The sequence below is a fragment of the Marmota flaviventris genome, chromosome 3, assembly GCF_047511675.1.
Source record: "Marmota flaviventris isolate mMarFla1 chromosome 3, mMarFla1.hap1, whole genome shotgun sequence".
Lineage (NCBI taxonomy): Eukaryota > Metazoa > Chordata > Mammalia > Rodentia > Sciuridae > Marmota > Marmota flaviventris.
The window spans coordinates 22433831-22578009 of NC_092500.1; the positions used below are offsets into that span (position 1 = coordinate 22433831).

General features: G+C 39.7%; 1 long non-coding RNA gene across 1 annotated transcript; it reads left to right on the plus strand.

The window, feature by feature from the left end:
* Positions 1-10074: 10074 nt before the first annotated feature.
* On the plus strand, positions 10075-77306 carry LOC139704988 (uncharacterized). Its single transcript, XR_011706913.1, has 3 exons — positions 10075-10206; positions 74355-74494; positions 76326-77306. It is a non-coding gene; the product is annotated as an uncharacterized lncRNA (long non-coding RNA).
* The last annotated feature ends 66873 nt before the right edge of the window (positions 77307-144179 follow it).

Below are 144179 nucleotides of genomic sequence, written 5' to 3' on the forward strand. Positions count from 1 at the left end.
ACCTCTTGATGTAGGTAATTAAAAGAATCATAAAACATTCCCACAAATGGCATCTGCAGAAACAAGGTGAAATGAAGAGCTGTCATTTGAGCCAACCCCAATTGAAACTCATTTCAAAACATTTAACCAAAGGGAGATAAGCGAGAGATATGTCTTGTGGTTGCAGGATCATTTAACTAACAGCAGTGTGCTACCAAATTAAACCTTCCATTTAGAAACTGTGTGTGTGTATGTGTGTGTGTGTGTGTGTGTGTGTACGTACTTGACACATGCACATGCATACACGTACGTGTAGGAGTGACTTTGCTTATATTAGCAAATTGTATTAATAACTGGAAGAAGATTTTTCAAGGGTTTTACAGAAGTCAGCCTGTCCTCATTCTAAGAACATCACCCATCAGGGACTTCTGTGCCATAAAGAATACTTACAGTCTTGGGACCTTGGGCATCTCTCTCAACTTCTTTGGGCCTTTCTTTCTTAGTTTACAGCATGGTTGGCTGCAAGCTTGTGAGAGAGGTAGACAAGTAAACAGATAAACTACGATGATGTACTTTTAGTTGTGTTTCCAGAACATGCACCAACATTTCTTCCACAAAATAAGTAGTGTTAAGGATTGGTGAGGGTGGAGGGTCCATTTGGGTTGGTATGACCCCGAGATGGGGTAGCTTATAATAACAGGGCATTTCTCCAGGTTCTGGAGCCTGGAAGTTTAAGAGCAAAGTACTGGTAGATTCAGCGTCTGGTGAGGGTCCTCTTCCTGGTTAACACATGGCTGACCTCTTCCTGCATTCTCACATAGCAGAAGGGGCGAGGGAGCTCTTTATCATTTACCTTTCTCGATTCTTTTACCTTTACCATAAATCCTTTATCTTTTACCACAAATACACTGGAATGTATTTTAGTATGAAGCTATTTCCATCGATTGGGCATTCATTTTTATTTTCCATGTGAGTATCATAGTTTTAAAACTAGAGATGCAAGGCAAAGCATGTATCTACCCATCCCTCTTTCTTACAGACTTTCTTTCCTTAGTTGGTTTCATCTGTTTATTCATCCACATAAACTTCAGAGCCATCTTGTCAAGGAATATGAAAACAAACACCTCTTCCCTAAAGTTGGAATTTGGATTGGGCATTGCACAAATAATAGAAATAGATAAGGAGAAGAGATAACCTTGACAATATTTATCAATTGGTAGCAGGATTGGCATCTGCACTTCTCACTCCATTTAAATGAAACTTTCTCTTCTGTAGGATGGTTTTAGTAAATGCCATTTTGTTCTATCTCGGACTGACCAATTGCCTCCGACTACTGTAAACACACAACACCATGGCAGGAAATTAATTAATTTTTTGAGCACTGATAAAATCAGGAGAGAAGGAAAACAACCCAGAGAGGGGACTTCTTAAGTTGAGAAGAAAAGTCTTCTTATGGACAGAAGGGTTGATCTATGGAAGGGTGCACCACCAAGACTGGCAGGGTCTGCCATTTTTCTACAGATTTCCAGGTAGAAAGAATGACAAGAAGACAGGAGAGTTTGGAGTGAGGGAACAGAGGACCCTCTCACAGAGCCTGTACCATCTGTCGGCCTGTTTTTCTATCTGGGTTTATTCTGTGTTTTTTTTCCCCTGAAAGCTGAAGATTGGAAGTGGCACAGGAGGACCAAGGTCCAAGGTGTCTCAGTATCTGTGTTTGATCATCAGGATGCTCCTCAATGAACTTACTTCAGAAGACTGGTGGATTTTCAACAGGTAAATCTGTCCTCAAGGATGTCACTAGAGGAGGATATCAGGAAGTCAGAACAGAGGGGTAGCAATCAGTCAGTGCTCTTGAGTCAAGCGCTAGTTTCAGTCTCCAAAATTATAACCCTCCCTGTGTGGGTAAAACTGTACAACAGATAAACTGTTTCCTTAGCCATTATCTCGTTTCATAGACTTCTGTCCCCAACACCCTAATTCCTGGCCAACAACTTCTTGAGGTAGAGAAAGAGTCAGGGCAGGGCTTATTGCATTATTTTGCAAACAGAGAAATAAGTCAGAAAGGTCAATGACTTGCCTAGGTTCCAGGGAGAGGCGGTAAATACACTCAGCACCCAGGCCTGGCTGAGTGCGAAGCTCACGCCCCTTCCTCTTCTGTGTATGGCACACCTGGCCAAGTCTCTCATCTCAAGACTCCAGACACTGTTCTGCTATGGAGAACAACACAAGTTGAAATCCATCATTCTCGTTTGTGTTAGTACCAAAAGGCAGCATTAAAAACCATTTGATATATAGTCATTTTAGTTCATTGTCTGAAATTAAAGCTGCAAAGTAATTTCCTCTCTCAGTTTTAGGGGCAGCTTCTTGCTGTGACTAATATTAGTGGCTTTCAGTATTTTCATTGAAGCAGGGAATCTTGCAAATCGAGCAGTGACTCATTGCCAACGAGTGGCTAAATAATGCTGTGATGTGTCATCGTCGTCGGAGGGCTCAGGAAGTCTAGACATCCAAAATGGGTTGTTTTCCCCATAGGCTGAGCTCATCTTCCCTGGGCGATACAGTTCATGTCAGGTACCAGGAAGTCTGGCAGAGACTTCCTGGGGAGAGCAAGTGGCTGGCTTGCTCTGTCATCCCCCATTACTTATCCTCAAGAGCAGAGGTCAGAGAACCACAGCCCCCCACTAGGACCCAGCACCTGTTTTTATAAACAAAGTGTGGTAAGAACACAGTTGGACTCCTTTGCTTACTGTTATCTGTGGTTGTTCCTCACTACAATTGCAGGATTGAGAATTGCTACAGGAAGTATATAGCTGGCAGAGTTGAAAATATTGATTATCTGGCAAATTTTATAGCAAAATTTCCCAAATGCTGTTCAAGACCCTTTGGCAAATGTAGTCATTAAATGACTGCCTTACAGTATGGAGATTCCTTAGAAAACTTGGAATGGAACCACCATTTGATCCAGCCATCCCACTCCTTGGTCTGTACTCAAAGGACTTAAAATCAGCACGCTACAGTGATGTTCAATGTTTGTAGCTGCTCAATTCACAATAGCTAAGCTGTGGAAACAGCCTAGATGCCCTTCAATAGATGAATGGATAAAGAAACTGTGGTATATATACATAATGGAATACTACTTAGCCTTAAAGAAGAATGATATTATCGTATTTATAGGTAAACAGATGGAGTTGGGAAATATCATGCTAAACGAAGTGAATCAATCCCAAAAAACCAAAGGCTGAATCTTTTCTCTGATAAGTGGATGCTGATCCATAACGGGGGGCAAGGGAAGAATGGAGGAAATTTGGATTGAGCAGAGGGGAGGGAGGGGGAGGAAAGGAAGTATGTGTCAGGCGGAAGATAGTGGAATGAAATGGACATTATTACCCCTATGTATGGGTATGACTGCACGAATGGTGTGACTCTACACCATGTACAACCAGAGAAATGAAAAGTTGTGCTCCATTTGTGTAAAAAAAATAAAATGAATTAATTAAAAAAATAAAAAGAGAGTAAAATGACTGCTTTAAGAAAGGATTGGTCAACCGAACATCAACTTTTTGGCAGAATTGGGACACAAGCAAGTGATCATAAAGGATGCAGCATAGAACATGTCAGGCAGATTAAAACCCTGGGACAGACTCAGGGGTTTTGATTTCTGCAGGTCTGTGTTTTCCTTGTGGGAGATTCTGTTCTTGGCAGGGTTCTCTCGAAGGATCTGTCTGGGCTTCAAGCTGCTCAATATGATTCCTCTCAATATGTTTGGGAACAATCTATCCTGCACTCCAAAAAGGGTTATTAGTAGTTTACCTTAATTACCAGAATTGTCTGCCAAGAAAGGATACGAATATTTGCTAGTTTTAGCTTTTACGCGTATGGATGTTTCTGAAGTCATTAAAAGATTCCCTGTTTCTTCCATGGCTGAAGTGAGTGACAGAATGTGATTTAAATTTTAGTAATTGATTTATAAAGCTAGTCTCAGGACGTGCTGAACACCCTTTCAAATGGGAAGCTGGTCTCCAGAGGGGGACAGCCCCTGTCTAAAAGCAGCCATATGGGGTTCTTGAAATAGGCAACAACCATATCATATTTATTTTTTTCTGCCTTGTGGAAATATGTTCACCATCTAAAAAGCCTCTGGCTGAATGTACCCAAACATTTATTGCAACGAAGAAAGAACTGTTAACTGAATACAGGAATGGAGAATAATGGTCCAGAGGCCCATACAGGGCCGTCGGAATTAAAATTCCAGCTCTGGCATGAATGCCTAGGCAGGAGGATTATCTCTTTTTACTTGAATGGTAATTTAGCTGTCAGCATTTCCTTCTCACACTCCACTGTCCCTTTTCTATTTGACTTTTTAATTTCTTGCTATGAGTGAACCATCTGACTTTTTTTTCACAATTCATCTTTGTAGGGTTTAACCATTTTGCTTTGCTTGTATCTCATGGATACTTAGGTGCTTTGATGGCTGGTTTTATATTTCCCCCCCCAAGCTCAACGAACCCACTTAAGACAAATGTGAATACTCAAAAGAGGAATCAGAATCAAGGCGAGTTGCTCTGCCCTCAACCCCCACTGTCTTGTAGCTCTCATTACAAAACCCTTCATGAATCCAAGGAGACCAGGAGGCAGGAGCAGCGGCATATGGTGGATGAAATACCTCCAAAAGCAAGTGCCAAATGACCAGAATGCAAAACCATAAGCCCCAAACCCCACCTTCCAAAGTTTCTCTGATGGAAGTAACAAAAGAGCAAGTTCCCAACCTGCGGGACAGTGAGCTGACCGCAGAGGTCATTTAGAAAGGCAAACCTGAGTCCATTGTTCAAACACAGGGGCAGGACCGGCTGTGGCTATTGCATGGAGTGAGGGAAGGGGCAGAGAAACAGGTGGAGAACTGAATTCTGCAAATATTAGTAATTTTTTAAAATACAGGGTGTGAGCGTCTGAGAAGAGCTGTACAATGCTGAGCATCCGATCTAGGTGTGTAGGGAATGTGGCTCCGCTTTCCCGAGACTCTCAGACCCAGCTGGAGAAAGCCGGCTGGGGAATACCAGCTAGCGCTCGCTGCAAGGAAACTCAGAAAGAAATCTGTGGTACTTGTAGAGCCACCTGAGTATATGAAGTCTTAGGAGAATGCCCTCTTGAGATCAGGTCTGATGTATTATTGCCTGGATTAGCCTCATGGTGTGAGTGGGCTCAGGTACCCTCTTCACTCCCTGGGGAATAACAGCTCAGGGTCTCAAGTCTCAGCATTGCCCTGAATGCTCCAACTTGTTTTTTTCATCCCCTGCCCTTCCAGCAATGTGTCTGGCATATACTTGGTATTTGAAACGCGTGTTGAACGAATGACCACATTCTTTAGGAGGAAATGACAGGCCCTGAGCACAGTGGCTAGGAGCAGAAGATAGAAGTAGGTTCAGATTCTGGTTGTATCCTTTACCGGCTGTGTGACCTTAAGCAAGTTAATTAGGTCCCCTGATCTTCACTATTCCAATTTGCATAGTGATCCTAATGTGAAAGGGCTGTGAGGGTTACATATGAGTGTTGGCAGCACACCTGTTAGAGCATTTGGGGCATAAAAAGCATTAATGCACGGTAGGTGTTGTTGGATAACATGGCATTTACTTTTCCAGAGTTTCTGCAGTGTATTGGCAAATACAGGGAGACTGTTGTGCTGTTGGAGTTGAGGGTGGTGAGATACAAGGAAAGGGCTGTGTTGACAGGGAGTTGGGCTGTGGAGCTCCACTAGGTGAGGGCAAGCAGTTGGAACCAAGACAGTGACTCCGAAGGTGAGTTTGGAGACCTGCCAGATAGTATTGGGGTGGGTCTGAACTTAAGTCAGACCGTAGCAAGTCAGAGAGGATGGCTCTGACCTGGCCCTTAAGCTAAGTGGGCAGTGGTTTCTTCACCTGAACCTGAAGGGATTAGGCTACCAGGTGGTCTCTAACCTGTCCTGGTTCTAGGGTAAACTTTAATTGAGATAGATTTTAAAGGGCATGTAAATAAGTCCAATAAATCAATGAAAGTCAGGAAACGAAATTCTGTCTTCTCTACCTTTGAATGCAGTTGCACTAGCTGCAAAGGGCATTTATTTACTCATGCACTCTTTATGTAATTACCTCAAAAGTGTCTGAGGGAAGATGAGGAATAAGGAGGGGATCCTTTTCTCTTACACGACTTGCTACTTTTCCAAGACATGTATTACTATTAGATTGATGGTAAAAATATTGCCTCTGTCTTCATGATGCTCAGGCTCAGAAATTTACTAGAGTTCAGTCTCAGGAAAGATAATACTATCACACACAGGAAGAAATATAATCATTAAAAAATAATCATCTTGAATTTTTGATAGTGCTTTGCTTGTTTACAATTTTATTATTCATAGACATTAACTTTGCAATTATAAACCATGTTGTTGGCATTTTGGAACAGATTCTGACATCCAATTTGGTTTGCCAGTAGAGGGGATGAACATGTCAAGGAAATAGAGGACTCTGACAATGGATAAAATCCCATTTGGTTTCCACAGCTAATAATCTTGTTCAGCATACAAGATATTTGAACACCCTAATACGATTTCCACATTAAAAGCACGTTCCAGTCAATTCAAAAATTAAGTAAATAGAGCGGAGGCATACAGTTCTACTAATCCACCAATGTCATAAATTTAATGATTTTAGCAGCTCAAGGAAAGCAGGGATTGTTATAAAACTTCACATCGGAATGTGTTATAGCCTTGAACAATGATTACTTGTCATTTATTTGACACCAAAGGTGTGAACTGCACATTATAGGAGTCAAAGGTTTTGCATAAAACAAAACAAAGCCTCTTTCTCCAAGGCTTACACTCTGAAGGTGTGCAAGGGACTCATGAGAATGTGTCAAAAAAAAAAAAAATCGACGAGAAGCATGGGGCAGATATATTCATAGCTAGCCTTGGAAAGGACACATTTTCTATGAAGCAGAACCCAGGATTGAATATGTACAAACTATTAAAGTTTTTCTAAAAGGAGGCATTTAGAAAAATCTGGAATTATTTTTGGCCATTCAATCATTCTTGATACAAAATGATCTCTGCCAGGTATACATTCCTATATATTTCCATCCAGCACTTACAAAGCCTTGGAAGAATAATGGAAAGACACACATTTTAATCTCTGATTTATCTATGGAAGAATTGAGCTTTTAAGCATATTTCTTTGTTAGTGAAAATTTCCTTGTAAGTCTTACATTCAGCACTGTAGGCTTAAAAAATTTCCTTATTAAATATGTAATGAAACTTGTCCAGGAAGTCAAATGGAAAGAAAACGTGGTCTGGAGGTGTTCATGCTATTTATGATAGCATGGTCTTTTCTTTGGGCACCAGAATGATGAGCAGCAGTAGGAGAAGCAGAAGCCAATTTCTAGAATTCACCTCTTATTTGGAGTGGTTCTTTTAATGTGGAACTCTATAAAGATCACCAGTTTTATTGGGGAATGGTTGAATTTACACTAAGAAAAGGGTGATAACATTTACATAAAACTAACTTGAAAATGCATTATACCAATAAACATAGCACCACAGTCTTGAGCTAGTATTTTCTATAAATCTCTCTAGATTAAAATGTTAATATAATACCTCAGGAAAAGGTCCTGGTCCTGTATGGATCCTTTTCATTTCATCGTGGATTTGTGTTATGAGTTTTGGTGGTCCAATCTGGCCTGTGTTGCACATATCTGAGGCTAATGCATGGATTGCAGACTTATCAGTTTTTCACTTTTAATAATTATTTTACAGTATGAAGTCTTCATCAATTGTCTTTTTGTAACACTAGTTATGTTCCTATTCCTAGCAGTTATGGCACCCATAAATGTAATGCTGATTACATTCTATGTGTTTTTTTTTTATCAAGTGTCCATCAGAATGGATCTTTGTATTTTGACTATTCCAAAGATCCAGCATGATAGCAGAAAGTGCATCAGTTAGAAGTATTTTGAGCCTATCTCTTTACTCACTGTAACAGAACTCAAGTTTTCTTATTTCCCTCCTCTGTAATATGGGATGACTACCACTTTGCAAGCCTTTGTTTTCCAACCTCTATTTTCAATGAGGTAACAAATGTTAAAGTATCTTATTCAGAAGTTAGCATTTAATAGGCATTAAACACTGGTCTTACATAATTTCTGATTTATGTTTCGCCTGTGTAGAGACAGTGAAAAATAAAGGAAGTTTCTTAGAAGTGATATTTTGGGTTTTTGATCCCTGCCCCTACCCATGGTACAAAATAAATCTATGTTTACCCGATGGATTCCAGCTTCATTTTAAATGGGGTATTACATTAGTTAGGGTTCTCCAGAGAAATAGAACTAATGGACTTTTGGAGATATTTAGAAAAATATATTTTTTTAATGAGGGGTTGGCTCATGCAATTATGAGGGCTGAGAAGCCCTATAATCTGCTGACTTCAAGCTTAAGAACTAGAAAGCCTGTGGTGTAGGTCTAGTCCAAGCACCAAGGCCTGAGAACCAGGAGAGCTAGTAGTATAAGATCTGGCTTGAGTCTGAAGAAGATGGACGTTTTAGCTCAAGCAGAGAGCAGATTTACCTTTCCTCCACCTTTTTTTTTTCCTGTTCAGAATTTCAGTCTATGAATTGAGCCCTCCTGAGTTGGTGAGGGTGCTCTTTACTTAGCTTACCAATTTGAATGCTAATCTCTTCTATAGATACTCTTATCGATACAGAAATAATGTTTTTCTGGCTATCAGGGCATCTCTTAGCTCAATCAGGTTGGCACATAAAACTAACCATCATTGGCATCTATTCTTCAGCAAAAAGTAGAATTGCAATGTACATTTGTTGCTAAGTTATAGATTTTGTTGAGCCAGTGATTTTTCCTGTCTTCCAGAAATGCTGTATTTGGTTCTGCTTTTGGCCAATCGCTTTGGAAATGAGAAGAGATCATGTCTGAACCTTATAGCAGCAATGGCAACAGCCAATTATATTATTCGGACAAAGTTAATTCTAAGTCATTAGAAGGCCTCCTCAAGTGCTCCCATCAAAGATCTGAACCCTAGAGAGGACTTGAATTAATCCCACAGACCACTCTGATAATCATTTGCGAAGGGCAAGAATATTGAGAATCTCCCTCCCTCCCTCCCTCCCTCCCTCCCTCCATCTCTCTCTCTCTCTCTTTTCTTTCTGGCTGACAGCAAAAAAAGTTCTGGTTCACTTAAAAATGTAGATAACCAAATATCTCATCTCAGATTTGCAGCTGTGATGAACTATGATCTTCCATCAGCTGATCTTTTGAATTTAGAGATGCTGTCCACATTTATTTTTTCATTTGCTTGTTGAACCCATTTTTATGGTTGAACAAATAAATATGAAGAAAAGAAGAAATAACAAATTAACAAACAGCCCAAAGTGAAGGAGAGATAAAGAAAATGGTGCTTCTTCAGTTGTGTTAAACAGTATTATTAATTAAAACATTATCTGTTCCTGATAGAAAAGAGAATTTTTGTAGCATTTTTTTTTTTTTGTACAGGGATTGAACTCAGGGGCACTCAACCACTGAGCCACATCCTCAGCCCTTTTTTTGTGTTTTATTTAGAGACAGGGTCTCACTGAGTTGCTTAGTGCCTCACTTTTGATGAGGCTGGCTCTGAATCCTTGATATTCCTGCCTCAGCTTCCCGAGCCCCTGGGATTACAGATGTGTGCCACTGCACCTGGCCACTTTTTTTTTTTTTTTTTAATGACGATTTTCAGAGTACTTGGAATGGAGACAAAGGCAGAATCTGAAACCCAAGTGTCATTGGTCGATGCTTCCACAGCCACTTCAGCCAAGAGGAGATGATGCACAATGACACACAGATGAGCTTCAGAAACACAATGGTGGATTCTTCTAGTTTATGTGAATACATTGTACATAAATTTACAACTCTTGAATTCTGCACACAGGATACTGGGGAGATACACTTTAGACTTTATGTCTAACATCAAAGCAAAAGCTAGAACACAGAGAAAAACCACTGGCATTTATATTTCAGTGATCTTGACACACAGGATTATGAGTAGACATGAAAATATCGACCCAGCCTAGACAACACTGTCAGCAGCTGAGAAATAACCTGGCAGAGGAAGTTTCATCAGTGGCTTAGGAGATGGACCCAGTCAAATTCTCAACTGGATTTTGGGATAATGAAAATGGACACATGTACTTTCAGGTCCCCTAAAAAAATACATGGTAGGTGAATATTTGCATATTCCCACCCACACCCCACTTCCAACTTCCCCAGGCAATACGCTGTTGGACTCCCTTAATGACAGCACCCAGGACAATGGTGATGAGCAGCAAGCTGCTTGGGTAAGCACAAGAATTTTGGAGACGGAAGGACCGTCTGGGTTTGAGCCTTGGCTGTGCCATCTGTTAGTTTTGGCAAAGTTATTTAACCTTCTCTTGTGTCTTATTTTCCTCATTTAAAAAACGGGCTAAAAATCCCTGAACATTAGCTCATAGGATTGTTGTGAGGGTTAAATGAGCCAAAAATGTAGAAAGTGCTTAGGACGGTGCTTGGCGTATATTAGGTGCTATGTTAGTGTTAGCTTCACTATCACTGGGATTCTATAATCCAGGGATTGTGCAAGAAAGTTCCAGAGAGAAAACATACCAGCTACGACACTTTCAATTGCAATTAGCAGAGACTCTAACCCAGATTGGCCTGAACAATAGAGGATATTGATCAGCTTAAGCATTTGGTAAGTTGGGAGGGAGAGGGCATTTCGGTAAGACTTGATCCAGGGTATTAGTGACAGGCTCAAGGAAAATAGATCTTTCCTCCTTGTCTTTTGCTCAGTCTTCCATCCATGGCCATGACATCTTCCCCCCAAAGCTGGCTTCTCTCTGGACCCCAGTTTTGGGTCTGCTGTGCTTCCTTGTTCACCTCTTATAAGAGATCGTCTTTGTCTTAAAGGTCATAAGGATCAGTGCTGAGCTGGTCAAAGAGAAATGGCAATAGTCAGAGATATTGAGGTCAACTCCATCAAAAGATAAAGCAGAAGAATTTTAAGCTGAGGGGCTTAGAAGGAGGAAGAAGGAGGCAAAGATGCTGCAGAGCAACAAGAGTGTCTATTACAGGATCTCTGTTGTGTGGCCTTTGGTGGCACTTGCTGAGGGTTATGCTTAGTTCTGAAAAAGAATAGTCACTGTGGCGATGACATGGGAAGTGAACTGGGTGACACTTTCTCTTGTGCAACTCCACAGGGACCAAGACGTCGCTCCAGGTGAGCCTCCCCTCTGGAGAGGAACTTAGGGAGCAGGTTACATTGTTGGGAATACATTTCCCTGGTCCTGTCCACTCTGATATTTATTCTCTGAAGGTTCTTTTAATATTGACCCAAAGAGAGAGCACTGGAAAGAGCTAGGAAACTGGGTGGAAAGATCCAGAAGTAGAGTCTTTCTCTGGATATGTCTAAGAAGCAGGATCATGAGCAAGAAGACAAACCAGGTCGGGATCTCTGCTGTTTTCAAGTAGCAGCATGATCCTGGATGACTCACCAACTCTCCCTAACCCTCATTTCATTATTTGTAAAATGGAACTCATAATATAAGTTCCTTAAGAAGATAGTTACAAAGAGTCAAAGAGATAATGCACGAATACCATGATGCACAGCATAAATGTTCAATAAATCTCAACTGTTAGCATTACTGTTGTTATTCTACTGGTAGCAGATACGGTAGAGGCCTTGTGTTATAAGGCGAGTAGATGTTCTGACTCTCCCAAGATAAATAGGAGATGTTGGGTCTGGTTTAGGCCTCAGGGAATATTTAGAATTTCCATGTTTTTCTGTATTAAATTAGAATTTGTTATATTGTACTCTTTCAGAAAAACATCTCTTTTCCATGTTCTGGATTGAGTAATTCCACCCGAGTAGGAATTATTTAGGAATCTATCCTATGAGAATAACAAGCTTCATAGTGAGAAGTTAGTGGTAATGCATTGTTTAGTAATAAGGAAATTTCATGCAACATTTTCTTTGGGAGGGAATGGAAGATAATTGAATATCACTTAAAAACCCAACAACCGAGGATTGATTAAATCAGTCATTGTTGTAAGACACTGTCTCTGTCAGCATGTTTTTGACTGCAGATAGGACAGTACTTCTCTCCTTCCTCATGCTTTTGAATGAGCTTATACAACCAAGGTTATTAGTTATATGAATTACAAGTGCAAAAGTAAGCTCCATATGTGGTATTTCAGGGTCTGTCTCAATTTCTCTGGATTCTTCTGTTTGAACTTTGATGTGTTGGCTCCATGCTTAAGCTGGCAGCAAGATGGTGGCAGTATTTTCAGCATCACTGCAAGACATTGCAACCTCCAGGAAAAAGAGCCACTTCTCTTTCCTAGAAGCTCCAGGCTGATCCTTCCTCTTCCATGAACAATACACCGATTAAATGAAGATTCTAACACTACAAGGCGAGTTTCCTCGAGTTTCTTCCCAGGAAATATTTGGCATTTTTTTTTTTGTTTTCTCCTTCAGATGAGCTTTAGAATAAGCAGGTCAATTTTCATAAAATATCCTATAAGTTTTTTTTTATTTTAAAAATTTGTTCTTTTTAGTTATATATTTGGTTCTACCATTCAAAGTTTTCTAAGTAATCTCCATACTGTTTTCCAGAGTGGTTGCGTCAATTTGCAGTTCCACCAGCAATGTATGAGTGTATTTTTTTCCCCACATCCTCACCAACATTTATTGTTACTCCTATTTTTGGTAATTGCCATTCTGACTAGAGTGAGATGGAATATCAATGGAGTTTCAATTTGCATTTCTCTGATAGCTAGTGATGTGGAATATTTTTCCATATATTTGTTGATCATTTATATTTTTTCTTCTGAGATGTGTCTGTTCAGTTCCTATGCCCATTTATCGATTGGGTTATTATTATTATTATTATTATTATTATTATTATTTTTGGTGTTAAGTTTTTTAAAATTCTTTATATATTCTGGAGATTAATGCTCTATCTGAGGTACAGGTGACAAAAGATTTCTCTCCCATTCTGTAGGCTCTCTCTTCATGTTATTGATTGTTTCCTTTGCTGTGAAGAAGCTTTTTAGTTTGGTACAACCCCATTTATTGATTCTTAATTTTACTTCTCATGCTTTAGGAGTATTGTTGAGGAATTTGTTTCCTAAGCCACCATGATGGAGATTTGGGCCCACTTTTTCTTCTGGTAGGCACAGAGTCTCTGGTCTAAAGCTTATGTCCTTGCTCTACTTTGAATTGAGTTTTGTGTAGGGTGAGAAATAGGGGTCTAATTTATTTTATTACATATGGATTTCCAGTTTCCCCAGCACCATTTTTGAAGAGGCCATCTTTTCACCAGTGTGTGTTTATGGTGCCTTTGTCTAGTGTGAGATAACTGTATTTATGTGGCTTAGTCTCTGTGTCCTCCATTCATTGGTATCATTGGTCTTCATGTCTGTTTTGGTGCCAATACCATGGTGTTTTTGTTACTATAGCTCTATAGTGTAATTTAAGGTGTGGTATTGTGCTGCCTTTTACTTTACTTTTCTTGCTGAGGATTGCCTGAAACTCTGTCTTCTAAGTGATCTAGTCTAGTGGTGAAGCTTTCAATTACATTTTTAATTTGGTTTATTGATTCCTTCATTTTGAGAATTTTTGCTTGTTTTTTCCCCATAATCTCTCTTTACTGAAGTGATCATTGACTTCCTGTATGTTCTCTCTGATTTCACTCCTTATACTGTCCTTTACTTCACAGATCAGTTTATTCTGATATATTCTCTCTATATATCAGAATATTCTGTATATTCTAAACTCCTTCTCTGACATCTCTTCCACTGTAGTATGGATGGATTCTGTTATTGGAATATTTTTGTTTGTTTGGGGCGATTTGTTCCCTTCTTTTTCATATTGTTTGTGTGTCTACCCATCTAACAGTATGGATCTGAGGCAGTAGAGTTTCTACCCTGTGGACTTATAATGTCCCTGAATGTTCCCAGTACCTCACTGTTTAGGGGAAGACAAATAGTAGTAACAACCAATACAAACAATACACAGCATTAAACCAAATAATCCCTATTATGATGTCTACAAAGTTAATTATCACAATGAACAGAAATGATATGATCAGTTATTGCCTAAAATAAAAACAGCAAGTTTGTAAAGGGTTTACAATTTCAAATGGTGAACAGGGAGAGAACAGAAGTGATATAGTATGTGAGGATTATGGGGGAGGAGGAGAGAAGGTAGAAGTAAAAAATTAAAGGAAGAGTGAAAGAGAGAACAATAGAAATTGGGTGTTAGTAGAAGAGAGAAAAAGAATTAAGGCAAATAGATAAGACAATATATATATATATATATATATATATATATATATATATATATATATATATATATATAAATTTAAAAAATTAAAAAATTAAAAAATAAAATAATACAAACAAAACTAAAACATAGTAATCAAACATCTTAGTCCTCAAAAACTGACCCATGAAAAATAACTAGCTTCAAAAATGCTAGAAATAAGAAAAAAAACCCAAATATGAGTATGAATAAATGTCCATGTACTATTAAGGTTGCAATTAAACAGAGTAAAGGGGAAAAAAAGAAAAAAGAAAAATAAGAGAAAAAATGTCAATGAAAAGTTATAGAATTCTTTCTTTTGGAGTTCAAAAGATTCTTGGCTTCTCTTCTCATCAGTTTTAGGTGGGGTTGTCTGGAGCATGATGCTCCACCATCTGGATTGCTGGAGTGAGAGAGGTAATCCCATTGGCACAATTCCTGGAGGCAGGGTTAGGCTTAGGTGGGCTCCAGGGTCTTTGCTGAGTGCAATTGGTCTGGAGATTTTAAATCAGTGCACCTCCAGGGCCCAGTACTTGCTGATCCATGTTGGAAGACAGTACCCCAGGATCTCCCCTGAGTTCCACTCATGTGGTGGAGGGGCCAATTCTTAGTCCCTTATGTCGCCTGTGGGCCCCATGTTTTCTGGTCTTGTGTTCATTTTCAAAACTCAATCTCTCCTGGACCCATTCTTCTGAATTCCATGGCCAGATAAATCTTTCCCAGTGGGTCTAGCAAGCAGCTGGATTGGAGGGGTAGGGGTAGAGCCGGGTGGGTTTCCACAACTAGTTGTCCCCTGTGTAAACCCCTGTCCACGTTTGATCTTTTTTTGGTCACTTAAGTACACTCTATGTTGTGCAGTGAGTGTTTACTGGGCCTGCATTTCGGGTTTGCCAGAATCAGCTCCTTCCACTGCCGGCACCCAGGCTGATCTCCATTCTGTGGCTGCAAAATGTTTTTTTCCTTTGTTCTCCACCTGCTACCTGGAGAGATGGTGGCTTCTTTCCCACATAAGGATATTGTGCAGCATGCCTTTTAGATTAGTCAGGCAATGTCCTTGATCTCTAAATGCCCCATACCCAGACAAGCCTCAGGCCTCCTAAAAATGTGGATTCCTTTAACTCCCTTACCCCTCCACTTTGCTCTCAGAGGGACTGCTCTGGCTGGTTCTTCCAGTCCTGCTATGGTAGTGGCTGTGCTGCTAGGGATTTCTTCCTTATTTTATTATATCCAACCTCCTGAGATCCCAATTTGCTTTGAATGTCCAGTTTTAAATTCCAGTAAAGTCTCCCTCCCCACTTTTTTTTGTTCACCCACCTTTCTGAGACACTCCCTGTCTCCTTTCTTGGTTTCACGCCATGGAGCAGCCAGGAAAGGAACCAACTCTATTCCGCCATCTTGGAAAACCTCCTCCTAGAAGTTTTGATAGGATTATTTAGAATTTATAGATTCATCTAGGGAGAAATGAGCCTAAAAGTTATTTTAATTTAAAAAACACGAAAGTGGAAACATTGGTTTAAAAAAAAGGAAAATAGAAAAGAATAAATAGGAAAATGGATGGATAAAATACAATAGAATCATACCATAGAATACCATATAACAGTTAAAAGAAATGAACTGGCAGCATAGAGTGGCACTAAAAGGTACGATTCTATTGATGTAAACTACAAAAAGCACAGAGTATAACATTCTCTTGTTCATAGGTACATGCATATGTATGTAAAAGCCATAAAAAGGCTTTGGAAGCATGCATCAAATTCATGATAATGGCTGCCTCTAGGGAGCATGGAAGGAGAATGGAGAAAAGAAAACCTTAACTGGATCTATAATGTTTTGTTTCTTAAAAAATATTTGAAACAAGGTAGCCTCTGGGGGTAGGGAACTGGATGCCTGGATAACGGTGATTTTTTTTTATTATACATCCTTATTTATCTTTTATAATTTGAACCACGAGAATGTCTTATTGATTCAACAAGAATAAAATTATAAAAAGTCTCTGAAACACACAGCAATATGTTAAGGATTAATCTATTCTCAATTTACTTTCTCAATTTTTCATATTTGAAACATTTCTTCAAAAAGAAAAAAAAGTTAGTAAATTATATCCAGGTAGCTGTGTGGGTGATGTGGCTGGTGACTGGCAGCAGCTGGGAGAAGGTGGGGGTGGGGAGTGTTGATGAAGGTTGGCAGTGTTAGATCTCCAGGGTGCTATGTGTTCTCAGAGGCTGTCCCCATGAACTTGGACATAGAATGAGCTTGTTCTTCAATGCCCCTCCCTCCAGTCTCTTGGGCAAGAGTTTTGGAACTTGAGAAGAGTGGGCATGGGGGAGACAATGGTTTGCACCCATCTGAGTTCCTGGAGGAGTGATGCCTTGGGTTGTAACCTCATGAGTTTCCTCCCCATAAACCTCCAACATCTCATTCCTCTATGACTGTTCAAAATCCTGCACCATATTATATGTTGGGTGATAATCAAATCTCAGCTTTCTTTCATCTGCCCTTTGTCCTCTTTGCTCCTCTCTCCCTTCTCTTCCAAGAAAGGACTGGGCATATTACGTTTCTCATGAGGAAATAAAAGCTCAGAGGAATGAGAGAATCCCAAGTCTAGTGGGAGAGAGGGGAGCCAAGATCGTGTTCCTGGAGATGGAGGAGGAAAGAGTCCACTGAGGCACCAGGCTATTAGGGATGTGAGGTAAAAATGAGAGCAAGAGGTATTTTTTGGGAATACCAAAGAGGCACTTCTGGGAGGTTTAATGAGTAGCTGTGGATACCCTTTAATATTTGAAGGAAATAAGAAAGAAGATTAAAAACTCCTGGGCTCTACTTCTTTAAACACGACACTGCTCTGAAGGTGTAACATAGGGCTTTATGTGCATTACAATTATAATGGGCTGACCCTACAGGGCGTGCACGGTGGTGTGGATTTTTGGGGGACTCATTTAATCATGGCCATAATACCAGAGCTGGAGGACTCTAAGGACTCCTTGGACCCGGGTTTCCATTGCACCTTTATGTGGTTTTACAGTGTGAGCTGCTGCCTCCTTCATCTGTCTTAATCTATTCAGAAAAGGCAGTCCCTGTATGCCAATTAAAAATAAAAAATCTATTTAAAAAAGGAAGACACAGTCACTAGAAAACTGTGGGAGCAGAAAGCGGGAAAGAAGAATCATAGGTGTAGCAAGAACTTGCATACTCTGTAAATGAACATAGCAGATGTATTAATACACAGGGTGAAGGCAAGAGGTGAGAAGAAAAATTAAATGGTTGATGTGAAAGGGAAGAAGTGGGTCTCTCTTCATTTTTTTTTGTTCTTTTTACAGTATTAGGATTTCTTTCTTTCTTTTTTTTTTGGGGGGGGGGGAGGGGGGAGAACGTTCTTCCCACCACAATTTAGAAGGATGTTGTTGCCCCGTCTGAAAACCACTTGAAATAATAATTGGTGTTATCTTGCAAAACTTACTAAGAATCACAAAATTATATGCTCAGGATATTGTGCCAGAAAAATTGCTAAACAAAACATATTTTTTCTTCCACAAACTCAACAGTTGCAAAGAGCATGCCATTAGACAGTTTCTTTGCTGAAGAACTTGAGCTATGATTTTCTGCTCCTTTAAAATTCATATTAATGACCTTAGATAGCAAGTTACCAGGGAGAGACTCTTTGAAGCATCTTCTTTTTAGAACCCGGGTGTTTCAGTATTGAATTTACTTAAAATTTAGTCTCTACAGTTTGATCTCAATGATGTAAAAATATATAGCAAGAAGGTTCCTAAACACTAAAATGTTTATCATTAATTTTCTCTGGGCATTGACATTCTGGATGATTTTATTTTTCATACTTCTTAATTTCCAGTTTTTTTTTTTGCAATCTGTACCTATAATTTGAAAAATAAAATAGTTTTTGTTAATAACCATTCTATATGTTTTTGTATTTTTATAAAGGTTATGAAGCAAAGAGATTGCTTATATTAATATTAATAGTGATTCTTACTGGGTTAGAACCCTTCTTTATTTTATAATTATTCTATAATGAACATGAACTACTTTCATAATAGAAAAAAAATTATTTTAAGAAAGAATTTATTAAACTTGATCCAAAGAAATGCCAAAAGGGTCAAGGCAGCTTAGCATTTTCTCTTCCACAATGGCATTCTGAATCTTTTGTGAAAGGGCATGTTTTCCCCTGATATCAATCTCAGGAGGTTGAAGGACATACCCTGAACACCTCTAGTTTCCTTTCATACCTGATTTGAATGTATTATCCTCATATATTTAGAAATTCTCTTGAATCTCACCATTACTCAACCAGAAGGGAAAAAAGTGCATTTGTGCCTAATTGTAATGAACACCTTATGGAAAGTATAGCTCAGGAGATACAGTGGGACAGAGCAGGACAGAACTCAGGGAAGTGGTTTCAACTGGATTGGGGAGGAGGTGGGCTTTCTTCTGGGTCTAGCGGCTAATTGTCACTGGGGGTGGGGAAGAGAGAAACTACAGAAAAAGAATGCAGGCTTTAAGTCAGGTAAACCTTGGCTTAAATTCCAGTTCTGCCACGTATCTGGCCTTGGGAAGGTCACTTAACCTCATTGACTGTGTATTTCCTCATCTTTAAAATAGTAGCGGCCCAGATTTGAGCTATTTCTATTATTTGATCATAAATAAGATTGGACTTTGGGTAAAGTTCATGACTTCTCCTACCAGTTAGGATTAAAATGAGCTGTGATTGGCAGAGACTTGAGGATATTAGCTTGAAAGAGAGTTTTAAAATCCCCCCCCCCATGCCTTTTCCAGTAAAGGCTGTTGTAGTGGATCCAGCCATGTGGCATTCTGATTGTCACTAGTTTCTCCTTCCCCATCACTAGGCTGCAATTCCTGCCCTCATCTCCCCAAATGGAGTGCTAGACATCAGCCCATGCCTCAAGCAGCAGAAAGGAGAAAAAGGTGTACGTGATCCGTCTTTTATGGAAGTGGCTTCTAAACAAGACAGTTCCCTTCAAAGGGACCCTCGGATACCGGCTGCTGAAAAAAGTCCTTCATTCAACTACATTGTAATAATAATGTTCGTCAGAGCAGAGTGCTATTGCCATATGTAATAAGGGTCTGGCACAATAGTGCTTGGCAGATAATCAAGATTTTAAAAAGCAACGAGGATTAAGCATGTTATTATTAAATTTACATTACTATATTAATGAGAAATCATAATTCATTGTGAAATTCAAGACAGACCCTGAGAATCATCTCAAGTTGCATGGAAGGCTCTTATTGGCTGCTGGTTGCTGTATGATATGGGCAGGGAGGGGGTTTCAGTCAGCTTTTTTTGCTGCTGCGACTTCAAGACCTGACAAGAACAGTTTTAAAAGTTTATTTCAGGGCTCACAGTTTCAGAGGTCCCAGGCCACAGAGAGCTGGCTCCATTCCTCGGGGCTCCAGGTGAGGCAGAACAACATGGCAGAAGAGTATGTCGAAGGGAAGCAGCTCACATGATGATCAAGAAGCAGAGAGAGACTCCACTTGCCAGATACAAAATATATACCCAAAGCCACGCCTACAATGCCCACCCCCTTCAGCCACTTGCCTTCAATTACCACTCAATCCCACCAGGTGATTAACTCATTGATTGGGTTAAGGCTGTCCTAACCCAATCATTTCTCCTCGAAGCCTTCTTGCATTGTCTCACACATGAACTTTTGGAGGACACCTCACATCCAGACCGTCACTGGAGGCTATTGGGAGCAAAGGTGCAAAGCCAGATCTGGCAATATGCCACTTAGTATGTCCCTGTTCTCCGTTTTCGTCCTTTAGAGAACTCTTAAAATGTCATTCTTGTTTGAATTTCTTTTACAAACAAATGGTTTAGAGATGCCTAGATTTGCTGAGGGCGCTCTCCAGCCGGGCACGGAGTGGAGCAGTTTCTGTATGTTCTCTCACATAGAAGCAACTCACAAGTTGTTTATATTCCAGTTCACTAATGAGCTCTAGCCTAGTCTATGTTCTTACCACAGGGGATAAGCCTTGCCAGTTCTGAGGGAGATAGGAATATGGCGGCCCCAAATACGAGGATAGTTGAGCTGAAGACAAGGAGCAGCAGATTCAGGAAAGTGGAACATAGATTGACAAAGACCAGGTGACTGCCCCTCCTCTCTACCAGGAAGAACTAAGTTAACCAGTGCAGACAGCCTTCCTCTTGTATCAGCCGATGAGCCTAGCAATGAGGAATCTCAAAGCACCAATGGAATCTGCTTTAACAGGCCTTATGAACTAACCTGTCTGAGCCAGGTATTTGCCTTTCCTTAAGTGGCTTCCCCTAGGGAGTTAGTTTTTCCCTTGCTTTGTTACATCTCTAAAATTTACTTTTTTTCCCCTTGTTGTCGTTAAAGATGCTGTAGAAGCTGAAGTTCAAAGACACCTCTTTGAGAACTGCTCCTTCTCTGTGTGTCTCCCAAGTGCATAGGAAATGTTCCTGTTAATGAACTTGTTTGTTTTTCTCTTGTTAATCCATTTTTTTTGATAACAGTGATCAATTTCAATTAAGACTCTGGGGGGATATGATTTTCCCCCTACATGACCCTTTCGATTACACGTGTGGAACTGAGGGTTAGAGAGAGAGGTAGTCATGTTTTCAAGGTCACTCAACCAGAAAGATGTACAGATCAAAACCAGATCTTCCTGCCTTTAAACATGATGCCATGTGCCCTCTAAGAATACTTGTCATTATCCTCAAGAGGGCTCTTATGTGTTTGAGGGTCCAGGGACACCACTCACATTGGTATTCCCAACTGTGAACATGAGCTCAGCCTGGCGTGGCCCAGCCTGTCCCGAGCATGGAGTGCAGGAGCCCCACTGCAGGTCCTTGCTGTAGACTTCGAGAGCAGCGGTAGCTTTCAGGCTTTGCCCATTAGTTCCAGTTTCACTTTTGAGTGGCTTCAGAAACTCTTGTGCTTCTGTCTGCTTCATAAAAGTTGTTTATATTCCAGTTCACTAATGAGCTCTAGCCTAGTCTATGTTCTTACCACAGTTTCTCCCTTAATACCTCAACTGGAGATTTTCAAAGGACATGATAGGGTGGAAACATCTTTACTGTATTTGTCAGCAAAGACTCATGTTTTTTTTTTTAATAGTTTCTTCATTATTAAAAAATATTAAAGTTGTAGATGGACACAATATCTTTATTTTATTTATTTATCTTTATGTGATGCTGCGGATTGAATCCATGGCCTCGTACGTGCGAGACAAGTGCTCTACCACTGAGCTACATTGCTTTTTGAGGCCTGTCTTTCCCCCTCCCTCAGCAAGTCACTGATGCTTTTTTTCCCTTTTATTTTATTTTTATTTTTGGTACTGGGGCTTGAACTCAAGGGTGCATAACCACTGAGTCAACATCCCCAGCTCTTTCATTTATTTATTTTTATTTTGATATAAGGTCTCACTAGGTTGCTTACAGCCTTGCTAAGTTGCCGAGGCTGGCTTTGAACCTGCAATCTTTCTGCTTTAGCCTCCTGAGCTGCTAGGATTACAGGCTTGCACCACTGCACCGGGCTTCCCATATTTTTATTGGTGCATTGTAATTGTACATAGTGGCGGGATTTGTTGTTACATATTTGTGCATGCACACAATATAACTATAGAACTTGGCCAATACCATTCCCCAGTGTCCCTCCCCCTCCCCATTTTCTTTTAGATGACAGGTATTTTCAAACTCTTCTTTTGTTGGCTGGAACACATAAGGCTCCTGAGTCACAAAGTTAGATCATTCATTTTTAAATATTTTAATTAGTGCATTAGAGTTGTTCATAATAGTGGGGTTCATTTTGACATACTCATACATGCATGGAATTTAATTTGCTTCATTTCAGTCCTCAGTGCTTCCTCTTCCCCCCCTATTTTCCTCCCTCCCTCCTCCTGTTCTTCTTTCTCTATACTGCTGATCTTCCTTCTATTTATTCATTTATTTTTATTTTTTAAGATTGTGAGCCCCTGTGTCAGGAGCCACTCTGGACAGGAGCTATGTATGTGGCGAGCCAGCCATGGGCTGTGTGTGTGTGAACTATGAGCACTGAGCACACAAAGTGGACTGGACTGACGTTGCCTCTCTGGGCTGGCGACCTATGTGTCCTCTTCCCTCGTGCTGCCTATGATCCCCACATAGCACATGAGATAGGCATGGCCTTCCAAGATGTCAGTCAATCTGCTGACAGCAAGACAAAACAAAGCTAGACTCAACCTCCTGAAACCTGACCCCTTACCTTATTTGAATGGCTTCTCCCCATCAAAGGGTTCAGAACATGTTCCTTGCTCTCTTTCTTGCCTGCCTTGCCCCCCTTGTGGGAGCTGCGGCTGAGGAGCGGTCACTGAACCCAAAGAAAAGGTACTTTCTGTGTCTGTGTCTTTATTTAGTCCCCAAATTCATTTGGAGTGACCATGATCAGTTTAGTTGTATGTTGTGACACCCTTGGTTCTTTAGCTGATGTCATTTCTTTGCTAAGTATAAAACAAACAAACAAACAAAAAAGTTGAGATATTGCCCATGCTTGGAGCTCCCAGGGGGCCTAGGGTCTGTCCTCGAGACAACACAGTGTGGCCCATGGGACAGGGCTGGAATTAAAAAAATAAAATTCATGAAAATATGACTAATAAACATGTGATGTGAAACAAATAAATATGAGAAAATATATACACCGGCTTGTAATCAGATAAATTTCAGCTTTCAAAATATAAAAAGGTAACTTATAAAATTTTTTTTTTTCATATGGTGCTGAGAATTGAACCCAGTGCCTCACACATGCTAGGCAAACATTCTACCACTGAGCTACAACCCCAGCCCTAAAAAATATTTTTTATTTGTAGATGGACACAGTATCTTTATTTATTTATTTTTATGTGGTGTTGATGATTGAAACCAGTACCTCAGACATGCGAAGCAAGTGCTCTACCACTGAGCTACAGCCCCATTCCCAAGAGGTAACTTGTTTGCTTACTGTATCAACAAAAATTATTTACAAATTACAACATCTAATACTTGTAAAATTGTGGTGACATTGGTGTTCTTTTACTTCAACAAAATAGACATCACCTTCTAGAAAGTAGTACCTCACTAGGTACAATTTCTTTGGAAACCATACTATGAACATTTCTGTGGATCTAATAGTTGATCCAATAGCTTTATATCTAGCAATCTTTCACGAGTAACTAATATGAAAGGGAAAATTCACACATAGGTATGTTCCTTTTAGTAGTATTTATTCCCCAAAGCCCATAGCTTAATGTCCAACTTTAAAAAGTGATGTCTTTAATTCTAAAATATAATATGCTTATTAAATATATATAGTTATATATTTATGATCAAATATTAAATTGAAGAAAGGAAACAAGTTAGCAAGTATACCACAATTATAAAGAATAAGATACATTTTAAAAGAAATTGACTTAAAAAGAAAACATTTAGTTATTTAGAAAAGCTCATCATGAATTCATTTCTATAAGCAGATGTTTTACTGGGTGCTAAATGAAGTAATTTTGTGAAATATAGCTTGTCATATTTGTTGATAATGACTCATCTTTAGGCATTAGTATCACTCCTTTGAATTGAAGGCAAAAATTGTTTTTGCAAGTATTTGCACAGAAATAAGGCCATGTGAGAGAGAACAGAGGGGCCTCTTCATCCCAAAGGATGCAATTTATTTATTTATTTATGGTTGGACAAAGTTGTTTTTGTGGATGGACTCCACTGTTCTGGAGTACAGCTGGGCGGTGACATCTGGCCTGTGGAATGCTGTGGTGATAGGGCAAGGATCAGAATCAGGGTCCTGGTGTCTGTATGCTGGGTGCCAGCTTGTTGTCTAGTCTTGGCTATAGTTTGGAAGATAACTGGCAGACACCAGTGTCTCCCTTGACACTTTTGTGGCTACTGGGGCATCCACGGCAGCTGCTACTGCTAATAGCTGCTATCTATAACTGCGCCTGCCCTGCTGGACCTAGCTAAAGATGCTCCTCCTGGCTTGCCAAGGGATTTTTCTGTAGCCTGCTGAAGAGGCAGTAGTGTGCTCCTCCACCATCTCTTGTAAACCGAGTTTGCATGGACCCAAAGTGCTTGAGCAGGTTGCCAGTCAAGTGCAAATCCTGTGATCAAAACCAAAGAACTGATGTGGTGGAGCAGAATTCTGTGGTTGTGCGTAACAGCTGATTGCGCCTCTGCCAACCCACCATTTTTGATTTTATAAACAGTATTCTTCCTGTCCTCAATGGAACAGTCTGTGGGGAACCCATCCTATGCCTTTCCTTCCTTGTGCTCCAGTATAAGCCCCAATAAGCCGCTTTGAGATGGTATTGCTTTTTGTGATTTCTATCTCAAACTGAGACGAGCCCATGGCTGAGCTGGTTACACCAAGAAATGGTAACACTAAAAGCTGAGAGTTGCCAACACCAAAATGTTTTTTTTTTTTTGTTTTTTGCATTTTAATGATTTTCATATAAATTTAACAACAACAAAAAATCCTTGGCTGGTTGGTAACATATAATCTGGAGGATACTGCTGCTGAGTGGCACTACACATGTGGGTGTGGCAGACCTTAGACTCATCCACGATCTAGATTTCACTGACATCAACATTTTCATGGGCTTACAGCCTTTACTGCATTGAAAGAAAGTGATGCTTTTAACAGATCAAAGCCCAAAAGTCAGGTATCACAAGTTAAAACTCCATGTACAGAGGATAGTGTAACTCATAAAATAAGCCAAGTGGAACTGGATTAAAGTAGAGAATTCTTTTGCTCAAAATTGCGTCAAATATATACCATACCATAGAGACATCTAGCTGAGCCACCCATCAGTCTTCTTGACTTTTATAGTTCTGGATCTTGCTTTCTAATCCTAATTCTTCTAATCGAATTTTTCTGCCACAGTCGTCCAACTGAAGACTTTGTTTCAGAGGAAACAGAGAGATACTTGAATGGCAATTATTGGTGCACATTCTAGATGCTGTAACTGGCCTAAATGAAATAAAATTTATGTACAAGACATGTCGACAGAGGTGTTTTAAAAATAATTCAAGGTGAGAAAAACAAACAAACAAACAACAAAAAAAGACATTGTATGAAAGAAAAGATTCTGTGGTCAAATAATATGTGTGAAACAAAATTAAAATTTCTGACTTCTTATAAAAAATGATTCAAGTTGATAACAAACATTTATTTTCAGTTCAAGTTTCACATTGCAAACTTAATAACAAGAAGCCCAACACTATGGGAAAGAACTTTTGAGGCAATTTAATAAAACATATGCATTGGAGAAAAAAAAGGAAATTGACTATATCAATGGAACAAATGAGTTGTGTTTGTGAATTTGAAGGTGAACCATTTTATTTTAATTTTTCAGACTTTCTGAAAATAAAAAAAGAGAAACATTGAAAATAACTCTGAATAAATCCAAATATCCCTTAATGTGTTTTAGCTTTAGACAATAAAAGATCCTTCAAAGAATGAATATTTTCTATTTCTTATTCTGAAAGTGGCCAGAATCAAAAGAGAGTTGCTTGTGTCTACCTTAACAAAATGAATAGAGCAAAGCAAGAGACTATAAAGAAGTTTTCATGCATGATTGAGTGACAGCCACTATTGCAAAGGACCCTGCCAGAACCACAACACTGCAGACGCCATTATAACCTTACATAAGAAATACTTTCTACAAGGACATCTGCAGAGCAACAAATGGTCTGTTCAATGAGGTACAACCCTTGTTATTAATTTTTGTGGCCAAGCACTATTATTTCAAAATATCTTATGTAACCCTCCTCATTTTCTCCTTGAAAAAATTTCCCCTTGCTTCCCCTTTTTAAATATGCTTATCACATATGCAATGCTGTTGTGTCCCCCAAAATTCATCATTATTCTTGGGAGAATCTTTGTCTGATTGTTATTTAGGTTGACAACCCAAGAATCTGTGCTATTGATTTAGAAAGCAATTCCTAAGCACATTTCCCTAAACTAGTTTGGAAGAAAGAAGATTAAAAAAGTAAATGTGTAGCCTCCAAAGGAGACCAGTTTATGAATTTGACCACAGTCTGTATATTTGTTTCAAAAGCAGGTACATTTTATATAGGCTCATCCTATGCACAGAATTATCTAACTTTCCCCTAAAAGGAAGAGTGTTTTAATTATTATCACAATAATAATTAACAAGGATGCATGACATCTTAGCTGCTGGATGTGTAGGTTAGATTTGGCTCAATTGGGCTGGGCTCAGCTTGTTCAATTTGTAGGTCTGGGATGGCTCTGATTTTCTGCTATAGATCTAGACTTAATTGCTTTCATATGTCTCTTATCCTCCCTGGAAAAGCTGTCTAGTGCGGTAGGTTCTTATAGTGATAGCAGAAAAGCAGGAAAGGAAACAAAAATATTCAAGTCAGTCTTTGGACCCTTGGTTCTTTTCCTCCTGCCACTGGAAATCAAACCACTTAGTAGAGCCCAACTTTAAGGGAAGGAAATACATTTTTCATATGATGAGGCCATGGTAAGGGAGTGGTCAACTGACCATAAAGTCTACACCAAGAGGTGGGAAAAGATATTTGTCATAAAGCTAGAAAATGGTCTAGTGGTAAATTAGGTACCCAAATTGAAGAGGATTATTGAGAGATCATACATACATATTTTGTCTCTGCCCTGGGGTTTCTGGCAAGAAGTTCCTAAAAACCTTGGAACTCCAGAGTGATGAGTTTTTTTTTTTGTTTTTTTGTTTTTTTTTTTGCTATGCCCAGGGCTTCTATGCTTTTAAATATTACATGTAGATGTCAATATATTAATACACTTCCAATACCTAAAACAATTTTTTTCTAGTTAATTATACATGTCAGTAGAATGAATTTTGACATGTTCTACACAAATGGAGCACAACTTCTCATTCCTCTGGCTGTACATGGTAACTTTTCCTCCTTTAGTGTAATCACACATGTATATAGGGTAATAATGTCTGTCTCATTCTACTGTCCTTCCCAATCCCACAGTCCCACCCCACTCCTTCACCCCTCTACACAAACCAAAGTTCCTTCATTCTTCCCTATCCCATTGCCCCACTATGGATCAGCATCTGCTTATCAGAGAAAACATTTGGCTTTTGTTTTTTTTGGGACTGGCTTATTTCACTTAGCTTGATATTCTCTAGTTCCATCCATTTACCTGCAAATCCCATAGTTTCATTCTTCTTTAAGGCTGAGTAATATTCTATTGTGTATATGTACCACATTTTCTTCATCCATTCTTCTGTTGAAAGGTGTCTAGGTTGGTTTTATGGTGTAGCTATTGTGAATTGAGCTGCTGTAAACATTGATGTGGCCATGTCGGTATGGTATGCTGATTTTTAAGTCCTTTGCATATAGACTGAGGAGTGGGATAGCTGTGTCAAATGGTGGTTCCATTCTCAGTTTTCTGAGGAATCTCCATACTGCTTTCCATAATGGTTGCACCAATTTGCAGTCTCACCAGCAATGTATGAGTGTGCCTTTTTCTCCACATCCTCGCCAATACTTATCGTTGCTTGTATTCTTGATAATTGCAATTCTGACTCAGTGAGATGAAATCTTAAAGTAGTTTTGATTTGAATTTCTCTAATTGATAGAGATGATGAACTTTTTTCATGTTTGTTGATGGATTGTATTTTTCTGTGAAGTGTCTGTTCAGTTCCATAGTCCATTTACCAATTGGGTTATTATTGTTATTATTTTTTATGTTAAAATTTTTGGGTTGTGATGAATGTCTTTTGTGTGCTAATGAGAAAACTGCTCAATAACTTCAGGATGATAAGTGCTTTTAGGAAGAGCAAGGCAGCATTAGAACATTAGAAATCTCAGCTGAAGGTTGAGTTGATCACCAGTAGCCACTGATTTAATCAGTCATGCAGATGTAATGAAGCCTCCATAAAACCCTTAAAGGACAAGGATGGCTGAACATGTGGGGGCCCTGGAGGAGGGTGTGTCCAGAGAGGACATGGATACTCATGCTCCTTCCCTATGCCTTTTCCTCTGCATTTCTTCTGTTATTATTTAGAGTGAGGTGTCCCCCAAAACTCATGTGTGAGATAATGCAAAAACATTTGGAGGTGAAATGATTAGATAATGAGAATTCTAACCCTATCAGTGGGTTCATCCACTGATTAATCCAGGTGCTTGGCAGGAAAGGTGTGACTGGGGAGATAGGGCACTGTTTGTGGTTTACAATTTGTCCCTGGTGACCAGAGCTTTCTGATTGCCAGGTCCTGGGAAGCTTTCCTCTGCCATACTCTTTGGCCAAGATGTTCAGTCTCACTTGGGCCCAGAGCTATGGAGTTGGCTCTCTATGGACTTAGACCTCTGAAACCATGAGCCAAAATAAACTTTTCCTCCTCTACATTGTTCTTGTCAGGTCTTTTGGTCACAGCTATGAAAAAGCTGACTCAAACATCTTCCATATGGCAGTTAATCTGTAGCCTTTGTACCACCCTTAAGAGTAAATGAATAAGAGTAAGGAAAATGTTTCCCTGAGTTTTGTGAGTTACTCTAGCAAATTAATGGAACCTGAGGAGGGGGTTGTGGGGTACCAAGCTTTCAACCTGTGGGATCTCATGCTCTCCATGTAGACAAGTGTGTTAAATTATGAGACATCCAGTTGGTGGCTGCAAGGGAACTGCTTAGACTGTGGAGAAAAACTCCCAGAGCTGGTCCTAGGAACATCCATGCTGCATTGAGTGGGAGAGAGGAGGAAGAGCACTTTGTTTTTCCTGTCTCTTACAGTGACAGTTTGAGAAAAGGTCATATTGGACTTTTCTGTGCCTAACTGTTCTGACTACTTGCCACTCTTTGGTTAGCTTAGGAATTTAAGAACAGCAACTAGAGAAAATGGAGATAGCCCATACAGGGTCTTTCAGTCAGTTTGACCAAAGAAATGGAAATAGAAGAAGTCTTCTGAATATTGTCCCAAGTAAAAGTTTTGGAAATAAATATATAGATTTTTTTCAAAGCCCAGCCAGGCTTTGTCAGGCTAGGAATACTTGAAGGATCTTGTTGCACACACTAGAAGCACAGACGGTTGTCTGATACCAGGTCAATACTGATGGAAATAGTGCTTATGCCCCACAGCAAAGGAAGATGAACAAGAGAAGCTAGTTGGTTTTCTTCATCACTTGATTTGGCATTGATTTCCAATTTTTTTTAAAGGAGGTTCATCCCCATGGAGTCAAATGTGATGCTAAAACATCTGCTACCACAATCACAGATGAAAGTTTTTTTTTTTTTAAGAGAGTTTATGAAAGAATGAGAGGTCCTTTCCTCTCTAAGTGAAAACTACTCATTTAAGTTCTTTTCTCTTCCACAGTTTCTTCTCAAATCAGGAAACTGCTACTATCTCAATTATTTAAAAATCCAGATTGAAAAACAAATTAAATGAATGTAAAAATGAAGCACATTTATCTAAATACCAAGACAGATGTTCCTTTCACAGATCTCATAAATCTTCTTATTCTAAGAAAACAGGATTTCACATTCTGGTCATGGTGCAGATGCAGTCCCCGGCTTTAGGAAGTGTTTTAGGTTCTCGTGGCCTCAGTTTCCTAATCTGTAAAGTGAGTTAAGAGAGAGGCAAGCTGCAGGTGCCACCTAGGGTAGTGGGCTTCCTCCAGGTGAGGGAGTCACCACAGATCAGGGGATGTTCCTCCCAATTTTGCAAAGAGAGAAACTTTGAAAACCAAAACAGGCTGAAACAAATCCGTGTAGCCCCTTGTAGTCAGACACTTTGATGGAACTCCAGGCTGCACCACCAGTTAGTTGTACCATATCATGCAAGTTATGTAAACTCTCTGTACTTCAATTTCTGTGGCTACTAAGTGTATAAAATGCTGCCTACCCTGTAGAGTCATTATATAACGTATGTAAAATAGTTAGTTCAAGGCTGGTTTTATAGTTAGTGCTCAGGAACGTTAATGAACATTTGGATGCTTACCTACCACACCTTTCTTTTTTCATAAAATCATCTTAATTTTGATTTATTAAAATCAAAATGTCAGGGAAATAGCACACCCTCTTCCCACCCCAGCCCATGGCTGACATCAGTTTTAGGGGAGGTCCTGATTATTCAAACCTAGTCATTTTCAAACTCTTGTGTCATCAGAATGATCTGAAGGGCTTGTTTAAAAATGCATCCACAGATCTCTGGACCCCATCCCTAGAGTTTCCAATTCAGTAGGTGTGAGATGGGGCTAAGGTTTTTATTTCTAGGAAACTCCCAGTTGGTCCTGATGTAGTTGGACCAGGAACTATACAAAGAACCTCTGGTTTGATCTAGTCATAGTGTCACATCTCTATGACCTGGTTGACCTAGTGATACATCAGAAAAGCTAGCTACTTCTAGAGAAGCAGCTTCTTTATTAAGAGAGTGACAGGTTCAGGACATGCTACCTTAGAAGATGGCACCTGGCATTTGAGAAAATGCGGAAGCAGGAAGGGCCCTTCCACCTTTCCTCTCCCCTTCTTATGAATTTTCCCTGAAATTAGGTCATAGGATGCCCAACCAGAGGTGTCCTCTCCATTTCTCAAGGAAGACAATGTCCTCATTTCTGAAGACATAGAGATTCTTTTTTTTAATTGATTTTAAAAAAATGACAGCGGAATGCATTACAATTTTTATTACACATATATGCCATAATTTTTCATATCTCTGTTTGTATATAAAGTATGCTGACACCCAATTCGTATCTTCATACATGTACTTTGGATAATGATGTGCTAATCCCCTGCCCCCTCCTTTTCCCTCCCACCCCTCTTCCCTATCTAGAATTCATCTATTCCTCCCATGCGCCCCACCTCCCTACCCAACTATGAGTCAGCCTCCTTATATCAGAGAAAATTTTCACCATTTGTTTTTTTGGGATTGGCTAACTTCACTTAGCATTATCTTCTCCAACGCCATCCATTTACCTGCAAATGCCATGATTTTATTCTCTTTTATTGCTGAGTAAAATTCCATTGTGTATATATGGCCACATTTTTTTTTTATCCATTCATCCACTGAAGGGCATCTAGGTTGGTTCCACAGTTTAGCTATTGAGAAGATACAGAAATTCTAAGAGTTATCTCAGCAAATGCCTTACTAAGTGCTCTGGTTTATCAGCATGAACTCATACCATATTGTCCTCCAATCACACTGCATGACTGTCCAAAACTACACCATTTTCCCCGAGTCCTCGTGTCTTCCTTTCTGAAGACTCCTATGCCATGTAAAACTGATATTAAGTAAATTTGTATGTTTTTCTCTTATTGATTGTTTTGTTATAGGGGTCTCAATCACAGACCTAGCCATGGTGAGAAAGCTCTTCTCCCCTACAAGAGCTTCAGGACCACATGTATGTGAACTAAAACTTTGCCGCAACTGCTGAGATCTTTCCCATGATAATGGAGCAGTTAGCTTTAGGATGAAATCAACCAGGATTTGACCATGTTTCATGAAATGCTGGAACCCTGAAGGTTGTCCTCACTTGGATTTCTGATGATATGAACCAGTGAATGTTCTTATTGTTTGAATAAATTTGAGTTGGATTCTCTGTTCCTTGTAACCAAAAAGCATTCCGATACAATCATCATAATCATTGATACTTTATTTAATATTTACTATGTGGCAGGTAATCTGCTAACCTCTTTGCATACATTATCTTATTTAAACTTCATAGTAACTCAATCAGGTTAAGTATTCCTCTTACAATCATTTTGAAGCTGAAGAAATGGAGGCCTGGAGAGGTTAGATAACTTGCTCAATGTCAGGCAGCTACTACTAGAGCAATATTTTAACTTGGGAGTTTCTGCATCCTAACCCAAAGATCGAGCCAAAATTGCTTCATCATACTCTAATGGTCTATCTGTAGCAGAGCGTTAGTATATCCAGGAGGCAGAGTTAATACCAGAGGAGGTGAATTAAATGTGGAATTGAGAAAAAGGAGGGCAAGGATTTTGATGGAATGTTATGAGTTTATGAAGGTTCATAAGATGAGGTCTAATAAATTATCCATTTTCTAGAAAAAGGAATAGAGTTCTATACTTCTCTTCCCTGACAGGAGAGCAGTATCCCAACTTAGTTCCTGCTTTCTGGTCCTCTTTCTCTGAGTATTTATTCTGTAGGTTACGCCTCCATTCTGCTCACCTGTGTTTGCCTCCGTTTCACCTAAATTGCACTTAGGTCTTCCTGAATGTTCCTAGCCACCTCTGCAGACAATTACTTACTCATTTATTATTTATTTGTTTTAATTAGTTATACATGACAGCAGAATGCATTTGATTCATTGTACACAAATGGAGCACAACTTTTCATTTCTCTGGTTGTACATGATGTAGAGTTGCACCATATGCGCAGTCATACATGTACCTAGGGTAATGATGTCATCTCATTCCGCCATCTTTCCTACCCCATGCCTCCTCCCCTCCCCCTTCCCCTTTGCCCAATTGAAGTTCCTCCATTCTCCCCATGTGCCCCCCTAACCCCTATTATGGATCAGCATTCACTTATCAGAGAAAACATTTGGCCTTTGGTTGTTTGGGATTGGCTTACTTGGCTTATCATGATATTCTCCAACTGTATCCATTTACCTTCTGCAGACAATTTTTAACTTCTTTTTTCAGTGGGTTTGTCTCATCCGTGTCAAGCATACCAACAAGCACAGGGTAGAACTCACCAGGCACTTGCATGACATCACCTAGATTTGCCAGGGATAACATTTTATATGTTTACCTCAGACCTCTCAAGGAAATGACAGGAAAAAAAAATTATAAAGTGAGAAGGTAGCATTCCCATATTCTTTTTTCTATTTTTACTAACCAAGTAGTATTGTTTTATGTCTTTAAAAATTTATATAAGTGGCAAACCTGTATATACTGTACATATCATCTTATACTTTGTTTTTATCAAAATGTTATTAAGATTTAATTTATTGTAATAGCTTAAGGCATTAATTTTATGAAGAAACCCCATTTTATTAACCATCTTGATGAGTGCGTGGCTTCTCCTGGGTGGATATTTAAGAGTGGAACTGACTCGTGACAAAGCTCAGTTTTAAGTGTACTAGGTATTGCAGAACTGCTCTCCAAGGTGCTGAAACAATTTATCCTCCAGCTAGGTCCATGTGAATTTGCATTTTCTACATTCTTGACAACAATTTGTGCTAACGGACTTACTATTTTTTAAGTTTTTTTTCTCCCTGGGTACTGGGGATTAACCGAGGGGCATTTAACCACTGAGCCACATCCCCAGGGGACTCCCTCCCCCCTTTTTTTGAGACAGGGTCTCACTAAGTTGCTCAGGGCTTTGCAGAGTTGCTGAGCCTGCCTTTGAACTTGTGATCCTCCTGCCTCAGTCTTCCGAGTTGCTGGGATTACAGGCCTGTGCCACTATGGCTGGCTAAGGTTTTGTGAGAGATATTATAGAAAACATTGTGAAAGATATTGGGAAAAAATAGACCATACATTTCCCATTAAATCTTCAAGGCATCTTTGACCATAAATTAAGCTCCTGTACATAAACCCAGGTCTGTTTCCAGGCTTTCTCTTATGTTTCACTTGCCCACCGTCTCCCTTTGTTCTATGATGTGACCCTATAATAAATCTTGATATCTTTGAGGCTGAGTTCTCTGTCATTATTCTTTTTCAAATTTGTCCTGTTTATTCTTTGCTCGTTGTTGTCCTATTGGAATTTTAGCATCAACTTGACAAGGTCTATGGAAAACCCACGCAGATTTGACTGGAACACATTGACTTTATAGACTGATTTAGAAAGAATTGCCATCTATAAAACACTGTCTTTCTTACCCCTAAACATGCTGCATTTTCCCATTTATTTCCAGGTTCTAAAATTGACATCCTTCAGTAAAGTTCTATATTGTTTCTGTAATATTAATGCACATGGTTTGCCAACTGTGTTCCTAGTACCTTATATTTTTGTTGCTACTTGTGACTGTGACAATTTTTAAATTATGTTTTTTTAATTGGTTGTTGCTGTTATAGAGAGATGTTATTGATTTTTGAGTATGATTTTATATCCCCCAAGCTCTTATTGCTTTTAATAGTTTCTTTATATATTCTCATAGATTTTTCCTGTGCAAACAACACTAAATACAGTTTTGATTCTTATTTTCCTATCTTTACATTTCATCTTTTTCTCTCTTCTGGTCTTTTTTTTTTTTTTTTTAACTTAAGCTACGACTTCCAGGAAAATGTTGAATACAGGTGGTCCAAAAGGGCATCGTTAAATCTCAGAATGGAGCGCTTAAACATTTCACTATTCAGCATGATATTTGCAGAAGGTTTTTGGTAGGTGCCCTTTATCAAGTAAAGAAAGTTCTCTAGTCCTGCTGGCTAAGAGTTTTTACAATACATGGATATTGAATTTCATCTGTTCTTTTTCCACATTTTTGAGATTGTGGCATGGGTTTCTTCCTTTTTTTTTCTATTAGGGTGCGGTATTACCTGAATTGATTTTCTAATATTAAGTCATCTTTATACTTCAGAGATAGGCTTTGCTCCATCAGGTGTATTTATTTTAATTTATTTTTATTTTTTATTGATTTTATTTTTTTAAATATATGACAGTGGAATGTATTACAATTCTTATTACACATATAGAGCACAAATTTTCATATCTTTGTATAAAGTATGTTCATGCCAATTCATGTCTTTATACATGTACTTGTTTTTTTGCATTACAATTCTTATTACACATATATATCATAATTTTTCATTTCTCTGTTTGTATATAAAATAGGTTAACACCCAATTCGTGTCTTCATACATGTAATTTGGATAATGATGTTCATCACATTCCACCATCCTTGCTAATCCCCCCCCCCCCCGTTGCCTCCTCCTCCCTTTCCCTCCTTCCCCTCTTCCCTATCTAGAATTCATCTATTTGTTCCATATTCCCCCTCCCTACCCCACTATGAGTCAGCCTTCTTATATCAGAGAAAACATTTTTTTGGGATTGGCTAACTTCATTTAGCATAGTCTTCTCCAATGCCACCCATTTACCTGCAAATGCCATGATTTTATTCTCTTTTATTGCTGAGCAAAATTCCATTGTGTATATATGCCACATTTTTTTTTATCCATTCATCCACTAGGTTGGCTCCATAGTTTAGCTATTGTGAATTGTGCTGCTATAAACATGATGTGGCTGTGTCCCTGTAGTATGCTGTTTTTAAGTCTTTTGGGTATAGTCCGAGGAGAGGGATAGCTGGGTCAAATGGTGGTTCCATTCACAGATTTCCAAGGAATCTCCATATTGCTTTCCATATTGGCTACACCAATTTGCAGTCCCACCAACAATGTATGAGTGTACATTTTTCCCCACACCCTCGCCAACACTTATTGTTGTTTGTCTTCATAATAGCTGCCATTCTGATTGGAGTGAGATGATATCTTAGAGTAGTTTTGATTTGCATTTCTCTGATTGCTGGAGATGATGAGCATTTTTTCATACATTTGTTGATTGATTGTACATCCTCTTCTGAAAAGTGTCTGTTCAGGTTCTTGGCCCATTTGTTGATTGGGTTATTTGTTTTTTCATTGCTTAGCTTTTTGAGTTCTTTATATACCTTAGAGATTAGTGCTCTATCTGATGTGTGAGGGGTAAAGATTTGCTCCCAGAATGTAGGCTCTCTGTTCATCTCACAGATTTTTTTTTTCTGAGAAAAAACTTTTTAGTTTGATTCCATCCCATTTATTGATTCTTGGTTTTAATTCTTGCACTATAGGAGTCCTAGGTCCTTGATCCATTTTGAGTTAACTTTTGTGCATGGTGAGAGATAAGGGTTTAATTTCATTTTGTTGCATATGGATTTCCAGTTTTCCCAGCACCATTTGTTGAAAATGCTATCTTTTCTCCAGTGCATGTTTTTGGCACCTTTGTCTAATATAAGATAATTGTAATTTTGTGGGTTAGTTTCTGTGTCCTCTATTCTGAACCATTGGTCTACCAATCTGTTTTGGTGCCAATACCATGCTGTTTTGTTACTATTGCTCTGTAGTATAGTTTAAGTTCTGATATAGTGATGCCACCTGCTTCGCTCTTCCTGCTAAGGATTGCTTTAGCTATTCTGGGTCTCTTATTTTTCCAGATGAATTTCATGATTGTTTTTTCTATTTCTATGAGGAATACCATTGGGATTTTGATCGTAATTGCATTAAATCTGTATAGTGGTTTTGGTAGTATGGTCATTTTGATAATATTAATTCTGCCTATCCAAGAGCAAGGTAGATCTTTCAATCTTCTAAAGTTTTCTTTGATTTCTCTCTTTAGGATTCTGTAGTTTTCATTGTATAGATCTCTCACCTCTTTCATTGATTCCCAACTATCTTATTTTTTTTTTTGAGGTTATTGTGAATGGGGTAGTTTTCCTCATTTCCTTCTCAGAGGCTTTGTCACTGATATACAGAAATGCCTTTGGTTTATGGGCATTGATTTTATATCCTGCTACTTTGCTGAATTCATTTACTAGTTCTAGAAGTTTTCTGGTGGAGTTTTTTGGGCCTCCTAGGTATAGAATCATATCGTCAGCAAATAGTCCTAATTTAAGTTCTTCTTTTCCTACACATATCCCTTTGATTTCTTTCGTCTAATTGCTCTGGCCAGTGTTTCAAGAAGTATGTTGAAAAGAAGTGGTGAAAGAGGACATCCCTGTCTTGTTACAGTTTTTAGAGGGAATGCCTTCAATTTTTCTCCATTTAGAATGATGTTGGCCTGAGGCTTAGCATAGCTAGCTTTTACAATGTTGAGATATGTTCCCGTTATCCCTAGTTTTTCTAGTGTTTCGAACATAAAGGGGTGCTATATTTTGTCAAATGCTTTTTTCTATGTCTATTGAGATGATCATATTATTCTTATCTTTAAGTCTATTGATGTAATGAATTACATTTATTGATTTCCATTTGTTGAACGAACCTTGCATCCCTGGGATGAATCCCACTTGATCATGGTGCACAATCTTTTTGATATGTTTTTGTGTTCAATTTGACAGAATTTTATTGAGAATTTTTGCATCTATGTTCATTAGAAATATTGGTCTGAAGTTTCTTTCTTTGATGTGTCTTTGCCTGGTTTTGGAATCAGGGTGATATTGGCCTCATAGAATGAGTTTGGAATTACTGCCTCTTTTTCTATTTCCTAAAATAAGTTGAAGAGTATTGGTATTAGTTCTTCTTTAAAGGTCTTGTAGAGCTCGGCTCTGTATTCATCTGCTCCTGGGCTTTTCTTGGTTGGTAAACTTCTGATGGCATCTTCTATTTCATCCCTTGATATTGGCCTGTTTAAATTGTGTATATCTTCCTGATTCAATCTGGGCAAATCATATGACTTAAGAAATTTATTGATGCCTTCAATGTCTTCTATTTTATTGGAGTATAAGATTTCAAATTTCTAATTAGTATCTGTATTTCTGTAGAGTCTGCTGTGATATTACCTTTTTCATCACATATGCTGGTAATTTGAATTCTCTCTCTCCTTCTCTTTGTTAGCATGGCTAAGGGTCTGTCAATTTTATTTATTTTTTCAAAGAACCAACTTTTTGTTTTGTCATTTTTTTCCATTGTTTCTTTTGTTTTGATTTCATCTCTAATTTTAATTATTTCTTGCCTTCTACTGCTTTTGCTGCTCGTTTGTTCTTCTCTTTCTAGGGCTTTGAGATGTAGTGTGAGGTCATTTATTTGTTGTCTTTTTCTTCTTTTAAGGAATGAACTCCATGAAATGAATTTTCCTCTTAGTACTGCTTTCATAGTGTTCCAGAGATTTTGATATGTTGTGTCTATGTTCTCATTTACCTCTAAGAATTTTTAAATCTCCCCTTGATGTCTTCTGTAAGCCATTGTTCATTCAGTAGCATATTGTTCAGTCTCCATGTGATGCAGAAATTTTTATTTTTTATTTTGTGGTTGATTTCCTATTTCATTCCATTATGATCTGATAAAATGCATGGTAGTCTCTCTACTTTTTTGTATTTGCTAAGAGTTGCTTTGTGGCATAGTATATGGTTTATTTTAGAGAAGGATCCATGTGCTGCTGAGAAGAAAGTGTATCCACTTGATGCAGGTTGAAATATTCTATATATGTCAGTTAAGTTTAAGTTATTGATTGTGTTATTGAGCTCTATAATTTCTTTATTCAACTTTTGTTTGGAAGACCTATCCAGTGGTGAGAGAGGTATGTTAAAGTCACCTATACTTATTGTGTTGTGGTCAGTTTGACTTTTGAACTTGAGAAGAGTTTGTTTGATGAACATAGCTGTACCATTGTTTGGGGCATATATATATTTATGATTGTTATGTCTGTTTGGTGTATGGTTCCCTTAAGCAGTATGTAATGTCCATCTTTATTCCTTTTGATTAACCTTGGCTTGAAGTCTACTTTATTTGATATGAGTATGGAAACCCCTGCTTGCTTCCACAGTCCATGTGAATGGTATGTTTTTTCCCAACCTTTCACCTTCAGTCTGCCTATATCTTTTCCTATCAGATGAGTCTCCTGTAGGCAGCATATTGTTGGATCTTTTTTTAAAATCCAATCTGCTAGCCTATGTCTTTTGATTGGTGAGTTTAAGCCATTAACGTTTAGGGTTACTATTAAGACGTGGTTTGTATTTCCAGCCATATTTGTTTTTTTTTGTTATTGTACTTGAATTGGTTTTCCTCTTGATTAGTTTTTCCTTTAGTGTACTATCTATCTCTTCTGATTTTCATTGCTGTTTTTCATTTCCTCTTCATGAAATATTTTGCCAAGGATGTTTTGTAGGGCCGATTTTCTAGCTATAGATTCTTTTAACTTTTGTTTATTGTGGAAGATTTTTATTTCAATTTCAAATCTAAAGCTTAATTTTGCTGGATTCAAGATTCTTGGTTGGCACCCATTATCTTTCAGAGCTTGATATATGTTGTTCCAGGATCTTCTAGCTTTCAGGGTCTGTGTTGAAAAATCTGCCGTTATCCTAATTGGTTTTCCCTCATATGTAATCTGATTCCTTTCTCTTGTGGCTTTTAAAATTCTCTTCTTATTCTGTATGTTGGGCATTTTCATTATAATGTGCCTTAGTGTGGGTCTGTTGAGATTTTGTACATTCTGCATCCTGTAGGCTTCTTGAATTTGGATTTCGAATTCTTTCTTCATGTTTGGAAAGTTTTCTGGTATTATTTCATTGAATAGATTGTTCATTCCTGTGGTTTGGACCTCTATGCCTTCCTTTATCCCAACAACTCTTAAATTTGGTCTTTTTATGCCATCCCATATTTCTTGAATGTTCTGCTCGTGTTTTCTTATCATTTTTGCTGTGTGGTCTATGTTCTTTTCAAGATGAGTTATTTGATCTTCATTGTCTGATGTCCTATCTTCTAAGTGGTTTACTCTGTTGGTGATGCTTTCATTTGTGTTTCTAATTTGGTTTATTATTTCTTTCATTTCAAGGATTTCTGTTTATTTATTTATTTATTTTTGGTATAACCTCTATCTCCCTGTTGAGGTGATCTTTTGCTTCTTGGATTTGTTTATGTAGCTCATTGTCAAAGTGATCTTTCACTGCCTATATTTGTTCTCTTATGTCTTCTTTGAGGTCCCAAAACATTTTAACCATGTATATCCTGAAATCTTTTTCTGCTATAGCTGTCAATTCTTCTAATGATGTGTTGTTTTGATTTGTTTGTGGTACTTTCTTCCCTTGTCTTTTCATGTTGCTCATGTGTCTTCATTTCCAGGTCTGTGGATCTGGCATGTTATTGTTTTCACCCTATAGATTTGTAGTGCTCTTGTAGGGTCCCAAGATCTCTCCTTTGTGGGGAAGGTCAATTTTAACATATCCCAATATCAACAATACATCACCTTTGAACAAATTGTTGTTATTAAGACATTTACAGTTTAGTCTCAATGTCCAGAAATGTTGGATTCAATTATTATTTAAAATATAATCAGTAGTTTCATATAAAGGTTTATAGTTTCTGGCAGTGGACAATGAACTGGGGGTAAGGCGTAGGATGATATGTTGAGGGGAGAAGATGTGAGGGTATATAGTTAATATATCTTAGGAAATGTGAAGGAGAAATCTAGTGAAGAGGGTTAGTAGTAGGAGAATAGATAGGAGGTACTTTGGGGTAGACAATTATGTGGGAAGACAGTAGAGTATATAAAACAAACACACATGTTTATAGAATAATACAGGATGTTAAAATAGTATAATTTGGAGGGTGAAGGAAGAAGAAAGAGAAAAAAGGGAAAGGAAGGAAGAAAAAAAAAGAGAAGAAAAAGAAAGAAAAAAAGAAAAAAAAGAATAAAAAAGAGAGGAAAAATAAAAAGGCTTATGCAATTAGTCTATATTATATTATTCAGGTGACTCAGTCCTCAAAGTTCTATTTCATGCAAAGTTCTTGGTTTTACATATGTTGGGGATGTGAAGGCCAGAGGATAGTCGGGTAGAAGAGAAAGAGAAAGAAGAAGAGAAAAAAAAATACTTTTGGAGATCCGTTGCTTTTTCTTCTCATCTAGTAGGTGGGGTTGTCTCATCCAGTAGGTGTCTCTGCCCTCAGGATGGTGTAGGTAACCAGGGTGTGAAGACTGGACCTGGTGTGGAGTGTCTGGAACTGGGGAATGCCACCCACCAGTCCTAGGAGGGAAATAGTGTCTCACGGGTCATTTTTTGTGACCACTCATGTGACTTGAGCCCCCGGTATCGTCTCCCTCTCTTGCCTGAGGATTTCTCAGATCCTGATCTCTCTTTTATGCCTCAGACTTTAGTCCCCTCCCCTCTCTTATTTATCAGGCCCTAACCACGGGACCTCTCACCCCCAGGCTCACACCAGGTGGGTGGCACACTGTTCGCACTGCACTGTTATCCAACTGAGAGCTGTTCTTGTGTTGGGTGGCCACTGTGCCGAGTTAACGCTGCTGGGGAGTGGGGAGGAACTAGAAATCAGGTACCTGCTTGAATGGTGATCAGATCTGGTAGCCATGCCCACCACAAAATGGTGAGGAAGGTTTTCCAAGATGGAGTCAGTCTGCTTCCAGCGCAGGGTGTCTGGTGATGTCGGGGGAGCTGGCAATGGCCTTGTGCTGTGGGTTGGTAGCAGCTGGATGACCTGCGTGGGAGCAGTGTGCAGTCTGGAGTTCTGCAGAGATGCTGGGAGGTGTTTCTGCTAAGCCACTTGTGAGCCATGTGGAGGCTAGAACTGTGGGCTTTGGGTCTGGAGTCTGGAGACTTACTCGAGCCCAGAGGCTCTGATTTCTGCGTGAGTGGTCGCAGCACTGGTGATTTCTGTGAAAATTCACTGGCCCCTGGAGATCTGATCTGGGAACTGCCCCACCTAATATGGCGAGAATGTTGAGCCAAGATGGCGGCAGCCTGCTGTCAGCGCCGGGGTGTCTGGTGAGGTTGGGGGAGCTGGGCGATGGCATTGTGCTGTGGGTAGGGAGCAGCTGAGTGACCTGTGTGGGAGTGGAGTGGGTCTGCAGATGTGTTGATAGATGATTCTGCTAAGGTGCTCACGGAGTCTTGCGTGAACTGGAACTTCGTGCTTTGGGTCCTGCTCGAACACTGAGGCCTGGAGCCCTGCTCGGGGTCACAGCGCTGGTGATTTCTGCAGAGAGCAGCTGTATAGGGTCCTCTAACACTCTCAGAGATGCAGTATTCCAACTAGGTGAGATCTGGATCACAGAGCAACACAGATGCTGCCTCCCTCTGGTCCGCCTTGAAACTCCTGTCAGGTGTGTGTGTGTGTGTGTGTTTTAATACTTATTGAATTTGGTTGCCAATCAATTATTTAAAATTCTTGCATCTATATTCATGAGGAAACTTGGCCTATAGTTTTCTCTTCTAACATCTTTTCCCAGTTCTGGGCACTAAGGTCATATAATTAGCCTCATATAATAAGTGAAGGAATATTTTCCCCTTTCTATATGCTTGGTAACAGTCTGCATAAGTTAGGAACTTTTTTGTTATTTGGAGGTTTGGAATATATAGGCCCAACCGTTTCAGTTCTTTTATGGAAATGGGGAGTAGCATAGGTTTTTAATTACTGACATAACTTCTTTAATAATCATGAATCTATTCAGGCTTTTAAAAATTTATTCTGAGAAATGTTTGGTGATTCAACATTTTTTTTTTCTTTTTTTAAAAAATATATGGCTTTCTAGATTTTGAATTTATTGACATCAGTATTTTCATGATTTTAATGTGTCTGTAATTATGCATGTTTTTTCTATATCTAATGTGCATAATTCATACCTTTTCTTTTTATTCCTTCTTGCCAGAGAACTGGCTTGTTTTTGATCTCTGCAAAAACTTAACCATTGGTTCTATTGAGCATGTTTTATTTTGTTCTTTGTTACTGTATGATGCATTTCTGTCTCTATGTTTTCCATTTATCTTCTTCTAGTTGCTTCTTTTAGGCTTACTGTTTTTGTAACTTTTTGAATTAGATGCTGAAGTTTGTTACACTTTGATTTTTCTTCTTAATTAACACATGCATTTAAGGCCACAGTTGTTCCTAAGTACTACTGAGTTGTATCCATCAAATCGAATATGCAGTACTTTTATTGTCATTTAGGTCCAAATATTGATCCTTACCTTTATGATTTATTTTTGATCCCACAACTTATATACAAGATACTTAAAATTTCCATTTCCTACCATATATAGTTTTGATGGCTATTTTTAAACTATTGACTTCTACTTTTATAATAGTTTGGTCACAAGATGTGGTCTGTATGCTACAGAATATTTTGAATTTATTGAATCTTTCTTTGTGGACAAGGCTTTAGTAAATTTTTGGTTAAGTTTTTAAAAAATGTATTCTTTTTTTTTTTATTGTTGGTTGTTCAAAACATTACATAGTTCTTGATATATCATCTTTCACACTTTTCTTCAAGTGTAGCAGAATACAACAGACACTAGTATGGCAATAAGTAAATCAATGGATGTGTAATTGATGTGATTCTGCAATCTGTATATGGGCTAAAAATGGGAGTTCATAACCCACTTGAAAAAATGTATTCTTAAAAATAAAATGCATTCTTTAATTTGGTGTAGGATATAAGTTACAATCTGTTTGGTGAAGTTTATTACTTGTGTCGTTCCCTGTTTATTTCCTTATTGATTTTATTCATCAGTTATTGTGAGATTTTAAATCCTTCCCCCAGTGATTATGGATTTGTTCTTTTTTTCCTTGTGAGTTTTTGTTTTTGCTTTATATATTTTTAGGCTATACTGTTAAATCACCGGTTCAAGATTATTTTCCTGATGAATTGTTCATTTTATTATTACATAGTATTTTTTTCCTTACATCTATTTTTGTGGGATTTAGTATAACTGCAGGAATTTTACTTTGGTTATCATTTTCCTATAATTTCACTTATTTTCTTTTTTGATTTTTTTTGACATTATGTTTTAGGTATGTCTCCTACAAGCAGTATATAATTGGAGATTTTGCATGTTTAAAAATCATTGTAAGAGTAGTGAGTTTAGTCTGTGCCTATTTATTATGATTAATTAAGTCTATATATTTTTGCCATTTTATTTTTGTACCTTATAATTGTCACATATGTCTTTGATTCTCCTCTCTCTGTGTGTTTGTGTGTGTTTGGTGGGGTCTATTGGATTACTTGAGTTTTCTTTATCCATATGGACTTTCCCACATCACCTTCTACTCTAGGAAATATATACTATTCTACTTCTTAGGTGCTATTATTCCTTTTTTTGCATGTTTAGTTAACTTCAAAACTCTACCCATTTTCTGATCTTTTCAATTCTAACCTTGACTTATATTGTTTTTTGTAGTAGAGTATTCATTTCCCTCTTTTTTACAATTAAATTATTTATTTATTCTAATTTGTTATCTACCATGGCAGAATGGAATTAATTTCATATTACACATATAAAGCACAATTTTTCAAGTCACTGATTATACACAAAGTATTTTCACATCATTCATGTGTTCATACATGTACTTAGGGTAATGATGTCTAACTCATTCCATCATCATTCCTGCCCCCTTGCCCTCTCCCATCCCCTCCCTCCCCTTTGCCCTATCTAAAGTTCCTCCATTCCTTCCATGACCCGCCCCCCTATCCCATTATGAGTCAGCATCCTCATATCAAAGAAAACATTCAGCCTTTGGTTTTTGGGGATTGGCCTACTTCACTTAGCATTATATTCTCCAACTCCATCCATTTACCTGCAAATGATATTATTCTCTTCTAATGCTGAGTAATGTTCCATTGTGTATGTATACCAAAATTTCCCTATCCATTCAACTACTTAAGGGCATCTAGGTTGGTTCCACAATTTAGCTGCTGTGAATTATGCTGCTATAAACATTGATGTGGCTGTGTCCCTGTAGTATGCTGTTTTTAAGTCCTTTGGGTATAGACTGAGGAGTGGAATAGTTGGGTCAAATGGTGGCTCCATTCCAAGTTTTCCAAGGAATCTCCATACGGCTTTCCAGGTTGGCTGTACCAATTTGTAGTCCCTCCAGCAATGTATGAGTGTGCCTTTTCCCCCACATCCTTGCCAACACTTACTGTTGTTTGTATTTTTGTTAGCTGCCATTCTGACTGGAGTGAGATGAAATCTTAAGAGTAGTTTTGATTTGCATTTCTCTATCAATTCCCTCTTTAAAAACACACACACACACACACACACAGGAGATAAGTCAATACTTTGATATTATTTTACATAATAAACACTTTGTTTCTGTTTCTTTGTTCTTTACTTTCATTTCTACCTTGTAGGTTTAATTTTCTTCTTGTTGAGAAACATTCTATCATACTTTTCTCTGTTTTCTTTTTAGTTACCAAACATTAGTATTTATTTATTTATTAATGTTGCATTATAATAATACATAATAGTGTGATTCATTGTGGCATATTTGTATAATCACATATGAAGGACATATTCTTTCAATATCAAGGTCTGTTAATCTGAAATATCTTTATTTTGCTCTATTGTTAAAAATTAAATTATTATTATTAATAATTAAATTATTATTAAGATACACAGACTACCTCTGTTCTGGTTTCTATCATTTGATGAATGTTATATACATGAAGACATATAGTATATACTCTTATACTTGACCTTTTTCCACTAATAGTGTCTTTGCAATTCAACTGTGCATTGTGTGCTTAGTACTTAATACTTTGTTATCATTACTAATAACATTCCATTATGTAAATACACCACCATTTATTTATTCATTCACCTGTCAATGAACCCTGGGCTCTCCTGACTACCAACCTTAACTCCAGTCATATGTCTGATATTCTGAGACCTTAGTTATTTGCGGGGCCAAACTGCATTCGCTGACCCCATCCTCCTACATCATCTTATAATACTGCCATTCACTTCCTGGACCCTCATCCTTCTTTTAGCTTTCAAATTTCTTACCTTTACCTGGGATAAAAATTCTGCTCCTTCTCCTAGTTCCTTCAGTTTTTTTTTTTTTTTTTTTTTTTGCTCAGACTTTGAGAAATTTCTTAAAATCCAAGACTTTCTCTGATGGTACAATTGCTTTTCAAATTAGTCAGTGAGACTTGGAAGAGGTTGGTGCATGGGATGACTGCTAATGGGATCCCTCGTATATAACCACCAGTTACAACACTCACAGAACATTTACCATGCAGGGTATATTTAATTAAGTATTTATTTAGGTTATTAGAAGATTATTATCTCATTTAATCCTCATACAATCCTGTGACTTATTCCCACTTTATGGAAGAGGATATTGAAGCATATACTCCGAAAGGTGACGTTTAAAATAAATGATGAGCCAGAATTTGAATTCAGATTTTCATTGCTTAGAGTTGACTCTACTTTTAACCTTGTGGGAAACTCCATACTCTCACCTGGTTAATTACCTGGACTATCTTTTCCTTCTGGGGCCAGGGCATTTCCTAGTTACCTGCAGATCTTTCTTTCTGTTTTGTGGTTCATGGGCTGCTTTGGCTTCTCTGGGAAGCGTGGCTTACTCTCTAGGGATAGTCTCATTTCTGTGTAAAGCTCTTTGGTTCAGAGGTCCTTTTCCTTTCCTTTCTCCTTAGGGGTAACCAGCTTGCCAGGGAACCAGAGGAAATCAGAGGGAGGAATTAAATCTGCCTCTACAGGCAGGCCAAAGTGCTGATCTCCTGGCTTCTGAAAGACCTTTGGGTTGGTTAGTGATAATTTTCACAACACAGCTGGGCATTCAGTGAGAGAGTCTCTTGGATTAATTAAGCAGTGGTAATTAACTGAGTCTTAGACCTCAGTGGAGAGGTTGTAGCTGGTTGTTTCCCAGTTAGTACAACAATAGCTCTAAATCTCTCAGGAAATCTTATACAATTTCTGTCTTGAATCTTGGGAGCAGCAGAGCTGATTTCCCAGGAAATTTGGTGCCCTGTATTTATGAATAAAGACAATAAATATAGATGAGGTAGCTAGGCCAATTGACTATTTGTAATTCAAGTGTTCCTGTCTTGTCCATGGATGCATGATGCAAGAGGAAAAAAACCAGACCAAAACAAAAAGAATCTCAGAATATAGTGAATGGGGCTGAAATATGTTGTGGTTTGGCTTATAGAACAAATGTGAATTAGAAAGAAAACACAGTTATGAGAATAATTCAGGTCAAGTGCATATCGGAAGACCAAAGAAAGAAAGAAAAAGGCCAAGAAAGAATAAGAAAGGTGAGGTACAAAGAATGTGAAAAATTGGTTCATAGGACCAATAGACCCATGAAGACTAGGGATAATAACAATACATTGAGAGGACTTGAGAGGTTGTGGGTCACCTTACAGTTGCCTTGAAGGGTCGTGGCTCTCCACACTGTTTCCATCCTGGTCTGGGGTTGTGTCTCTGAGTTATAATGCAGTCTGTAGAAGATGACACCAGTGTTTAGGCCTGGGACTGTTCTCTCATCTAAACTCCTGCTCTGTGGGAAGCAGAGAAATGGAATCATGCAGTTTGGTCTTATAATTCCACCAGGGGATCTCTCATCTTTTTGGAACCCTGAGGAAAATCTCAACCATCATGCACCATACATAGGGTAGATACAGGGGCTTGTCCAGAGGTGCCTGCCAACTGGCTCCATGGTGTGCTGGATGACAAGTTCTCACTGCTCCAAGAAGTTATTTTTACTCCGGGGCCATGACCAAGTGTGGAGAGAGAAACAGTGTGTTGCCTTGCGTTGGGAAAAGAGCCAGACTCCCCTGCTGCCTGGGTCTGAGGTAGACTGTGGAGAGCAGGGAAGGGTTGTTTGCTATTGATTTCCTTCTAAGTCTTAGGATGCAGTCAGTGTAAAAGGCCTCAAAGTCTGCAAGAGTGGAGTCATGTGATTGGGCCTCACTAGAGATGAATGAGCTTTTCATTGAGGGGGTTGGGATGTGAGTCTGTCTTTTAGACTTTATCCAGTATCCCATCAGGAGGGGACAGCTCTGGCTGAGGAAATGTATTCCTCCAAGTTCTCCAAAGAAACAGAAGCAATAGGATCTGTATGTTTCTCTATCTGAGAGTGGGAGGCAGGAGAGAGAGATTGAGAGGGGGTGGGGGGATATTTATCTATCTAGAGAGAAACTTACTTTAAGGAGTTGTCTCCTATGGTTGTAGGGGCTGGTAAATCAGAAATCTGTAGGGGAGGCCAGCAGCCTGGAAATTCCAGCAAGAATTGATACTGCAGTCTTGAGTTCAAAGGCAAAATGTGGAACAGAACTCCTTTCTCTTGGGGGAACCTCAGCCTTTTATTTTAAGGCCTTTGGCTGATTGGATGAGTACCACCCACATTATGGAGGATAATCTGGTTTACTCAAAGTGGAATGAATCAATCTATAAAGCACCTTCACATAACATGCAGATTGATGTTAGAACAAACCGCTGGGTACCATGACCTAGATAAGTTGACATATAAAATTAGCCATGGCAGGAAAGGGGGAGAAATTCTTCATTTCACATTTCTTCTTGTTCTCCTCCTCAGCAGCTACTGGGCTGGAGGTGAGCGTGGGTGTGGGTTAGAGTTGCCCCAGTGGGTGTTAATAATCTGGGCTGGGCACTGGACGTTGTGGCAAGGGAGTGAGCCCAGAGAACGTGGCAGCACCCCAGGAAGAGGGGAGAGGGTCTCCTACCCACATTCCACCATGGAGTTGAAAGCAGAGTGGGGGTGAGTCTGTGGAAGTGAGCAGAGTCGGAGTCCCAGAAATACATCTGGTGGGCTAGATCCTCTGGGATGAAGCTCTGGGCTTTGATTTTTCCCCTTGGTGGGCCTGGCCCCAGGGGAACTCACGTCTTATGGCAGGCTGGAGGATTTTTTCAAGACTTCTCGAAAGTCCTATAATTAAAAGCTTTTGGCAATATCCAGGGGCAATACATCAATGCCACTCCAGCCCCTTAGCCTTCCTGTTCAGCTGCTGTATTCAGAAACAGATTTCTGAGCCACAACAATGGGATCAACTGATTTTGTTGTTAAGCAGCTTCTAAGAGCATTTTGAAGTCTCAAAAATGCCACTGAGGAAAAGCTCTTCCAATCCCCTTCTCCCCTTTCTGGCCTCCCCTCTCTGTGGGCTGCAGAAATAGATTAACATTTGTTATGCCTCCATTGTAAGCAGTCAAGCAAGCGATCGGCATTTTATCTTTGGTATTTGATTGAAGGTAGAAGGTATTTTTCATTTATATTTTTTTTTGCCTGAAGGGAAAGGGGAAGCAGATAAAAAGAAGAAAAGGCATTTTGCTATGATGTACTTCCCCTGTATATAAAAGTTGTAATCTAATGTTGTACTCCAGCTCCTTTCAATTCAATGAATATTCCTCCATTATCTGACAGAACACCCAGAGCTGGGGCATGATTACCTGAAACGTAGGGAGATACTGCAGTGGCAATAGAGTTGTGTCAAACATCTTATAAACCGTTTATGAATTCACCCTCATGCTTTGTTTTGCATTCTCCACAGCCTCCTTTGGATCGGTGCGTTTGCTAGTTCAGCAACCCTTTTGAAAGAGAGTTGTGTTGCCCGTTGACAATTAAGAGAGAGGCAATTAAGCTGATCCCAGGTTAAAGATATAGATATAAGTCTGTATTATTCCAATGCTGAAGATAATCAATCACAAATGCATTGTGCTGAGGATGGTGTTAGAATGAACAGAAGTGTGTGCACAAGTAGCTTCTCTCGCTGGAAACTCATGCATACTATGCATAGCACAAACATTAGATGCACTGAGATATAGAAAGAATACCTTATATGTGTTTAGAGCCTTCTACTTATGGCTCCACACTTCATTTAGGTTTTTTTCTCCCCCCCCCCCGCATTGAGCAAATCATCTCAACTCATGGTTTTTCATAGATGGGGGAAAACCTTCTTCTGTATTCTGAGGGTGAAATTTCTGATCATGGAAATGAGATGGGAAACGAAAATCAAAGAGTTGACTACCAATTTTTAAAAAAATTTTTTTTGTAGTTATAAATGGACAGATGCCTTTTTTAAAATTTGTTTATTTTTATGTGGTGCTGAGGATTGAACCCAGGGCCTCACGCATGATAGGCAAGCGCTCTACCACTGAGCTACAGCTTCAGCCCCCCCAATTTTTTTCATTAAGGCACTTTCCCTCTTCAGACAATTTAATGGAGGTAATCAGAAAAAAAAATTTCCCTTGAATAATTCCCATATTTCCACATTTTGGACATTAATCAGTGGCCTCAGGAGGAGTTTAGAGAACATTAATCAGTTTTGCCTGAGGCACAGTGATCTAGACACTATGCATTTGACTGGAGTAAAGGGGGATGCGTAAGAATATCCGGATTCCAGTTAACTTTGCCAAGCAAAAGTTAGATGTGCTGTCCTTTCAGCACTTTTTAGGAAAAGATGGAGAGAACTGTAAAGGAGGATTGCATGGGTGCTGGGAGTGGCAAGAGAATCCATAACCAAGTTTCTTTATTCTGCCTCTTGTTCATCTCGGAGTCAAAATAAGAAGCATTTGCAGTATGGAAAATTATGTAAGGAAAGCATTCATATGTGTCTAGCCATATGGATTTAATATATATATAAATGCACACACACATTTTAAACATAGAGTGATTTTTGTTATTACAAAAGCAACCCATACTTATTATGGAAAAGTTAGAAAATACAAATTGATAGGAAATAATAATTTATTATTATTATTAAAATCCCCAAACCTCTCAATCAGAAATAATTTTATTTGTTTAAGTTTAGGGTATCTGTGTATTCTATATATAAGACGTGAGAACAAAGTATTTATTTTGAAGCTAGTGGTAGCATTTCTTTTAGGGAGAGGATGATTTTTGTTGAAGAAGATTCTATGATGAATTTGCCAGGTAGGAAAGAGGTCCAAGGACTGAATGTTGTGGAGAACATTACTGAGCTCACCAATATCCAGTGTTTTCCTCCTGGATTCCTTTGCAGGTAGGCAAAGCCATGTGAGTAATCCTGGCCAATGGGCTGCTGAGAAAAAAGTGTGTGTGTGTGTGTGTGTGTGTGTGTATGTGTGTGTGTGAGAGAGAGAGAGGGCGGGGCGGGGAGAGAGAGAGAGAGAGAGAGAGAGAGAGAGAGAGAGAGAGATAATGTATCCCTCTTCCCAAATCCACACTCAATGACTTCATGTTAGTGTCTGAAACTAGCTATGGTGGGGACTATTTTTTGGCAGTGTTTAGCCATAAATAATGTTTGTCCTGATGATGGTCAAAACACGATGATGTTTAGTCAAATCTTTGTGAAAGTCCTTATTTATTCTTTAAGGATAACTTTCTAGAAGTAAAAAAAGTTGGCATAAAAGGTCTAAAACATTTTGAAGTTTTGGTTATGTTTCATTAAATTGTTCACAAGCAAGTTGAGATCATTTTATTTACAGGAAACTTCGGTTTTAGATATATCTAGTTTGATCAAAAAGCAATATTGTCAATGTTCTGTTTTATGATTTGGCAAATGCCTACTGAAAGGTTAGTTCTAGAGTCAGCATATAGCACAGAAAGATTTAATTGTTTCTTAATAATTTGGAGACTCAGAGGGAACACTTCTGTACAGAATTGACCACGGTTATCTTTTTAAAATTAATATCCTCTCATACCTATTCTCCCCTTATTCTTTCCTCCCCACTCCACTTTCATGAATGACATTATATACTTGAGATCAGAATCTAGGATTAAGGAAGGAAAAGGAAGAAAGAGTAGAAGCAGGAAAAGGAGTCTATTATGCATTTGTGTCCATATGCTCTAACCCTGAAAATAATAGATGCTGAATCATTTTCCCCAAATTGAAAGCATAACCTCTTTGATTTATCTTTGTCCTAGCAATGGTCCTGTGTTTGTGAGTAGGAGAAATTAAAATTCTTTGCCATAGAAAAGAACACAGGAGCATCCAAACCTTTGTCTTGCAAGGTTGTCTGTAAAGAATGAGTTAGCAGCCTGCTGTGGTGGCTCAGGTCTGTAATCCTAGCAGCTTGGGAGGCTGAGGCAGGAGGATTGCAACATTAAAGCCAGTGTCAGCATCTTAGTGAGGCCCTAAGCAATTTAGTGAGAACTTTTTCTCAAAATTAAGAAATAAAAAGGACAGGGGATATAACTCAGTGGTAAAGCACTACTTGGTTCAAACCCTAGTAACAACAACAACAACAAAAGAGTCATTAGGTGTCTAAAAGCCTCAAAGTTCCCACTTGTTTCTCAGTTGCTGTGTCCTCTTGCTCTTGCTTACTGTACACTCAATCCTCCAGCCTTACCGAATTGTTTTGAAGTTCCCCAATGCATGATATTTCTCTGAAGTCTTGACCTTGGCAGACTGGAATCTCCTTGCCTTTCTCTGTTCACAGCTTATACGATAATCTCAGCTCAGACATCACCTTCTGCTAGGGGCTCTGAATCCTCCTCTGAGTTAGCAGGTGCTTCTCTCTAATGCTCCTATCACATTCGGTGCCATTGAACAATATTGCCAATTTATTTATTTGTTTTCTTTGGACGAAAGCTGCTGCAGCACAGAGGTTGTCTCGGGTTTATTCCAATCATTTGTCTCAGGTTCATTCCAATCATCCAGAGTGGCTGATGTTTGATGGGTTATCAGCAAAAGTAAAAGTATGAACAACTAAAAAGCAACAAATAGACATAAGAGTCAACTCACAGACATTCTCGTGAGTCAGGTTTACAGCATAAGTTCAAATCAATTAAAAAACATTTTCTAAGGGCCTGCATTGTGCCTGTGATTGTACCAAGTGCCCTGGTAGTTACAAGGCAGAGTTCATTTTAAGACACAATTCTTAAGGGTTTTACCATCAGCTGAGAGACTTGTAATCTTGTTCTGATGACAACACAGTTTCCTGAACAATTGAGCAACTGAAGGAGAGGTAGTGGCACACATTTGGAAGGCTATTATTTTCTTTAGACCAGAAGCTAAATAAAGGACACAGGGGTAGGAAAAGTTTTTAATCTAAAGTTGCAGGTAAAGAAAGATTTGACTGCTTAAAAATATAATTACACTTCCAAGATTGCTAACATGTGGGTAGGTAATTATGGGACTTGTCCTTGTAAAGATATCTAAGTTCTAAACTATCATGAAATTACAATTTAACTTTTCTAGCAAAATTTGTTATCAGTTCCTGGTTCATGTTAGTTTTCTGTGTGTGCAAAATTCAATAGAAGCCATCGTAAGTGTTTTCTTCCTTATTAAACAGTTTTCTAAAATCCATAATTCAGTGAGACAATAAGTGGTTGCATTTATTTCTATACAATTCAGCTCTGCAAAGCCGCTGACTGTGAATTCGGTGGGGCATTCTTCTGCTAGCCAGTTTCTGTTATCAGCTACACAACATGAAAGAAGACTGTATTTCCCTGCTAATGGAAGAAACTGAAGGAGCATAAAGACCCTGAGTATTTTAAAACACTGGTTTGAATTGCAGCTTCAGATCTAAAGGGTAAAGAACAGTGAAAGTTCTGGAATAGATACATCATTTACTTATTTGGCACAAAGGGATTTTGTTTTCTTCTTATGTTAAATGAAATTACTCATTCTATTTGTGTACTGAACCCAAACCTTCACATCTTAGAAAGTTCCGTTCCTCATCAAATTCTATTCTTCTATCTCCTCATCTCTCAAATTTTAAGTACATAAGGACACAAAGGTGAACTTTAATTTCAGCACTTCCAAAATATAATTTTTTTTTTGTTTCAAGAAAGACCTTAGGATAAAAAAGAGATTTTCTATTTCAGAAGGGCCTTCCGATTGCAAAATCTTCAATGCGGCTCTCCAACGACAGTTAGTCCAAAATGCGCAATTGGGATTTGAAGCAGAGATGAAATAAATTGCAGATGCACTGTGATTTTTGATGCTGTTTTTATGTTTTTGACATTCTTTTAATGTTAGTTTGTAAATGAATTTTGGTAACACAGGGTAGTGAAAAAACATCTTAGAGGTGATTTTATTTCAAGAGTCCTTTATTCCCCCCTGTGACTTTTTGATTCAAATGCCTTTCCTTTGGCAATACATATAGATAGAACTATTGGAAAAGCCCAAACAAACATAGGAAAACCCTCCCAGCAAAATCTACTTTTCTCCACTTTCATGCTTTGAAAAAGTTGATGCAGATCAAATCCCATTAAAGTGAACAGAGATTTGAGTTGTGATGTTATTTGTCAACCAGAATTTGACATATCGCTCTAATTAACCAATCTGGTATCAATAGAATTACTCTTCTTTGCCTCAACCGATAGGAAATTAGTTGCAAATGCTTTTCAGCAGTTGGAGTATTTTTTTCCCCTGGGCTAACGGTGCTCTTCAGATGTTTTCCTTTAATTGCTTTTAAAAATCTCATTTTCAAATTACATGGCAAATTCAGATACCACCTACATGAGGATCATGAGAAATGTTCCAAGAAGCAGTTCCAGTTAAACTCATTTTCTTCATTTCTGCTTGGAGTCAGTTGAGAAGCTGATGATATAGAAGAAATGACCACTATAACTAGACTTTTGAAAGAACAGACCTATAACTATTCACATTTATTTTAAAGGGGGAGTGCAGGGTTTTCAATGTTTCAGTGTCTTAAATTTTAAAATTTAATTTTTTTAGAGGTGGCTTGATGCAATGGAGTTAGCTAGAGTTGGGATCAAATGTTAGTCTCAATATTGAACCTGTTACTGTGGCAACTTAAGTAAATGCCCTGAGCCTCAGTATCTTCATCAGCAGAATGGGTATAATAATGCCCCTATCATGGAGTTGCCATGAGCTTAATTTTGATTACATATGGAAAGCATCCAACCCTGTAGCTGGTGCACAGGGGAAGCCATCAAAAATTTTAATGTCTTCTCTTACTCTTTCTTTCCCTTGCCTTTTCTGGTTGAATTAGGACTCCGATGTTTTCTAGAGTGCAGGATGGGATGCTGAGATTGAAGGGACGCTGTTAAGGGCCTCTCTGCTTGCAAAGTCTTTCCTGGCATATTCTCTGAATTTCTTGATTTTAGAAATTAATGTTTAAGGGGAAAGTTAAGGCCTTATGTCTGGTAGTCCTCAGCTCAAATATAGGGATACTAAAGTGTCAGCTGGCATACATAAATGGAAATATTCACCATATGCCCAGATTTACTCAGCAGGTCTCAGTTTAGTCTTGGTCTGATAACTAATAGCACCCTTTCCACTTTCAGAAATGTCCTGATTTGGCTGAAAATTATGTGCTTGCTCGTGTTCCATGGTGAGAGGTCCCTTTCTGTTCACTGCTGTATTTAGAGTGTCTAGCATAGAGCATGATACATAGTTGATGATCAAAATACATTTGTCCTGTAAAATGATGCTATTTTTTTATACTTAGGCAATATTTCTGATTGTAAAAAATAGGACAGATTACCTATGGAACATTTGGAAACTTCTAAAAAGCAAAAGCCACTGAAATTATAACATATTTGTTAATATAATAAGATATATAATAATATAGGTTGCTTTATCACATAGTTAATTGTTTCTTGGAAAAACAGAGGACAATATCTCCTCTTCTCCCCCTTCCTAAGGACAATATTTTAAGGATATTTGTAGCAAAGGGAGGTTGTTATACGAAACAAGTTGGCTAAAGCATCTGTCACGCTCACAGCCTCTTCTAAATAGGCAGGCCTAGATTGCTGGGTTTGATACTATGTGACCCTGCCCCACTGGCTGGAGCCAGTTGTATAAGAGATGGACTTTGATCCAAGAATAGTCAAATCAGAGGCTGGCCAGCAGCCTGGGACCTGGTGCAAAAGGATGAGCAGGGCTAATCATATTCTCTCTTTTGAAGCTGAACTAGAAACTACGGTTAGCAGTGGGATCTGAAACAGAAGGAATCTATAACCAGAAGCTATGAGGTAAGGTAAGGCCATGCTGGGTCACCGCAGGCTGAAGTTGGGAAGAAGCAAAACAAGAACCTTTGAAATAGAAGAAAACTATGCAGAATGGAAGGGAAGAACAAACCAGTTGCTATGAAGAGGAAGACAGAGTGGAGACAAAGAGGGACAGAGGCAGCATCAGAGAGAGATGGAAGGCTCTGAGTGAGGGAGTAATTTCCGTGGCTCTGGACCCATTTCATGGATAACTTTTATGAAAATTCACTCTACTTTAGGGTGGCTTGAGTGAGTCTCTATTCTCTGTAATCCAAAAACTCTGTCTGGAACTACTAGTCCAATCTAGCAATGGGATCTGTGCCTAATGTGGGGGACTGTGGCATTAGAGAGCTGCCAGGTCAGGTAAGAAGGATGCAGGGAGCTCAGAGAACTCATGGGAAGAAATAACCAGCAGGCCTCTTGGGGACTGGGAAGCTGTCAGTCAGCGGCTCTGCCCATGTTCCCTTCCCCCTGCTGTTTCACCTTGGCTTCTCTGCGTTTTGCTTTTCCACACTGGCTACCTCCACGGGTCCCTCTGTCGTTTCAGTTGGGACTATGGATGTCGATTATCTGATTGCAGCCAAAAGGCAAAGGCGAATTGAGCAACGTATGTGCTGCCCCTGGATACTGCCCTGACCTCTGATGTGCATTCCGCTGATGGACTGACTGCTCAGCAAGTTTAAGAGCCTAGTCTGCCAGTTTCTAGGGAGATTTCCTCACTTCTATTCTCGCCTTGACTCACCTTCCCGAGTCTTCTCCTGCCTCTCCCCGGAGCTGTCCACAGCCCTAGTGCTGGCAGCTTGCCTTCTTTCCAGATTTGTCCCTGGGCTCAGCCCTTCCTTGAACCCATGCCAACCTGACCCTTCCCCAGAACTGGCTCTACTACAGATGCTCACTCTGCAGAGAGAAGGCTGTGCTCCACTTTAGGCTGGAATGAAGAAATAGCTGAAAAGATTACCCAGTCTTGAATACTGACAGATTCAGCACTACTTGCCTGAGGGCGTCGATTGTGTAAATTCTTCCCGCAGCAATGTGACAATCTCTTAGCAACTCTGAGCTCCTCTAGTTTCAGTTTAACAGTTAACAGGGCAGCGGACCACAGGGGAACTCATTTCATTCCAGAGAATGTTCACCAAAGCCACCCCAGCCTTGCTGTCTGTCTGAATCAGCATATCCCGAGGAAGGGCGATCTGGTTTTCTTTCCAAAATGTCTCGGTGGGGGTGACAAGAGAGACGTGATGACACACAGCCTTTGGAAATGGTCCACTATGGCCAGCTGAGGCTCTGGCTCTGTCCATGGGGGCTCGTGTCATTTGTTGCCACTGCTCCTTTCAGGTCCAGTGTCTTGATCATTCCTTCTGGGGGGAGGGAGCACCTCATGTTCCTCACCCCTGCGATTGCTTCACATTTGCATTCTACACCATTTTCATCTGACACCACAGATTCTGTGGCTGTCGTCCTCTCAAGGCTGTGAGGCCAGAACAGATTATATCTGACAAGTTGAAAGCCCCATAGAGCCGTATCCATAAAGGAGGAAAAGAAGTCAGGCCAAAAATTAAAGGCTTATCTTTTGCAGAGTGGGTTGTGGGCTCCAGTTTGTTTAGAGAACAAAAGGAAAGGACTGGCAATGGAAGAGAGGGAAAGGTGTGTGTGCGTGAGTATGCCAACATGCGTCTTTCATGGCTCTGTCCCAGGGAGCTAGGCACTTGGATTTCAGAACAAGTTTTTGACTCTCATGCAATCCCATCTCTCAAAGAGTGTGAGAAAATAATTATCAACAAAAGAAATTCTCTGTCTCTATTTTTTTGGAGCCAGATCTGAGTGGATGGACCACTGCATGAGAGTAAGTCAGGCACTTTCTGAAGCTGTAGAACTCTTCCAGGCAACTGAGGGACCATTTTGTAAATGAGTCCTTGGACTGGTACCCGCAGAAATTGTTGGCAAGGTTGAAATGTACCCGGATCACTCCCTGGTGACCTGAAAGAGCTAATGAGTGCTTAAAGTATTCTTAGAGTTTTCTAAGTGCAAAACAAAATATCAAATCTACAGCATGTGTTGCGTGGCTGTAAGATACAGGCAGGGTTCTTGGTCACACAATCCATTTTGTTTTTCAGTGCTGGGGATCAAACCCCGTCCTTGTGCATGCTAAGCAATTGCTCTACCACTGAGCTACATCTCTGCCTCAAAGACATTGTTTTAATCACAGTTTTCAATTATTCAACACATATTTGTTGAGAGCTTATTATGTGCTAGGTATTATTCTGATCCAGAAGCATTGTAGCGGTAATCATGATCTTAATAATGGGGTTCAGAGAAGTACTTCCTCCTACAGCGCCCAGTGAGGAATAGCTGGAATTACCTATGTAGCCAGCCAAATGGAGACAATCAGCAAAAGCTGAACTGGAGTCATAGAGGAGTAGATTTCAGTTTAAAGATTGTCTTAAAACCAACCAACCAACCAACCAATTTATCTATACCACCACTTGGAGAACTAAAAGGAGTATTTTAATTTCTAGGTTGGTGCAAAGGTAGCTACACAGTCATTAGTAATCTATGACAATCATCTTTTTGGACTCTTCTATCCATTGTAGAAAATAATGAATCTATCTGGACAAGAGGCTGCTAAATAACTACTCAATATTCATCACCCCTTTTTTTTCTTATTTAGAACCCTTATTTTAGTGGAGTAGCATCATACTTAGCTAAAAACAATTGTCCGACTTGCCTAGAAGATGGGAGGTATATATGACTAAATTCTAGCCAATGAAATGCAAGCAGAAGTTATCGGATGGGTCTTCTGGGAAATCTTAAAAATAAGCAATGACTCAGTTGGCATGCTTCCTTTATTTCTTTTCTTTCCCTTTCTTCCTACCTAGAATGAGCGAATGCTGAAAGCATCTGAATTTGCAGTAGCCCCTTTGTGAATATGAGGCAGCTCTGAGGAAGGAGGCTGCAACTCAAAGATGACAAAGAAGAGTGATGGACCATCTATGATGAGGTCATGGAGCCGCCATACCACAACTAATTTAAGCCCTGTCTTCAGGTTTCTGCTACTCACAATTGAGCTCATTTTCTAACTGACACAATATCCAAGGCTGGACCTCACGTCTTCTACTCTTAAATAGAAGTTATTCTGTTCACACAACAGGAACATCAATGGGGAATAAGATTCTAAAATCCAGCCAGCGCATCCATATGGATGGGCACCATATGGCCTCTCCTTGCTGCCAAGGCCAGTCTAACAGACTCAGGGAAGAATGTCAAGTGCAAAGTCAATAAATGACATTCTAGAATGCATGAGAGAGAGGTAACCTGAGTAACCTTGAAATAGCAGAGGTATTGATTCTGAGGTATTTATTAGAAAAAAAAATACTTTATGGTGCATACTGAAAATATCTTGTAAAGTCTATAAAGCAACTTTTACCTTCAAAGCATCAGATTGGTCAGCTGCTTTAAGTACTGTTATTTGTATTATTCATGTGTAGGAGAGCATTTTGGTTACATTATATCCATTTTTATCCTTAATACATATTTGTTTTATGTGTACAGCTTAGCAATGTGTGGGCACTTGAGTGTATGCTCTCTCCATTTCTTATCTTCCAACATAACACCAATCCACTTCCGAACTATATGCCTGGTCATTTCTTCCTATATTCTGTTTCTGGAAGTGCCACCTGGCCTAATAATGGTCTCCATTTATTGGATATCTAAGGCTTGCACTCCATGAGTTAGGTATTGTCATTCTTATTTCAAAGATAAAGAAACTGGGGCTCAGAGAGCATCCAAAATTGACCAAAATTACACAGGCACTAATGAACAATAGAGCTAGCATGAAAATTTAGTTTGTGTATCAAAAATCCATTTTGTTTTTCAGTGCTGGGGATCAAACCCCGTCCTTGTGCATGCTAAGCAATTGCTCTACCACTGAGCTACATCTCTGCCTCAAAGACATTGTTTTAATCACAGTTTTCAATTATTCAACACATATTTGTTGAGAGCTTATTATGTGCTAGGTATTATTCTAGGGCTTGAGGATGAAAAAGCAAAGAGAAATTATAAACATTTCCTGTTCTCCCTAAGACTCTTTAAAATAATTCGGAAGGGAAGACAGATAAGAAACATAAGTAAGTAACATAATATAAGCAATTTAAGTGTGAAAAGAAAGAAGGCTATGGAGCAGGATAAGAGACAACAGACACATAGTGGGGGCAGGCTAGGGACAAGTTTTCAGTATTCCATATGGTGGTTTGGGAATTTTTGCCACCTGAGCAAAAATTTGAAAGAAGTGATGTGAGCCATGAGGATGGCTGCTGAGACGACAGCATTCAGGGACAGAAGAATAATGGGTGCAAAGGCCCTGTGGTTGGAAGCAGGATTGAGATGAGCATGATTCTTGCTGTTAGGTCTGAGCGGGAATGAAAGGTCAGATCTTACACCATTTTGTAGACCATTTGTGAAGGCTTTGGTGTTTTCATTTGAGTGAAATCGGGAGCTATCTGAATTGAAAAGTGATATGATCAGACTTATATTTTAAGGGGTCTCTCTGGCCACTATGTTGAGGTTAGACTGGGGCTGGGGAAATCCCAGCGATGTCTTCTGTCCTTCTTCCCTTGAGGAAATGTGCAGGCAGAGGCAGGTACTGCTGGGAGGGCCATCTTTAGAAGTGTTTTCAATGAAACTTTCCTGGAACCAACAAAGTTTTGAGCATTTATTTTTCTTCATTCATTCTATAACTATTTGTGCAACCATAGAGTAGCTTAAATTTGTAGAAGGAAATTGACAATAGAATTAAACATTGTGTTAGGAGGTAACATGAGTTGTAGAAAAACAGTCTAAAGCAGGTAGGAATTTCAGTGGTAGGGTAGGTGGTGGTACAGGGAAGGCCTAGGTTGCAGTATTAATGGAGTGGTGAGGGTATGCCTCGTTGACAAGGTGTTTTGGGTTGGTAGTCAACACATCATGATAATCTCATGACGTCATTATCTAGACATGCAATATCAGTTACTTTCATGGATGCCATGCCAACCATTGATAAGGAATATAAGACAGCTGACATCTATTCCCTCTCTCCAACTGAGTTAAGAGGGTTGCAATGACTCTGGTCACCTTTATGTTCTTCACTGTCAGCATCTCAAGCCTTTGTCCCTTGAAAAGAAATCTGGATTGGCTCCTTCTCACAAAATGGAAGCAATCCCTGCTCTAGATGGATTAGTTTTTTGGAGAAACTTCTGCTTCTTTTCATTATGTAGATGATTTCAGAGTCATTTACAGGACCCAGAGACTAGATTAGCATGACATTGTTAATATGATATAATGGTAAAATACAATAGGAGCAATGAGAGCATTCCCTGATTAATTTTTCCTTCTCGTTCCCCGCTCTGTTTATAAATTCCTGATAGATAATGGAGTAATTAATCATGTTGTCATCAAATGGTTCTTTAAGTTTGGTCTAAAACCAGTGGAACAAAATAGAAGACACAGAGACAAATCCATATAGTATGGTCATCTTCTTTTTGACAAAAGTGCCCTAGGAATTAGACCATAAAACTGCAATTGTTAGAAGAAAGAAAAGTCATTGCTCTACCATATTGGAGTAGGCACCAACTTCCTTCATTAAACTCCTAAAGCTCAAGAAATGAAACCAAGAATCAATAAGTGGGATGGCATTAAATTTGAAAGTTTCTGAACATCAAAGGAAATAATTAGGAGTGAGTGAAGGGAAAGCCTAGAGAATGAAAGAAAATCTTTGCCAGCGACTCTTCTGACAGGGGATTAATATCTAGAATATATAAAGAACTCAAAAAACAACACTAAAAAATAAATAAACCAATCATTAAATGGACAAATGAACTAAACAGATAATTCTCACAAGAAATATAGATGGCCAACAAATGTATGAAAAAATGTTCAACATCCTTAGTAATCAGAAAAATATAAGTCAAAACTACACTGAGATTTCATCTCACTCCAGTTAGGATGGCAGTCATCAAGAATACAAATAGCAATAACTGTGGGTGAGAATATAGGGACAAAGATACACTTATACAGTGTTGCAAATTAGTACAACCAATTTACAGAGCTGTACAGATTTTCCTCAAAAGACTAGGAATGGAACCACCATATGACCTACTCCTTGGTATTTATCTAAAAGAACTAAAATCAGCACACTATTGTGATACAAGCATACCAATGCTTATTGTGGTGAAATTCACAATAGCCAGGTTATGTAACCAGCCTAGGTGCCTGTCAAAAGGTGAATGGATAAAGAAAAGGTGGTGTATATACACAATGGAGTTTTGCTCATCCATATAAAAGAATGAAATTCTGTCTTTTGCTGATAAATAGAACTGGAGAACATCATACTAAGTGAAATAATCCAGACTCAGAAAGTCAAGGGTTAAATGTCTTCTAGAAGAAGGAGGAGGAGCAGGAGGAGGAAAAGAAAGGGGGAGAGAGGAATCTCATGAAAATAGTGCGGAGGCCAATGGAGTACAGGAAGTTGAATCAAGGGGGAAGTAGGAAGGGAAAGCATGAGGAAGTTTGGGGGAATGAACAAAATCTAGAAAATTATGCTATATCCACGTACAAACATATCACAATGAACTTGTTTATATACATATAAGCATGTGCTTTAATTAAAATAATGATAACAATAATCATAGAAAGGATCAGTAGAGTGAGCAAATAGGAGAGGGAGGAAGGATGGAATGGAAAGGGAAGGTACTTGGGAATGAGATTGATCAAATTATGTTAAGTGCATGTATGAATATGGCATAATGAATCATAATATTATGCATAATTATGATGCACCAATAAAAAAGAAAAAAAATCCAATCTTAAAAAGATGAATAATAAAGAAATCTGCAGTATCATGGTTGAATCAGCTATGTAATGGCCATTACTGCCTAATTAGTTATTTTCTGACTAAATGGAATCATTTAACAATTTTAAGAGATGTTGTTCATGAAAGCGTCAATTCTAGAATATATTGACGGTAATTACTAATGTAAACATTATCTAGAAGAGTCTAATTCAGCACTTTCCAAAGTCACTTCCATGGAACAACAGTCCTACTTGTTCTCAGACGATTAAAAGAAAGGGTTTAGTCATCCAGTGATTTTGCAGGTACTGCAGGCTGCAGCTCTGTTGTGGTGATCCTTCCTGTATGTTGATTTTTTAAAATAGCTTTTGAGAACCTTCCAGTAAATAGACTTACTTTGTTTAACTTCATGTTCTCCCAATTTTTTGATTATCTATATGTAATATGTCCATCAATGAAATTTACAGGATGTACTCTAAGTGAATGTGGCTGATGTTACATTTCCTAGAAGAATAAACAGAATCGCTTCTTAAGAGGATTAAAACAATGGTTATTGAATGAGTGAAACTTGAGAGTTCATTCTATGTTGAATTGAAGGTTAAATGTTGAAATGTGTAGTTCAAAGGTGAGCTACACATTGGAACTTATTTTAATTCCTGCTCTTTATTGTGATTGTCATGCTAAAAATTTCTTCATATTCTTTTGAATCTGCAAATTGGGAATCCCTCTTGGGCTGAAGTTTTATGTAGTTCGGGATTTGGCATGTAGTCATAAAATAGTTGGGGTCTCCGTGGTCACCACATTTCCAAAGCTAGTTATGGTAAAATATTATTGACAGCTAAACAGCAAGAGTGTGGCTTCTCATTTGTGACCCTGCTGTAATGATAACAAGAAATTCTGCAATAAAATTTACTTCCTCAGATAAAAACAAAAGAGAGAAGTCTCAAAGGCTGATAATTTGCTGGAGAATTTAGTTTTTTTTTTTAAACAATAGTTCATAGCACTAAAGTATTTTTTTGGGGGTGCAGGGCTGGGGGTTGAACTCAAGGATACTTAACCCCTGAGCCACATCCCCAGCCCTATTTTGTATTTTATTTAGAGAGAGGGTCTCACTGAGTTGCTTAGCAACTCACTTTTGCTGAGGCTGGCTTTGAACTCGTGATCTTCCTGCTTCACCCTCCTGAGCAGGTGCATACCACTGTGCCTGGCAACTAAAGTATTTTTTAAGACTTAAAATAAATTCTCTTAACTGTCTAATCTCTTCCACAATTTGAAATACAAATCTTAAGAATGCCTGTGGTGGTGATTGATTTTGGCAGTGTTAAATTGTCAAAATTAGTTAAATCTTCACTTTTTGAGTTTATGCAAAATGAAATTGAAATGTAAACTTTCACTGAGATTCTTTTAGAAGGTTTCCCTGAAAAATTTCTTTTTAATAAATGATCAAATTAAAAAAATTCTCTACCTCAGTGGACATTCTATTTCTTCTCATTCCTCGCTGACTACGGAGTCTGAGTTTTTCTAATCTTGAACCCAAATTTGCTTTTGAGTTAATGATCACAGTTTTTATTCTTTGTCATGCTTAACATTTCAAGTCCATAAGTTTTACTTATCTATTTTTTTAATTGAATGAAGATCACATTTTTTTCTTCATGAAGAAATACAGAAAAAAAAGTTTCCCTGGAAAACAAGCCATATATGGAGTTGACCTCATATTTATGAAAAGTATTGGCATGGTCATTACAGTGTATATACAACTGTACCCATAAGTTTTTGTGTCCTTCCTTTCTTTTTTGTCTTTACCTGCAAGAGCATTAGGTATTTCTTTCCTCTTGAGCTCAATCTCAGGCATGACACTTGTTTTGGCCAATACAGTAAAGCAGAGGTGGTGTGTGGTGTAAGGGTCCGGTGAAGCGTCGGAGAAAGAGACCACCAAGTGACCACTCATGCAATTGGCAGAAGGGGATTTATTGATCTAGCATGCTGGGGCTCCGTGCCCACTCAGGAAGGGAGAACAGCCCAGAGCCCCGAGCAGGGGCTGAGCACTGCTTAAGTACACTTTTTTTGGGGAGGGCGGGGATTTTACATACATCACAGTTTCCTTTAACAAATCATTATACACCGTGGGAAAATCAAACAACAACTCCTAAACATGATTAGTTCATTCATTGGCGGGAACAGGTCAGGCTGGAGTGATAGGTCATTCCTAAGGAGGGTACACATTCAAACTGATTGGTTTTAGGGCCTAAATGACTACGTGACAAGTTACACAGAGTCCCAAGTTATTAGACAACCAGGGAGTCAGTAGGAATATTTACTGGGCAGTTCCAGTATTGTCCTAACAGCTACAGGGATTTCAGGTTTTGCAGGTAGCATAGAAACCTAACAATACCTAATCCTTTACATTTTAACTCAGACCTTGCAGCTTAGAAACTTTACAATACCCGGTCTTTTACCCTTTAACTTTTACGCTTTAACTTCAATTTCTTTTACCTTTACATGTGGCACTTTCCACCAGCTTATAGAGCCACACCATGTTTTTTCCTATATCGTTTGCCTTCCTCCATGGTGACTGTGTTGTCCCAGGCAGAGATGTCCTACCATTCTAGGTCCCAGAGGTGATGGAGCAGATCACAGCCAAATGGCAACAGATCTGTTACATAAGGGAAAAAATAAACCCTGGTTGTTGTCAAGATGACGAGATGGTTATTGCCATAATCCATTATTTCTAGAGTAATAAAATCATTTTCCTCATTGGATTGTTTCCAACTTTCCTTAAAAAAAAACACACACACAAAAAAAAAACACAACATGATACGAAAGCAGAGAATTCAGCCAAACCACCATTTATCATTTAATCAATATTAAATGAATAGGAGGAATTGTGGGTGAGTCGATGCAAAGCTAACTTTCAACATCAACAATGTAAACAATAGAATTTTTAAACCACTGTAATATAGCTATTAACTGCCATTTAGCTTTAAGTAATGAAGCAAATAAAAATATAGACCCTGATTCAAGGCTGCTGTTTAATGGACCAATTCTGACAATTCTTGAATGTGAACATGATATCTTTAATTTAAACACTTCCTATTCAGACCTTAATAATTGTCTTTGTGAATTGCGATTTAGTCTCAAAAGCACCAAGAAGAAGAGTGAAATTAAGTTTTTAGCAACTTGTATTCAAGTACAAATGATTCCTTGAGGCAGCAGTGGCTAGTTAGGGCAATAAACCCCTGGAATGTCATTTGAAGGTTACACAGTTTTTTTTTTTTTTAGGTGAGGAGAGGCTCTGCAAGTTGTGACTTTCCCAGTGACTTCGTTGGTGATAGGGCAGTGCTGATGCTGATGAATTTCTTAGTTCATAAATACTAATTAATTATTATTGCAGTAGATTTTGCCTCCTAAGGTAGGTTAAAGGAGTCCTTGGGAACTTTTTCTTAGCTGAATTTAATAAATGTCTCTCTCTCTCTCTTTTTTTTTCCCCCCAAGACAGTGTCTTGCTCTGCTCTGTGGTCCAGGCTAGCCTCAAATTCCTGGGCTCAAGTGATCTTCCTGCCTCAGTCTCCCAAAGAGATAGCATTTTTGAGGGCTTTTTAGGACTTCCAGTTCTTCTTCTTTTTCTTTTGTACCAGGGATTGAACCTAGGAGTGTTTTTACCACTGAGCCCCATCCTCAGCCCTCTTTTTTTTTTAACTTTTAATTTATTTATTTAAAAAAGTTTTTAATTGTTGATAGACTTTATTTTATTTATTTATTTATATGTGGTGCTGAGAATTGAACCCAGTGCCTCACGTATACCAGGCAAGTGTGCTACCGCTGAACCCCAACCCCAGCCCCAGCCCCTTTATTTTTTATTTTGAGACAGTGTCTCCCTAAGTTGTTTAGGGCTTCCCTAAATTGCTGAGGCCTGTCCTTGAACTTGTGATTCTCCTTGTCTCCGCCTCCTGTGTAGTTGGATTACAGGCATGCGCCACCACACCTGGTTAGGAGTTTCAGTTCTGAAGGCAAATATTTTTTTTCTTTTTGATATGTAAAGTGTATGAATTACTGAGATGATTTATTTATTTTGATGAGGGATTTCAGAGTTTGGATCACTGGTGAAAACAAACATGAATGCTGGAAGCTGAGTAACACAATTAATTCTGTGTGAACTTGCTCACAAACATGTAAGGAGGAAGCAGGTTAACTTTCCTCATCTCTGGACATAAGCAATTCTCTTTTAACTTCTTGAGAAATGCTAATCTGCTCCAATGGGAGGAAAATATTTGAAAAGTGCCTTTAAAGTGATTGATATTAATTTTGTTTGAGAAGAGGAAAATTTTATTGTCAGAAACTTTAGCAAAAAGAATTCTTAACTACGTTTCCACATTTGTAAATCTGTTTTTTCCACCTATAATTTTCCTGAAAAGAAGCCAGAAACTTAGAATGCTTTAGTTTTCCCTCTGAACACCATCCTATTTTCTATGTTATTGTTATTCTCTTATGTTGGTTATACTATATTATTAAATAACCCCTTGAAATTAGTTACTACGGTTATTACTTTTTAGAGTCTAGATCTATGGACTTCTGCAATCCAAAATTGAATTTTTCCCCACCATTACTTCTTGCAGCCCACTCCATCTTTGATGTTTTGATTTTTGCTAAGTTCAGTGTTTAGTGGTTCTTTCCTGGGGAGGCGGGAGGTGCTCTATGAAGAGCAAAGTCCCTTATTCTTTGTATGTCAGGAAGCCCTTATTTTATTCTCATCTGTTGAATATTAATTTTACAGGTTAGGGAATTCCAGCTTGACAATACTGAGAGCATTTAAGATACTTTCCTTTGTCTTCCGGCATCTGTTTCTGCAGATGATGAATCTGTTGTCAGCTTGATTTCTGTCTTGGTGTGTGTGTGTGTGTGTGTGTGTGTGTGTGTATGTAAATGGTTGTTTTTCCAACATAGCTTTAAAAGTTGTCTCCAGTTTTGTTTCTCTACAGTTTCATTTTTGGTGCATTAGTTTAAATAAACATTTTTTTTCCTAAGAACTCCCTATGCCCTTTAAAATCTAACGACTCATGCAAACATTTCACCATTTCCAAGTACCTTTTTTATTTTTCTGTAATCGCTATTATATTTATGCTAAAGCCTTTCATTCTATCCTTTATGTTTCTTAATTATTTCTTTCCCTATTTGGTGTTATTGCTTTAGCCTTCTACTTTCCAAACCACTATTTTTCTTTTTTAGTTATTTCTAGTGTCTTGTTTAAGCCATAAATGGATTATTCCAATGTCTATGGATCTTGTTTTAGCTTTTTGGATGGGTATAGCAAGATACCATAAACCAGGTGGCTCATAAACAACAGAAATTTATTTCTCACAGTTGCAGAGGCTGAGAAGTCCAAGATTAAGGTGTAGGTAAACAGATGTGGTGACTGAAAACAGGGCTTGCTTCCTGTTTCAAATTCTGTCTTTCTCCTGGGTCCTTCCGTGGCACAAGGGGCAAGGTTGCCTTCCTGGCCTCTGTTACCAAGGACTAGTCCCATCATCTCGAACATGTTCTACCTCCTAATCCCATCACTTTGGAAGTTTGGATCCCACCATTGGACTTTAGGCGGACGCAAACATTCAGTCCATAGCAATTTTTTATTTTGAGAAATTGGGTCTTTTTTTGTTTTTCTTTTTTCCTTCTCAGGTGTGTGTGTCTTTTCCCCAGGCATCTTGGCCTTCTCTTGATAATATTTTGTCTTCCTTTAACTTGTAGAACACGACTAACACACTTATTGGAGAAATTTCATTGTAGATCATGATTATCTTGATTCTTGCCAGCTATAAATCCTCCTTTGCTCTCTTAGGGCTGCAGGTTTCCCTGTGTGTTTTACAATTTTGGATTATGAGCTTGTCTTTAGTTGTCTTTGTCTCTGGGGGAGCATTTTATTTTATTTTTTTGTGGTGCTGGGGATTGAACCCAGGGCCTTGTGCTTGTGAGGCAAGCACTCTACCAACTGAGGTATATCCCCAGCCCCTCTGGGGACGATATGATTGTACTTTGAGTTCAGGAGGAATTTCTGTTGGGTACTTTCACCTATGTCTTTGCTAGGGATCCATGTTTTTCAGTGGTTCTGGACCAGTTCTTAATGTCAGTTGCATGGTTACAAAAGTTCTCACTCCATTTAAGTCCTGTGAACTCAGGTCCCACACTCAAAACTTTCAGGTCAGAAAAGGTAAGCCATAAAGTTGATAGAGAGAGTGTTTGGCACTAAAGGGAGCTTTCAAATTTCTTTTTGGAAGATGCCTAGAGCCTGTTAAGGAATCGGTCGTAAAGTTTCATTTGCAATTTGCAGAGCAAACACAATGCTTTTTACCAGATTCATATTTTTATTTGAAGTAGTGTGGGGATAGGCTAAATTGTACTCAATAGTAGTAATGGCTATTTTACGTAGAAATAAGTGTTTATTTGTAGTAGATTGGGAAATGAGAAAAGAGGTTCAGGTAGGGTGAAAATTATCTCAACTTTTCCCTTGTGGTTGGAGCTTGATATACAGTCTGGAATTATATAAAGGTGCCTAGCAGCTACAATGCCCCTTTGGAGAGGTGGGGAACTCAATAAATATATCATTTAAAATCTATGCATCTGGCCAGGCATGGTGGAGCATGCCTGTAATCCCAGCAGTTTGGGAGGTTTAGTCAGGAGGATCACGAGTTCAAAGACAACCTCAGCAATGGTGAGGCACTCAGTGAGACCCTGTCTCTAAATAAGCAACTCAGTGAGACCCTGTCTCTAACTAAGCAACTCAGTGAGACCCTGTCTCTAAATAAAATACAAAATAGAGCTGGGGATGTGGCTCAGTGGTTGAGTGCCCCTGAGTTCAATCCTGGGTACACTCCCCCACCAAAAAAAAAAATCTATGCATCTGGATTAAGCATAAAAAGTATTAAATAATATTTAGGTTTATTGTGGATTATATGCCAGTTGATTTAATGAAGTATGAGTTATTAGACTATTAGATTTAAATTTCAGAAAACAAATCAATCAAAATATTTGTCTCCTGATTTAACGTGGTATGATCTTGAGCTTTAGCTTCATATGAAACAAACAAAAAAAAATAAGACATTTAAGTTGAAGACTAAAGTGGACCTTTATTAACTCAGACTAAAAGAGCTTTGATTGTAGTCTTTCTTTCCCCAACCTGTGGGATGTCTATGGCAAATCTTAGCAAATCCAGTGCTGCAATATATTAAGAGAAGGCTGATGTTCTGGGATGGTGTCTGGAGAGTGTAAAACAATATCAAGCCCAGGAGGACTTTGTTTTGCTGTATGGAGGTTAAAAATAGAAAAATAATGGGACTTCCATACTGATGGTTTAATAATTAGCAGCAGAAGAAACCAAGTAGCCTGGCTTGAGTTCAGGAAAGAGGAGGCCAGAATTTGGTTCCACTCTACCCAAGTATTTGAAAGTAGACAGAAAAGGTGTGTGTGTGTGTGTGTGTGTGTGTGTGTGTGTGTGTGTGTCTAGAACAGGAATGGAGAGTGGGGACAGAATCTCACTATGGGTGTGTGTGTGTGTGTGTGTGTGTGTGTCCAAGATCCTTGGAGGTAGAATACATGGATTCCAGGTTGACTCTGCTAATTCCTAGAGATGGATGATGATGACAAGTTGCTTGAACTCTCCATGCACCATTTCTCTCATTGTAACGTGGAAATTTGAGTTGGTACAGGAAGCTGATATTCTTCACCAGTGTGTTGTGCTGCTGCATAGGTGTCTATGTTGTTCCTAAGGAAAATTGATGCTGAAAAATAGGAGTTTTAAATTATAAGAGGTTCTCAGGAATGCCTCCTTTATATGTAATTGAAACATCTTTTATAAGCATATGCTTTTTTTTCTAGATAGCAGGGGACAGGAAGGAGCTATAGCTTCCTTTGAGTTTTTAATAGTATTCAAAATCCCCTAAAAGTAAATAGTCATTGCCCTAAAATTGCTACGAAGGGACAGGACTGCTTTGATTAGTGTTCAATATGAAGTAGTAAAATATACAGTGGAGTTGATGTAGTTCTCATTTCAACAAGGTGAGTGTTGGAGCTCACTGGAATATCAGAACAAGTGGAGGCAGAGATGTGTTCCCATGGTAACCAGAGAGTCCTTCCAAAAAGGTCTAGAAACATATACCCCCAAAGGACTTCTATTGGGACCACATGTGAATTGACCTTTAGAAATGTCCTAATTGGTCAGGCAGATTTTATTAGAACTGTGATTCCCCCTAATATTGTGGTTTTTTTAGAAGTTGGACCAAAGTGAGAATGATTGGCTTTTATTTCCTCTTTGATTTTGCTATAAATCTGGGTCCCTGGTCAAGATGTTTAATTATCCATGCCTATGTGTCCTAACTGGTGCGTCCTATTCTTATTGACTTTTTAGCTTTGTTATATTGCAAAGACTTGTGATTTAATTTACAAGTGAAATGGTTACTTAGGTTAATACTGGCCTTTTAGAATTGGATATTTGTTTTTCACTTGTTCTTTGAGAAACTCCAAATTAGTGAGGGACATCCTTCAGGCAATGCTAACATTTTACATTTGAAGTTGAAATGTCAGATGAGATTTAGAGATTACTTAGAAAAAGGGAGTAAAGTGCACTGGGCTCTTTGGAGAGACTGAGGGATTCCAGTGCAATGCAAATATGTGTTCATGGTGGCTGTCAGTGGTCCTAGCCAGGTATCTCATTCTAGGCTTCTTGGCCAGGTACATGGTTATTTGCTTCCTGGCATAGAGTCTGTGCAACTGTCAAAATGGTCTCCTAGATCCCTTTGCCACTCTCTAGCTCTGATTTTGCTTTCACTATATTGTTTTACTTCTTGATCTGGCTCTCCATGATTACCTCCCTATTTTACTCATTTTAGAAGTCTCTTCTGAGAAAGTCTCGATGGACTAATCCAGTCTCAAATGATCTCTCTTTTCTCATTATTGTTAACCCTTTATCTTGTCTTCTTCTTTGAACCCTAAGCAATTCAAGGATGGGATAGTGGCAGGGACTTACTGTTCCAATCCATTCCCCTTCACTGGGTGTACAACTGGGCCATGTTCTCAGCTTGCTTTGCCTTGCAATTATTCATGAACATGAAACTGAGTTGTTCTAGCCAAAGAAACATAGGTAGAAGTGATGACAGCTGCTTCAGGCTTAACTTATTAAAATGGTCTGTACTTGGTATCCATGCTCTGGCTGAAGGCAGAGGGTTGTGAATTTCTAGGAGAGGGTGGATCTGTAAGATGGAAGGAACTTAGGTCTCTGTAGTACCAGGAAAAACCATATGATACTGTTGGATGAGAAGAAGCCAAACATATCATGTATTTACCCATCAGGATCTCGAGACTTCTCTGTTGTAGCAACTAGTTTTACTATATCAAGTGTAGGGCTAAATCATATCACAGTTTCATATGTAATTATATAATTACATTTTTTCTTTGTTTTTTTCACAGTCCCTAGAATAATGTAGAGAGAGGTTCAAGTAATACAGGTTGCCTCCCCAAAATGATGATTTATTGACCTTCACCTTCCAGAGCAAAGAGAGAGAGGATGTTCTGTTTAGGACTAGGAGTGGGGAGCAAGAAAAAGAGGGGGACATAATAGGGGGTGGATGGTCCAGTCTGCATATATACTCAGGGTAGATAAGGCACATAGACTTGGTCAGAATAAGATTCTGATCAATGGTATCAAATAAACAAACAGGATTGTTATTGATTATTATATTAAGTAAATACCAGGAAAGGTATTGGTATGGATTATTACATTAGATAAATGTGTGGAGTGGTGGCATTATTGATTTTTATATTCAACAAATATGAGGATGAACAAAGCATATATCCCAACCAACCTATTGTAAAGTGACTTAAGGTCTTGAGCATAATTGTGGGACAGGGATTTATTCTATGATGAATGTTTTAGAAAATATGAGAACTTTCCTCATCAAATTCCCATTAAAAATAAAAGCAATTAGGGACACATATGCATCCCTCTATAAAACAGACTTAGAAACAGCAGCATCACTGTTAGCAACGAAGACCCATGGGATGTATCAAGTACCAAATGGTGAACAGAGCTTCTTCAAGATGTGGGACCAATTAAAGAAATCAAACTGAGAGATGGAACTCAATTGCAAAGAGTGGGAAAAATTTAATTATGTGTAAAATGCAAGCAAGGTTATCTATAATTGGAGGGCCATGGTTTTGTATTTCTGAGCCTGACGACTGCAGCTAGATACGGTGGACAGAGCCATCCGTCATCTACACATGCTGTGGGCATAAGGGCCAGACCAAAAGCTGCTAATCAAGTCTGTGACGGTGGGACAGGAAGACATGGTTGTGATTTAAGCTTGTCTTCTTGAAAAATTCAAGGAAGAATAAAATCCTTTTTTTATTTGTTCTTTTCATATATACATGACAGTAGAATGTATTTTGACATACTATACATACATGGAGTATAACTTATTCTAATTAGGATTCCATTCTTGTGGTTGTACATGGAGTTACACTGGTTGTGTATTCATATATGAACATAGAAAAGTTATGTCCGATTTTTTCTACTGTCTTTCCTATTCCCATCTCCCTTCCTTTCATTTTTCTTTTCTAATCCAAAGAACTTCTATTCTGCTCATGCCCCCCCCTCCACCCATGATGTGTCAGCATCCACGTATCAGAGAGGATATTCGGCTTTTGTTTTTTTTGGGACTGGCTTATTTCGCTTAGCATGATAGTCTCTGGTTCTATCCATTTACAGGCAAATGCCAACATTTCATTCTTCTTTATGGCTGAGTAATATTCCATTGTGCCTATATACCACATTTGGAAGAATAAGATTCTTGAATTTAACCAACATAATCTCCCTGGTTAGATCACATGGCCCTAGAGAGGGAGTGAGAGCAAGACAGGGAGAGGAGGAGGAGTATTAGTGGGAAGACATTTCCCCCAAGTGGGATGAAGGAAGAGTCAGAGGAGAAGAGGGGGCAGGAGGTGGAATCCCAATGTGCATGTGGAAAAGAATCTGAGGAATGCAGGGAAGGAGCCACACACACACAAGAGAAAGACAGTTTCTAGAGCTCAACGTAGGTGAGAGTTGAAGACACCATAGAGGAGCCCACAGCTACCGGGACTGTGATTATCAGGGGGAGTAATTGATTCCTTCTCCAGGATGGTGAGTTCTTTGGCCCAGGGTCACATCCTGTAGCAGACATTTGTGGATTTTCCCTGCTCAGTTCTCACATGACTTCTGGAGGACCATCCCCTCCCTCGTCTCCGTCCACCTGTCTCAGGTAGGTTGATTACATCCTTGGCCAGAGAGATGGTTCTAGGAATGTGACTGTGAATGTGGTCTTCAATCGTCTTTAGAACATTTATTGGAACTGTTGATAAGGGAGAATCTCTTTATCTGCTGGACTTTCATCGATTGAAATGGTAGACAGTAAATAGAGTTGGGATAGAGGGTGAGAAAGGTGGGGGGAGAGGGAGAAGGAATGCTTTATTGTTTGAGCATTTGACTACCCTCCTGTATTTGAAGTCAGTTCCTAAAGTTAATCGCTTTTGTTTAAGCCATTTTCAGATTTTTGTGTTAAGTTTCTGTTACTAGCAACTCAAATCACCTCAACTAAGATCCTTGTACCTAGCATAGTGCCCTGGAACATTATAGCACTGTTTGTTGATTGATTGATTGATTGATGGTATGAATAATATATGAATAAAATTTCCTCCACAGGGATCTTGCTAATGAACAGGTTCAGAATGAGAATCTGTATTGCCTGGCACCTAATTTGTGACTGGTCCTACCACCCCTCCCACCTTCCTCTCCTGTCCCAGAGCACACTGCTATCAAGGCACTGAACACATTGTATTATAATTGCTTCCCTGTCTTTCCCACTAGACTGAACTCTGAGGATAGAAATTAAAGTTTTTACTTCTGTGTACCTGAGCCCTACTGAAGACACCTCAATGAATGAAGATGAATCGCCTTCTTGTCCCAGCTGGAGTTAACAGTCTCTGGTCTCATCCACTCAGGCTTTGGTACGTGCTCTTGTCTTGCTGACGTTACTTTCCCCCCAACTTCATTTGATTGACTTGTCATTCAGGTCTCAGCTTAGGCCTTCGCTGCCTATCCCATGCCACGTCAGCCAGCGTCTTTACATTACATTTTCTTCATTGCACTTACTGCTTTTGAGTTTTAAAATTTATTCATGTGTTCACCATCCATGACAGCAGGGATCTCATCCGAGTTGCTCCTCACCAGTCCCCAGCTCCTGGAATAGTGCCTGGCACCCATGAGTGACACAGTAAGGTTGCTGTAACAAATCACCAGAGGCTGGGTGGCTTGAACAGCAAATGTTTCATCTTTACAGTTCTGGTGGTGGGAGGTTCAAGCTCAGGGTTTTAGAAGGTTTGGTGTCTATCAAGGGCCTGCTTTCTTCTGGCTCACAGGTGGCTTTCTTGTCACATCCTCAGAGGGTGGAAGGAGGGTAAGTGAGCCTTCTGGAGTCCCTTTTATAAGGGTACCAATCGCACTCATGAATGTTCCACCCTAGTCCCTTTCAAAAGGCCCCATCTCCTAATACCATCACATTAGGGGTTAAAGTTTCAGATATGAATTTTGAGGGGGACACAAACATTCAGTTCATTGCAACAAGTATTTGCAGAGTGGAACCAGATCCCTGTCTTCCTTAGTAGAGAAAATTCCCCTCAATCAAAATATGGCGGAGAAGCTTGAAAAGATACAGAAACAAATCTGTGACTACGGAAAGGGCCTTGGGTCCACATTAAATTAGTTATCCTGCTTCAAATGCAAGAATACAAGAAAGGTTAAACCGACTGACAGGTCATGATGGACAGGCAAGGTCTTCTGACTCTGAGATTCTTGATTATTTTGTTGCCTATTTTATACATTTTGGTCTTGAATATTTGAGAAGAGTGATATTTAGGAGCCAAGTAAGTTTGTGACCACTCAGATAAAGTCCTTCACTGTCCCAGTAAATCTTCTGCTTTGGCTGTGGACAATGTGACCCAAAAGAGTAGCAGGTGGTGAATTATTAGTATAAAAATTTTGCATTTTTGAGGGTGTATATATGCAGAGTCCTGCTTATATGGCTCTGCTGTTCTTTCTAATAAAATGTTTGTGTTTCAAGAAATAAAAGTCAAAATATTGGCCTGCTTTTGTCATGGTTGTAGTATAATCCACCATGAAAAATCACAATATAATTTCATTTTTCCTTTGATTTAATGCTGCCAAAGAAGCCGGCTCCGAGAAACAAATCTACTTTTAAGCACACCGGCATGCAAATGGGATGTGGAGGGTAGCTTATCCTTTTACATAATAAATTAGAGGGTTCTCTTCTTCTGTGGAATAGATGTATAGATTAATAAACCCAGAGTAGGCTATGGATGCGTGGAATCAATGTAAGCCTGGTTAGAGATGACAAAGCGCTTCATGCCTGAGTGCTTGCAGCCTAATTCAATAAAACAAAATGAAAGGCAAATGCTTGAGGACCCAAAGAGAGGATCTTTATGAAAATATTAAACCTCCGTACAAAGACGGTCACATAACCCTCTTCAAGTTTGCTCCCAAGATTGCAAGGTAACGTTTGCGCTCCTTTGGGGGGAAAAATTCAAGGCGCTTTTGTGATTTTTTAACAAAGCAACCAAAAGGAACCGTTTTGAGTGTGGAAACCTATTCTTTGGTCTTTAACTGCAAAGTAAAATGCTGAAATAAAACCAGATATCCCCCCTTCCACCCCTGCCAATCAATTTGCAAAACTAAAGTATAAATCTGAACCAAAACGGCAACAGTGTGAAAAGCTATTTGCGGGTCTGCGGCCGTCTCTGACTCCATCAATTTGTTTTCCAGTCTTTGTTGCGATTTCACGTTTCTCACTGATCTCCAGAGACTGGTTTCCAGCTTGAGAAAAGAATATCAATAGCCCACGTCCTGCAGGCAGCTTCTCCGCAACAATCCCAATGTTTCCGCAAATCAGATCTTCTGTTGCTTTTAATGACTGTGGTGAAACAACAAAAAAATATTCATTTTAGGAAACATGAAAATCAACAAAGCAATAATGTCTCAGTAAGAGTATAATTTGCTCCTTTTTTTTTTTTTTTGGTGTGGTCAACTCAAAGGCAAAAAAGAAGGAATCTATCAGTCTCTTCCCTGGGATTTCATAAATCCATAATTATATACCAAGCGTTTAAAAAATGAAGCAAAGAACTAAATCTGGACACAACTTAGGAGGCAGAAGTGACACAGTACAGTGAAATAACTATCTGACTTTCTAACCAGGGTGGGGTGGCGTGGTTTCTGCTCTGAGCAATGTAAGGTGAGGTGGGTCACCTCTGTTAAAGTCTCCAACTCCTCTGAATTCTGTATTTCACATCCATAAACTGGGAATAACAATGTTTGCTCTTTATAACTCACAGGGTTGATAAAATATAAAAGGACATGTATACAAATGTTACTAAATATTAGAACTATGTATGAATATACAAGTTGGCTATCCCTTATCTGAAGTGCTCAAGATCAGAGGTGTTTCAAATTTTGGATATTTTTTGAAAAAAAATTTTTTTGGATATTTGCACACATATAATAAGATTTGCACACATTTGGGAATGGTACCCGATGGTAAACGTTGAGAGGGGAGAGGAGGGGATGTGGGGATAGGAAAGATAGCAGAATGAAGCAGACATTATTACTTTATGTACATATGTGACTGCATGACTGATATGATTCCACAACATGTATACTCAGAAAAATGAGAAATTATATCCCCATCTATGTATGATATATCAAAGTGCATAAATGTGTTCTACTGTCATGTATAACGAATTAAAACAAATAAAAAATGAAAAAAGAAGAAAAGTAAACATGACATTCATTGATGTTTCATATACCCTATACACAAAGCATGAATAGACAATATTTATATGAGATCAGGTGCAGAATTCTCCACTTATGCTATCACATTGGCACCCCCAAATTTTCAGCTTTTGGAACATTTTGGAGTTTGGATTTTTGGATTAGGGATGTTAAACCTGTAAAGTGTTATACTACTATTAGAGTAGATACAGTTTCTTTTTAAAAATATGCACAGTATTCTCTGTGAATTCTGTCCAGAAAATCCTACAATGTCTACTTGAAAGTAAAGAATTCCTGTATTTCATTTGCTTATCTTGTAATTTTTAAAAATGTATTTGTGTGTTTAAGTATAATTTTTAAAAATTTTATTAAAAAAGTTTTTATCCCAATTTGTTTTATATGATAGCAAAATGTATTACAATTCATATTACTCATATAGAGCACATTTTTTCATATCTCTGCTTGTCTATAAAGTATATTCACACCATTCGTGTCTTCACCATTCATGTCTCATTACACCATCTTTTGTACTCCCTTGCCCTATCTAGAGTTTGGCTAATCTTCCCATGCTTCCCCTCCTAACCCCACTATGAATCAGCCTCCTTATATCAGAGAAAACATTTGGCATTTGGTTTTTTGGGATTGGCTAACTTTGTTTAGCGTTATATTATCCAACTCCATCCATTTACCTGCAAATGCCATGATTTTATTCTCTTTTATTGCTGAGAAATATTTTATTGTGTATATGTACCACATTTTCTTTATTCATTCATCTACTGAAGGGCATCTAGGTTGGTTCCACAGTTTAGCTATTGTGAATTGTGCTGCTATAAACATTGATGTGGCTGTGTCCCTGTAGTATGCTGTTTTAAGTCTTTTGGGAATAGACCAAGGAGTGAGATAGCTGGGTCAAAAGGTGGTTCCATTCTCTGTTTTCCAAAGAATCTCCATACTGTTTTCCATATTGGCCGTACTATTTTGCAGTGCTGCCAGCAATGTATAAGTGTGCTCTTTTCCCCACATCCTCACCAACACTTATTGTTGTTAGTATTCTTAATAGATGCCATTCTGACTGGAGTGAGATAAAATCTTAGAGTAGTTTTGATTTGCATTTCTCTAATTGCTAGAGATGTTGAACATTTTTTCATATATTTGTTGGTTGATTGATTGTATATCATCTTCTGAGAAGTGTCTGTTTAGTTCCTTGGCCAATTTATTGATTGGATATATATATATATATATATATATATATATATATATATATATATATATATATACTTTTTTTTTGGTGTTTAGCCTTTTGAGTTTTTTATAGACCCTAGAGATTAGTGCTCTATCTGATGTGAAAGTGGTAAAAATTTGCTCCCAAGCTGTAGGCTCTTTATTTATCTGATTGTTTCTTTTGCTGAGAAGAAAGTTTTTAGCTTGAATCCATCCCATTTATTAATTCTTGATTTTAATTCTTGCTCCATAGGCGTCTTATTAAAGAAGTAGGGGCCTAATCTGATATGATGGCGATTTGGGCCTACTTTTTCATCTATTACATGCAGGATCTCTGGTTTAATTCCTAGGTCCTTGATCCACTCTGAATTGGTCTGTTTAAATTGTGTATATCTTCCTGATTCAATTTGGGCAAATCATATGACTTAATAAATTTGTTGATGCCCTCAAAGTCTTCTATTTTATTGGAGTATAAGATTTCAAAATAATTTCTAATTAACCTCTGTATTTCTATAGTGTCTGTTGTGATATTACCTTTTTCATCATGTATGCTGGTAATTTGAGTTCTCTCTCTCCTTCTCTTCGTTAGAGCAGCTAAGGGTCTGTCAATTTTATTTATTTTTTCAAAGAACCAACTTTTTGACTTGTCAATTTTTTCAATTGTTTCTTTTGTTTTGATTTCATTGATTTCAGCTCTAATTTTAATTTTTCTTGCCTTCTACTGCTTTTGCTGCTGGTTTGTTCTTCTTTTTCTAGGTCTTTGAGATGTAGTGTGAGGTCATTTATTGACTTTTTCTTCCTTTAAGGAATGAACTCCATGGAATGAATTTTCCTCTTAGTATTGCTTTCATAGTGTCCCAGAGATTTCGATATGTTGTGTCTGTGTTCTCATTTACCTCTAGGAATTTTTTAATCTCCTTCTTGATGTATTCTGTAAGCCATTGTTCATTCAGTAGCATATTGTTTAGTCTCCAGGTGATGGAGAAATTTTTATTTTTTTAATTTTGTGGTTGATTTCCAGTTTCATTCCATTATGATCTGATAAAAAGCATGTTAGTCTCTCTACTTTTTTGTATTTTCTAAGACTTGCTTTGTGGCATAGTGTATGGTCTATTTTAGAGAAGGATCCATGTGCTTCTGAGAAGAAAGTGTATTCATTCATTGAAGAATGAAATATTCTATATATGTCAGTTAAGTCTAAGCTATTGATTGTATTTTTGAGTTCTATAGTTTCTTTCTTCAGCTTTTGTTTGGATGATCTATTCATGGTGAAATGGGTGTGTGAAAGTCACCCATAATTATTGTGTTTTGGTCTATTTCACTCTTGAACTTGAGAAGAGTTTGTTCATGAATGTAGAGGCTCCATTGTTTGGGGAATATAAATTTATTATTGTTATGTCTCATCGATGAATGGTTCTCTTAAGCAGTATGAAATATCCTTGTTTATCCCTTTTGATTAACTTTGGCTTGAAGTCTACTCTATTTGACATGAGGATGGAAACCCCTGCTTGCTTTCACAGTCCATGTGAGTGGTATGATTTTTCCCATCCTTTCACCTTCAGTCTGTGGATGTTTTTTTCTATGAGATGAGTCTCTTGGAGGCAGCATGTTTTTGGGTCTTTTTAAAAAATCCAATCTGCCAGTCTATGTCTTTTGATTGGTGAGTTTAGGCCATTAACATTCAGGGTAATTATTGAGACATAATTTGTATTCCCAGCCATTTTTGTTTATTTTTGGTATTTAACATGATTTGATTTCTCCTTTGATTAGTTTTTCCTTTAGTGTAATGCCTCACTTTGCTGATTTTCATTGTTGTTTTTCAATTCCTCTTCATGGAATATTTTCCCAAGGATGTTTTGTAGTGTTGGTTTTCTAGCTATAAATTCTTTTAAATTTGTTATCATGGAAAGGTTTTTATTTCATCATCAAATATAAAGTGTAATTGTGCTGGATATAAGATTCTTGGTTGGCATCCATTTTCTTTCAGAGCTTGATATATGTTGTTCCAGTTTCTTCTAGCTTTTAGGGTCTGGGTTGAAAAATCTTCACATAATCTGATTGGTTCCCCCTATATGTAATCTGATTCCTTTCTCTCATGGCTTTTAATATTTTCTCCTTATTCTGTATGTTAGGCATTTTCATAATGTGCCTTGGTGTGGATCTGTTGTGATTTTGTACATTTGGTGTCCTGTAAGCCTCTTGAATTTGGTTTTCTAATTCATCATGTTTGGAAAATTTTCTGATATTATTTCATTGAATAGATTGCTCATTCCTTTGGCTTGAAACTCTATTCCTTTCTCTATCCTAATAACTCTTAAATTTGGTCTTTTTATGCTATCCCATATTTCTTGAATATTCTGCTCATGGTTTCTTACCATTTTCACTGTGTGGTCTACATTCTTTTCAAGATTATATATTTTGTCTTCAGTCTGAGGTCGTGTCTTCCAAGTTTTCTAATCTGTTGGTGATGCTTTCAATTGAACTTTTAATTTGGTTTATTGTTTTTTTCATTTCAAGGATTTCTGTTTGGTGTTTTTCAGAAATTCTATCTCCCTATTGAAGTAATCTTTTGCTTCCTGTATTTGTTTATGTAGCTCTTTGTCAAAATGATCTTTTGCTGCCTATATTTGCTCTCTTATATCATCCTTTAATTTGCAGAACATTTTAATTATGTATCCTGAACTCCTCATCAGTAATTTCTTCTGCTGTGCTGGCTATGGATTCTAATAATATGGTATCTTGATTTGTTTGGGGCACTTTCTTCCCTTGTCTTTTCATATTGCTGTGTGTCTTCCCTTCTAGCACTGTGGATCGGAGGCATTACTGTTTTAACCCTATTGGAATATAGTGCCCCTGTGGGGATCCAATACCTCTCTTTGAGGTGAAAGACAATGTTATCAGATCTCAATATAAATAATATACACCCTAAAAACAAATGTTTTCTTTTAAGAGATTTACAGTTTGATCATAATGTACAGAAATGGTGAATTCAATTATTATCTATAATATACTCAGTAGGTTTGTAAAAGGGTTTACAGTTTCTGATGGTGGACAAAGAATTGGGGGTGAGGAGTAGGATGATATGCTGAGGAGGTAGGAGGTGAGGATATAGAGTTGCTATATCTTAGGAAGAGTGAAAGAGAAATCTAAAGAGATTAGTAGCAGGAGAAGGGAGAGGAAGTAATTTTGGGTAGACAAGTATGTGGGAAGACAGTAGAGTACATAAAACAAACACACACACATATATTAAGAGAAATAAAAAATGTTAAAATAGTAGAAATTGGTGGGAAAAGAGAAAAAGAAAAAAGAAAAAGAACATACAACACAGCTGTAATATACTATTCAGATGCCCCAGTCCTCGAAATCCTAATTCATGCAAAGTACTTGGTTTCACATATGTTGGGGATGGGAGGGCAGAAGAATAGAGAGGGAGAGGAAAAACAAATCTTGAAGGAAGAAACAGGGATTGTTTTGGTTGGAGATTCGTATCTTTCCTGCGTCCCTTCTCATCCAATATGTGGGGTTGTCTGTTGATACCTGGTATCTTCGCCCTCAGGATGGTGAAGGTAACCAGGGTAGAGGCTGCTGGGGAGAGGGGGGAGTTAGAAACTGAGTACCTGGCCAGTGGGATTTGCCCCCCACTGAAGATGGTGATGAAGGTGGCCCAAGATGGAGGTGTTTGCTTTCCGTGGTGGGGTGTTGGTAGGTGGGGAGCTGGGCGATGGCATTGGACGGTGAATTCAGAGACAAGCTCTGTGGCATTCAGTGTGTGGCTGTCGGCTGACTTCAGAGCCTGCATGAGGTTTCCAGGTGCAGGCAGGCCTGTACATAGGGGACCATCTCCACTGCGGCAGCGTCCCAAGATGGCGGTGACCAGGGAAGCCCCATGTTGGTAGATTGGGGTCCACATGGGAGTGGCCACCTGAGATCCTGTGTGTGGGAAGCTGCCAAGTGTCCTGCATGGGAGCGGCATCTGTGATTTCTGCTAAGGTGGGTGGACGAAAATTCTTCATGGGTGCTGATGCCAATGGTCCTGCTTGGGTACCCAGTAGTCCCATGTGGGCAAGTAGTTAGGAGACCTTCTCTGATGCTGAGGCCTGGATCCCTGGTGGGCATGGTGGCCGTGATTTCTGTGTGGAAGCAGGAATATTGCTTGCAGAGAAGCAGTATTCTCACTACTTGACCCTGGTCATGGAGTGACACAGAACGCTGCTTCCCTGTGGCCTGCCATCTTGGATCCCCCTGAAGTATAATTTTTAAGTATAATTTTCTGCATTTTTTCCCCTTCAAACTTCCCAATCCCCATAACTCTTCCTGGTTAATTCTTATTGAAAATTCAACTCAGTGTTGTTACATGTTTCAAGAAACTTCTCCCATTCCCAGGGATGGGTTGGTGCCTATTATGGTTTGGGTCTGGAATATTCCCCCACAAACTCATGTGGTAGGCAATGCAAGAATGTTCATAGGTGAAATGATTGGACCATGAGGGCTATACCTTCAGGAGTGGATTGATCCATTTGATGGATTAATACTTTGAAGGAACTGCTAGGTGGTAATAGTAGGCAGATGGGAGACATGGTCTTGGGCTGTATTTGTTTGTGGTCCTTCCCCCCCACCTCTGTCTCTCTGTTTACCGACTTCCATAAACTGAGCTTTCTCCACCATGCCCTTCTGCCATCATGCTCTGCCTCACCTAAGGTCCAGAGGCAATGGAATCATGATGACGTCTGAAATTATGAACCAAAATAAACTTTTCCTCTACTAAGTTGTTTTTGTCAGATATTTTGGCCACAGTAATGCAAAACTAATACCACAGTGCCTCACTACTGTGCTTTAAAAAAAATTCTTGAGTTTGTCTTGTATTGTTTTTCTATGTATCTTAACATTTATTTTTCTGTCTGCTCCACTAGATTATAAACCTCTTTTTTAAAAAAATTTTTTTTTGTAGTTGTAGATGATCAGGATGTCTTTATTTTATTTGTTTATTTTTATGTGATGCTGAGGATCAAACCCAGTGCCTCATGCATGCTAGGCAAGCACTCTACTACTGAGCTACAGCCCCAGCCCTAGATTGTAAACGTCTTGAGAGTGGACTCTGTATCTTAATCATTTTTGAATTCTCAAGATTTAGCAGTGTTTTCCATGTAGGAAGCCCTCAGTTAATTGTTGTATTTGTAATGCCTGTCCTTATCAGATACATATAAAAGTACAAATATTCCTATTCTCATGTGAGGAGCCAGGGACAGATTTATCTGTTATAATAAATTGCATTTTTCTTTAGAAATTGTGGAAGCCAGAATGGTTCCCCCAAGATCCTAAGATGTTCATGCCTTCATACCAGCACCTGTGAATATGTTATGTAGCATTAGTGAAAGGGACTTCACAGATGTATTTAGGGTTATGGACCTTAAAATCCAGGTCACCCTGGATTTCCTGGGTAGATCCAATCTAATCACATAAGCCCTTACAAAAACAGAGGGTGTGCTGGGCATGGGCCTTTAATCCCAGTGGCTCAGGAGGCTGAGGCAGGAGGATCACAAGTTTTAAAGCCAGACTCAGCAAAATCAAGGTGCTAAGCAATGCAGTGAGACCCTGTCTTTAAATAAAATACAAAAAAGGGCTGGGGATGTGGCTCAGTGGTTGAATGCCCCTGAGCTCAATCCCTAGAACACACCCTCAAAACAAAACAGAGGGTGTGCTCCCAGGGGAGGCGGAAGACCTGCGGCAGAAGCAGAAGTCAGATTCTGAGTGTGAGAAAGACTGCACTGTTGATGGCCTTGTTGGGGGCTTAATGCAAACAATGAAGAGGGACCTCAGTGAGCTGAGAGAATCTGCCTGCTAGTTTGCAAAAATGTGGGAACATCTACCAGGAACTGGATCCTGCCCAAAATGTTAATGAGCCTGGAAGCAGGTTCTTCCCCAGAGCCTCCAATAGGAGCCCAGGTTGGCTGACACCTTGATTTCAGACTTAGGAGATCTAGAGCAGAGGCACCTAGCTAGTCTACCTGGACTTCTAATCTAAGGCAGGATGAGAAAATAAGTCTGTACTGTTATCCACTAAATTTGTGGCAGTTTGTTGTGACACTAATAGATTATAAATATGTGAATAAATTAGCTAGTTCCAAAACACCAGATTTTGAAAACATTTCATAAAGGTAGAAAAGTCTATTTTGTTAGAGACTATGAAAAGCCCCTTAAGAGGGACTCCCTGAGAAGTTTCCCAGGTTGGATTCCCAGAATGTCCAGCAGTGGTTGGATTGTTACTGAAAGCTTGGTGCTTGTCCTCAATGCCAATCCAATAATGAGGACACAGTTTTGAGAAAAAGGAAAAAGAAGTTTCATTGCTTTGCTAGCAAAAGAGAAACATAGGGGACTCTTGTCCCAGAGGCTGTGATTCTGCTCATCAGCAGTAACAGGGGCTTTTAAAGAGGTGATTCAAAGGGAATTAGAGAAATGCAAATCAAAACTACTTTAAGATTTCATTTCACTCCAGTCAGAATGGTAATTATCAAGAATACAAGCAATAATAAGTGTTGGCGAGGATGTGGGGAAAAAGGCACACTCATACATTGCTGGTGGCACCGCAGATTGGTGCAACCACTCTGGAAGGCAGTGTGGAGATCACTTAGAAAACATGGAATGGAACCACCATTTGACCCAGTTATCCCACTCTTCTGTCTTTACCCAAAGGACTTAAAATCAGCATATTATAGTGATGCAGCCACATCAATATTTATAGCAGCTCAATTCACAATAGCTAAACTGTGGAACCAACCTAGATGTTCTTCAATAGATAAATGGATAAAGAAATTGTGGTATATATACACAAAGGAATATTTCTCAGCATTAAAAGAGAATAAAATTATGGCCTTTGCAGGTTAATGATGGAGCTGGAGAATATCATGCTAAAGCAAAGTAAGCCAATCCCCAAAAAACCAAATGCCGAATGTTCTCTCTGGTAAGTGGATGCTGATCCATAATGGTAGTGGTGGGAGCATGGGAAGAATGGAGGAAATTTGATTGAGCAAAAAAGAGGGGAGGGGGCATGGGGGCAGGAAAGATGGTGGAAGGAGATGGACATCATTACCCTAGGTACATGTATGACTGCACATAGGGTGTGATGATACATATTGTACAACCAGAGAAATGAAAAGTTGTGCTCCATTTGTGTACAATGAATCAAAATGCATTCTGCTGTCATATATACCTAATTAGAATAAATAAACAAATAAATAAATAAGTAAAAAAGGCTACGTTCATGCATTCTGTGTTGAAGTTGCAATTCACTTGTTAATTTGGGAGATAGTAATTTCTGAGATCTGGTACCATCCCCAAAGTCTGGATTTCTTCATTCCTATTGTGGGTGTGTGTACTCAGGGACAGATAAATCTGCCTAAAATGGGAAAGAAAGATAATCCTGTTTCTCCTGAGATTGGGGAGGGGGAAAGATAAGGGAGGAGGAGGGAGAGAGGAAGAGAAAGAAACATGTCCATTTAAAAAGTAAGTTGCAGTGGTGAAGCGGCAAGGACTATATTCAAAGCAGAAAGTGGACATTGTTACAGGATCCCAGCCTGGCTAGGGTTGCCATCCTGACCAACTGGTCCAACCCATCTATTGGACCCTAAGAAGTTACTTGATTTCTCCTTAATTTGAAGCAGGTTACAAGCTAGATTTGGCAGGGGGCAGGGCAGAGCAGGAGAGATTGGCTAATAGCAAGAACTAGTTTGGAAATTTTTTTCTCAGAATTTTGAAGATGTCTCTGACCCACTAACTTCTAGAGTTTCTCTTGAGAAGTCCAATGTCATTCTGGTTCCTGGTCCTTTGTGGATTTTTCCCCCTTTTCTGAAGTTTTTTTTTTTTAAAATATTTTCTACATCCTCAATATTCTGAAATTTGACAATGATGTATCTTGGAGTTGTTTTTGTCATTCATCTTACTGGACACCCAACGGCTTCTTCTTCTTTTTTTTCTTTTCAGTTCTGAGAAATTTTTATATATTATTTCTTTGACAATTTCCTCCCATGCCTTGTTTTTCTGCTTTCAATTTGTGAAACTCCTATTAATAAGATGCCAGAATCTTAGATTGATTACCTAGTTTTGTTACTTTTCTTCTCAGCCTCTTTATTTTCTCATTTCTTCAGTTTTAACCTTTGATCCTCCTGTATAACTTTTTATGTTTCTGGTATAATTAAAAAAAAAAAAAAACAACCAAGCTTTGTTAGTACATGTATATTTCTTCATTGTGAGGTAGCATCGTGCAGTTGACTGCGATGGAGCATGCCTACAATCCCATCGGCTCAGGAGGCTGGCCAGGAAGGTAACAAGCTTAACCGACCTCAGCAATTTAGCAAGAGCCTGTCTCAAAAAACAAAATGGGGGTTTAGGATGGTAAAATACCCCTGAACTCAATCCCCAGTAACCGCCCCCTCCAAAAAAAATAGCATCGTGTGCTTATTTCTAGGATACAATGTTTCATATTTCTCTAAGACTATTCCAGTTTCTTTTTGCATCTGTGTATTTCTTGTTTCTATTTTTTTGAAATTCCCTTTTCCCCATTTGTTTTGGGGCACTTTCTTTTTTTTCATGTTAGTTTCCACAAACACATTGTTTCCTTGACTGTTCCTATTTATCCAGAAGGTTCTAGAAGGTGGAGGGAAAGCTCCGGATGCCTGGTGGGTCTGACTGACTGACTCTGAGCAGGCATTTAGTGCTTTGGAGCTGACACCCGAATGATAGCTTTCTGGAGAACAGAACCAGGGCACGAGAGAGTCCCTGGTGCAGTGATTAAAAATCAGACTCTCAGGTCACTGGCTGACTCCCAAGTTGTGCTCTGTCTCTTGTGACATGTTGAGTGGCTCCTTTCCTCATCTGTGGAATGAGGGTGTGAGGAGCGCCTACTTTATAGGACTGTTGTTAGAAATGAATGAATTAAGGTAGATGGAGAGCTTACCTTGTGAAACACAGTGAGTTCCAGAAGTGACCTATTTTTATTGCTATCATCATCACCATTAGGAACTTGCCCCCTCCCTTGGCTATCCTAGGGTCTGCCAAGCTGGAGGATGAGCTGTCTCCTGGATGGACGGACTTGGTACCTAGGGGACTTCCTAGCTCTTATTCTGGTTTCCAGCAATCATCTGGGTCTTCATTCCTGCCTCTCACTCCTTCAGAAGTACCTGGTATCAGCAATCCCCCTGCCTCTCTGGAGCGGATGCCCTTGCTTTTACCCTCTGCAGGCACTTGATTCCAGCTTTCTCTGTCTGCTAAGTGGGTGATAGGTGACAGTCACTTGTCCATCTCTCTGTGGTCTCCTTTCCTGTTCTCATTGGCTCTGAGGGTTTGCACCTTTTCTACTCCTTTATGGATGGTCTGGCTGCATTTGAGGAAGAAAGTCTCCAACTGGCCTTATTTCTTTGTCTCTGAAATGAGAGGGGTGACATTAGATAAACGCTAAGGCTTTTTTTTTTTTCCTCCACTAAAAATCTTTGCTCCTTTGTATAGATTTAATGTAATTCCCAGCCGATCACAGCTAGATTCCCTATCACTTATCTCACTCTCAGAATAGCAGTGATTATTTTTGCTTTTGTTGTTTTGAATCATTTTGAGCAAGAGACCCGCAGTGTGGCAAATTATATCTTGTGTACAAATTAGAGTAAACGAAAAAACACAGGTGACTTTTGTTCCCTTCTGCAGCACAAAGACCTTTGCCGTGCACCTGATTGATTGTAAAGGAAAACTCCACAAGCAGATGTGAGCTACTGGGAATCTGCTGATGGTAATTTGGGTGCCATCATATTTTTCATGCTGTGCTATTTGGCAAGCAAGTAGGAAGACTTATAAATTTTTGCTCTTTCTAAAAAAAAAAAAAAAAAATCCAAAGGGAAAATGATACCAACATCTAAATTAGAAAGGCATTTCTTTTCTGTGGAGAATCGTAGCGAGTCCTAAGTCCATGAAGTCCTGTGTTGGGGAAGGTTGTTTAGATTAGATGTCACCTCCAGAAGTCTTTCACTCATTATTGTAGTGGAATAGAGAAGGGGTGCGTTGTCTTTGTCTTTTTGAAACTCTAGGACCTGATCTGACATTGAGTTCTGGTGGCCTCAGTGTCTCTCTAATGTGATCACTGCTGTTAATGACAAGATCCTCTGTGTTTTCTTTTGGTGTCCAGGAGAGAAACTTCAACAAAATAATGATGATTGCTAAGATGGTGGGTTATATAATATTAAAAAATAAAACTTCAGGGGCTAGGGATGTGGCTCAAGTGGTAGCGCGCTCGCCTGGCATGCGTGCGGCCCAGGTTCGATCCTCAGCACCACATACAAACAAAGATGTTGTGTCTGCCGAAAACTAAAAAAAAAAAAAACAAAACTTCAGCTTCTTAGAGTCCAATGTAGTCCTTTCATTGCATTTGGTTCTTGTTTTTTCCGGGCATGGGGGTGAGAGTGGGGGGGTGAAACTAGTTTCCTCTGAAAAGTTTTCAACTAAAATAGGAATCTTAAATCATCAAAGCAAAGGAGACCTTGGCAATCTTTACTTTTAAAACCCTTTATTACTTTGGATATAGAACATTATTGGAGGTTTGTAGAAAAAGAGATTACTGGGTTGGGTACAGTGGTGCACGCCTGTAATCCCAGCGGCTCGGGAGGCTGAGGCAGGAGGATCACAAGTTCAAAGCCAGCCTCATCAACAGTGAGGTGCTCAGCAACTCGGGGAGACCCTGTCTCTAAATAAGATACAAAACAGGGCTGGGGATGTGGCTCAGTGGTCAAGTGCCCTGAGTTTAATCCTGGGAACAACCCCCCCCCAAATAAAAAGAAAAGGAAAAGAAAAAGAGATTACTGCATCAATATTTGACAACTTTCTAAGTTAATCAGTGAGCTACTTTTAACAATATTCCTTTCATTTGGAATTACTTCCCCATTCAAAATGATCCTTATCATGTTTGGAATGGCTTAAAAAAAATGAGACCGTAATTCGGACACATATTGTTGGTTAACTACCTAGCAGACCCTTCTCCCTTTATCTTTCTAGCAGAACCCCAGTTTTTTTTCAGGGGAGGGGTGGCTATATTCTTCAGGGACTTCAGGCTCTTTCAAGGACTTTGGGGTCCCAACTTTAAGAGCTGAATCCTGATTAGTCTGAGGCAGCATGGTTATTCCAGTTCCCTTGCCACTGGTCGGCTTAGGAAGGAGCACGTATGTAATTGTGATCCGTGAAATGTGAGGCAAAGTCTGTGAAGCAGCTTCTGGGGAGCTTAGTTTTATTCCCAATCAAGCACTCAGAAAAGGGCTTTGTTGTGTGTGGGTATGATATCTGGTGCAGTTGCAGCCATTTCGCAGCCATGAGAGGATGTTCTTGAGGACCTGCACAAGGACCCGAGTTGCTGAATTATTTAATCTTGAAATAACCTCGTCTTTGGACTCTGTGTTCTATAAGCCACTTCAAGATGGTTCTTCAGTTACTTATGTCTAAAATAATTTCAACTGCTACACTAACAAAACAGATTTAACACTTCAACTTTTAACGTTTTAAAATTTATTTTTAACTGATATATAAAAACATAAAAATTCTATACCCGTGGGGTACAATGTAATGTTCCACACGTGTTATATATCATAATACTTCCATCAGGTTAAACACATTTACCTCTTCAAAGGTTTGCCTTTTTGCTGTGGAGAAAACATTCAAAATCCTTTCTTGTAACTTTTTGAAACAGGCAGATATTCTCGTTGTCTGCAGTCCTCCTGTTGTACAATAGGAACCTCCAGAACTTTGACCCACCTTTTCTTATCCCTCCCTCTCCCTTACACTCCCTGGTCACTAGTGACCACCATTCTACTCTCAACCTCTATGAGATCAGCTTTTTTAGATTCCACAAGTGAGTGAGATCATGTGACCCTTTGTCCTTTTAGGCCTTAATACTATTTTTTAGATTTATTTATTTTTTGCAGTACTAGAGATTGAATCCAGGGGTGCTGTACCACTGAGCTATATCCCTAGCCCTTTTTTAAAAAAATTTTGATTTTGATATTTTTATCTTACTAGGTTGTTGAGGATGGCCTCCAACTTGCCATCCTCCAGCCTCAGCCTCCTGAGTTGGTGGGATTATAGGCATGTGCCACCATGTCCAACTCCATAATGCTTTAACTTTTGACTTTCTTCAAACATGAGAAAAGTATGATAAAAAAAATAGAACTAGATAAAAGAATTGCAGGGCGTTTTGAAACAAGGACCCCTGCGGGGCTGGAGGCCCTGGACTGGGGTCTTGGCAGAAGTTGAGCCAAGTGCCAGGTGAGAGGCCCTCCTGTGGCCTAGCTCATACCCCTGTAAAGGGAGCTGTCTTACTTCAGGGAAGAACCTGGGAAGTAGGGAAGTGACATCTTCCAAGGGGAAGGAAAAGAAGGAAGAGCAAGTCCTCAGGCTCAGACCTCAGTGGGAAGAGGGAGAGGAGGTATTTGGTGTTGGCTGCATCTTTGCATCCTTCAGTGACATCTGTGTCCATGTCACTGATGTTTCAGGCAAGGAAAGTGTCTGTTGTTGTGATTGTAGGGATGAAGGCGAGGCCATACTGAAATGGGTCCTTGCCATGGGCCGCCATGCTGGCTTCTGGGGATATGGCCCACAGGTGCAAGGAGCTGGGCAGCACTGCCCTGCACTCTAGGCCACAGGACAGGACAGGACCAAGACCCTGGACCTGGGCCAAGGGAGCCCTCACTTCCCCTGCCTGCTGGGATATAAAGGTCAGGGGGATTGAGCATGTCACCATATCCCCTTCAGTAGCATCTGCAGGAAGAGGGGTTGCCATGGTCACTATCTGTGGCCAATATTAAATTATTGTTTTCTATTAACAAATTGCCTTTGTGTAAACTAAAAAAATGCAAATATTAAAGAATCACAGAACATTAGCACCGAGAGGGATTTTAATAAATTATTCAAAAAACACTTATTTGTTGAGAAAGCGTGGTGCATGGTACTAGATGGAGAACAGGACAGACACTGTCTCTGTTCATTTCAAACTTACATTCTAGTAGATCTTAAAGAGTACTGGATCTCATCTCCTTATTTTACAGATAGGGACAATTTTTATACCTCTCAGCATTGGCACAAGTCTTCTTGTCACTTAATAAAGGAGGGTGGGTCCTATTAGAGGAAAGCCTGTGTGTGTGTGTGTGTGTGTGTGTGTGTGTGTGTGTGAGAGAGAGAGAATCTTTTTGCTGTTAAGCTTACAGCTAGCTCTTTTTCTCATCTGAGGTTTTGGTTATTGCAGGGTGGGCCTGGAATTGAGTTTAGGCATAAGGGATGGAGGGAGCTGGATTTCTGTGCATAACAGGGGGAGAGAAATTTGGAATTACAATCGACTCTCCATATCCAGGGGGCTGGCATCCTCTGATTCAATCAATAGTGGACTGAAAATACCTAAAAAAAAATTTACAACTGTACTGAATATTCAATATTTTTTCCTTGTCATTATTCATCAAGCAATATGGTATAGCAACTGTTTACAGAACATTAACATTGTATTATGTATTATAAGTCTCTAGAGATGATGCAAAGCATACAGGGCCGTGGCTGTAGGTCATGTGCAAACACTATGTCATTTTACACCAGTTGCTGGAGCCTGTGTGGATTTTGCTACGCCCGGGATGTTGGTGTCCTGGAACCAATCCCCCTTGGATATCGAGGCACAACTGAATTAGGACAATCTGTGTCCGTGCATATGTGGTGTGGAATAGCAAGACTGTCAAAGACCAAGTGCCAGCAAGAAGTAGGGAGACTGGCGAGAAATCTCTGTGTGATCCTGACCTGGAGGACTTTCAAGATAAGACGTGACTGATATGTACTTTTAAGTTATTTGCTGTCTTATGCAGGGATGTAACTTTTTGGCAGTGACCTAGAAAACTTCAGCAAAAGTTTTGCTACACATCACGGGCTTTGTTCTCTTGCTGCTCGAGTGGGGAATTGGGGAGATAAAGCACAGTCATCAATCATGCCCAGGGCAGAGAACAGAAGCTCAGCAGAGGCAGGAAGATGCCCTCTTCTTCTCCATCTTCATCTCTGCAGAATTTTGTAAATGTCTTGTGAAGGACTCTGGATTTTCCCCTGGATATGGAATTGGATTTGACCACTTTAATGACATCTTTGGGATGTCTGCTGGTGGCGGTGGTAGTCATCAAAATGGTAATTATTCAAATATTGGATCACTGCTGTCCCCTGTAGACCATGAATTCCTTGATGGGAGGGGCCATGTCGGCTTTATTGATATATGCCATCTTGGGTAGTACTTTAACATAAGCACTCAATTAGTCTTCATTAAGCAGTTCTCTCCTGTTAGGGAAAGACTCTCATTTATATATCACAGTGTTTCTTCTGTCCTGCTTCATGAGTAGCACCTCCACTCTCCTCAAAAGACTAGGAATGGAACCACCATATGACCCAGCTATCTCTCTTCTTGGTATTTATCCTAAGGAATCAAAGTCATCATACCACAGTGAGACATGCAAGCCCATGTTTATAGCAGCACAATTCACAACAGTTAAACTATGGAACCAGCCTAGGTGTCCATCAATGGAGGAATGAATAAAGAAAATGTGGTACAGATACACAATGGAGTTTTATTCAGCCATAAAGAAGAATGAAATTATGACATTTGCAGGAAGATAAATGGAATTTAAGAGCATTACATTAAGTGAAGTAAACCAAACTCAGAAGGTCAAGGGTTGTTAAATTTTTTTGTCATACACAGAAGCTAGAGAAGAAGGAGGAGAAGCAAGTCAAGGGGGGATCTCATGAAAATGAAAGGGAGACCAGTTAAGGAAAGGGACCACGGGGAAGGAGGGAGGGAAAATGAGTTATTGGGGGAGAATAATGACTAAATTTATTATCATATCATGGGCTTGTATGAATATATAACAATGAATTCCTCTATTATGTGTAATTATAATACACCCATAAAAATTCAGGAAGAAAAGGAGAATGCATCTCTCCTCTTCTTTTGTTTTGTTTCTGGAAGCAATTTTAAAATCCTAGACCTGATGCTGCTTGTCTGGAATCATATACTCTGATGTCACTTATAAGTGCCAGTAGGAGGAGGAGCAAATGCTCAACAATGACCCATAGGAGATGAGATCCCTCTGGAAACTTCCAGATCCTACATTCCTCATTGAACTATATAAAGTGTTGAATGTCTGGCAGATGAGCTGTGGCCTCTGGGGAATATGTCAGGTGGTTCAGGGGAATAGAAGTGCAGCAAATTGAGTAGAACCCTTGATGCCTGAGGAATTCACTGGGTTTGAACCAGCCAGTCACTGTGCTGCCAGGTTCCTGGCCTTCTGAAAAGACTGGAAAGGGGGAGCTCATGATTCCAAGGTAAATAATGCCTAGCCTGGGAGGCTGCTTGGAGATGTGAAGGATGGAGAGGAAGAGAACTAAAATGCACAGACATGCATCTGGAGAAGCTCAGAACACCTGAGCACAGAGATCATGGGCTGAAAGGCTGATGATGTGGTTTGTGTTTGTGTTTTTAGCTGGAGGCTGAGACAAGGACCCAGAGCCCACTCATCACACCTGGTCTCTAGCCTTTGCGCCCCTGGGAATATGGGCACATGGGAGGAGCCAGGGCTCAAAGTGGTTGGGAATGGAAGGCCCAAATAAGTACCTATTGCCAAAGGGTCAGAAGAAACCCTCTAACCAGTCTGAAGTTGTTCTGGAAGTTTCCAGCTAGGAACCTTTTTTTAAGCTCAAAACTGTGGCGTGCGCGTACACACACACACACACACACACACACACACACACACATTCCCCAGGGACCCTGCGTCTTTGTTTTCCTTCTATTGGAGAAGGGGAGAGAATATCATGGAGGTGGGATGACTAAAATGAGATTATTTTAAAATGCATCTCTTCCCCTCCAGCCTACGGGGGATTGAGGAGGATTATGTGCAGCTTTTGTGAAATGTCTTCTGTTCCTCCCTGGGAAAGGAACTGTAAATGTCAAGTCATCAGTCTCTGTGATCAGCTCATACCGGGCCTGGCAGGCTCCCCTGCGGGAGGGAAGAGCCCAGCCAGCCCATGCACCGGCAGTTACTGAGACCAAGGCTCCAGCAGCCCAGGGAAGCCAGCAGAGGGAGAGACGAAGGCAATTAGAGATGGGAAGAGGTTGAGGGGAGCCTGGCGACTCACCAGAGGTGGGAACCTCCCTGCAGAGGGTGCACAGAACGGAAGCAGCAGATTTAGCAGGTGATGCAGAACCTCTCCAACCCCAACTCCAGGTGCTTCCTATGCACTTGGCGTTCACAGAGTTCCCAGCCCTGGTGTGCGTGCAAGGCACCTGGAGATCCTGTTAAAATGAAGTGTCTGATTCAATAGGTCTGCTGCTGGCCCTGGGTCCTGTTCTCTGATTAGCAAGGTGTTAAGGGAATCTCAGGTCACAAGTGTACTCCTAAGTAGCACAGCTTAATAGGAAGGAGAACGAACAAAGGACAAAGATATACAAACACGCTCAGCTCTCACTTAACCCCTAGTGTTAGGAGGAAGTCATCCAGATAACTCCTCATCTGTTGAATTTGAACTTGGAATACCTTGTAGGATTCACATATTTTTCTTTCTATATCTGCGAGCCGCTGGGCTGTTCAGGCCTCTACAGATGGCTTAATAATTCCTGAGCGTGCACTAGCTGAGGGGAAGGGCTTGCTGGGAAGTGGTTGTGAGCTTGGCATGTATTGTTGGCCAAGGATACTTCATAAAGCCCACAGGCCACATTGCATGTTCAGGAGCTGGTTTTGCACCAGCTACCTGGTTATACTAGAGAGGGAAGCTCAAACTGGGCCTTACGCTCCTCTTCTTCTCCTAGGATTTGCCAAAAAGAAAGAAAATTGAGTATTTAGGAAGTACTACAAAATGACAGCAAAAGAACTAAATTCAGGAGGTTGAATTTCTGTTTTTATTTTTTGGGGGAGAGAGAAATAATCTTCATAGGACAAAGGATGAAGCAAGGAGAAAAATGGGGGGGGGGAGAGAGAGAGATGCATGATGGAGAGAGGAAGGAAATCTCCTTGGTAGGTAAAACAGATTTGCCAAATATATTACATTCATTAAGATTTTTCTCTGCTTATAATGTGTGCTTTTCAGAGGCTTTTCTTAGCATTAACTGACGCTCTGGGAGAGGGGAAAGTTGGCAGAGAGAAGCCTAGCAAATATATAAATAAGCTTTGGAGGTTTCAGAAGTTTCATTTCCCACAATAGAACGTTCTCCAGGCTGGGTAAACTTTTTCTTACTTAAACAAATGCTTTGAAAGACAAAGATTTCATATTGTCAGTGGAACATTCAGACTAATAATTGCTTCTGCTCTTCCTGCCTCGAAGTCTCAACAGCCAGCAGATTTATGATTCACTTTCGGCAATGAGCTTCTTCAAATAAATATCACTTTCCCCGGCTGCAAATTGAGTTTTCTCAAACACATAGAGATCGACTTCACTAACAGGAACTAAGTTTTCTTGGTGTGTATGTATATATGTATATGAGACGATGAAGCTCTCTGTTTGCTTCTCCCCCACCTCTCCTTTGGGAAAATTGACTTAAAAACTTTGTAAAAAAAATAACCATTTTTTTAGTGGTCAATTTGTAACCAGTGAAATTTTTGTTGGGGGTGAAAGGGGTGGACATGGGAAGGGGACACGAGGGGGTTTGACCTTTCTCTTAGGTGTGTGGAGCTATGTAGTCTAAGATCGGTGACTTGAAACTGGTTTGCTTTGTAGTTGGAGGGAGATAATTCCAAAATTCTTAAAGCAAAAGAAGTAATATAAACAAGTGCAGTCCCAAGAGTTACATGGAGGGCGAAGACCCCAAGTGTTGGGACTGAGACTTTTGAAGAGCAATCAGCCTTGTTCAGTGCTGTCTAACCCTCGGGGCCAACTCCATGAACATTGTGGGATTCCTTAAAAACACTGGGTAGCAGAGTGCCACAAAAGGTACAGGGCACTGATTCACAAATACCCTGGAGTGTGGGCCAGGATGGCAGGTCCCTAAAGGGTCCTGTCTCACATGGGTGGTGGCCTTCACCTACAGGTTCCCTTGTCCTAGGCAGGGGAGAAGATAACCAGGACTCTTTCAACAGACCTTTGACACCATTTCTTTGGCCTGATTCCATGACACTGCTCCAGGTTCTGTCCTCTGTCCCATCCCCTAGGGACCCTGGTGTGGCCATTGCCTTAATGATAAGATCTTTTTAGAGAGCCTAATGGGCCATGGGCTTGATGGTGCTAACCTTTTTTAAAAATACATTATCATTCTGATGCTAGTATTTTTGCTGCATTCTAGATGAAGAAACGGGAGTTTATAAAATGTAACAAACTTTTCAAGATCATACAGACTGGTAAGTGGTAGAATATGGATTTAAGCTCAAGTCTAAATCTGACTCCCAAATTTATCTTATCATTGATAACAACAAAAACAACAGCAGTTAACATTTATTAAACGCCTCACTATGTACCAAGCCCATAGTTCCTGTTATTATTTAATTCATTTAATCTTCATATGAATCCTACAAGAGTAGCAGTGTTTTATGAATGAGTTGCTAAAGGTCACACAGCTGGTAATGGGTGGAGTCTAGATATAAGCTCAAGTAGACTGGCCCCAGAGCCCCGATCCTTAGTCATGATGCCTCTTGGCTCCTTGATCTACATTGGCTTCCCTACTTGGGATTTCCAAATTTTCTGCTTCTTTTTGTTGCTATACTCATGACCATGCCCAGTCTTTCTAGCTGAAGTGTCCCTTTCTGTTCCTGCACTGTTCCACAAATACTTACCAGGCACCTCTAGGTCCCAGGTGTGTGGTACTGGGCAACCAGGATGTGCAGGTCGATACCCAGAAGTATTTATTTAAAGAAATAATGAGCCCTGCTCTGAGCTAGTCACAACCAAGGAGGGAGACAGACAAGTCAACCAAGAATTCCAGTGGCTGTAACAAGTCCCGCAGTGGAGGTTAAGCAGGAGTGATTACTGACCCTAAGAAGGGGTGGGGGGGTGGGGTGTGTAGGGGGGAGCTGTCTTCCTGAGGACACTGCTTTGAAGAGGCCTCATTTGAGGAATCTGAGAAAAATGGTAGTCACAAGGCAAAGGAAGGAGAAAAGTCATCTCCAATAGAGGGAAAACCAGATCTCACTTTAAGTCCAACTCTCTCCCCTTCACATTCATGTGGTTGGAAGAAGTGGGTGATCTGTGCCTTGGGAATCAAACACGCATAAAAGCCTTCATAATAAGAATAAAAGGTAACATTTATTAAAACCCTTTGGCAGGCCAGGCAAGTTTCTGAGTGTGTACATGCCTTCTCTAGTCTAATTCTCTGTGAAATTGATGTCACTATCATTTCCAGGTCATGGGGTACCTGGGGGATGAGCGGTTTCCTTTTGCATAGAATTTATTTTGCTTCAAAGACAGGGATGGAGGCATTTCTAAGGCGCTGTCCACAGACCACCTCCATCTGAATGACTAGAGGCCTTGTTTAAAATATAGATGTCAGAACAGAATTATCTGAATCACACCTACATGTCCAAGGTGCTTCAGGAGCAGGCTGATCATTGACCCTCCCAGCTGGACAGCACTGAGCAGGTGGGACATATTGGTTGCCAGTTCATGAACTCTTCACCATCTCATTGGCCTTGAAAGAGGTAGCTCAGAGACTTCAAGAGCGGGTAGTGTTTCTCCAGGAGAGGGAGTTTTTCTTTCTTCAGCCTCAAAAATAGGTTCCAAGAAGATATTATTATTTTTATTTTGGGTAACTTTTTGTAAGATTCTAGGCCTTGAATCAATGGTTTTCAGAAACAAGGCTTCCCTTTTCAACAATGATAAGGGAGCTTTGACATCTAAAGGAGAGAGTTGATTCATGGAGTGGGCTCGTCATGATTTTCCCCTTCAGCTTGCATCTGGCACTAGTGACATATCAAGAAGGTTTTACACTCATAGTTGGTTGGAATATTCTAGCACAAAAGGTGCGCTGTGCTCCCCTCTCTGATGGAAGGCAGACCACAGTGTTCAGATTATAGAAGAAAAGGAAAGGCAGACTTCATTGGAAGGGACCAATGGTGTTCCTCTTAAGCCCAATTAGTTTCCCTTGCCTTAAGTGGCACAAAGGTTAAGGACTTTGGGATCATACAGCAGCAAAGATAGGCTCAATGAACTAAAGTCCAATGACTTTAAGTATTCACAGTGTAACATCATCATCATCATAAAAGCATAAAGAGATGGCAAAATCAAATCTCCATTTTTCTCTTGGTTCATGGGAGCTGAGCCCTCAACAATGTCAAAACTCTTTCAATTATGTATCTTCAGTGTAAATCAAGAGCTGGGATGTGAAATAAATCTCAAGGGATTAACAAGGGCTGTTAAACTTTCTGCATCTCGTTTCCAAAGCACCATGTGGAAACAGGTGCATTCTATGGGCTCTTAGATGACTATTTAAGTGCAATTTTCACTACTGTATTCAGGTTTCCAAAAACCATTTATAGCAGAACAGGTTCTTAATTCCTAACAGGTTTGCATGTATTCAACGAATGACTTTGAATTTAATTTATACAGGTTGGAGAGATTTGGAGAACAGAGAATATAATGCCAAATGTAAGAAAAAGCTTTATTTGTAAATGCTCATCCATCTGTATAGTACTGACTATAAAACCATAGTGAGGAAAACAATAATAGATGAACAAAATAGGCCCTCATGTTCATAATTGTTCATCTAGGATATGATCAAATAAGCCTCGTCTACTTGGTGGAATTGTCATCAGGTTAAAGTGCTGTACATACCTTGGGAGCCTCTGGAAAGGGTAGGTGGACAGTTGGCTTTTGGGGCTAGAGAGAGACGCTGGAGAAAAAGCATAGCAATGATAAGGTAATAACTCAACAATCACTGATTTAATGGAGATCTATTGTGTACCAAAAGATTGGGCTAAAACTTGAAATAATATAGTGAGCAAGAGAGGCACAGTTTCATTTGTTTTGGAGTATATAGACCTCAAAACAGAGGCAATGAAGCCAGGGGTTTTAATAAGGTTTGATTATTTCTATGATGGGAAAAGTACTATTGTATAATGAATCAACCCCAAATTCAGTGCTTGAAACAACATTCATAATTTCTCAGGTGTCTGTGGGTTGGCTGACCTATGCTGAGCAGCCCTGGGGATCTCTGCTGGACTTGGTGTGGTTGTGTGGGGAACAGCTGGTCTGGTCTAGGCTTGGCTGATGAAGCTCACCTGGTTGGCTCTACTCTGGATGCTCTCACCCTCCTCCTGGGATCATCAGGCAAGCCCAGGTGTGTTCTTACAGTGATGGTAGAAGAAGGCAAATGGAAATACATGAGACCTCTTAACTCCTTCCCCTAGAATGGGTACATTGTTACTTCTGCCTCAGGACTGCCTGACAGGAAAGCATCTAGAAAGACGAGACCAAGACAGAGCAACCAATGTACTGATGCAAGAAGTCCCCTAAGCCGCCCAGGCTTTATGGGGTAATGACAACATGGACTTCTTGGAAGATTCCTCCACCCAGCTTACTACAAGTTCAGGGTTATCAGTGGTCCCTTAGTAAAGAGGAAAGAGAGAATTCTACTGGCCAAAGAAAGTCACTTGGCTGAACTCAAACTTAAAGGCTGGTGAATTATTCTGTAACTCAATTAGTGAGAGAAACTACCAAGTCCCAGACACACTGCAGATACAGTGAACGGTGGTGAATTGGGGGAGAGTAGCGCACCTTCCCACTATGGAGCACGCACACCTAGTAAGACCCAAAAGACCAGTAGGGTTTGCCCAGATGAGAGGGGGATGAGTGAGGTACTCAGGAGAAGACGTGTTCCAGGCAGAATAAACCACAATTGAGCAGTTCTAGTGGCAATCAGATGTGAGGGACTGAGGGTGGCCAGTATGGATGGATAGGAAGAAAACAACGGTGGAAAGAAAGAAGACTGTGGGGTCAGACAGGAAGGGCCCGATTTCCCATGTTAATAACAGCCTTCTCCTAAAGGGCCTTCAGAGCCATTGAGGGGTTTTGATGTGATAGTCATTGTTTGCTAATTGTCATTAGAGCCACAGGATGTCCTTGCTGCAGTTTTCCATTGCATAAGCAACCGAGGCACGCCTTCTTCAGTATTTTGACCAGAGCTTTGTGCTATTTGTCCAACATATTCCCTCCCCTGGGCCCTCTGATTGATATCTCTGCACAATCCCATTCTGACCTTTAGTAATTAGTGCAAATATTTTAAGTTCAGCACATTAATTTCCTTTTGCAGGAAGAGTATTTTCTTTGAGAATCTTCATAAATCATTAAAAAAATTAATTGGCCCGTGAGAGAAGGGGCCATTTTTTGAGCAAATACCAGCAGTCTATCTTATTGTAGGTGAAGGCTCTAGATGTTGGGAACAGTTTCTGACCTGCTCAGCCCTTTGACCCACTCAAAGTAAAGAAATGTCTTTCTTCTTTTCTCATTCCTTAGGGACCTTAATCCTTTAAAGTATTTTAAGGAGGTATCAAGGGAGAACCAGGAACTAGGATTTTACCCCCAGTTCTGCCACTGACTGCCCGGGGGACCTTGTGCAACTCATTTTTTTTTTTTTCCTTAATGGGCTTCTATGTTTTTGTCAAAAATGAGGTGCAAATGTTTCCCTAAACTCTTTCTAGTTTTAAAATTCTCTGATTTTTGGATTATGATCTGGAAGTCATGGTAATTGCACAAATAAAGATGTATACTTTTCAGTTCCAGAGACTACCTGATAAACCCATCACTATTGTGCAAAGTCAAGAGCTGGGAAGATTCATTAAAGATGAAGCAGAAGAAAGTCAGGAAAAGGACATTTGCATGCGTGCAGGCAACAAATGAACTTGTTATGAGTCAAGACATCTGCCAAGAGGTGTTAGAACAGCAGTGGCTCTTGCTCATCAGTTTGCCAAAGCAAGGGCAGTATTATATCATATACTGCGAACTAGAATTATGCTAAGGATCCTGTGGTTCCCATTTATTTAATTGTTTTACTTTTCTGCATGCCTCTCTTACCCTAACTCCTGCAATTCATGGCTGTACCATTACATCAAAATGTTCTCTGGGTCCAATGACTCTTTCAACAGAGAAAGAAGTACGCACCTGGCCCCAGGTGACCCAGACCTGTGAGTGTAGGGTTATTAGACTATCATAAATCAAAAATCAAGTTCAAAATTTAAGTTTGCATGGAAGCTGAACATATTCAGTCTCCTGGACAGCAGTTCAATCAGGGTGTTCTGCCAGCTCAGTATCAGATGTGTTCGTGATTGCTGTTTATTCACATCTCATAGGCACAGGCATTTTCTCAGAACAGGGTGTGAAAGGGAAGTGGAGCTCTGACTGCTGTTTTGTCTTTCCAACCCTCCCCAGTATACAGGGGGCATCTACAACTCAAATAGTTAGAATTTCCCAGAGCAACACAAGAACTCAATCCCAAAGATAAATCTTAAGCATTCGAAAGGTATTCCAGCACTTTAAAAGCCAAGTTAGTTATTTCCCAGGGAAGGGTTTGGCTGGTGGTGATTATAGAAATAAATCTGCACTTCATTTTTAGCCCAGTGGCCCATTACAGCTTGCTTCAGATCTAAGCTCCCAAGAATAACGAGAGTCATTTTATGGGAATGAGAGATTATAAATCACCGACTCTGTCAGTTCAGTGTTTCCCTCCAGCCTTCCCTTTTCTGAGAGTTGGGCAGACAGCGACCCCAGAGACCACCCCTTTGAGAAGCCTCACCTGCTCTTTGTTTAGTTTGACTGAAGCCTGAAGTGGGTCCTGGCTGCTTCCCAGGGCCACCTGTTAGCCCCACAGAGCGAGGTGATTGAGAAAGCATACATTTTTAATGCACATCTAGTTTCAGGATGACTCTTGTTTTCTCTGTAAGTTTTGCTCCTCTGTTTATCAAAAACAGAACATTGCCTTAGAGTGCAAACCCCAGGTAAACAAGGATTCATCAAAAACCCTTGCAGGGATTTGAGGGGTCTGCAGAGCTCTGACCACGGAAGAGTGTGTCCGTGGGTCTCCTTTACAAGATACCACCATAAAGGATGCCCCTTTAACTAACACACTGGACCATTGCGGAGCTGGGGAATGGTTATGAAAGGAAGTGGCTTATAAGGGCTGTGGTCTCCAAATTCAGTGCTTGTGAAAAGGAAAAAAAGAAAAAAGAGAATTTATTCTCATGTTCTTTTTGGTATTTACTTAAATTAACACATTGTTAGGACTGTTCTCTCTCTATAGAATTTATCGGCATATTTGGTGTAGGCTTTAAATTTTATGTACCCATAGAGGGTATGATCAGACAAATTTGGGAACTAGTAATGCAGAGTCATCTTTCTTAATGAGAACTAGTTGACAAGATTTGCTTTGAATGCAACTCTTCATGTTAGCCACTATTATTATTTTTAGTCCTAAATGTTATTTTGCCAGCCAAACAGGCTGAAATGCTTTGAGAGATTGAAGAAAGGGTGAGGCTAGAGAGTAAGGGAGGGAGGTGGAGAGAAATGGAAGAGAAGATGGGTAGGCAGCTTGGGGCCCGAGACCTCTCTATTCTCTTTCTGCCTTGAGACTCAGTGACCCCTGGCAACCATCATGAGGCAGGGGTGCCAGAGAGTTGTGAAATGCCCGAGAGGTACTCCATGCTCTCTGAGTGAAGTTACAACTACCACTAGCACCTGGAAAATTGGGTGTTGGCTGAAAAAGCAAGGCAGGGGTGACAATTATTAATGAATAATCGCTTAATATAAGGCAGATGCTAAAGTGATAAACACATCAATTAGACTGCTTTAAAAACTGTTCACGGACACATTCATCAGCCTGAGCTTCTTCCCTGGATCTGTCCTTCCTCCCCACCTTGTTGGTACCTGTATTAGGGTGGGTGGGATGCCCAGGGCTATGTCTTTCTGGATTTACGGAAATATAAACCAAAGTAAGCATTTTTCCATCTCAATTTGTCTTAGCATATCAAAGAGGCATAATGAGTTGAAATTATTATTATTTTTTTCATCTCTCTTATTCTGCTGTTGATTTACATACCAAACAAATGATACTGAGTGTGAAGAGGGGAAATTAGCATTCTTCTGTGGTAACCAATAGGAGGCGAATGTTGAATCACTCATTTTGAAGATTTGACTGGTGCTGAAATGAACTTGTATTAATATGGCAAGAATAGGGGATAAGTGTATTATTCCATTGGGATGGTATGACAATTCATTTATCACCATTTATGAACTATGGGTGCATACACTGTCACAAATGAAGATGGATGTATTATCTCTTGAGGTCCCCCGACGCACAGAAGTAATGTGTGTGGGCACATGTGATTTTAATATATATTAACTTGCAAATAACTCTGTGAAGCACAGAAGCCATTGCATGTGACAGGAAGGGGTGCTTATTAGTCAACACACGGCTTAGATGTAAGAGACCCAGCTGGAATTATGTGTTGATTGATCAAAACTACACTCATCCACCTGTTATCTTCATTTAAAAAAAAATGTCAGGGATTTCTCTTCAGATAAGGAAACTAAAATAAAGAAATAGTGCTATGTTAAGGAAAGACAAAGTCTTGTGGTTTGGGAATCCTGAGTGATAATCCTAGCCCTAGAGACGGTCCAGTTCCTTGTCTTGTAATTATGTTGTGTTTTAGTCAGCTTTTTCACGGCTGTGACTGAAGGATCTGACCAGCCCAACTGTAGAAGAGAAAAGATTTTGGCTTATGGTTTCAGAAGACTTCGTCCATAGAAGGCTGGCTCTCTTCCTGGGAGACTGAGGCAAGGCTGAACATCATAGCGGAATGTATGGCGGAGGGAAGCAGCTTACATGTTGGCCAAGAAGCAGAGAGAGAGGTCTCCACTTGCCAGATACAAATATATACCCAAAGCCATGCCCCAATTCCCACCTCCTCCAGCCACACCCCACCATGTCAGTTACCACTCAGTTAATATCTACCAGGGGATTAATTCACAGATTGGGTTAAGCCCTCACAGTCCGATCATTTCTCCTCTGGACCTTCTTGCATTGTCTCACAAGTGAGCTTTTGGGGGACACCTCCCATCCAAACCATAACATGTTTGAATAGCAAGATGATCTTTGCTTAGGGGAATTAACCAAAGAGAAGCCATTTACTTTATTCCAACTATGCTCTTCCTCATCTATTTGGAGCCTCCGTCATTTGGACTAATACTTATTTATCCTTTGGAATTTCCATTCAGAACTAAGGCTTGGTGAGACAGTGTCCTGTAAAGGGGCTACTTCCAAGGTTCTGCCCATTGGCTGTCCACAAGAGACAGCTGGGCCACTTAGACAGGGTCCACATACTTCAGTTCTTGGAAAGGCTCTTGAACTGGGGACTAATGAAGAAGATAAGAGGACTTCCTGAAAATGCTACATTCAGTGATGAGCATGGTTCCATAGCCTAATGTGGGTTACATGTTATGATAACAGAATTAAAAATTTATCAAAATAATACTAGTTATAAAATATTGAGCATCCATGGTATTCTAAGTCTTCTGGTAAGCATTTAATCCTTTTATCTCTTGTAAACCACAGTAATTCTGTAAAGATGCTAAAATTATTATTCCCATCAGGTAAATGGAAGTTCGTAAAGAGAGATTTACTTGGCCAAAGAATCATAGCCCAGGCGGAATTCTAACTTAGTGCGTCTCTGACTTCAGAACTAAAGACATTCTGACAGCAAACCCGGTCCCCCTTACTAAGGTGATAACCAGGAGTTTGTGTGGCAAAACAAATAGTCCTCTGGAAAGCTCATGTTGTCCTTACCCTCATGAAGCCTGAGCGGCTCAGGGGATGTCTTGGTCTCGTCTTTGTTTAGAGTTCTTCCTAACATGTAGTCTTGGGGTGCCACCAGGCTTGTTGGCTGAAGAATGGGTTATATCTGCATTCAGCTCTCGTGTGTGTCTTCCTTCTCCGGTGTTGCTTACATATGTTTACATGGATGTTAGGAATTACAAATCTTGTCAACAAGCCCTTGTCTCTGAAGCTGAAAAACTGGTTGACAGAATAATAAAAGAGTAAGGTCTTGTTACAGCAAAAGCCAACAATGTTCACATTAAATTGGAAACTTACCATTACGCATAAGCAGAACACAAGTATGCTGAACACACATGTGTGGAAAAGTCATGGGCAAGTTATGATAGGGTTAAAACTGAGTATGTGGGATGCTCACCTTCTTTATGTCCATGAAACATAAAAAGTTGTAGCTACGGAGACTATTTTGCAAATAACACATCAGAATGTTACCTGGCCTGGTTAAATGTGGAACAGGATATCTAAAATTAAAACTAGCCAGGAAACCTGAGCTATGTGGTCATATTAGTGTTAGAAAAGGGCACTGAACTTGAGAGTGGATCTGGTTTCCAATCCCAGTGGTATCACTAGCTCGTTCTATGATCATGGCTGAGTCACTGAATGTCCCTGGCCTGCAGTTTCTTTCCTGTAAAATGATGATAATATATGGCTTGAACTGTCCCCCCAGGTTTTGGGGGTGCAAATGAGAATGTTTACTCAGTCACGACTTTACCATTGACTGAGCATCTTCTGTGTGTTGAATATTGTGCTGGACTCTGAAGATGAAAATGAGTAAGATTTGTTCCCATTCCCTGATCTCACAAATACCTTGGGTTCTTCCTCTTAAGAAGCTCATTGTCTTGGGCACATAAAATTATATATTAGGGAGTAACACTTTATGAATTCCAAAGCTCTTGAGCAAGATAATCTGTGAATAGTGTGTTCTGTGGTCTAATGAGCTCTGGAAAAGATTATTCACTATCTTTTGAAATTTGTCCTTGGAAATTCACGATAAACATTGAGCAGTAGAAGCTCTGATAAGTCATACAACAAAGAAGTGTGTTGAACTCAGTTTAGCCTAGTCTGCTCCAGGTTTATAGAAAACAGTGTGTGTGTGTGTGTGTGTGTGTGTGTGTATGGCGTGCCCCATTACCTACTAACACCCGGAGGAACACTTCATTTGAGAAATTTTTCTTTCATGAATGTCAAGTGATGATTTATTTGTCCCCACGTTGCCCTAACACACTTCCACTGGATTGTATTGCTTGCTTACATGTTTATGCCACTCATTCATGAGCTCTGTGTCTGTTCATATTTGCATCCTTAGGACTTGGGTGGGAGAAATGTTCCTGGCTCTTGAAGGCATTCGAACAGGGGTTATGAAATTGTATGATCATGTTTCATGCAGATGTGAGTGATTTGTCTGAAATTTTAAGATACCAAAAGGTAGTGATTCAACTTCCTTCATCTGCTTGTGCAACATCCAACTTAATGACTTTAATCACATTTTTATTATAAGGGTTGAAGTTTAAAAACTACATCTTATTTTGGAAATAGGGTAACTTTCAATGGGAAAATAATTATTTTCTGTTTAAAAAGTGTTTACTCAACTTAATATTTTGAAAAAAAATTTAACGAAAGGGTAAAAGATGTTATTCTTTTCCCTGGAAATAGCAGCCCAAGGTTATGGAAAAAAAATTGTAACCAGTAGATTAAACATTTATTGGGATGGAAATCAGGTGAGATGGATAAGTCTTTCTGTGGCAGGATATTTCTGATAGGGGACCATTAACATGGAGAAAAAAAAACATGGAGCGCCACATTGGTGGAGTTTTAGTTTTATCCAGGGGGTAAAGACAGAGGGGTTGGTACTGCTGGAACAGCCAAGGTAAAATGAAATGCTAAGTATAGCCACCTGAGTGATAAAGGCTTTTCACGAGTCGTTGCCAGCTGTCGGTAGGTCTCCTCCCCAGGGCTCTTGGTGCAGCCAGCAGGTAGAAATGGTAGGGCTGAGCCTTCCCTCTTATGTTTCATCAGCAAGGAAGTAGGGTACAATAAACCCAGATCGAGTAAAAGAACAATTGAGCACAGTCGGAGTAGTGGAAGTTCGTGCTTAGAAAGTTCTTTCTGTTCAATCTTAAAAATACAGTTCTTATCCTTACATGTTCACGGTAAAAAAAAACTTTAAAGAATATTGACAAATAAAAAGGAAAATGAAATAACTATATAATCATGTTAATTAATTAGAATGTATATTCCCATTTTGAACTACTTTTTTTTTTGGTAAATATTTTGCACATATTTCCATAAGCACAGATAATACAAAGTATTTTATTAGCCCTATTTTTTAAACTTAGTGTAATGTAATCATGTCTCTGAATCATTGCATATTTGTTTGGGTGGCTTTATTGGCAATGTGGTGTTCTATTTCATGTTTGTATCATTTATTGAACCAGTTGTGATTATCAGAAATCTAGATTATTTTCAGTTTTTACTATTATAAACAATACTGAGATGGACTTTTTCTACCTAGATCTTTGTCCATATTTGTAATTATTTCCTTTGGATCAATCGTAGGAAGTTGAATTATTAGTTAAAAGATAATGATTTTGATATAGTTTGTCAAGTTGATCTTTGGAAATGTTGAATCAATTTTTTATAACTGCTTCCGAGAAAAAAAGTCAATACTGTTTTTTTAATCATTGAAAATATTTGCCAATTTGATAGACAAAATGGTATTTACTTGTCTTAATTTGCATTCATTGATTACTTTCTAGCTTGATTTTTAAAATATTTAAAAATAATATAATAGTCTGGGGATGTAGCTCAGTGGTAGAACAGTTGCCTACTTGCCTAATATGCGCAGCCCTGGGTTATCCTCAGCACTGCAAAATAAAAAATAAAAAAATAAAAACCCTAAACTAAAGACAAAAACAAAACAAAACAAATAGGAAAAGAAAAAGTTTGTCATTGGCCATGTATTCCTTTTAATTGATTTTGTGTCCGTCGCCATCTTTTCAATTAGAGTGTTCGTCTTTTTATTGATTTGTAAGAACTCTTTATATGTTATCACTGTCACATTGTAAATAACATAATTATTCAAGAGCTCTTTTGTTCGTAAATAATAATTCATGAGCATTTATTTTGCAATTTCAGTTTATCCTAATAGAAAGAGTGGACATGTTGTCCCATTTCCTGTATTGTAGAATGTCTAACATGGTAAAGAAGTAGCTTGATTGCTTGGTAGGAGCCCAAAGTAGCAAAAAACCCAGGATCCTCAGAAGTAACTGCCAGCAGTTAGACAGTGTGCCCTTCTGAATTGCCAAATAATTGAACCTTATCTGAGGACAGTGTCTTTCAACATATCAAGTTCTTCCTTTGTTCCTATTTTCAGATAAGGACAAGTTTTAGAGTTCAGACTTCCTTGGGAACTGACATGTTGTCTTCTTTCAGAATAAAGGCCAGGATAAATATAAACTTTTAAATTTGGCAGTTCAGCTGATTCTATTCATCCCAGACTCTTGTTAGAAGTAAAAATATTTTACATAAGCCGTAGACAGGTCCTACTGGTTCTCTCAATATCAAAGTTTTAAAAAACACTAGTCAAGCAGTTTCAACACTGTAATCCAAGCCACCATTTTCCACTGGTGTTTCATTTTCAGAATTTCCACAATTTAAAATATTTTGCCAATCTTGTTTTATTCAACTTCTCTACATTTTTTTTTTCTTCTGATATTTTCAGGGAAATCTCTGTCACCTGTTTAAATTCATCTGTAAATATTTTAGTATACTTTTCTGATTTTAAAATCCTTTCAAATACTACTGGCAAGTTTCATCATACCTAACACAAATAACAATATTTTTTAATATTTAATTTTTAGTTTTTTGGCAGACACAACATCTTTGTTTGTATGTGGTGCTGATGATCGAACCTGGGCCGCATGCATGCCAGGCAAGTGCGCTACCGCTTGAGCCACATCCCTAGCCCCAACAATTTTATATCACGTAAATTTCAGTTATATTCTTTTTTCCTAATTTTCTCAGATGTGTTGTTCACCCTCTGCATGTGAATGTTATATCTATGAAGGCTTCTATTCTAAGGCAGTTCTCCTCCGGCTTCCTTTCCATACTATCAATTTATTGGAGAAACTGGGTCGTTTGTCTTTAAAATGTCCCAATTTCTGGATCGTGGTGGTGTTTAACTGCTTCCTCTTTTCTTTGCAGTTAGAACTAGAAGGCTAGTTAGATTCAGATTCAGTGCTTCTGGGCAAAAATTTTTCATAGGCATTGTGTGCAAATGTATTATCCTGGGGGCACCTCAGGTCTGATTGTCCCAACTTTAGAGATGTCATGATTGATTAGTGAGTTCAGAGGTGTCACCATGATCTTTCCATCATTCAGTTCCTCCCCACCATTGCACTGAAGAGTTTGGGATTTCATTGATATATATGGTCTACATCCATCATTTCATTAGGAGATGCAAAGTGGCAATTTTAAAATTATTTTCTCTGCAATTATTTTCTGAGAAAAATGTTAAGAACTTAAGCTCATCAAATATTTGGTTATAAAGAAATATAATTCATGTCGGAAAGAAAGACATATGCTTCATTCTTTCCCATTAATTTGTCATTTTGCAGTAATGAGTTGATGGCCTTAGTAACCTTTAGTGGTGGCCCATGAATTTTTTTTTTTAACATTATGAACTGATTGATTTATATATATTTACTATGATTCAATCCCTTGCTGTCATTGTTCTTTTTGATGTTCAAATTGTCCCATCTTAGGCCAAATGGAGCCCTTTAAGTTAGTTCTTGCATCTTTCTTGCATGACCCCATTCATCTTACAACCTGTGAATTTTAAGGTATGCTCCACCTTCCCATCACTCCCTAACACGAGAACTGGACTTACTCTACCTTACTGAATTTGGATTCTCTAGAAGTCACGCCAAGCTTCACTTCCTTTAGAATTTAATTCTCAGACCCAGGTAATACACCGAAAAATGAATTCAGGTACCAAGCAGGCACTCGATCAATGTGTATGGTTGAATTAAATTCTGCTTTGTATTTCACATGCTAATGTAAATAGTCCATGGACCCAGGATGACTTAACTCATTTCTTTGAATAGCTCTAAACCCACACATATTGTTGTATCTTTGGAAAGGAGCTTAAACGCATACCTATCAAGCCTAGAAATATCTTTGTGCAATTGTTTCTGTCATTTGGTATATTAGCATTCTTCTCACAGTGCTTTGCTTATATAAATTTAACAAGATGAAAGGTTGATGTGGAGAGAAGTCTTTGGACAGATTCGTTACCTTAGCAACCTTGCCCCAGACTTCTGCGGCCCTGACCCAGCTACAAAGTCCTTCACTGGCTAAAGAGACACTCTTAATGACAGCTGGCTGAAACCCAGGCCTGCTGATAAAATGACTTCTTTTTTGGACAGTAACCTTTGGAGGAATATTATCTTTATCAGATTTCCCAAAGAATCCAAACACTGAATGCAGTTCCACTAATAACTATATTCATAAGGCCATCATGCTTAAGTGCTCTGGGGAAAGCATTAGGAACAGGAAATTAAGTGTTACAGAATAATTGCTAACCTCACCGCATAAAATAGAAGCCGGCCACCCAGTGATTTTGCGTTGGTAGAAGTCATTAGATGCCACCGTCCTGTATCATTGAAAGGTTGTTCATATAAAGGAGAGATTGTAACGGCCTCATTAGTCCCAACATTGAATCATATTGGGAAAATTGGAATGCCCTTTTGACATTCAAATTACATGTATAAATTTGTTGTCTAGGTGGTTTCAATAGTTAAAAAATCAAATTTTACCTGAACAAAGACTTTACCATAGCTGCCACTCTGTGAAAGCTGTATGTGAATAAAATCACATTTATCTATCTATCTATCTATCTATCTATCTATTTATCTATCTATCCATCCATCCATCCATCCATTTCCTACCATTTACCAGGTGCTATGCTAGGCAGTAGGAGTGAAAACTAATGAATAAAATCCAGTTTCTGTTCTTTTTTTGAGGGGAGGGTACTGGAGATTGAACTCAGAGGCACTCAATCGTGAGCCATATCCCCAGCTCTATTTTACATTTTATTTAGAGACATGGTCTCACTGAATTGCTTAGCATCTTGCCATTGCTGAGGCTGGCTTTGAACTCGCGATCCTTCTGCCTCAGCCTCCTGAGTTGCTGGGATTACAGGCATGTGCCCGGCCAGTTTCTGTCCTTAACATATATTATAGTATGGTAGGGAGTGGTCAGTTTATTATTTATTTATTTATTTGTTTATTTGGGGAGTGGTCGGTTTAATGTCACCTGACATACCACTACTTGAGCCCTTGGGACTTTAAATCCATTGGTTGCCCAGATACCTCTCTGGCCCATGCCCAGATGACCAGAGCACTGGTTTACAGCTGATATCTATTTCTGATCGATCGGCATCCAGGCTGTGTAATTAACATTGAGTTTGAAAATGTAATCTTTTGCCCTTTCCATCATTAGTGATCGGCCTTTATTTCTAAGGCACTTAGATACTTTTGTCTGGATTCAACAAATCTTATTTTGTAAATGAACCAAAGATCCATCATTAGAAAGAAAACCTAGGAACGTAGGGAGACATTCGGAACCCTTCTGTCAAATAAGAGAACCTCCCTACAGAAGGCAGAGAAGAAATTACAGATAAAACAGGCTCCTGTTCAGTGTATTCCATGAAGCCTTTACATGGAAGACCTTATGTTTTAGGTTTTACTGATGATTCAAGTTAGATGCTATTGTGAACTGCGTGTTTATGTTACCTGCAAGTTTTAAGTTGAAACCCTAACCCCCAATGTGATGGTGTTAGGAGGTGAAACCTTTGGGGGTAGTTAGGTACAGATGATGCCATAAGGGTGGGGCCTTGGGTGGCATTAGTGCCCTTTTAAGAAAAGGAAGAGACACCAGAATTCCTTTTTTCATCACTTGAGGATACAGTAAAGAAGGCAGCCATCTATCAGCCAGAAAGAGCCCTCATCAAGAAGCGAACCTCCTGAAACCTCCATCTTGAACTTCCCAGCCTCCAGAACTGTGAGAAATGTCCATTGGCTTAGGCCATACCATCTGTGGCAGACTCCTAGTTAGGTCAGCACCCTCTCTCATCCTTACTATTAAACACACATTTGTAAAGTCCTTAGAAGTGCTGCGGTGCTAGGAACTTGGATTCTGTCGTAAGTCACAGAACTGACACTAGCAGAAAACATATGCAGAAAAGATGGGTTCATAAACAGCAAACCTTATTAAAAGCTAAGGTTTTATTAAGAGCTTAAGCAAGAAAAATCCATGGAAATCTTGCCTTTATTTTCTGGGAAAAAAAAAAGGAAGAGTTTTTGTCACAGGAAAACATGTGTCTTTTGAGCAGTATCCATGGAATAAGGACAGAAATGATGTATTTCTTTAATTTTTTTTTTGTTGGTGTCTAGAAGAACTGGTATGTGTTGCTTTTTAAAAACTGTGAATCATGTAATTTACTCACATTTCTCATTTCTTTTGGGTGCCAGGAGACCCAGAGATAAAATTCAAAACTTGATGTCTGGATAGTGGTTAGGAATCTCAGAGTAAGTATTTATGTGTCACAACTGCAGGGACTGTGTGTCACCAGCCCTGGCATTACCATTGGCCTCTTTTTTTTAAATTTTTTTTTTTTTTTATAATGCAACCAAACCTACTTTGATTTTTTTTTTTTTTTTTTTATAATGCAACCAAACCTACTTTGATTTTTTTTTTTTTTTTGGTAATGCAACCAAACCTACTTGGTCTCTTCAACTCAAGTCTATGACACAATAATGTAGCCTGGGTGGCTTAAATGACAAAACATCTTTTTATTACAGTTCTGGGGGCTGGAAGCCTTAGATCAGGGAGCCAGCTTGGCCAGGCTCTGGTGAGGGCTGTCTCCTGGTTTATAGATGGCTGCTTTCTTGTTGAATCCTTATGTGGTGAAGGACACTACACTTATTATGGGGCTTCATCCTCATGAGCGCATACAAACCTAATTATCTCCCCAGGCACCAGCTCCTAATGACATCCCCTTGGGGGGGTTAGACTTGTGTATATAAAATTGGGGTGATATATTGCAAACACACCATCTTTAAAACCCTTTCCCTTGGGTTGGGGATGTGGCTCAAGCGTACTGCGCTTGCCTGGCATGCGTGCGGCCCAGGTTTCGATTCTCAGCACCACATACAAACAAATGTTGTGTCCGCCAAAAAATACCTAAAAAATAAATATTAAAATTCTCTCTCTCTCTCTCTAAAACCCTTTCCCAACCAGAAAAAGGTTCACATATCCAGGGTAACAGAAGAGGTCTTTATAAATTGCCTTTGGTGCTGCTGCTTTTCTGAGTATCTTCTTAGGCCTCCACATATTTTTTTGATCTGTTACCAGGCTGAAACTACCTTATCTTCTTGTTTCCGCCGTGGTGCACATATCCACCCAGGAGGCTGCAAGCATTCTGTTGTGGTCTTTTAACTCTCTCACTAAAGTCTCTCAATTGTTCTAAAATCAATAGTAGCTTCCATGAAGCTACCTCATTCTGCAGAGAAACTTGAAATAACTTGGCCTAAAATCTTTCACGCAGGCATGTTGGTGCAGAAATTCCCACATGTATCAGGTATGAGTCCCAGGCCACTATTTAGGTGGCCAAGAAGAACTGTCTTTGTTTTCCCGTGTCTCAACTTCATCTTGGTGTCGAGTCTTTACTGTACCAAGGTGGTAGAAACTCAGTATCACATTGCTGGTGGGACTGCAAATTGGGGCAACCACTCTGGAAAGCAGTATGGAGATTCTTCAGAAAACTTGGAATGGAACCACCATCTGACACAGTTATCCCACTCCTTGGCATTTACCCAAAGGACTTAAAATCAGCCTACTATAATGATGCAGCCACTCCATGTTTATAGCAGCTCAATTCACAATAGCTAAGCTATGGAACCAACCTAGGTGCCCTTCAACAGATGAATGGATAAAGAAAATGTGGTACATATACACAATGGAATATTACTTAGTCATAAAGATGAATGAAATTATGGCAGTTGCCTGCTGTTAAATGGATGAAATTGGAGACTCTCATGCTAAGCCAATTCCCCAAAACAAAAGCCAAATATTCTGTCTGATATGTGTATGCTAACACACAATATGGGCTGGGGGAGGGAAGAAGAGAAGTTCATTGGAGTAGACAAAGGGGAAGAAAGAGATGGGGTTGGGGATGGGAATGGGAAAGACAGTAGAATGAATTAGATATAGCTTTCCTAAATTCATACATGAATACACAACCAGTGTAACTCCACATCATATGCAACCACGAGAATGGGAAGTTATACTCCATGTATGTATAATATGTCAAAATACATTCTATTGTCATGAATAACTAAAAAGAACAAATAAAAAATAAAAAAGAAAGTCAGTATCAGTATTATCACCACCTCTTAGATTCTGAGGAGCTTCCCACAACTTCAAAGTGCTTATGGAGTATTTAGAGCTGTCTATAGTTGTATGAGGAGGTGACCTCACACCTTCAATCCTGTCCATCTGTCTCAGGCTGGCTTCTCCATGACCTAGGACCTTGTTTTGGACACAGTCATCATGGCTCCTGGGCTATGTCAGATATGGAAATCCTGAGGCTGCTTGTGGTCCTGCCTGGCCTCTATTTGCTTTGCAGTCATTTATTTCCTTTAGTAAGATCTTCAGAAAAGGAGGCTGTAGGGCAGCATCTCCTGGGGTCTGATAACTTCCTTCAACAAACATTTCTCCCTTTAGAAAGTTTTTTCCCCCTAACTCAACCAACCCCATTACCTCTCTTCTAAGTTAGTTTGTTTACTTTGTTTTCATATTCCAACAAAATCATGCCAGCATACACCAATTATTTGCTGATTAATTCTCACGGTTTTCCCCTTATTTGATGCCAGGAAAAGTTATTTTCTTTTAAAAAGTTTGCTAATGTGCCTAAATAGTCCATTAAATGAACTCATGAATAACATGAATCATGACTCAAACAGTTATGTTCATGCTTAAACAGGTTCCTAATTCCAAAACCCCTTATAAGATTTGGAAATATTAATATAATTTTTTGTGGGAATTAAAGAAATAAAAATGGTTTGCTTCAACTCTTCTGGAGTTTTATTATAATTTTGTTTACTGGGACTGCTTAATCTTATTTGTTTTATTAGATCATTTGTTACTGCTCTATGAGATTCCAATAAACTCTTTAATAAACATCAAAACTTGAGAGCTCATCACTCCCGGTTATCTCTCCATAAACACTTGTTAACCCCATCCTGCCATCAGGATTTCTTACAAAGCAGATTACCTAGACATTAGGTTATGATTTCTTTCTTTTTTTTTTTTAAAGTGTGGGTACTTGAAGAAACCAATTATAATGCAGTTCTACACGGTACCACTGATCAAATTACCCCTTCCAAAGATGGCAGTTGGGAATATTTACTATGGAAATATTTGTCTTTCAAACGATTTCTTAAATCAAATTGCAGTATACATAACCAAGAATTACAAAGACTGTCTCTGTCAGGAATATCTCTTGAGATAGGAAAAGCAATTTTCCAAATAAAAGTCAGGATTCTATTCCTTTCTAAGAGCAACATTTCACCTCAATTGTGTGTGATTCAATATTTTTCTGGTCAAAAATTGAGGGCTGGGGTTGTGGTTCAGTGGTAGAGTGCTTGCCTCACACACGTGAGGCACTGGGTTCGATCCTCAACACCTCATAAAAATAAATAAAATAAAGATACTGTGTCCATGTATAAAAAATAAATACTTGGTCAAAAAATAAAAAAAATGGTCACATTAGGCATAATCTTGCCAGCCCCAAATACTGACAAATTCTACTTGGCAATCTGCTCTAAGGCATTCCAGTTGAATATAATGGTTTCCTTTGAATTAAAAAAGAAAAAAAATGTGGAACTGGGGAATAGTACATAGGAAAAATATACACCTCTAATTTTTTTTTTCTTCTCTCTTGTTCTTATCCAAGGGATCAAAACTACCAACAGTACCTTCTAAATATAGTTTGTCACTCTCCGTTGTCTTACTTGAGTCCACTATCAACTCTTGCCCAGCTAACAATGTAGCCCCCCAACGGTTATCCTACTTCAAGTTTGTCCCTCTCAAAGCCTGTATCCTGTTCTAGAACAACAGCCTCCACAGCATCTTTGGTGTCAGGGCTGAGATCCATAGCACGAACCACAAGACCTTCAAAGAAGTAGGTATCTTGTCGGAACCTTCTTGCACCATCTCCCTGGCCCATCTCCCTTGCACCATCTCCCTGGCCCAGACTTTCTCTTCTGGGAACAATTCACCATCCACTCCAAGATGTTTCTCACTTCTACTCTTTTGTCTGTATCTCTAAAATAGTGCTGACTTAATGTGTCTTGGATGCTTGGAAACTCAAAACAGAGGGAAGTTATTATTCTATGGCTCTGGCCCAAGAAGTAGGATGGGGCAGTGGACATAGCATTTGGCTCCACAGCTGAGTTTTTATCAGAGTCGTCCAAATCCCACCTTTATTTCTTACAGGTATATGATTGTTTTGTTGTTGTCTTTCACTGTGGGGAGTATCCTACTTTTCATTGGTTAAAAGAAAGGGTGAAATTAAGCTGGTTTCTGGAGCATAATAAAAACATGGGAAAGGTTAGTTTCTTTTCTTTTTCTTTCTTTTTTTTTTTAAATGCCACCAAATTCCATCAAACTCTAGCATTTAAGAGAGCAGCCATGTCTGCTTATAAGTGCCTCAAATTGGTTATAGCTGATTACTTTTCTGGTGCTGCCCCACAGGCCCGTATTAACAATAGAATACAGAAACATAAATCTTGAAGCTCATTCCATGAAGGATGAAATATTAAGTTTTTTATTGTCATATTGGTGGAATTTTCCTACCAGATTTCTCCTAGAAATGATGCAATGGGAAAAGCAACCCTGGGCATGGAACTTTTGCAGGATGTAGATTGGAGGGAAAGATCCAGAAAGTAAGTCCAGAGTCTGGGGGACCCTTGCAGAAAAGTGGCAAAATGAATAAAAAAATCCTGAAAGTCTGGGTGGCAGCCCCCTTACATCTGACCTACCTCACACCTTTGCCTGTGGCCAGCATTCTTCTGAGAGATTCAGAAATGATGACTAATTTTGTGTCAGTGGCTTAAAAAGAGAAAATCACGGGAGTCCAGCATGATGAAGTCACTGAGCTAGGACTTGGCCACTGTCCCTAACTGCAGCCAGGCCTCATGTTGAGAAGGCAGAGAAGAAGAAAAGCAGATGGGAGAATGAAGAGCAGATGCAAGTTATTTAAAAGTAATACAATAATTCAGCAGAAACGAAGTGGAAATTCAGCTATTTATTGGGTATGACATTTGGATAAATTAAACTGAACAGAACAGAACATCTAGGCAATACCAGATAGGAAAAAGGAAAATGAGGGTGAGGGTTGGCGGATGAGGGAAGGAGAAGGAGTAGATGAAAAAAAAAGAGTTTAGGGCAAAGGGAAAGTCATTTGCATTGACTATGCACACTTAATATTCAGATTTTCATTTTTTAAATGAAAAATGTAATCATACATATTTGCAAACAGCCAGACATTTAATGCCAGGTAGATAAAAATGATTTACCTATTTTTTTTCGCCTTTGCCTTCTCATGACATGTAAACAGAAACATAGATACACATACACTCATGCATGCACACACTCACACACACCCTTTTCTCTTCATGCCTTTGCAAGATGAATTTTCAGATTTAGTTTGGTTCACTGCAATGGCAACAAAAACTTTATAAAATATGCATGCTCCCATTCAAGAAGATCCATTTCTTATTTTAATTGTTCATTTTTGATCTGTGGCTGCTCTCAGGGTTATGGGATAGCTGGGGTAGAATTATAGATGGACTAAAGAGTCAGGCAAAGCCTGTGGGGAGAGAGACAGGTGAAAGATAAATCAAACCAGCAAAGAGGGCGAGTAAACAGCCAGCCAGAAACATGAAAATGCCTATTAAATAGAGATGGGAGCAGCTATTTGTCAAAATTTCTAATATTGATTGTTGATCTTTCTGCCTGAGAGTCAGACCGTGGCCATTCTTAACTGATTTATTGAATAGATAACTTTAAGGAGTTTGGGTTTGCTTCATCTAAATCAACATTAACAAACTTCAAGCAGAATTCTGAATTTCGCTTACAAGGGAGTTGGTTTCAAGAGGGAGACAGAGTTAATTTGTCAAGTTTGGCCTCCTACAGGGTAACACTCGCGCTCATGCCTTCAAAGTAAATTTGGCTCAGTCCTTTGGACATTGAACCAAGATTCTAATTAAAGGAAACTCTCTTCTCAGGGTTTCCACATTTGGCAAGCCACATTTTCATATAGGTGCCTGTGTAAATGTCATTATTTTTCATCTTGCAAAGTATTATACCTTGGAGACAAAAAAAAAAAAAAAAAAAAAATCCAGTCCTAGCCCCAGTCTTTCTCTTTTCAAATGTTTTCCTCTTTTGCACCTGTCTGCCACCTCCACGGCGGTGACACTGCTGTATTTTCCCTTTTCATTTCCTTGCTGGTAGGTCAGGCCTAAAAATAAAGAGTAAGAGGACAATAAAAGCTCCCATGGAAATAAAACAAAGGGGAGGAAACGTGAAAGGGACTTGGAAAATAAAAGGATACAAAAGCACAGTAATAAAGGAGGAGAGTTGAAAAGATTGTGGAATTAAGAAAAATGTGATAATGCGATCTTAAAAGAAGTCTTAATCAAAAGGCATAGGAAAGAGGATTAAAAAGAAAAAAAATTAAAAGCAAGGAAAAGATTTTTTTTTTCTTCTTGGTTATGTTTCATCACCTAAAAGAAAAAAATTTCAGGCAAATCTATTACATTTTATTCCAATTATGTAACAGTTTATTACAAAGTACAGGAGATGAGAAAATAAATGATAGAGAAGGCAAAATATATTATCTCTTTCTCTCCAAAAAGTGTGAGTCTGAAACTGGCCCTGAACTCAACTCTGGTGGATGCATGACATTAATGGAGGCCACCATTAATTTGGAGAAGTGACTCTACCATCTTTTCCACAGAGCATAGCTGTCTTCCCCAGAGTAATGTAAACAATCAACCATGAAGAAGTTTTTATAACAGCTGTGTGGGTTGTGGAGTATGAACAAAATGTAGCACCAGTTGCATAAATTTCTACAGGATTTTAATCTATCAATTACAGATAATAAATATTTTCTTTATTTACCTTGAATGAACCACACCATGTGTATGATAGAATGTGATTCAGTATAAAGGGCCATACATACATTCACATACACATACATAAGAAATCCTAACCCTCAATGTGATGAAAAGAGGAGGTCTTGGGGAGGCAATCAGGTCATGAGGATGGAGCCCTCACCAGTGGGGTTAGCGCCCTCTTGAGAGACTGAGAAGTTGCTCTTGCTCTGTTCTCTGCTATGTGAGGTTACAAGCTGAAGATGGACATCGGTAAACCTGGAAGAGGGTCCCCACCGGACCTCTTGATCTCTGACTTCCCAGCCTCAGGAACTGTAAGAAATAAATGTTGTTTAAGCTACTCAGTTTATGGTATTTTTATAGCAGCCAAAATTAAGACAAAAGATATTACACATAGTGTATTGAACCAGGGCCATGTCAATGGACATGTAAGATCTGGCAGAATTTTGTCTGTTATACCCGGTGCTGTACGCACTTACCCTGCTGTAACGACTGTGGGGCTCAGGGGAAGGGTGCACATGGCTTCCCACATAATATGGCTAACAATTTAAAAGTTATAAATCAAGCTCATAAACTGTTAACAAAAGTCTGTACTACTTCTTTACTCTGACAAATATATTTATATAGCATGAAATGGAAAAATGGGCATAAAACTATGTTTTTTTAAAAACATAACTGAAAATTAGGAAAGTATTAAAGACTGAATTTAATTATTATTGCACATGTCTTGGTACTTCTGGTAATAAACTTTCAATATTTGGATTAATAATAAAGTAAAGCATATAATTCATAATTTGTTATATATATGCTGTAAAATTTATTTTTCCTATCTTTATTTTTAGCAAAATTACTTATGTTACTGTAGTCAAGATTTTTATTTAATTGTATTCCACTACAGTAATGATTTCAGGTAACAAATATAGTTGTATCTAAAGTGTACAAACTGCATAAATTTTTATTAAATTGTAAATTAATATAAGTGTAAACCATTGATTAATTAAAATTAACTTTTATATGTCTTCAAAAAGTTGTTTTTCTTGGGGCTGGGGATGTGGCTCAAGTGGTAGCACGCTCGCCTGGCATGCATGTGGCCCAGGTTCGATCCTCAGCACCACATACAAAGAAAGATGTTGTGTCCGCCAAAAACTAAAAAAATAAATATTTAAAAATTCTCTCTCTCTCTCTCTCTCTCTCTCTAAAAAAAAGTTGTTTTTCTTTTAAAAGAACAATCTAAGTATAAAGGCAAGGGGAAAATTTTAATGGATTGAATATAAAAAATTAAAATTAGCTGTTTCTTACATATTTTTATTTGAAATTTAATTAAGCCTCATTTAATATTTAATTAAAATATTAAGGAATACTTTTATATCACTAAAATATCTTAATTGAGATGAAATATAACTTCATATAATTGTAAAGCTGTTCAGTTCTGGGGTCAATATCCATCCAGCGGCCAAATTAGAAGGAATCATATCATGTTACAATTAGGAGTAATATAGAAGTAATATTAATTGTTTATTTTGAATAATGTTCCTCAACCATTATTCAGCAACTGCGGATGGAGACCATCATACTTTGAACACTAAAAAAAAAAAAAAAAAAAAAAAACCCAAAACAAAAAGCAATAAAATGTTTGATCAGCTTCATTGTAAAGAAAGAATGCAATAATCTACTGCATCCCTGCTACCCAGCGGGAAACTCAGCCAAGTTGGTGCATTTGCCTTTGCTCTTACAAAAACCTTTGGTAGCTTACATCTTTCCTGCTGTTAGAAGCAGTGGTCTTTGCTGACCTGCAGTGGCCCAACCCACAAATTTCCACAGTATTTGGACAGAGTTGTCTTTTATTTTGAAGATATAGGTAAAAAAAATGAGAAGTTGTTTTTCCATGGGACCTGAGTAATATTAGGCATGTGAATGTATGTTTAGGATTAAATTTGCACTGAATTGTGCTGAGTGGCAGATCCTCTATGACAAAGATGCCTTCCTGCTCTTCAGTAAATTAATTTTGTGTGTCAGAAATAGGACCCTCTTAATCAGTCAAAAGGGACCTCTTTTGCCCATGTCATACTGTAGGGAGTAACTCTGAATGTGCACATTTTTATGAATAGTGTATGCAGGATGAATTCCCTTGAAACTCTATTGTATCAAAGGGTATAGACATTTTAATTTTAATAGATATTACCAAATTGTTCTCTTGAGTGTCTGTGGCAATTTACAATCTCAATAGAAATGAAGAGAAAAACTGTTGCCCACATCCTTGTTAATAGTATCTTATCAAACAGTCTAGATCTTTGTCCATCTGTCAGGTGAAAAAGGATATCTTGTTTAGTTTACATTTCTCTTATCATGGGTAAAATAAACAATTTTTCATATATTTTCATTTTTTAGTATTCTCCATCTGGTAAACTATTCATATCTTTTGCCCATTTTTATATTTTTTTCCAGATTTTTTAAAAAAATGTAGATAATTTTTTTTTTTTGTACTGGGGATTGAATCCAGGTGCACTCAATCACTGAGCCACATCCCCAGTCCTTTTTAATATTTTATTTACAGACAGGGTATCACTGAGTTGCTAAGGGCCTGGCTAAGTTGCTGAGATTGGCTTTGAAGTTGTGATCCGCCTGCCTCAGTTTCATGAGCCCCTGGGATTACAGATGTGTGTTACCCCGCCCAGCCTGAGTCAAATTTTTAATCATGTATTTTTGAATTCTAAAGTTTTTAAAAAGTAATACTTAGAAAGGCTTTCTCCATTTGAATATGAACCTCCTACCTCAGCCTCCCAAGCCACTGGGATTATAGGCATGTACCACCATGCCCGGCCTTCTAATTCTTTAATGTTATCTATTTAATTCTTACATGTAATTTCTTTAATTTACATTTTACTTTTAAATATTTGATCTAATTTGGGGTGTATTTTTGTGAAAAAATTGTGATGGAAAAATGTAGTGTTTTTCTCTGATGGATATTTTGTTGTCCTAATAGTATTTATTGAATATTTTATCTTTTCCCACTCATTTGAAATATCTTTAGCATATATTAATTTGAATATGCATTTTTTCAGGTCTTTTTTTGTCTGTTCATTTTATTTATTTGGATATTCATATTATGTGTTTGTACCATGCTATTTAATTCATACAGTTTTATTTTACATTTTCATATTTGGTAAGGCTAATCTCACATCATAATTTTATTTTCCGCCAGAATTTCCTAGTATTCTTCCTTCTTTTTCCCTTTGAACTTTAAATCAGTTTAGTTCCAAAAAAATTCCCTTGATAGATTTTTTGGTTTGTATAAACTTTTAAATTAATTTAAATGAGAATTATTCCTGTGATGCTAAGACTTTAAGAATGTGGTATTCTTTTCCATTAGCTTACATAATTTCTTGTTGAACTTTTTAGTTATTTTGTGTAGCTCCTGCATATTTCTTATAAGGTTCATACATAGGCATGTAAGGTTCATATATATATATATATATATATATATATATATATATATATATGTGTGTGTGTGTGTGTATATATGCTTTTGTAAATAAAGGTCTTTCATTTTTTTCTTCTAATAGTTATGTGTGTGCATGAAGGCTATTGATTTCATACATTACTTTTTTCTTTTTAGCACTACCTTATCAAATACTCTTAGTGTTTTTAACAATTTCTCAGTTGATTTTTTGGGGTTTCTAGGCAATCAACTTACTTGCAAATCATGGTAGTTTTATAATTTTTAACCTTTCCTTCATTTCAGTTGCTTAAATGCATTGGCTAGGCAGGTGCCCCAGGGTAATAAGAAATATTATAGCACAACTAAATTTTGTTTCTAACTTTGATAAAAATGTGCTAGTATTTTTCTATTAATTGTGATATTAACTTTTGGATTGATATGTGTTTATATATTTATCATATTAATGAGGAATCTATTAATATTTCATAATTTTTTTTCTTTTAAAATTGGGAATAGAGATTGCATTTTATCAAAGGACTTTTTAGCACCCGTGGAGATGGTAATATTCTCCTTTTATCTGCTTGAATAAAGTGAATTTTATAAATAGGTTTTCTAATATTTAACCCTAGCATTCTTTGTAATTCCAGGGCAAAATCCATTTAGTTCTGATGTTTTATTCCTCTGATACTTTCTGAGTTCTGTTTCTCGATGTGTTATAGAATTTTTGCATCAGTATCTGTAGGAAGGATTGGTCTTTCGTTTGGATTTTTTAAAAAATATTATGGCATAAATGTTACACTAGCCTTTTGAAGCTTTCCCTTTTCTGCATACTGGGAGAATTTCTCTTCTTTGCCTTTTCCAGTGTTCTTTACTCTGGGTACCAATGAATGTTTGGATTCCATGGGAGTGCATATGAATTAAGTGCCTGATTTTCTGAGAGTGAAATCAGTTGGCCAAGTATGTTGCCCTACAAAATTTTTAGCCTTCTAAAAACCCAATGTCATCTCTCAGCACAGCCCTGATCAACTCATCTCCCCAAGCCAAGGTGGACGGTATGCTGACCAGTCCTTACCTGTTCTTGAAGGTCCTGTCCAAATGATTCCTTCCCAATGGAGCCTTCCTAGTCCCTCCAACTGCAAGATGGTCTCTCTGAGGATAACTACATGTTTTAAAATATTTTTTAATGATAATTCCATTTCCTGATTTATTCAACAGATTCATTAGACATTTGTAGAGATTAGACAAAATGCTTCCATGATGTTATATCGTTAATCATAGCCCTATGATGTGAACATCTTACAGATAGAGAAAAGTTGATTAATCTAGATAGACTCAAGAATTCTTTTAAGTCTCAGAACTGATAGGCTGTAAAGTAGGAATGTAGCCCGATGATATCTGATTCCACACCAAACACTCATTCCACCAGACCATGTTGATATAACAGCAGATCATCTTTATGATTATTTGTATATGTCTCTCTCCTCTTTGAGATTCCAAGCGCTTTTAGGGAATATCTCATTTCTTATTTCTCTTGGAATTCCTTAAATCTTCTTGCACATGAAAAGAACGGAACAAAAGCTGATCAAGGTGGTAAAAGTGAGCAGAACCGGGTAGGCACAGTGGCGTACACTTGTTGTTCCAGCTCCTTGGGAGTCTCAGGCAGGGAGATCACAAATTTGAGGCCAGGCTGGGCAATTTAGCAAGACCCTGTCTTGAAATAAAATAAAAAGGGTTGGGGATGTAGCTCAGTGATAGAACGTTTGCCTACCATGTGCCAAGCCCAGGGTTTTTGATTTTTTTAGGTTTCTAGGCAATCAACCTCCTTGTAAATCATGATAGTTTTATAATTTTTAACCTTTCCGTCATTTCAGTTGCTTAAATGCATTGGCTAAGCAATGACACACACACACACACACACACACACACACACACACACACACATATGAGCAGAACAAGTATCTGAAATTTGGTTCCAGTAAAACTTCAGAATGAATCATGGAGTTTTGTTCATGCATTTAATCCCTATTTATAGTCCATTAATCCACACATTAATAAGTTCTTGTCAAAAAGATTCTCAGAAGGTATTTCTGAAGTTACAGAATATGAGATTTGCTTTCATGGCCATCCAGCTATGGAGCATTCTGGTGGATTGTCTCTGGGGCCAGGTCAGTGGGCAGCATTTCCAGTGTTAATTGTCTGCAGCTTTTCTGGAAGCTGGAGGACTGTGGAGTGCTGCTTATTCGTCACCTCCTGGGTGCCTGATTGCTTTCTGGGCCAGACAGAGCTGCAAACTGGTTTCCTCTAGAAGTGATCGGCCTCCCTTCCTTAGTCCTCATAGAACTCTCTCTGGACCTTTCCCCTGGCCTCCTTCCTACCGGGTAGTATAGAGATTCCTGTCATTTCCATGATTACACAGTAAGCACCTGAAGGTTGGGGGCCCTGTGGGATTCATCCTCTTGCTCCCCACTGTGCTCATATGGTGCCTGGTGCATAGTAGGAGCTCAATGCATTTTAAAAAAGTGATTAAGGTAGGTTCTAAATTCAGCAAATATTGTTCCCCCTGTTTTACTAGCACCGTTTCAGCATCTTTGCAGCTACCCACTATTCATGTGGGTGGTAGGAGCTGAAATTGCTGAAGAGGGATGTAATTTCCCTTGTTAATATAATTACTGCCATATATTATCACAGCACTAAAGTCATAACATCCTCATTTTCCGTGGCCTATACACATCACCAAAATTATCTCTGGAGGAGAAATTCATCATGTTTGTTTTCTGTCTCGGAGTGAAATGCTGCCAAGTTTGGCGAATCTGCGCTCAGCCCCCTTCGGGTGACAAGTGGGTAAGTGGGGACATTTCACCTCTTCTGAATAAGAAAGAGGTGAGGGTCTTATTTGCATCCAGATCATTTACTAACTGTTTGGATTCCCTGCTCAGGATCGTGAGCGTGCTTTTCTCTGGGGGTCTTTCATAGCCCAGGGGAAATAATGAATGAGGAACCCAGGAACCTGGAGAGGGAGCAGGAGAGGGAATTTTTGAACCCGACTTGCCACCAAGGCAGCAACTGACAAGGCAAGGACCGGATTGCAATTGTGACTCTGTAATTAGCTAGAAATAGTCATCAACACAATCTAATAGGCATTTTATTTAAAAAAAATTGGGGGGTACAGAGACCCTGCGGCCAGGAGTCTTGTTTCAGTCCACATTTTAAAGGGGACTTTACTTGAAGCGAGACCAAGCTGGTCCTCGTCATGTTCTTGGGGTGAAGTGGGACATCTGCTCTGTGTGCCGGGGCTGCTGTGGAGGGTCAACGGTGGGGAAGAAGGGACAGCATCATGTTCCGCCACAGTCTGTAACCACAGCTGGCTGAAAACTGCGCCGGGTGTAGGCGGGGGAGAGGATATGTCCCAGTAGCAATCAGGGCCTCACTTGTAGGGAATCTCCTCCGGCCACTAGGGTCAGAGTCAAGCTCAGAGGCCAGCGGCCAGAGTTTGGCTAGTACTTTTAATCATAAACCAGAAGAGGGTTTCTAAAAAGAGGGAGAATCTACAATAAAGATCCCAAAGAACAGAATCCAAACCTGGAACTCTTATCACTAGAACTTTGAACTTCTTCCCGTGAACATCCATTATCTAGGCATCTACTCTAAAAAGGGCTTGGCCCTGGCTCTACCTAACAGTTCTTTATTTGCAATGACTTTCAACCCTGCTGAACATCAGAGTCACTTGGGAGGCTTTCAAAAACTAATGTCCAGGCCCCTGTACATATGTGTATATATGCACTATATATGCATTTGTCCCTAGGAGATTTGAAGGTATAGTCAGATCGAGTATCACCGTCAACTAGATAGTGTCATAGGCAGGAAGTGGAGGCTTGAGTGACCCCTAGAGGGCAACAGGAGCATCACCAGAACAGAAGCAGCACATGGCATGGAATTTATGGCTGACAGCTACTATTTATTATGTACTATTCACTCTGTGCCAAACACTTTCTGCATTTACTCATCTGATCCTTCACACAAACCCTCTGAAGTAGATTTTTATTAACTCCATTTCAAATGTGAGAATGCTAAGGACCAAAGTCCCAGAGTTGAACTGGACCTTTAACCCAGATGAGGATAGGACCATTGCTTCTTGCGTCAGCCTAATAGGGCTACTGTAATGACTTCTATCTGAGTGATAGGTCATTATAGCATTATAGTGCTGAGTTTAAGAATTTGGGCTCTGCTTGATATCAAATCAGAGACTCTGCGCCTGATAGAAGAAAAAATTGGCTCCGATCTACATATTGTGGGGTCGGGCTCCAGATTCCTTAATAGGATGCCCATAGCCCAAGAGTTAAATACAAGAATAAACAAATGGGACTTAAACTAAAAAGTTTTTTTCTCAGCAAGAGAAACAATAAGAGAGGTAAATAGGGAGCCTACATCCTGGGAACAAATTTTTACCCCTCACACTTCAGATAGAGCCCTAATATCCAGAATATACAAAGAACTCAAAAAATTAAACAATAAGATAACAAATAACTCAATCAACAAATGGGCCAAGGACCTGAACAGACACTTCTCAGAGGAGGACATACAATCAATCAACAAGTACATGAAAAAATGCTCACCATCTCTAGCAGTCAGAGAAATGCAAATCAAAACCACCCTAAGATACCATCTCACTCCAGTAAGATTGGCAGCCATTATGAAGTCAAACAACAACAAGTGCTGGTGAGGATGTGGGGAAAAGGGTACACTTGTACATTGCTGGTGGGACTGCAAATTGGTGAGGCCAATTTGGAAAGCAGTATGGAGATTCCTGGGAAAGCTGGGAATGGAACCACCATTTGACCCAGCTATCGCCCTTCTCGGACTATTCCCTGAGGATCTTAAAAGAGCGTACTATAGGGATACTGCCACATCAATGATCATAGCAGCACAATTCACAATAGCTAGACTGTGGAACCAACCTAGATGCCCTTCAATAGATGAATGGATAAAAAAAAGTGGCATTTATACACAATGGAGTATTATGCAGCACTAAAAAATGACAAAATTATGGAATTTGCATTAACATTAAACAGAGACGAGTGGGGGGGAGGGAAAGGGAGAGAGAAGGGAAATTGTATGAAAATGGAAGGAGACCCTCAATGTTACACAAAATTACATATAAGAGGTTGTGAGGGGAAAGTGGGGGGGAACAAGGGAGAGAATTGAACAACAGCAGATGAGGTAGAGAGGGAAGATGGGAGGGGAGGGGAGGGGGGATAGTAGGGGATAGGAAAGGTAGCAGAATACAACAGTCACTAATATGGCATTATGTAAAAATGTGAATGTGTAACCGATGTGATTCTGCAATTTGTATTTGGGGTAAAAATGGGAGTTCATAACCCACTTGAGTGAAATGTATGAAAGATGATATGTCATGAGCTTTGTAATGTTTTGAACAACCAATAAAAAAAAAGAATTTGGGCTCTGGAGTCAGACTTCCATAAATTCCAATCCTGGCTCTGAGGTTTAAAGCCAATGATCTTCTTAGTTTCTCTGACCCTCAGTTTTCTCACCTGTACAATAGGAAGAGAATGGTTGTGAGGATTAATTGAGATGGTTCTTGTAAAGCTCGTAGGATACTGGCTGACCCAAGCTAAGTACCATGGAGTGCTGACTGTTATCATTAGTACTGGGTCAGGGCCTAGAGGCATGGTAGAAAATGCAGGTGTTGAGCCTAGAAACCAGTGATGAGGCACTGAAAAAGGCATTCAGAGAATATGTGGGAAGATGCTGATGTGAACTTTCTGCACCTTTCTCAATAGGACAGGGGACATGGAAAAGTGAGGGAAGGGGACTTAAGGAAATCAGTGATGTGCTTGGGTGCTTCCTTCCTCCACGTCTTCAGTCTTGAAGCCTCTCCTGCCATGACTCCTCCATCCCTCTGTCTGCCAGCTGTGATCTAAGGCTTGGGTCCCATCTTGGGTGATAATGGCTTAAGAAGGTACTCATCGCAGGAGTATTTGGCCTTTGCTAAGAGATTCAATTAACCTTTAGGACCTGAAGGAATTAATCTGTCATGGTGTAATTTAAGGCCCTGTAAGGGGTAATGGGGATACAGTGTTGAATGGGGGCCGTCCCTTAAGTCGTACAAGATAGATTACTGCTTTGTCTACTCAAGGGACTGTCACCAGAAGGTCCTCTGGATGGCAGGGCCCACCTCCATTTTACCTTGGTATGCTCTAAAGTCTTATGGCCAGCCATGGGGACATAGTAAATTCACAAAAGCCTGTTATCGAATGGAATTTAAAGATCATATTTAATTGTCATATTAGTGTTGCTTCCGAAGGTCTTCATGAAGGCTTAATAACCTTTAAAGCAAGATTTTGAAAAGTGAAAAATATTACTGAAGTAGATGATTATGTTTTATCCCCTTAATAATCTCATTTTCCTTTTACTTCCAAAATTCATTTATCCATTCAGTGAAGGTATATTGAGTGTCTACTCTGTGCCAGTTTCTGCGGGGAACTGTTCTGGTTGAAGATATTCTTTCCAGAATCGCTGGATGGTTTCCTTCACAGTCTACTTGAAGTTGGTCCATCTCTCCCTCAGGCACTTCTTGGTTAAGAGAATAACTGATCTTTGGATCTAGGTGCTCAGGAGTCCCCAGACTTCAGTTCCTGGTGCTTTCCTACTTACGTGCTAAGTATGCTTTGATGAGTGTTTGAGTTCTATACATTAAACAATGGTAGTCAATTGAAAAAAAAATAGAATATTCCACCACCCCTCAGTTGAAATCCAGTTTGGGTAGAGATTTCTCCAAATGCATTATGAAGCACATCTCCTACTTTTATTATTTAGGACCTAGTCTTGTGACTCTCGATGAACTCGAAGCTCTGATGCTAACATTAGCTTTTCTTCCGTTACTTAGTTGACTTCCTGGGGAGAGAGTGTGTAGAATGTCCCTGCTGACTGCATTAGTGAGTGTTGAGGCCGGCACCACATTGAGAGTGAAGGTAAATTGTGTCAGTCATAGAACCTTCAGTGACAGCAGAGCAGAGGACAGTCATTTTGCATTTCTGACTATTTTTGCAGGCTGAGTTTTCACTCTGGGGTTGCATTCGTTTTTTGGCTTATTGTTTCAATTTTTGCATCTTGGACAATTTTAACGGTTTGAGAAGGCCGTGACTCTGGGGACGGGCTTCTTGAGCTTTACCATATGAAAAAGGGAAGGGATGATCACACAATGGCAGAGAGTGGAAGGAGAGCCTTGGGCCAAAATGGGGATGGAAGAGTCAGAAAGGTAGAGGAGAGGGGCACACAGGGAAAGATTGCAACCGTGAACGTAGATGCCACTTCTCCTGGGGTCCCGCTGAGCCTCAAAGGAAAATCAGGTATAACCTTTCGGTGGCACTGGTGCTCATTCAACATTTCTTTATGGAGGTTGGACTTTTGCAACTCTGCCCACACTCCCCAGAGAAGCGGGTGGCATGGCAGGTGGGCTGGGGAGAAGCCTGTACAGAGGAGCAGCCCCTTCTCTTGGCCCCTGTCCTGAGTTTTCTTCGACCTGTTCCATGAAGTGAGGCAGCAGGGGTCCTCTTATTGTGTCAGGGTCAGCAGGTGGGATGGGAGATGCACAGACTTTGGAGGCGTCTAGACCCAGGGTTGAGTCCCTGCTCTGTCTCTTGCTAGTTGAGTAGTTTATGCCACGTCGCTTCACCTCACTGACTCTTCAGCTCAGAATCTGTAAAATGGAGACCATAAGAATACACATCTTGTAGGACTTGTTGGTGAGAATTAACACTGACCTACTTAAAGTGCTTGTGATTAATTTTATGTGTCAGCGCAGCTGGATCACGGGGACTCAGACATGTGGTTAAACATTATTTTCGCATATATGATCTGAGAGGGTGTTTACAGATGAGAGAGGCATTTGAATCAGGAGATGGAGTAAAGCAGACTGCAGTCCCCATGTGGGTGGGCCTCATCCAATCTGTTGAGGGCCAGCTGGGGAATAAGGTAGTGAAAGGGGGATTCTCTCTCTGCCTGACTGCGGGAGTCTGGACATCATCTTTTCCTGCCCCTGGACTGGTGCTATGTCATTGGTGCTCCTGGTTCTCAGGTGTTTGGACTTGAACTGGAATTTACACCATTGATTCTTCTGGTTCTGAGACCTTCACACTCAGACAGGAACCACACAGTCCTGGGCCATCAGCTTGTAGAGAGCAGATTGTAGGACTTGTCAGTGTTAGTCCTTCCTGATAATAAATCTCTTTCTAAATATCTGTACATGTGTCCTGTTGGATCTATTCCTCTGGAGAACTCTGGCTAATAAACACACTAATGCACATAAATGGCAAGTGATCGGTAGACAGTAGTATGGAGTATCCATAGAGACCATTCGGCTTTACCTGAGCTGATTCTAATTATGAGAATATATAAGTTGACAAAATTGTCAATTTTTTTTACATTTTTTTTTTTTTAGTGGAGGTGCATTTTGAAGATAAATCTCATTTGACAAAGATTCCTTGAGTGCTGCTCACCAACCAATAAACCAACAGCAAGACAAGGGTCAAGATGATGGGTATGGACAAAAGCCACAAGAGTTTGAAAATCGAAGTGATCAACTTTGTTCGTAGAATTCAAAAGGGATGGACGGTCAAATCTGGCAGTTGAAGAGGGGTGAGTTGTCTGGCTAGAGACAAGAGCTTCAGTAAGGACTCGGCGGAGGAACTTGACCTGGTTTATGTGGGGAAGCGGCCAGTAGGCTGGTGTGGTGGGATTGCCGGGCACTTGGGAAGGAGGAGTGGAAGGTAAAATTGTAGAGACCAGCCGGGGACCGAGCCTGAAGGAAAAGAGGATGGATCACATAGGCAGATGAACGCAGAGTTGGAAAATATCCCTGAAAGAACAGGACTGCTGGAGGGAATGAGAGAGAGATTTAATAGTGTTCAAGGTCATTTTTGGCAGAGGACAGAAGGAGAAGTTCAGCCTGAAGAAGTGTCTAAGTGCAGCACTAGGAATCACATTCTGACTGTGACCCTGGGCATCTCAGTGTTTTTCTGGAGGAGGGGTGGGTGGAGGATGCCCAAGAATAAGCCTCTGAAACACAAATGGGCGACAGTTGACCAGGCACGCTGACCTCCCTGAAGCACATTGGGCAGGTTTAACTGTATCTGTCCTTGCTGGGACTTCAGTGGTGGGGACCAGGAAGGGAGGGGAGGCAGCTATATCTGGTATGACAGACTTCAGAAAGACCCCACTCATTAGCTTGTCCAGGGCACACAAACTGGGCCACTATGAAAGCATTCAGGGGAAGGTCACTACCCGTGGGTCATTCCAGGTACACCAGCCCTGGGGTCTAAGGCAGCTCTGTGGGTTCCAGACACGCCCTGGTCAGGGAGGCCGTGTTCCTAATATCTTTCATCCTTTGGTCTCAAGTGGTTCTGAGGCCGGGTTAGGCTGAGGCACTCCTTTAGGTAGACAGTCAGCCTTCATCTTTTCCTTTTTTAAAGATGCCTGTAGAATAGGAACACTGTTATGCAAATTAGTTAGCAGCTGCTGTACACGAATGTTTAGAAAATTAATATTACTCACATTATACAGGACGGAAGCAGAATTTTAATGAAGCACAGAAACTACAGGCACATTGACCCCTTCCCCTTATCAGGGGAATCTCAGAATGCATAACTTTCCTTGAGAAAACTTCTCATTTCCACTAGGCTTCTATTGGCCTATTAGGGACAAAAATAGCACATTCACAACCCAAAGGAGCAAATATTTCAGAACATATTGTACTAAAATATGACAGTGTCAGCTAAACCATTATCTATACTTATTTCTCATTATTAATTCTTAACAATTAGCTGTTCTTTGTTGCATGGTAATGGGATTTGCCGTACCATAAAAAATGCTTTAAAGTCGTAAGTGTCAGACTTTGTTCGTGCCGATTCTGTGAGAGATGATTGTTATTTGCACTGCAGACGGCTGGGGACGGGCATTGAGCAAGAAGATGGGGTGGAGGAGGGGGAGAGGGGAGAGGTGGGCTGTGGAGGGAAGGAGGAAGCAACCCTTAAAGGTTCAGCTCAGAAAAGCCCGTCTCTGCAAACCTGAACTTAGACCCACCTACCAAGTCACTGGAAAGGCCTTAGCTGATTCTGGAAGATGGGGGATTTAAGTGACAGGATCAGGGGTGCTCTCTTAGGTGAGTGAGGCCCCTGGGGAAAGGATGTGGAAGGAATTGGTGCGAAGGAGGCAGACAGCAAGAAGTCAGGATGGAGAAATAAAAAGAATGGAGGCTGCAGGCCGTCCTCAGATGGCACGAGGAGCAACCATCAGGGTCAGCTCTGCAAAGTGCTCTGGGTAGGAGAACATTTCATCCAAGAGAGAGCTCAAGGAGGAGAAGGACGTCACACTTTTCAGACAGAGTTGTCTTTTCCATGATTTAGAAACTCAATGGGTGCAAAATATAGTGTCTTCTGGTATCAGGGAAAACCAAGGGTGGCCTTGCCAAAGAATAGCACTGGTCATGGCACAGGGAGGTGCAGGAGTGGTCAGAGAAAAAAGAAAAAAAGAACCATGGACCAAGAGCTAGAAATTACACAAAGACTCTTTGTGGAGAAGTTCGCTTTATACAAATGTGCTATATAGAGAGTGTCTGATACCCTCATTCAAATGCACTACCATCCACCCTGGGAAGAAAGTGTGTGTGTGTGTGTGTGTGTGTGTGTGTGTATGTGTGTGTACGTGCAGATGTTGGATGCTGTATTGGTAGGTGGGTTTAGTTCTTTATTGTTGCTACCACTAGCATCAATATTTTTTGAGCAGTCACTGGGTACTGTCACTAGGTGTTGGTTGACCTGACTCTGGTTCTGGTAAGGTCCAATTGATATTTATTATCCACAGTATATCTGCAGGGCTGTGCTGGATGTGGCCATCATCAGCTCTCACGAGCCGGCACCCTGATGTTAGGTGGCCAGCCTGAAATCAGTCATGGTGGGAATTTGCTACCATAGGAATTGGTAAGTGTTGCAAACCAGAACATCCTCTCTCTGCAACCCCATCAAAGAGCTTACTAGTAAATGTTTGCCAGCACATCACTGGGGCTTTGCTTTATTAGATGCAGAGGAAATAGTAAGGAAATCAACTCCTTTGAGAGAGAAGAGCATGGCTACTTGCCGAGTCCTTGTCCGTTTTTCCATACTAATCTGTCAGCCAAGAGTGGCAATTATGTCAGTGGTGGAGAGAGTCTGCGCGCTGCCCTTGAACTGCCCATCGAGCCCCGTGTTTGTGTTACAGCCTTAGTTGAGGTCTTCAACCTCTCTGAGTCTCAGCATGCCCACCTCTAAAGGCCGGAGGGGGGGAGGTTATCGTGCAAACATCTATTTTGCAATATTATTGTAAAATTCAGAAACAATATCTCTGTAATAGGTGCATTTGTTAAATGTCTGCAATTTACTTGGAAATGCACTTAAAAAAGCTAGCTTGGTAAATGGATAGAGGGATGGACATTTGAAAAACCCAAGTACGGCAAAATCATAGAATCTAGGTGGTGTGTACGTGCGTGTTCACTGTAAGATCTTGCAAGTGTTCTGCAATTTTAGTAATAAAATGTGGGAAAAAAAGAGAACAGGATCTAATAATAATACTGACAAAAATAGCCACATCGTATGATAGCAATAATAGAAACAGCTCATTTCCTATCACCCTCCTCTTCCTTCACTCTGCTCTGGCCCCAGTGGCCTTGCTGATTGTGGAGGACACTGGTCTGGTCTCTTCCCCCTGGTTTCCTCCAGTGTCGGTGACACTGCTATAGGGATCCATATGCCTTTTCAGGTCTTTGTCCATGTTTTATCCTCTTGTTCAAACTTCACTAACTGCCTATTTACAATTGCACACCTTGATAGGAATGGCGTGTCCTATCTTACTTTTTGTCTTTATTTTCTTCTACTTATCTGCTTTACACCAGGTGTGTTGGAACAAACCTGAAATCTCAGATACTTGGGAGGCTGAGGCATAAGGATCACAAGGTTGAGGCCAGCCTCAGCTAGTTAGCAAGGCCCTAAGCAACTCAGTGAGACCTTATCTCAAAATGAAAAATAAAAAGGGCTGTGGGTGTGACTCAGGGGTTCAGCACCCCTGGGTTCAATCCCCCTGTATCAAACAACAACAGCAACAAAAACTGCCTTATATTTTTCTTAGTTTATTATTTTCTCCTCACAAGAATGTAACATTCACGAAGACACAAGAGTTCTTATCTCAATGATAAGAACAATATCCAGATATTCAGTAGGTGCTCAATAAATATTCACTGAAGAGGGTAAAGTTTTAGAGAAGGGACAAGAGAGAGGGAAAAAGATCTTGAGTCTCTAGGGGTGGCAATTTAGGGGAAGGCAAATGACTGGCAGATAAAGGTCAGTTGGTAAAGTGTGCTGCTGCAGATTCCTTTGGGACCACAGGCTGAAATGGGTCATCAGCTGTCTTCCCAGAGAGCAGAGAGCTTTGCTGCATCTATTTGTTCTTTGAGGCCTTCAGCTCAACAATCCTTGTTCCAGAAGAGGCATGTTTGTGGGTGGTATTTTGGGTCTTCTAGGAATGCAAGTAGATTACTTATCTTTTTTTTTCCCTGTACCAGGGATTGAACCCAGGGGTGCTTAACCACTGAGATACATCCCCAGCCCTTTTTATTTATTTTTTTTTTTTAAATTTAGAGACAGGGTCTTGCTAAGTTGCTTTTGGCCTCACTAAGTTGATGAGGCTGGCTTTGAACTCACAATCCTTCTGCCTCAGCCTCCTGAGTTGCCTAGGATTGCAGGCGTGCATCACTGTGCCCAGCTGCAAGTAGATTACTTGGGAGGAGATTCTAGAAACACTGGCTAGGGAAAGGAGAATTGTGTAGGAAAGGGAGGCAGATGATTTAGTCACCTTTTTTTGCTCCTATGACTAAAGGACCTGACCAGAACAATTGTAGAGGAGGAAAAGTTTATTTGGGGGCTCACGGTTTCAGAGGTCTCAACGTCTAGACAGCAGGCTCCATTCCTTGGGGCTCTAGGTGAGGCAGGACATCATGACAGAAGAGTGTGGCAGAAGGAAGGAGCTCTCATGATGATCAGAAAGCAGAGACAGCGTCCACTTGCTAGATACCAAGTCACGCCCCCAATTCCTACCTCCTCCAGCCACACCCAACCTCCCTCAGTTACCACTCAGTCCCTATCAGGGGATTAATTCACTGATTTGGTTAAGGCCCTCACAATCCAATCATTTCTCCTCTGAACTTTCTTGCAATGTCTCACATGTGTGTTCTTGGGGGACACCTCACATCCAAAACATAACAGCAGATAATAAAAGGATACATTTATCAACGGGTCACACAGGAACCATTGAGACCCGCCCCTTATGCAGGGAGGGATCTGGGGTCAGTATGTACCTATCCTTTTCTTGAAGGCTGCTCCCAGGGGGTAGATTTCCTGACACTCGAAGCTTGTGTGCTTAGGCTCAGGAGGCCAAAGAGAATTCTCAGACAAGGGATGCAGATGCTGGCTATTGTAAGGAGTGAAAGGGCTCAGAAAGAGATGGGTGCTCCACCCATATCTGCAGTGAGAGAATGAAGCAAGGTGTCCAAAATCAGTATGGTTAATTGCTGGTTTAACATTAACCTGGCTGACCCTAGAGAAGCTCTAAAAATATCTGTGAGAGCATTTCCTCTTAACATATTTGAATTTGATTTTATCACCCGAGTCATGAATACTTTGCCAGTCAAACAGAAAATCAGAGCTTGTTTAGTTTATGGAGGGAAAAAAAATTATGATTTTTACCTATTATATTAAATTTAAGACAGTCTTTTCAGCAAGGCTCTAACATTAATCTCGTACATGAAATAGGAGCCTCCCGAACAAAATAGAATTCACAGATACAGAAGTAAATGCGCTGACATTAAAAATTTTCCGAAATATCAAAGAGCTCCAAACTAGAATTAACTACCTCATAAAAAAAACCATCGCGTTTCACAGATTGCTGTTTATGACTAGAGCTAATAAGTTGGACCAAAGGGAGAGATACAGTCCCTTAAAGCAGAAATAAACAAACTAAACCACCACTCCCGGAAGCAAAAGGTTATTTGGAACTTAACAATAAAGTTACAAAGCTTGAAGAAGAAGTAAAGGCTCATGGTCCCATTCCGCATTTCACCCAGGACCACACTGCAAAAAAAAAAAAAAAGAAATTTTTTTTTGTTTTATTTACAAAGTTAAAGCACTGCTCACGTTAGTGGGCTTCCTCTGAACAGCTGGTGTTGTAGGAATTCAAAAAAGGGTGGAGCGAGAGGTTGAGTGGCTACGTGGGTTTTAACTGGTTGGGCTGCATTAGGAGGAGCAGCAGGGTAGAGTGGCTGGTGTGTCCCTTGGACAGAGTCACATCACCTTCCTCTGCCTCCCCTCATTCATTCTGCCGCCTACTAGCAGGTGACCCTGGTGAGTTATTAAACCTTCTGGTTTACAGTGTTTTTTTTTTTTTTTTTCAATTAGTGGGAATTCCAACATCACACTTCCCATTCCCAGCACTGGCCCTTCCTGTTCTTCTTGCCCCTCCATTGATGTAAGAATTAAATGAGGGAACACAGGCAACGTGTAGCTTAATGCTGATGAGATCAGTGCTTGAGAAATCAGTGATGAGATCAGTGATGAGTGAGATCAGTGATGAGATCAGTGCTTGAGGGGGGGCTGGGGTCGTGGCTCAGCGGTAGAGCGCTTGCCTAGCACGGGCGAGGCCCTGGGTTCCATCCTCAGCACCACCCAAAAATAAATAAGTAAAATAAAGGTATTGTGTCCAACTACAACTAAAAATTAAAATTTTTTTTTAAAAAAAGAAATTATAACTATTATGTCCACTCATTCACCTGTTCAGCAAATATTTATTGAGCATCAACCATGTGCCAGGTTCTATTCAATAGCCTTGGGATACATAGTGAGGGAAACAGACAAAAAAAAAAAATCCCCACTCTGGTGATGTTTATATTCTAGTGGGGAGGAACAATGTGGACAATAAACACCTGACACAGCTGATAAGTAAATTGTGCAGTTGATTAAAAATATCAAGAAGAAGAAAAGGAGCAGCAAAGAAAGTTGGCTTAGATGTTCCTGGAGATAACATTTTGTAATTTGACCTATGGTGATCAAGGTGGGCCTTATTGAGAACAAAGATCTGAAGTCGGTAGGGAAATGGGTTGTGGGTATCTGGGGAAGTGTGTTCCAGGCAGAGGCAACAGTCAGTGAAAAGGCCCCGAGGACACTGCTTGATTGAGGAATAGCAAGGAAAGGGCTGCTGAATAAAATGGGAAGTTGCTGTAAGGTTTGGATATAAGGAGAGACTTGACCTGAATTATGCCTGAGAAGATCCCTTTAACTGCTGCGTTGAGAAGAGACTTTCTGAAATAAAGGCAGAAGCGGGAGGCCCCTGTTGGCAGGAGGCTGGAAGCATAAGCTGCTCAGGTGTTGGATTCTGCTCAGCCCAGGAACGTGTCCTGACAGGTCAGACGTGGAGTGTGGAGGAAGGAGAGGCAACTTGGGCAACTCTAAGCCAAGGTTTGACTTGAGGAACTGGAAGAATGGAATTGCCATCAGCAAGTAAAGACCAGCTGGGGCGAAACAGCGCTCGGGGCCTCTCTGGGCCTGTGTTTGGACGCATTGAGATTGGAAATCTGTTAGGCATCCAAGGCAAGTCGAGAATTTGAGACAGGGTCCGGGGAGAGGCGGGGGATGGAGGTGTCCCTGTGGGTGTCGTGGGTTTACCTATGGTATCCGAGATTTGGAGTCGAGGCGGGGTTACTGGGGACACAGTCCAGGGCACTCAACACCAAAGCAGGAGAAGAGGAGGTGCCCGCAAAGCCATCAGGAGCAGGCAGCAGGGCAGGAGAGGAGCCGGGCAGGCGTGGAGTCCTGGAGAATGTGGGGAGGAGAAAGCGGCCATCCGTGGGTCCAATCTGGACCGTCAAGTGGGATGAGAAGGGAGATCTGGCTCACAGCCCAACGGGGGCATTGAGAGGAACAGAGAAGGTGACCAAGGGCTGAAACCTGGACCCCCGTGGGCTTCAGGGAGGAACCGGAGTCAACAAGTATAGACCAAAGAAGCAAAGGGGCCAGGAGGTGGATTCGTTCCTTCCTTCCAACACCTCCACGAGGCTGGTGCTCCTATGACTGCCTCCATTTACAGATTAAAAACCCACGGGCAGTTCTGCAGCCTCTCTCTTCTGCTTACAGCTTGGCATGAAGGAATTACCATGTCAGTGCACTTGACAGATGATTTCTGTCTTAGCATCCGTGTGATTCGCCATTACACAGATGAATCAATTTATTTAATCAGTCTTCTTTTAGTGGAAATTAAGGTTGCTCTCCATTTTTGGCATGTGGGATATGACAGACAATGTTACAAGGAGCAGTCTAAGAGCTTTTAAAATCTTGTGGACTTGGCTAACTGGCCCTTCAGTGCTGGTACTAAGGTTGCTGCCCACCCAGGGGGTATACAGCAGTGAGCAGATGTCCCCACGGATGCAAAGTATAATAGGGTTCTGTGAGTTCTTAACTCTACCTAATCTTTTCTCTCACATGGTAAAATTATGATAGGATTATTTTAAAAATTGCTGCTGGCGAGATTTCCTGGTGCATCTGGATCTCTCATTCCCCTTTAGATTTGCTGCCAGACACTAAACATCAGCAAACATTGGAGACGGTTCTGAAAGGAAGAGGTGGAGGTATCATTTCTCTTAGAGAAAAGGCTGGTGACATTCTAGTGACAAAAGCTGTGGTGTGTTAACAGCATTACTTAAAGGTCACCAGATGTGGGATTAAATTGTCACTAATCTATTTTTTATGCCAATGTGAAATTGACAATTCAAGGGAAGCGGGTTTCTTTATCAGTTAATGTCACAGTGTTCAATAATTATTGTATTTATTATTTCCCCATCCAAAATTAAAATCCTGATTGGCGAGGAAGCAGTTTATGAGTCTGGGGAGATCTTCTGACATTTCATATAATCTCCCAATAAGTCAGATGGGTCGTTGTTTTGATGAAAGCTGTGGACAAAGTGCTATTAAAACCAAATGTAAGGAAGACATTATTTTTGTAAATAACTAGGGTGATTAAAGCTTTGTTTCACATCATTAAAAATGTGTTACTCGCTCCAGCCTTGCTTCTCCCCAACGCTGTGCAGCAGGAGACGAAAGCGGTTTGAAGAAAGCAAAGAAGAAAGATACACATGTAGAGAAAAACCTAAGGAGAATCAGAAGTCGGATCCTAGAAGGCTGAGCTAAGTCTGCCTGCAGGTCCTTTGGGAGTGCCTCGGTGCCCTTAGTGATCACCGGCTTCTGGAACTTTCTGACCATATCCGCTGGGTGGGCTGAAGGTCTGTGTGAATGCCATTTCAGTATCACCCCGGTTCTTGTAGCATTCGGGTCTTATCGATCAAGTGAGAAGTCTTAAAAACTCGGTGAGGTCTCATTTAGGCAACATTCGACTTCTGCCAAGCCTTCAGCCCCCCATAGCGCCGGCATTATTGCTCACACAATTAGAGATGGCTGCCTGGGAGAGGTTCCCTGCAGCCACTCTCTCCCAAGTCCATCCATTTCCCCTTGCCCAGCATGCCGCGCCTGGCTCATTTCAGCTTTCATTAGCCTCTGCGGCTCCTGGGTGTGAAGGTGCAGCTCACCTAATCCCAGCCATTCTGGAGTGTGAAATAAAGCACCCCGGTATTTGGGACTCAGCTGTAGTCACTCAAGTATTTAACCGGAGGCTGAGAAACGTGGTTTGTGTGTGCAGGTCAGGCCCATCAAGAGGGAATCATCAAAAACCCCGAGGGTTTCTGGGCTTCCATTTTCTCTCTGTGAGAAGGGACAGAAGCTGCTCTGCCCCACCCCCACATACATAGGGATACCTCATGCACACATGTGCAGGAGCTGGTCTGGGGTCAATGTGGACTGATGGCCTGGGGGCACGCCCAATTGATCTGGTTGAGAGAGGAGTCAGTAAGTGGTGTGGGCCACGGTGTTGGGGTAGTACAGAAGTCACTTCTCTCCAGTGGATTTAAATCATGGCTGTTGTGGACGAGTGTCTCATACATCATACACGGGCTTAATTAAAAATAAGTTACTTAATGAAAGTCCACCTTCTGGCACAGAAGCGCATACGAGGTGTTCAGGAATCTTGCTCTCCTCGCTCCTAGTCTGCTATCTGCAGTCTGGGTCCTTCCTGCATGCTGGCAAAGCTGTCACTCAGCACCTCTCAGCTTATCACCATCCTGGGTAGAAAGAGGTCTCTTCTCCAATAATTCCAGCTAATGGTCTGGCTCTGCAGACCAATATTCTGGTTTCGGCTGCATGCCTGCCCTGGACCAATTGCAAAAGGCAGGAAGATAGGACACGTCTCTGATTGGCCAGACCTAGAAGCCAGAACCATCTCTGAAACCACAGAAGGATCCATCCCATCCAGGGCACGGGGCCTGAGAAAGGTGGTTTACAAAAGAAAATTGGGGTCTTATTTCCAGAAATGAGAAAATAGATCCTGGATTGTTAATAATAACAGACATCCTGTGTATGGCAAAACCAGACCCTGGGCTTCCTCAGAGCATCAGGAATCAGAGTAATACTGCAATGTGTGCCTTCAAATGTAAAGAAGATCATGGAAAAACGCATCCAGCTCACACAGCGTGTTTTATGTAGAGAAAAGTGTTCATTAGTAGTGGGATGAAATGAAATCGTTTGGGACATAATAAATGCATAGTATATGGTTGAGATTTTGGTGGTTTATCATTGTCTAGATGCTTTTTTATGTGTGCATATTTTATCACATGTATTGTTTATGATAAAATATTTTAAAAATTTAATGCATGACCTTACTCCAAAAATAACTTTACAGTTGCTGTTTGGTGTCCAAGCGTGGATAAGTCCAATAAAATGGGTAACAGGAGGGATGAATTGGAGGCCCTAGGGGGTCCAAGGGAAGGAAGTTATTAGAGATGAAAAAAGAAGCTGGAATTAAATGACACATGACAGTTAAAGGGAGATATATATATATATAAAATATAAAATATGTAAAATAAATTATATTTATCATTTTTTCTTTTCCTACAGAAAAGTGTCTGTTGTGCAAGAAATGGTCCTGAGAGACAGTAGAATCCCAAAGGAACACAGGCCTGATTCACTCTTCCTGGAAATCGTTAGCGGGAACAGGAAGAAGCAGGGTTTGTAAATTAATAAGCGGGAAGCCGAGCCCTGGGATCTGTTTCTTTCAGTTGCCTGGTTAACCTTTTACTTAAGGGCAGCAGATGTTTCTGCTTGCATTTGAGTTTTGCAATTAATTCTGAAGGCCAATAACTCCAGGAAGCTAAGAATTCTTTTCAGGTGAGATAAACCTGAGAAGGTTGTTCAGATTTTTAAAAATGGTTTATTTTTTGGCATCGATGGTTGGTAAAAAGCAGATTCCTAAAATCTTTCTGGTTTCAAAATTGTTCCTTCCCAGATGTGACCCAGCCAGCAAGGTAGCAGTTGTATTGGGGGGCTTGGTCAGAGAACAACTGTGTGGTTCTTTTCTTCCTTCCTTTGTTTCTTCCTGTCATCTTGATGAAGCATCTATTCTTAGCTGAGACCGGACCAGGTGAGGCAGGCAGGGCTCCTAGAGCATAAGATTTAAGGAGCTGCTTACTCTCAGGGTCACGAAAGCACAGTTGGTGTCTGGGGGTGATTGCCTTCATAGATTTTATGTGTAAGAAGACTTGCTCATCTCACCCTGGTTCTGGGCCTACTTTTATGAGCCAAGTTCTTTGAAAGGTGTTAGAGATACAAAGAGAAGTAAGACATGATCTGTGAATTCCTGCTTGGGAAGTCCATGAGTGGTCAGGTTAAGCTCTGAGAACTCTTAGGTTCAGGGAAGGGATATAAAAGTAAACTTGAAGTTCAAGTCCTCCAGATTGGGGCTGGAGTTGGTACAGAGAAGCATAGAAGTCTAAAATGGCCTTGGAGCCACTTGGTTCCAGGGATCGAACTGGAGGGCACTCGACCACTGAGCCACATCCCCAGCCCTATTTTGTATTTTATCTGGAGACAGGGTCTCACTGTGTTGCTTAGTGCCTTGCTTTTGCTGAGGCTGGGTTTGAATTTGGGATCCTCCTGCCTCAGCCTCCCAAGCCGCTGGGATTCCAGGCATGCATCCCCGTGCCCAGCCTTAGAGCCACTTTCTGACACTTGCATTGGAATTGTCTTGGAATTTTTAAAGCAAAAAAATTAGGCCTGTGATAGAGTGTGTGCTAAGTATTCACAAGCCCTGGGTTCAAATCTTCGGACCAAAAAAGAAGAAAAAGGTAAAAAGTTATGATGTTCTTATTATTAGTGGTATTGATATCATGATCTAATAGAACAAAGGATATCATCATCATAATAAGAATAAGCACATAATAGCCACTGAGAGATTCCGTTGATATTTGCTGAATACATAAGAAGCACATTATTCTGCTTACTCTTTACAGTGAATGCTTTGAGGAAGGCAGAATTATTTGGATTTCGTAGAAGAGATGATTGAAGTTCAGAGGTAATAAGTCCTTTGCCTAAGGTTGGCCAGCATCAAGGGGTAAAGTCTGGATTCGAACCCATGTCTGTTCTCCACGTTGCCTCCAGAGTCAAGCAGGTCTGTAGACTGGCAGCTTTTCCAAACCTTCCAACCCTGAGTAAACTTAAAAAAAAATTTTTTTTGGTGCATATTTTTTTTTTTTTAAAAACCAACCTAAAGGCAAACCAAACCAAATTTCTGAAAAAAGTTTCTCAGCTTTCTGAGGTGACACCTGGGTGAGAAACGTGGCCATCTGCGCTCTGAACCCCCCACCCTCTTCACCACAGCACACCTCTCACCTTTTCTTTCTCCTGTGCTGTGCAGCCGCAGAACCGACCTGGGAGAGAAAAATAGAAAGACTATGGGAACCGCTGTCACCTCCCCACCACCCCCAGGGACCAGGAAAGCCGTTAGGCCCTGCTGGGTCAGCCAGACAGACTCTGGATTTCTGTTCCTCTATGTTAATTAGAAAGAAGAATCTTAAGAGCCAATTTTGACTAAGAGCTCTGTGTCCAATTTTCTCCTGGCCCTGATTGTGAGCAGCCTGATCA